Source organism: Oncorhynchus keta, chromosome 21, assembly GCF_023373465.1.
Source record: "Oncorhynchus keta strain PuntledgeMale-10-30-2019 chromosome 21, Oket_V2, whole genome shotgun sequence".
NCBI lineage: Eukaryota > Metazoa > Chordata > Actinopteri > Salmoniformes > Salmonidae > Oncorhynchus > Oncorhynchus keta.
The window spans coordinates 27,297,126-27,441,304 of NC_068441.1; the positions used below are offsets into that span (position 1 = coordinate 27,297,126).

The window sequence follows — 144,179 nt, forward strand, 5'->3', positions numbered from 1 at the left end:
TTACCAGGGGATTGTGACATTTCAGTTAGCTTCTGTTATTTTTGTTTGTGGATTTTTAATGTGTAATGTTGAAATTTTACATTGCACACATTTAATGGAATAACAACCACAAGAAAATGCATCTCCTGTTGTTTTATTGCTAATTAATTAAGTTATCCAGAGTAATGTTATTGTGTGAGGATATGGTTATTGACTGACACACCATCAGATACATTTTTCAGTGCTTGATGCATTGGTATCTTTACCCTTTACCCTAGATTTAATGCTCAAGCCTAAACTCAGCTGAGAGCCTACAAACAAACGCAAGTCAATAGGTAAGCTTGGAAAAGAAACACCTTTGATAAACATGTTATGGATCATTTCCAAATGTACATGTCAACATGTTATGCAGTCAGATGATTGTGTGAACCGATGGCCTCGGGTAGATACTTAAGATACTAACATACTGTAAAATAAAATATATACACCCCAAATCCTTGCCCTCAGAACAGCCTCAATTCATCGTGGCATGGACGACATTGTGTCAAGCATTCCACAGGGATGTTGGCCCATGTTGACTCCAATGCTTCTCACAGTTGTGTCAAGTTGGCTTTGGGTGGTAGACCATTCTTGATACACATGGGTTTCTGTTGAGTGTAAAAAACCTCAGCAGTGTTGCAGTTCTTGACACAAACCGGTGTGCCTGGTACCTACTCAAAGGCACTTACATATGTTCTTTCCCATTCACCCTCTGAATGGCACACAAACACACTCAATGTATCAAGGATTAAAAATCCTGTCTCCTCCCCTTAATCTACACTGATTTAATAAGTGACATCAATAACTGCCCAGATTTTCCACCATAATTTGCAAATAAATTCATTAAAAATCCTACAATGTGATTTTCTGATTTTTTTCCCCCCCTCATTTTGTCTGTCATAGATGAAGTGTACCTATGATGAAAATTACAGGCCTCATCTTTTTAAGTGGGAGAACTTGCACAATTGGTGGCTGACTAAATACTTTTTTGCCCCACTGTATGTGGTATCTGGTTTGGAGGTAGGTAGCATAGACAGCAACATGTTTTTGGAACTCCCAAAGGCCTACACACAGAGCAAAATCCCTGATTTTTTTTTTTCATTTTGTCTGTCATAGTTGAAGTGTACCTATGATGAAAATTACAGGCCTCTCTCATCTTTTTAAGTGGGAGAACTTGCACAATTGGTGGCTGACTAAATACTTGTTTGCCCCACTGTACATAAGTATTCTGACCTTTTGCTATGAGACTTGAAATTGAGCTCCGGTGCATCCTGTTTCCATTGACCATCCTTGAGATGTTTTACAACCTGTGGTAGATTCTATTGATTGGACATGATTTGGAAAGGCACATACCTGTCTATATAAGGTCCCACAGTTGACAGTGCATGTCAGAGCAAAAACCAAGCCATGAGGTTGAAGGAATTGTACATAGAGCGCCGAGACAAGATTGTGTCGAGATGTAAATCGGAAGAAAGGTACCAAAACTTTGAATGTCCCCAAGAACACAGAATGAATTGTTTGCCAACTACCATCTCCACATTAACCCACGTGTCAAACTCATTCCACGGAGGGATGAGTGTCTGTGGGTTTTTTTCTCTTGTACTTGATTGCGGAATTAAAGTCACTAATTAGTAAAGAACTCCCCACACGTAGGTATTTATTGAAAGCAGAAACCAAAAAACAGCAGTTTGACACCCCTGCCCTAAACCTAAACCCTTTAACTCCTAACCTTACCCTAACCCTTAGCCTAGCTAACATTAGCACTAGCCACCTAGCTAACGTTTTCAACAACACAGTTTGTGAATTCATAACATATTGCACGAATTGTTAAGCTATTTGTAACATATCATACAAATTAAATTCGTAGCATATAATTCAAAATGATTGATAGACATCCACACATTAATACATACCATACGAAATGAAATTTAGCATTGTAAATGGAGTGTGAGCATTTGCGTACAGAATAATACGATATGCTTTGAGACCAGGTTGCAAAGAAGGGAGGCAGACGCACATTCACGAATGAGTACACATATTTCGACTGCGGCATTTCTCTTCACGGGCTGGGCGTGTTTCGGTTCTGCTAACGGTATTGGCTAGATTCTAGAACAGTTGTACATACAGAGTTGTACAATAGATAGTCTCTGTTGGAAAGGAAGTAATGAAGAACTTGCACTAGCTAGACTACTTTTCTGTGAGAATCTTGATATAAAAAAAATCACGATGCAAAATCCGGACTCGGGACATGGAGAATCCACCAAGAATGCATCTGGGTCGGTCCATTCCGATAATAAGGCACCGAATAGCGGAGAAATTAAGCCACCGGGTTTTGACGCTGTATCGGTTCTTTGGACATTTGGCAAGTGCCTAGGTGCCTTGCTGCCCGTGTACCTTGCAGGATACTACCGGGTTAGCGCCAGTTTTTTGGTTTTCGGGTTTATGGTCTACACGGGATGGAGGCACTCGCGCGAGGCAAAAGAAGCTCGTCTGCGGTCCGCCATTCACCACTATGACAACGAGAAACAATATACATCCATGAACATTTTCAGAAGTAAAAAGGATCTCCCTGCTTGGGTAAGACAATGTGTGATAACGGTCTGTCACTCACTTCAATAAGTTAACTTGGTTCACCAAGTGTTTCTGGATTTAAAGCCCCCTATCAGATGCCACAACACAACGTCCTCGATTCTATCCGGTTAGGCTAGTATGGTCCTAACCAGCCAGTCTTCCAAAATCTTCACACACAATGCCACAATAGGCTATGCACATGCATGGTTACAGAAACTAGCCTATCGCTGGACCAAAGAGATCCTCTAAAATGTATCCTAAACCATAGTTTGATATTTATTTTACCGTTATTTTACCAGGTAAATTGACTGAGAACACATTCTCAGTTACAGCAACAACCTGGGGAATAGTTACAGGGGAGAGGAGGGGGATGAATGAGCCAATTGTTTGGTAACAGTTTGGTAACGGGCCATCCGTAAGACGGATGTAAATTATATAAAATATATAAATGATAACTGCGCTAATAGGATATAAAATAATTTGAAACATGGGTAGAACAATATTATTATACAGTTACTACATGTACATGACAAAATCTCTGGCTCAAACTGCAATTAATATTTGTGGGGCTGGTATACTGTATCCAAGCTACAGTAGCCTAGGCCATCATCCCCCATGCAGCTGAGCTGAGTGGATAATTGATCTTTCTTCCCAAAAGGACCCAGTAAAGTAATGCTCTGACGCTTGCAGACCATATTGATGCCGAGGTATAGATTAGAAAGGTCATTTGAGATGCATTGATTGAGGTGTGGTCTTTTGATGCGCTCTCTCTTTTTCTCTCTCACTATCTCTCGCTATGTATAATTCCACCGCTTCCTCAGCTGCTTCTATATTAGGCCATTCTCGATATATCTTCTCTTGGGACTAAGGAGCGAGTGAGTCAGAGAGAATGCCTCTATTTCCAAATAACAGATAAGGGGAAGAAACGAGATATCCCAACTACTGGTCACAACATAACCTTTGGCAGAGAGTCTAGTCTGCTATGGGTGAAGAATGGTGTTTGAATGATTTACACTATAAGATAGTTTTGTTTAGTGACAAAATAAGCCATTGAGATGGCGGTGTACTTCTTTCTCACCCCCACTTCCTGCCCTTTGGATGTTGACAGTTCCAGATTACACTTTATAGTGCATATGCAAATGACTAGACAACTGCTGAATTCCTAAATCTGTTCTATATGTGAATGATTTATATTCTAATTCCTTACAGGTCAACTTCCCAGATGTGGAGAAGGTGGAGTGGCTCAACAAGGTACTACTATATCACCCCCTACTGTACTTTCCGTCTGGCTCCCTCTGCTCACAGATGGCTGCCCTTTAGAGAGGATAAAGAGAAACCCTATGCATACTTCTCCCATTAAACACACAGTAAACACACATGCCTATCTCTGTCTCTGTGAGCCAGGTGCTGTGTTGATAGATGGTTGGTGGGGCATGGTAGCTGTCTGAGAGACTAGCGCTGCTGCTGTCACACTACCATGTTACAACATGGACACCCACCCCAGTAGCCTCGCCACTGTGTCTAGGCAGCCGCAGCAATCTATCCTCTCCTGCAGCAGAGAGCAGGCAGCAGGCCCAGAGCCAGGCTACTCTGTCAACCTTTCCACATTAGTGCTGGTTGACTCACAGGAAGAGGGGGGGGGCAGCCAAACCCCTAAAATCCAATCATATGGCAATATTTGTCCTCTCTTCCAGCCCTGAAAAACCAGCCTGTGTTGCTAAGAATAGACCTCCTCAGCCAAGACTGAAATGATTGTGTTCGCTACATTGGGAACACGAGGTCCGAGCGCCGCTATCTTTTAGACAAAGCAGAGATTTGAGTCGGGTTTGCTACAGGGACATCAGCAGACTCTACTGGCCTCTAGACACCAGAAACCCTTGCTGTTAGTGTTGTTGATGACTCATTCTTTAGATTTACATATGCAGCCATCACCTTTGTGTTGAGATGTCTTGTGACATGCAATTGGAAAGGGAAAGGGGGATACCTAGTCAGTTGTATAACTGAATGCCTTCAACTGAAATGGGTTTTCCACATTTAACCCAACCCCTCTGAATCAATTGAGACGTCTCAAGACGTCTTGAGACACTTTTGTTCTCAAGACATGTCTTAAGACACATTTTGAAGACGTTTTGAGACAGCCTGTCAATCAAGACACTGAATTATGTCTTGAGACATTTTATGGCTGGGAAAAATAGTTTAACAGTTATCCAACTCGGAATTCCAAGTCAGAAACTCTGGCATCTTTCTCGAGATCCGACTTTGACGCTGAAGTCATGGTTTGACCCCCTCCCCCCTCCCCTATTTCCCAGTTGTCTTGAAAGCACCATGACCAGCATATGCAGGTACCATCAATCCAGTCAAATAAAAAAGAAAACTATTTGTAACTATTTGACAGCTGTGGCATATCAAGAAGCTGATTAAACAGCATTATCATTACACAGGTGCACCTTGTGCTGGGGACATTAAAAGGCCACTCTAAAATGTGAAGTTTTGTCACACAACACAATACCACAACACAAGCCTTCCCCAACGTCGCTTTAGAGAATTTGGCAGTACATTCAACTAGCCTAATACCTTTGGCAACGATTACAGCCTTGAGTCCTCTTGAGTGTGACTCTACAAACTTGGCACACCTGTATTTGGGGAGTTTCTCTCAAGCTCCGTCAGGTTGGATGGGGAGCGTCGCTGCACAGCTATTTTCAGCTCTCTCCAGAGATGTTAGATCGGGTTCAAGTGCAGGCTCTGGCTGGGCAACTCGAGGACATTCAGAGACTTGTCCCGAAGACACTCCTGTGTTGTCTTGGCTGTGTGCTTAGTGTCGTTGTCCAGTTGGAAAAAATAAAATAGTAAAATAGTTATATGTCTTGAGATATTTTATTTTGGAATGTTGAACATTTCAAACTCATGGAACATTCTTCCCTCAACTGACGGTTGATGTAAGACTCAAACTCTACAGTCTGTCAAGCGTGGAGGATTTACAAACTGTTTTTTCAACCTGAGGAAAGCATGCAAAGCATTTTAATATGTAATGTACAGTGCATTTGGAAAGAATTCAGACCCCTTGACTTTTTCCACATTTTGTGACCTTACAGCCTTAATCTAAAATTGATTAAATACAAAAAAATCCTCATCAATCTTCGCCCAATACCACATAATGAATGGCGAAAACAGGTTTTTAGAAATAACAGAAATACCTTATTTACAAAATTCTGCAGCATTGAAGATCCCCAAGAACATAGTGGCCTCCATCATTCTCAAATGGAAGAAGTTTGGAACCACCAAGACTCTTCCTAGAGCTGGCCACCCGGCCAAACTAAGCAATCGGGGGAGAAGGGCCTTGGTCACGAAGAACCCGATGGTCACTCTGACAGAGCTCCAGAGTTCCTCTGTGGAGATGGGAAAACCTTCCAGAAGGACAACCATCTCTGCAGCACTCCATCAATCAGGCCTTTATGGTAGAGTGGCCAGACGGAAGCCACTCTTCAGTAAAAGGCACATGACAGCCTGCTTGGAGTTTGCCGAAAGGCACATAAAGGACTCTCAGACCATGAGAATCAAGTCTTATCTGGTCTTAAGTAACCAAGATTGATTGAACTCTTTGGCCTGATTGCCAAACGTCATGTCTGGAGGAAACCTGGCACCATCCTTAAGGTGAAGCATGGTGTTGGCAGTATTATGCTGTGGGGATGTTTTTCAGCGGCAAGGACTGGGAGACTAGTCAGGATCGAGGGAAAGATGAACAGAGCAAAGTACAGAGAGATCATAGATGAAAACCTGCTCCATAGCGCTCAGGACCTCAGACCTTCCATCTGGACAATGACCCTAAGCACACAGCCAAGACAACACAGGAGTGTCTTCGGGACACTGGAGTATCCCTTTGCGATAGTTGTGCTTGTTCATAAAATGTTAACTCTTAAGTAGCAGGTGGTAGAACAAGTCTATCTGTGTTTCCCTCAGAATGTTGTAATAACCTGATTTAGTATTGCTGAAAAGCAATTGCTTGGTGTGCATTACACAAACTATGACCATCATCCCTGCTCCTCTCCCTGTCCCCCACCTCAGATTCTGCAGCAGGTGTGGCCGTTTGTGGGTCAGTATCTGGAAAAGTTGCTGGTGGAGACCATCGCTCCCTCCATCCGTTCCTCCAGCACTCACCTCCAGACCCTCACCTTCACCAAGGTGGACTTTGGGGACAAGGTAACTTCTAAGATAAATTTCACCATTAAACACACTGCTTACAGGTCTCATCATACGGATACACTGTGACACTGTATAAACACAGCACAAGATTTTATTTCACTCTCACTGAAGTGAACTTCAGACATATTGGTCAATGACCTTTTATAATTTTAAAATTATAATTTGACAACGATTGTTATATTTAGTGTATATTATGTTCTGTATGTAACTATGCTGTGTTTATGTTGTAGGCCATGAAGGTTGTGGGTGTGAAAGCACACACAGAGAATGAGAGGGGACAAGTTCTGCTGGACGTGTACATCAGGTGACCTTCAACCCTTCCATGTTTGACTTTCCTCCAGGTGTCACGTTCGTCATATTGATGAGACCAAGGCGCAGCGTGATATGAATACATACTTCGTTTAATAAAGAAACAACACTAAACAAAATAACAAAACGAACATGCCGCTATATAAACCGAGTGCTGATAGGCAACTACACATAGACAATAACCCACAAAACCAAAATGGAAATGGCAACCTAAATAGGATCCCCAATCAGAGACAACGATAAACAGCTGTCTCTGATTGGGAACCAATTCAGGCCACAATAGACCTAACATTTACCTAGACATACCAAAACCCCATAAATATACAAAAACCCTAGACAAGCAAAATCACACATACCACCCTCATCACACCCTGACCTAACCAAAATAATAAAGAAAACAATGATAGGTAAGGTCAGGGCGTGACACCAGGCCTCAAAAGCACCATTCACTCTCTCTTCAAAATGAGATCTACTGGGTATTGAAGATCATATCCGTTATACAAGGACCCATTATTGATTGAAATGTGTTACAGTATCCTTCTCTTTTACCATGCAGCTATGTTGGAAACGTTGAGATTAATGTGGAGGTGAAGAGGTATTTCTGCAAAGCAGGAGTCAAGGGAATACAGGTATGTTTTATCTTCTCTAGTCTATGATATGGCTGTGGGAGATTATCGAAAATAGGGAGAGAAAGAATGAATTGACAAAGAAAATAAGAAAGGGAGAGGCATGAAGGGATGTCGTTCCCACTCTACAGTAAGGTACCCGTAAGACTATAATTAACAGGGTTTTAGACATTTACAAATGCCATATTTTTTTTTATATATAAACAAATAATTCAGTCTATAAAGTACATATAAACCCATTATAAACCTTTTATTGTTGCCATTCATTTTATATTAATGTATCCATATTCCTGCCTCTTTCAGCTGCATGGGATGATGAGGGTGATTCTAGAGCCTCTGATTGGAGATGTCCCCATCGTGGGCGCGGTCACCATGTTCTTCATCCGCAGGCCGGTGGGTACCTGGGACTATCCCTCTCTTTCCTCCACACCTACCATAAGTCTGCCCATCTCTCCCTTCCTATCCCCTTCCCCCCCAACACCACTATCGTCCACTACCGGCTACTTGTCCATGCCTCCATTTGTTTACGTACTTCCCTTTCTCTTTGTATTGAAAGTCCTGAACCCCAACATTTGCTCCTCTGTTTTTCCCTCATCCCTTCACCCCTGTCCTGCAGAAACTGGACATCAACTGGACTGGATTGACCAACTTACTGGACATCCCTGGCCTGAAGTGAGTGAGGTTGACTCTGTCTGTTGTTAGTGTTCTGTAATTGGAGTCACTATGCAATGTGATGATAATTCACTTCACATAACACAAAACTATACTTCACTACATCACATGATACCATCAACACTGTGATATGCCACCTGACCAGGCTGTATAATGCTGTACTACTGTATTTACTGTATGTGTACTTCCGTATCTACTGTATATATGAAGTCGTGTGCTCCCTCGCTGTGTTTCTCAGCATCATGTCTGACACTATGATAATGGACGCCATCGCCTCCTTCCTGGTTCTGCCCAACCGCCTGACTGTTCCCCTGGTAGCAGACCTGCACGTTGCCCAGCTACGCTCTCCTCTGCCCAGGGTGAGACCACACACTCCACAAACACTCTCCAGCCTGACTGTTCCCCTGGTAGCAGACTTGCATGTTGCCCAGCTACGCTCTCCTCTGCCCAGGGTGAGACCACACACTCCACAAACACTCTCCAGCCTGACTGTTCCCCTGGTAGCAGACCTGCACGTTGCCCAGCTACGCTCTCCTCTGCCCAGGGTGAGACCACACACTCCACAAACACTCTCCAGCCTGACTGTTCCCCTGGTAGCAGACCTGCACGTTGCCCAGCTACGCTCTCCTCTGCCCAGGGTGAGACCACACACTCCACAAACACTCTCCAGCCTGACTGTTCCCCTGGTAGCAGACCTGCACGTTGCCCAGCTACGCTCTCCTCTGCCCAGGGTGAGACCACACACTCCACAAACACTCTCCAGCCTGACTGTTCCCCTGGTAGCAGACCTGCACGTTGCCCAGCTACGCTCTCCTCTGCCCAGGGTGAGACCACACACTCCACAAACACTCTCCAGCCTGACTGTTCCCCTGGTAGCAGACCTGCACGTTGCCCAGCTACGCTCTCCTCTGCCCAGGGTGAGACCACACACTCCACAAACACTCTCCAGCCTGACTGTTCCCCTGGTAGCAGACCTGCACGTTGCCCTGCTAAGCTCTCCTCTGCCCAGGGTGAGACCACACACTCCACAAACACTCTCCAGCCTGACTGTTCCCCTGGTAGCAGACCTGCACGTTGCCCAGCTACGCTCTCCTCTGCCCAGGGTGAGACCACACACTCCACAAACACTCTCCAGCCTGACTGTTCCCCTGGTAGCAGACCTGCACGTTGCCCAGCTACGCTCTCCTCTGCCCAGGGTGAGACCACACACTCCACAAACACTCTCCAGAAACTTTTTACGAATGACGGAGTCATCCATGATTCACCAAACTATATTTTCAAAAAGGAAGAAAAATACTTTAAGCATATGTTTTAATTTCAGTGTCCTCCATTTCCACTAATTGAAGTTAATTTTACGTTCTTTTTTTATTTAATATTGTAAAATTAACAGTTTTACAGAAAGACTAATGTATAAGGGCACAGGGCAAGACCCAGATGCAGACACGGGAAGCAGATGGTTCGAGTCCCTGATATTTATTAGTATCCATGGGGCAGGCAAGAGAATGGTTGTGGACAGGCAAAAGATCATAACAATGTCAGAGTCCAGGAGGTATAGAGTGTCAGGCAGCCTCGAGGTCAGGCAGGCAGGTTCAAAGTCAAGGCAGGCTTGGGTCAAAACTGGGAGGACTAGCAAAAAACAGAGAAAAGGACAAAGCAGGCGCACGGAGTAACACGCTGGTTGACTTGACAAAACAAGATGAACCGGCACAGACAGACAGAAAACTCAGGTATAAATACCCAGGGGATAATGGAGAAGATGTGTGACACCTGCAGGGGGTGGCGACGAGCACAAGGACAGGTGAAACAGATCAGGGTGTGACATAATGTGAAGGTCAAATTACAGAGGAACGTTTTGATGCAATTAATGCCTTAAACACCAGGGCTGGATGACATACCAGTTGAGGTATATCAGACGTTTTTTGATATACTCAGAGGTCCGTTATTAGCATGTTTTAAACACTCTTATAAAAATGTTTGATCATCAGATGCTCAGCAAGAAGGTCTGATTTCACTATTATTGAAACATAAATATAAAGATCCAGTCCACCTAAGAAACTGGAGTCCCCTTACACTTCAGTGTTGTGCTGAAAACATTCTAGCAAAATGCAAAGCGCATTGAATAAAAAAGGTATTTTTTAGATATTATTCATCCTAATCAGACAGTTTTCTTTACTTGGACGATACATTGGAGATAATGTAAGACAAGTACTGGAAACAATAGAACACTATGAAAAATCGAGGAAACCGGGCCTGGTTATTCATAGCTGATTTTTAAAAAGCTTTTAATAAAGTACGAATAGAATGCTAAATGCTAAATGACTTAAATGTAAATGTAAATAGAATGTTATAATAAATGTCTCACTTATACAGTGGTATAGTAAACCCAGGTGTAAAATAGTAAATAATGGCTACTCAGAAAGTATTAAATTGTCAAGAGAATTAAAGCAAGGTTGTTCACTATCGGTATATCCTCCGACTTCCGACACCGACAGAGAAGGCCGTCTCGCTTCGCGTTCCTAGGAAACTATGCAGTATTTTGTTTTTTACATGTGATTTCTTACAATGGTACCCCAGGTAATCGTAGGTTTTATTACATACTGTCGGGAGGAACTATTGGATATAAGAGCAACGTCAACTCACCATCATTACGACCAGGAACACGACTTTCCCGAAGCGGATCCTCTGTTTGGTCCACAACCCAGGATAATGGATCGGATCCCAGCCAGCGACCCAAGACAACGGCGACGTAGAAGGGGCAGACGGAGCGGTCTTCTGGTCAGGCTCCGTAGACAGGCGCATGGCACACCGCTCCCGAGCATACTATTCTCCAATGTCCAGTCTCTTGACAACAAGGTAGACGAAATCCGAGCAAGGATAGCATTCCAGAGAGACATCATAGACTGTAACGTTCTTTGTTTCAACGAAACATGGCTCACTTGAGACACGCTATCTGAGTCGGTACAGCCACCTGGTTTCTTCACGCATCGCACCGACAGAAACAAGCATCTCTCTGGTAAGAAGAAGGGCGGGGGTGTATGCCTAATGATTAATGAGATGTGGTGTGATCATAGCAACATACAGGAACTCAAGTCCTTTTGTTCACCTGACTTAGAATTCCTCACAATCAAATGCCGACCGCATTATCTACAAAGAGAATTCTCTACGATCATAATCACAGTCGTGTATATTCCCCCCCAACCAGACACATCGGCGGCCCTGAAAGAACTTCATTCGACTCTATGTAAACTGGAAACCACATATCCTGAGGCTGAATTTATTGTAGCTGGGGATTTTAACAAGGCTATTCTGAAAACAAGGCTCCCCAAATTCTATCAGCATAGCGATTGTGCTACCAGAGCTGGCAAAACCCTAGATCACTGTTATTCTAATTCCGCGACGCATATAAGGCTCTCCCCCGCCCTCCCTTCAGAAAAGCTGACCACGACTCCATTTTGTTGCTCCCAGCCTATAGACAGAAACTAAAACAGGAAGCACCCGCACTCTGGTCTGTTCAACGCTGGTCCGACCAATCGGATTCCACGCTTCAAGATTGCTTCGATCACGTGGACTGGGATATGTTCCGCATTGCGGCGAACAACAACATTGACGAATACGCTGATTCGGTGAGCGAGTTTATTAGCAAGTGCATCGGTGATGTTGTACTCACAGCGGCTATTAAAACATTCCCCAACCAGAAACCATGGATTGATGGCAGCATTCACGCAAAACTGAAAGTATGAAACACTGCTTTTAATCAGGGCAAGGTGACAGGAAACATGACCGAATACAAACAGTGTAGCTATTCCCTCCGCAAGGCAATCAAACAAGCTAAGCGTCAGTATAGAGACTAAGTGGAGTCGCAATTCAATTGTTCAGACACGTGAGATGTGGCAGGGTCTACAATCAATCACAGACTACAAAAGAAAAAACAGCCCCGTCGTGGACCACGATGCCTTGCCCCCAGACAGACTTAACAACTCTTTTGCTTGCTTTGAGGACAATACAGTGCCACTGACACGGCCTGCTACCAAAACCTGCAGGCTCTCCTTCACTGTAGCCAACGTGAGTAAAACATTTAAACGTGTTAACCCTCGCAAGGCTGCAGGCCCAGACGGCATCCCCGGCTGCGTTCTCAGAGCATGCGCAGACCAGCTGGCTGGTGTGTTTACGGACATATTCAATCGCAGTCTGCTGTTCTCAGATGCTTCAAGAGGGCCACCATTGTTCCTGTTCCCAAGAAAGCTAAGGTAACTGAGCTAAATGATTACCGCCCTGTAGCACTCACTTCCTTCATCATGAAGTGCTTTGAGAGACTAGTCAAGGACCATATCACCTCCACCCTACCTGAAACCCTAGACCCACTCCAATTTGCTTACCGCCCCAATAGGTCCACAGACGACGCAATCGCCATCACACTGCACACTGCCCTAACCCATCTGGACAAGAGGAATACCTATGTAAGAATGCTATTCATCGATTACAGCTCAGCATTTAACACCATAGTACCCTCCAAACTCGTCATTAAGCTCGAGACCCTGGGTCTCGACCCCACCCTGTGCAACTGGGTCCTGGACTTCCTGACGGGCCGCCCCCAGGTGGTGAGGGTAGGTAACAACATTTCCACCCCGCTGATCCTCAACACTGGGTCCCCACAAGGGTGCGTTCTCAGCCCTCTCCTGTACTCACTGTTCACCCACGACTGCGTGGCCATGCACGCCTCCAACTCAATCATCAAGTTGCAGACGACACTCCAGTGATAGGCTTGATTACCAACAACGACGAGACGGCCTACAGGAAGGAGGTGAGGGCCCTCGGAGTGTGGTGTCAGGAAAATAACCTCACACTCAATGTAAACAAAACAAAAGAGATGATCGTGGACTTCAGGAAACAGCAGAGGGAGCAGCCCCACATCTACATTGACAGGACAGTAGTGGAGAGGGTGGAAAGTTTTAAGTTCCTCGTTGTACACATCACGGACAAACTGAAATGGTCCACCCACACAGAGAGCATGGTGAAGAAGGCGCAGCAGCGCCTCTTCAACCTCAGGAGGCTGAAGAAATTTGGCTTGTCACCAAAAACACTCACAAACTTTTACAGATGCACAATCGAGAGCATCTTCAGAGGGTAGTGAGGTCTGCACAACGCATCACCGAGTGCAAACTACCTGCCCTCCAGGACACCTACACCACCCGATGTCACAGGAAGGCTAAAAAGATCATCAACGACAACAACCACCCGAGCCACTGCCTGTTCACCCCGCTATCATCCAGAAGGCGAGGTCTGTACAGGTGCATCAAAGCAGGGACCGAGAGACTGAAAAACAGCTTCTTTCTCAAAGCCATCAGAATGTTAAACAGCCATCACCAACATTGAGTGGCTGCTGCCAACATACTGACTCAACTCTAGCCACTTTAATAATGGAAAAATTGATGTAATCAATTTATCACTAGCCACTTTAAACAATGCCACTTTAGATAATGTTTTCATACCCTACATTACTCATCTCATGTATATACTGTACTCTATACCATTTACTGCATCTTGCCTATGCCGTTCGGGCATCACTCATTCATATATCACTCATTCATATATTTTTATGTACATATTCATATTCATTCCTTTACACTTGTGTGTATAAGGTAGTTGTTGTGGAATTGTTAGGTTATATTACTTGTTAGATATTACTGCATGGTCGGGAACTAGAAGCACAAGCATTTCGCCACACTCGCATTAACATCTGCTAACCATGTGTATAATAATAATACATTTGATTTGATTTTTATTTATTGTGGCCATCGAAATGTTAACTATTAAAATCAGGTCCAACAATAATATCAAGGGGCTAGAAATCCCAGGCTTAAAAACCAAGGTATCGTTGTATGCCCGACATCTGGTGCAATGATGCAAACAATTACTTTGATAGAACCCACAATCTACAGTATCTGCAATATTAAAGCTGATCTACCCCCTAGAAATATATCTACATATTTTTTAAACTCTCCACAAAAACTCTCCACAAACACTCCTTAAACACACACATTTACTCAGACCACAGACTCTATGTATCTTATCTGAGCGTATTGTCAACCTCCTTGATAAATGAACTCTGACCCAGAGTTATTCAGACATTACACATAATAGAGCTTATACCAGTATCAATCCTCTCACTGTCCCTCCCTCCCTCCCTCCCTCCTGAAATACTCCATTGCACCCTCTCTCTCTGAATCCCCTCTCTCTCACTCTCTCTTTCTCTCTCTCTCTTAGGGTGTGGTACGTATCCACCTCTTGGAGGCTGATGACCTGCCAGCTAAGGACAACTACATGAAGGGGGTGATAGCGGGGTTATCTGACCCGTATGCTCTGTGTAGGGTGGGGCCTCAGACTTTCACCTCCCACGTTGTGGACAACACTGTCTGTCCCAAGTGGGGAGAGATGTATGAGGTGAGGGGGCCGGGATCTGGAGGATTGTAAAATCACTCATTCCTCTTTCATTGAATGTCACTGCCACATATTAGTGTTGCATTTACTGTTGGAAAATAGCATGTCTTGATTTCCATACCTTTATTTAGGAAGATAATGCATTACTTGGTAGAGAATGCATTGGTCCGGTAACGGACTTGGAATTCCCCTATATGTGTGTGTCTATTAAGGGAAATCCACTGCCAACTGAGTAATCATATACAGTACACAGCCACATTGTCTCCTCATTCATGTCCTGTGTTTGGTCCTCATGGTGTTGTGTATGTCCATGTGTGTGTGTGTCAGGTCATAGTCCATGAAGTACCAGGTCAGGAGCTGGAGGTGGAGGTTTATGACAAAGACCCAGACAATGATGACTTTCTGGGGAGGTAGCTACATCTCTCTGCCTGCCTGCCTGCCCATGGGTTTCTGTGTGCCGCACTGCCACTTTCTTACTGACTCCCCTGACCTTTCACCTTTCATAGTCCTACCACTGAGTCAAAAGGAGAAGGATATAAAGTCTCCTAGTGTTTTAAATGTAGTGTTATCCTCTTGTCCTTAAATACTACTGGTTCTCCTTTCCTTTTTTTTCCTCCATCGTCTTGATTTCTCTCTGTTTTTGTTTATTTCTCTATTTCTCTTTCTCCCTCTTTCCATTTTCCTCCAGAACCAAGATAGATTTGGGTATCGTGAAGAAGTCCAAAGTTGTTGATGAAGTGAGTTATTTGTATTATTGAATGTCTGATAAAGTTAGACATTTAACAAGATAACAATTTAACAAGATGACTCACAACCCATTTAGAAGTAATGTCTATGCTTTCCCCATTACATTATCATCACAATCTGTATATTTATGCTTTGTTTCTCAGTGGTTCACCCTGAAAGAAACCAAGTCAGGACGTGTCCATTTCAGACTGGAGTGGTTGGTCTTGTTGCCCAATACGGAGCGACTGGAACAGGTCTGCATCCATATCCTCCCTATCGTAATATTCCTCCCGCGGTCAATGTGAAAGGAATATGATGCTCAGGCTGTCTTGTATGGTTAAACTTTGTGGTGACTATGTACACTGGCAGTGAGCCCGTAGTGAAGGAATGTGCAGATTGAACATTGCTTAGAGCTGAGTGCCTCTTCCCTTCTCCCCTCTCCACTCCTCCCCCAGGTTCTTCAGAGGAACGAGAGCATGACGGTGTCCAGTAAGACCTCTGACCCCCCCTCTGCAGCTATCTTGGCAGTGTATCTGGACAAAGCTGAAGCCCTTCCTGTGAGTCACCACACCTCATCAACCTCTCCCCCCTCCTCTCTCAGCCCAAAGCTACTTCCTGTCTGTGGCTTTGCTAGGGTACAGCTGAAACTGTCGTTAGGGTTCTTGTTACAGAGTTGTTTCCTGCCATCTGCCCTTGTTCACTTCCCATCACTGAGCTGAGATCATTGGATAGGTGTAAGGAATATCTCCACCTAGCTTTCAGGTAGGCTAGGTGGAGTTTCTGCCATGTTGCTTTCACGTACCCAGTCCTATTTGATCTGTTAAGGGGAGTGAATGGCAGGTGAGGGGCGAGAACAACAGCCATAGTGGTGGTGTGTTCAGCTTTAGACTTCCTTAAACTGTTTGCACACAGCTCTGTTGTTTCCTCTGTGCGTCAGGACGGCTTTGATTTCTATACTGTTTTTCAGTGGTTGCCATGCAACATCTATGGCAGTGCTTACCAATCCTAGCTCTATAGCACTACAGAGTGTGCAGGCTTTAGTTACAAACCAAATTAAATCATATCAAACTTTATTTGATCCACCTCTGGCCTGCTCGCCTCCCTACCACTGAGGAAGTACAGTTCCCGCTCAGCCCAGTCAAAACTGTTCGCTGCTCTGGCCCCCCAATGGTGGAACAAACTCCCTCACGACGCCAGGACAGCGGAGTCAATCACCACCTTCCGGAGACACCTGAAACCCCACCTCTTTAAGGAATACCTAGGATAGGATAAGTAATCCTTCTCACCCCCCCTTTAAGATTTAGATGCACTATGGTAAAGTGACTATTCTACTGGATGTCATAAGGTGAATGCACCAATTTGTAAGTCGCTCTGGATAAGAGCGTCTGCTAAATGACTTAAATGTAAATGTAAATGTAATTTGCCATATGTGCCAAATACAACACGTGCAGACTTTACCGTGAAATGCTAACTTACAAGCCCTTAACCAACAGTGCATTTCAAGAAGATGAAAGTAGGCTTAAATTAAAAGTAATAATAAAAAGTAACACAATAAGAATAACAATAACGAGGCTATATACAGGGGGCACCGGTACCGAGTCAGTGTGCAGGGGTACAGGCTAGTTGAGGTAATCTGTACATGTAGGTGGGGGCAAAGTAACTATGCATAGGTAACAAACAAACAGCGAGTAGCAGCAGTGTACAAAGGGGGGTCAATGTAAATATTCCAGTGGCGATTTTATGAATTGTTCAGCAGTCTTATGGCTTGTGGGTGGAAGCTGTTGAGGAGCCTTTTGGTCCTAGACTTGGCCATCCGGTACAGCTTGCTGTGCGTTAGCAGTGAAAACAATCTAACTTGGGTGACTGGAGTCTCTGACAATTTTATGGGCTTTCCTCTGACACCGCCTATTATATAGGTCTTGGATGGCAGGAAGCTTGGCCCCAGTGAGGTACTGGGCCGTTCGCACTACCCTCTGTAGCGCCTTATGGTCAGATTCCGAGCAGTTGCCATACCAGGTGGTGATGCATCTGGTCAGTATGTTCTCGATGGTGCAGCTGTAGAAGCTTTTGAGGATCTGGGGGGCCCATGCCAAATCTTTTCAGTCTCCTGAGGGGGAATAGGTTTAGTCGTGCCCTCTTCACGACTGTCTTAGTATGTTTGGACCATGATAGTTTGTTGGTGATGTGGACACCAAGGAACTTGAAACTCTCGACCGCTCCACTTCAGCCCCGTCGAGGTTAATGGGGGCATGTTCGGCCCGCCTTTCCCTGTAGTCCATGATCAGCTCCTTTGTCTTGCTCACATTGAGGGAGAGAGAGGTTGTTGTCCTGGCACCACACTGCCAGTTCTCTGACCTCCTCCCTATAGGCCTTCTCATTTTTGTCAGTGATCAGCCCTAACACTGTTGTGTTGTCAGCAAACTTAATGATGGTGTTGGAGTCGTGTTTGGCCACGCAGTCGTGGGTGAACAGGGAATACAGGAGGGGCCCCAGTGTTAATGATCAGCATGGCAGACATGTTGTTGCCTACTCTTACCACCTGGGGTCGGCCCGTCAGGAAGTCCAGGATCCAGTTGCAGAGGGAGGTGTTTAGTCCCAGAGTCCTTAGCTTAGTGATGAGCTTCGTGGGCACTATGGTGTTGAACGCTGAGCTGTAGTCAATTAACAGCATTCTCACATAGGTGTTCCTTTTGTCCAGGTGAGAAATAGCGGTGTGGAGTGCGATTGAGATTGCGTCATCTGTGGATCTGTTGGGGCGGTATGCGAATTGGAGTGGGTCTAGGGTGTCCGGGAGGATGCTGTTGATGTGAACCATGACCAGCCTTTCATAGCACTTCATGGCTACCGACATGAGTGCCACATAGTCATTTAGGCAGGTTACCTTCACTTCCTTGGGCACAAGGACTATGGTGGTCTGCTTGAAACATGTAGGTATTACAGACTCGTTCAGAAACTCGTTACTGAAGACAGAGTCATCTATGATTCTCCGAATTATATTTTAAAAGAGGAAGCTAATTATATCAGGCAAGGAATTCTTTCCAAATAATTTAAAAAAATGGAAAATTAACAAATGTACAGAAAGATCAGTGCGAAGGCCAAATTACAGAGGAGGAACTTTGAGGCTATTAATTCTGTTCAGTCTGAAAAAACCCCAGGGCTTGAGGGCATACTGTTTTTTTTTATATGCTAAAAGCTCCATTGTTAGATTGTTCTAACATCTCCTATAGAAATGGGAGTCTGTCAGGTACTCAGCAGGAAGGTCTGATTTCTCTATTATTAAAACAAGACCCAGATGGCAAATATAAAGACCCAGTCTATCTAAAAAACAGGAGGCCCCTTACACTTCAATGTCGTGTTGCAAAGATACTAGCAAAATGTGTAGCACTCAGAATTAAAAGGGTTTTACCAGGTATTGTTCATCCTGATCAGACAGGTTTTTTACATGGACGATACATTGGAGATAATATACGATAATATACTACTAGAAATAATAGAACATCATGAAACATCTAAGAAGCCAGGCCTGGTATTTATAGCGGATTTTGAAAAGGCATTTGATAAAGTAAGACTGGATTTAAAACAAAAATGCCTGGATATTTTCAATTTTGGTAATTCTCTTATAAAATGGGTAAAAATAATGTATAGCAACCCCAGGTGTAAAATAGTAAATAACGGCTACTTCTCAGAGTTTTGAATCGTCAAGAGGAGTTAAATAAGGGTGTCCGCTGTCACCATATCTATTCGTTATGGCCATCGAAATGCTAGTTATTAAAATCAGATCCAATAACAACATTAGAGGATTAGAAATCCAAGGCAGAGGAGGACAGAGGAGCCTCTTAAAGAAGAAGTTACAGGTCTGTGAGAGCCAGAAATCTTGCTTGTTTGTAGGTGACCAAATACTTATTTTCCACCATAATTTGCAAATAAATTCATAAAAAATCCTACAATATGATTTTCTGGATTTTCTTTCCTCATTTTGTCTGTCATAGCTGAAGTGTACCTATGATGAAAATTACAGGCCTCTTTCATCTTTTTAAGTGGGAGAACTTGCACAATTGGTGGCTGACTAAATACTTTTACTTTACTTTTTGCCCCACTGTATAAAACAACGCAAGATTCAAGACTTCGTGCTTTTCAGCTAAAATTATTATATAGAATTCTTGCCACCAACAAAACTTTGAATATTTGGGGCATAAAATCATCGAAGCTCTGCAGATTTTGATGTGAGGATACAGAATCAATAGACCATTTATTTTGGTATTGCCCTCAGGTAGCCTGTTTCTGGTCTCAGATTCAGGAATGGCTGAAAATGCATAGCATTGATCTAAAATTGACCCTAGAAATAGTACTGTTAGGAGATCTGGAGAGACCGGGTCAGTCAATTACTAATATACTAATACTTTAAGTAAAAGTATTTAACTTCAACACGCAATCTGTAGAATGAATGCACCAATTTGTAAGTCGCTCTGGATAAGAGCGTCTGCTAAATGACTTAAATGTAAATGTAATGTAGATTTGATTAGATTGAAATTGTACATTAAACATCATAGCATAGTTGAAAGATATGTGTTGCGTAGAAACACGAAGTGGGTGGCCAGCAGAGATAGATGGGTTGGGCTGAGGGAAGCTGAGGGTTGGGATGTGGGATTGGAGACAAGTGGGCGTGGAGTTGCTGTGTGTGAGAGAGAATGATGGTCAAAAGATAAAGGGGAAAAAAGTCCAAATAAAACATGATGGAAGTACATTTGAATGACACTAAGTCATGGTTCACACAGGAAGCGGCGCAGGTCCTAATCCAGGCACTTGTCATCTCCCGTCTTGATTACTGCAACTCGCTGTTGGCTGGGCTCCCTGCCTGTGCCATTAAACCCCTACAACTCATCCAGAACGCCGCAGCCCGTCTGGTGTTCAACCTTCCCAAGTTCTCTCACGTCACCCCGCTCCTCCGCTCTCTCCACTGGCTTCCAGTTGAAGCTCGCATCCGCTACAAGACCATGGTGCTCGCCTACGGAGCTGTGAGGGGAACGGCACCTCAGTACCTCCAGGCTCTGATCAGGCCCTACACCCAAACAAGGGCACTGCGTTCATCCACCTCTGGCCTGCTCGCCTCCCTACCACTGAGGAAGTACAGTTCCCGCTCAGCCCAGTCAAAACTGTTCGCTGCTCTGGCCCCCAATGGTGGAACAAACTCCCTCACGACGCCAGGACAGCGGAGTCAATCACCACCTTCCGGAGACACCTGAAACCCCACCTCTTCAAGGAATACCTAGGATAGGGTAAGTAAGGGTAGGTAATCCTTCTCCCCCCCAACAAGATTTAGATGCAAGTGGCTGTTCCACTGGTTGTCATAAGGTGTATGCACCAATTTGTAAGTCGCTCTGGATAAGAGCGTCTGCTAAATGACTTAAATGTAAATGTAATGGTGTTTTTACAACTAATGCCGGGTTTGCCTGAGGCTGATGCCGTGCAGGTGTTTGTACACATGCATATACACACACTCTCATTCAAATAAAAATATACAAGAACACACACATACATGTAGTAGTGCCAGACATGCACATAAATATATAAAGTAGGCATTGCTGTTATGATTTCAGTTGTTCTTGATGTCCTTTGTTTTAAATATATATATATTTTTTTGCATTGTTGTTTGTATTTTTTCTTCTGTCTTTTCCTTTTTTAAAATCTTTAGTTCATTCTCTTGGTTGTTGGTGCATTGGGGGGTTATTGGGGGTGGGGAATGGAATTATTCTAATTTTTTTATTTAAATAATTCTGGGAGGGAACTGTGGGAGGGGTCTCGAATGGTTGAGGGACAGCTATTGGGGGGGATCTTGGAGGGTTCGGGTTTCACAAAATTGTGATCATGAAAAAGGAAACTATGACATATATTTTATATCCCTATCATGCACACGCACACGCACACATAAGGATGGCTCTGTTGCGAAAAGACTGATACACGTATGATAGTGTCTTGATGTAGTATTGTTTGTCCTTCATGTTCTAATTCTTTGTTACACCTTCCTTGTGTTTTTGTAATACATTTAAAAAAAAGACTCGGTCAGGGAGAGGTTGAAAATGTCAGTGAAGACACTTGACAGTTGGTCCGTGCATGCTTTGAGTACACGTCCTGGTAATCCATCTGGCCCAGCGGCTTTGTGAATGTTGACCTGTTTAAAGGTTTTGTTCACATCGGCTACCGAGAGCGTTATCACACAGTTATCCAGAACAGCCGTTGCTATTGTGCATGCTTCAGTGTTATTTGCCTCGAAGCGAGCATAAAAGGCATTTAGCTCGTCTTGTAGGCTCGCGTCACTGGGCAACTCGCGTCTGGGTTTCCCTTCATAGTCCGTAATAGTTTTCAAGCCATGCCACATCCGACGAGCGTCACTGCCGGTGAAGTATGTTACAATCTTAATCCTGTATTGACGTTTTGCTTGTTTGATGGTTCGTCTGAGGGCATAGCAGGATTTCTTATAAGCGTCTGGATTAGTCTCCCGCTCCTTGAAAGCGGCAGCTCTAGCCTTTAGCTCGAAGCTGATTTTGCCTGTTATCCATGGCGTCTGGTTGGGATGTCTACGTACAGTCACTATGGGGACGACGTCATCGATGCACTTATTGATGAAGCCGATGACTGAGGTGGTATACTCCCCAATGCCACTGGATGAATCCCAGAACATATTCTAGTCTGTGCTTGCAAAACAGTACTGTAATGTAGCATCCGCCTCATCTGACCACTTCTCTATTGAGCAGGTCACTGTTACTTCCGGCTTTAGTTTTTGCTTGTAAGCTGGAATCAGGAGGATAGAATTGTGGTCAGATTTGCCAAATGGAGGGCGGGGGAGAGCTGTGTGTGGAGTAAAGGTGGTCTAGGATTTTTTTTTCTGGTTGCACATGTTACATGCTGGTAAAAAAAAATTGGTTAAAACTGATTTCAGTTTGCCTGCATTAAAGTTCCCGGCCACTTGGAGTGCCGCTTCTGGGTGAGCATTTTCTTCTTCGCTTAAGGCCTTATAGAGTTGGTTGAGAGCAGTCTTAGTGCCAGCTTCGCTTTGTGGTGGTAAATAGACAGCTACAAATAATGCAGATGAGAACTCTCTTGGTAGATAGTGTGGTTGACAGCTTATCATAAGGTACTCTACCTCTGGCGAGCGATACTTCAAGACTTCTTTAATATTAGACATCGCGCACCAGCTGTTATTGACAAAAGGACACACACCCCTATCCCTCGTCTTAACAGAGGCAGCAGTGTTCTGCTGGTGCATGGAAAATTCCGCCGGCTCTATATTGTCCGTTTCTTCGTTCAGCCACGTCTCGGTGAAACATAAGATGTTACAATTTTTAATGTCCCATTGGTAGGATCATCTTTTTAAAAAATCTAACGATTGCACGTTAGCAAGGCAAATGGAAGACTTTCTCGCCTCCGGGTACTCAGAAGGATACCCAATCTGCATCCCCTTTTTCCAGCGTCTTTTCTTCACGCAAAAGATGTGGATCTGGGCCTGTTCCAGTGAAAGCAGGGTATCCTTCTCGTCTGACTCATTAAAGGAAAACGTTTCTTCCAGTCCGCAGTGACTGTTCTGAGCCATGTTCTTCGGCCCCATCTTTACTGTCTTAACTAATCAATTCGAATCATCAATCATTTGATTAGTTGAATTGGTTGTAGTGCTGAGCAATTAGTACTTTTTGAGGTCAGTTCGATTTCGGTTTGATTATGAAAAGATAACCACAGTATTATTAAATAATGGAATAGGAATGATTTTAGAGATTTTTTTAATGCACATTTCAAGGCTTAAAGATAGTGAAAATTAAATGCCAAAACACAGAACATATTCCATTGTCTCTGTCAGGTCTACATTGGGTTGACATCAATAGAGAAAGGGTTTTTACTATGAAATAACACAATATTTCAGTTGTGTATATTACCAAATATACTAGCATCACTACTCTGGACGGTTCTGACCTAGAATACGTGGACAACTACAAATACCTAGGTGTCTGGCTAGACGGTAAACTCTCCTTCCAGACTCATATCAAACATCTCGAATCCAAAATCAAATCTAGAATAGGCTTTCTATTTCACAACAAAGCCTCCTTCACTCACGCTGCCAAACTTACCCTAGTAAAACTGACAATCCTACCGATCCTCGACTTAGACGATGTCATCTACAAAATAGCTTCCAATACTCTACTCAGCAAATTGGATATAGTCAATCACAGTGCCATCTGTTTTGTTACCAAAGTGCCTTATACCACCCACCACTGCGACCTGTATGCTCTAGTCGGCTGGCCCTCGCTACATATTCTTCACCAGACCCACTGGCTCCAGGTCATCTATAAGTCTTTGCTAGGTAAAGCTCCTCCTTATCTCAGCTCACTGGTCACGATACAACACTCACCCGTAGCACACGCTCCAGCAGGTATATCTCATTGGTCATCCCAAAGCCAACACCGCCTTTGGCCGCCTTTCCTTCCAGTTCTCTGCTGCCAGTGACTGGAACGAACTGCAAAAATTTCTGAAGCTAGAGACTTACATTTCCCTCACTAACTTTAAACATCAGCTATCTGAGCAGCTAACCAATCGCTGCAGCTGTACATAGTCCATCTCTAAATAGCCCACCCAATCTACCTACATCCCCATATTGTTTTTATTTCCTTTGCTGCTCTTTTTTTTCACACCAGTATCACTACTTACACACCATCATCTGCTCATCATCATCTGCTCATCTATCACTCCAGTGTTAATCTGCTAAATTGTAATTACTTTGCTACTATGGCCTATTTATTGCCATACCTCCTCATGCCATTTGCACACACTGTATATAGACTTTCTTTTTTTCTATTGTGTTATTGACTGTACGCTTGTTTATTCCACAACTCTTTATTACACAACTCTGTGTTGTTGTTTCTGTCGCACTGCTTTGCTTTATCTTGGCCAGGTCGGAGTTGTAAATGTTCTCAACTAGCTTACCCGGTTAAATAAAGGTTAAATAAAAAAATTAAATAAAATGCTGTGTTTATATAAGGGAATTCAAGTAATTGAACCGACGTCAGTCAAGTAATTTTTTTAATAACTGGATTTTCTTTTTTTTAATGTTGGTTAATTGCGCCACACTAATTGGTTGTGTTAGCGCTGGGCCGGAACAAACCCCTCGTAGTGTTGTTAATGTTGGTTGTTTGTGTTTGCCTTATATTTCAACGTGTGTTTCTATGTTTGTGTTTTAGATGAAGAAGGGCAATAAAGAACCTAGTCCCATGGTGCAGTTGTCTGTACAGGACATCACTCGAGAGAGCAGGGTAAGACTACCAGAGCAGTGACTTACTTGACTTATTCCATTCAGCTCCTATAGGGGAGAAAATGACCAAACAGTGCTACCACAGTAGTAGACTATCTTTGCTTTGAAGTCAAACTCCCTCCTATTTCACTCTCTCATTGTTCCTTCACGCTGCTTTTAGACCTGTTGGACGACCATCAACCCAAAATGGGAGGATGCCTTCACCTTCTTTATCCCAGATCCACACAAGCAGTCAATAGACATTCAGGTATCTTGACATTCTAACTCCATTGGATAACATGTTCTGCACCCATTTGTCATCATGTTCATTTAATGAATGCTGCATTTGTCTGTTTTTTTCCACATAGCATTCTGTTCAATGACCACAGTCTCTTTTCTCTGTGTGTATTCTTCACTCAACATTCTTACTATCCTCCCATGTTTGTCTCAGGTGAAGGACAATGACCGGATACAGACTCTAGGTAGTCTGTCCATCCCTCTGTCCCGCCTGCTGTCGGGCCCCAACCTGTCTCTGGACCAGTGGTTCCAGCTAGACAAATCTGGCCCTGCCAGCCGCATCTACATCAACACTGTACTCAGGGTAAGGACTGGTACCTCCTCTCAATCCCAACCTACAGGTTGATGCACATCTAAAAACAAATTGCTCAGTTTGGCCTGTGTATTGTATTATTGTATTATTGTATTATTGTATTATTGTATTATTGTATATTGTATTGTACTTTCTTTCTTTCTTTCTTTCTTTCTTTCTTTCTTTCTTTCTTTCTTTCTTTCTTTCTTTCTCTCTCTCTCTCTCTCTCTCTCTCTCTCTCTCTCTCTCTCTCTCTCTCTCTCTCTCTCTCTCTCTCTCTCTCTCTCTCTCTCTCTCTCTCTCTCTCTCTCTCTCTCTCTCTCTCTCTTTTTCTTTCTTTCTTTCTTTTCAGGTGTTATGGTTAGATGAGGAAAACATCCCCACTTGCTCTACAGAAGCAGCCAAACTAGCAGCAGGTCTCTCAAAGATACGCCCCCAACAGACCTCCCCAGACCCCAGCTTTGCCACAGAGGTAAATAATGCCATGTTTATGAGATAGCAATGTTGAAGAATGTGAGTCTGTGATGAACTAAAGTGTTTTGTTGTTTTAGGGGGTGCTGAGAATCCACCTTCTGGAGGGCCAAAATCTGGTCCCCAAGGACAACATGATGGGGGGCATGGTGAAGGGCAAGAGTGACCCCTATGTCAAGATCAACATTGGGGGTGAGACCTTTGAAAGTCGAGTCATCAATAGGAACCTCAACCCCACCTGGAACGAGATGTATGAGGTAGGATATTACATAGTGGCCATACTCATCTCATATGTATATACTGTACTCGATACCATCTACTGTATGCTGTCCTGTACCATCACTCATTCATATATCCTTATGTACATATTCTTTATCCCCTTATTGTTAGTTAGATTACTTGTTGGTTATCACTGCATTGTCGGAACTAGAAGCACAAGCATTTCGCTACACTCGCATTAACATCTGCTAACCATGTGTATGTGACAAATAAAATTTGATTTGATTTGGTCGAGCCAATAAATCAAATCTTGTGAAATCAAATCTTAATTTCAAATCAGATATTTTTAACAAAACAAATAAAGCCATTGTTCCAAACGGACACTCATGCCACTGTAGGGTAATAATGAGTCCAAGGAGATCTCTGCACTTCAGTAAACAGTAGAACCATAGAATGAGTGCTCAACAACCAGGACAGCAAGCTTAAACTGAGAACTTGTCTCTTATTTTGAGGAAAATATTAGGTGACCTAAAAATGTCAGTGTTTCCCTGTATGTTTCCAGTGTTAGTATGTAGAATACTGCCCTTACTGAAGCTGTTGTTGTGTTGTCTCCCAGGTGGTTCTGACCACACTGCCTGGCCAGGAGCTGCATGTAGAGCTGTTTGATAAGGACATGGACATGAAGGATGACTTCATGGGAAGGTATGCAGGCTGTGACCCAATGGCATCCTAGTCTATATATAGTGCACTACTTTCGGGTGCCATTTGGGATGCAAACAGTCTCTGGGAATTAGATAGATTTCAATGGCAGGGACATGTAACTACTCCCATCGATTTATTTTTGCTCCATATTACATGTATTTGTACAGTAGCTGGCTCTCTAAGTAGTTTGTTCTCTGATAGTGATGTACTGTTACAGGTTGAAGATCAGTCTGAAGGATATCATCACCTCTCAATACACTGACCAGGTGAGATCTACCTGCCTGCATGGGAGTTGACATGGCTACATACTCTAATTTAAACAAACCAGTCACTGCACTGAATGTTGAACTTTACCATCCTATGTGAAAGCTTTTTAGTTACCCTGTTTCAATGGTAGGCTACACTGTGAGTTGTTGTCTCTCTTTTCCAGTGGTACACTCTGAATGATGTGAAGTCAGGTCGCCTTCACCTGGTACTGGAGTGGGTACCATCAGTATCACAACCAGACAGACTGGATCAGGTCAGTCCTATTCTTCCAGTTTTAAATTAATCCCCCAGATATTTGCAGTACTAAACAGTAGAGTAATATATCCTTATACACATACAGTGCATTCGTATTAAACAGTAGAGTAATATATCCTTATACACATACAGTGCATTCGGAAAGTATTCAGACCCTTTCCCTTTTTCAGTTTTTTTCTTTGTTACAGCCTTTTTGTAAAATTGATTTAATTTTTTTTCATCAATCTACACACACTACCCCATAATGACAAAGCAAAAACAGGTTTTTAGACATTTTTACTAAATAATGTGTGTAGATTGATGAGGGGAGAAAAAAAACAATTGAATCAATTTTAGAATAAGGTTGTAACGTAACAAAATGTGGAAAAAGTCAAGGGGTCTGAATACTTTCCAAATGCACTGTAATTTAGGAGTTATTAAGGATATCATGTTGAGATCATAGAATCTGTTGTGCAAATGATACCTGAGTACAAAACATAACAATATACACTGAACAAAAATATGAAACGCAACACGTAAAGTATTGGTCTCATGTTTCATGAGCTGAAATAAAAGATCCCAGACATGTTCCAGCTTATTTCTCTCAAATTTTGTGTACAAATTTGTTTACATCCCTGTTAGTGAGCATTTCTCCTTTGTCAAGATAATCCATCCATCCCATGCCTTCCCATGCCTTCCCATGCCCTCCCATCATTGCACCCCTGCCAAGTCACGTGCAATCGATAGATTAGGGCCTAATGAATTTATTTCAATTGAATGATTTCCTTAAATGAACGGTAACTCAGCACAATTTTTGAAATTGTTGCATGTTGTGTTTTTGTTCAGTATAACAGGCAGTAGAAAACAGTAGAGTAATGCATCCTGAAACACAGTGCCATACAGTCCCACTGACCTGTTTACATTTCCCTCAGGTGTTCCAGTTTCAGTCCAGGCAGTCTTACCACAACAAAGCCTTTCCATCCATGGCTCTACTGTTTGTGTTTGTGGAGAGGGCTGACGGCCTACCCGTGCGTCTAATCTACCTCTTTCTCAGTTTGGAAGGGATCTCATGACTTTGTGTGCAGGGCTTATGATAATGATGTTATGTTTGTTATGTTTAGAAGACTCATTCTATTTTGCATATGAATACAGTGTTTATTTTTGTGCACATCGAGTGTGTGTGTGTTTGTTTATTGTGGTGTGTTTCTAGCTGAAGAAAAGTGGGAAGGAGCCAAAAGTGGGAGCTGAACTTGTTGTGGGGGGGACCTCCCATAAAACGACGGTGAGATAGATAACTCATGCAATATGTCCCATTTAAAATTGACATATGACACTGTAAAACCCCTAAAAAGCAAGTAATTTGTTTGACTACAAAGTATAAATAAAAACGTTTTGTTCATAAAGTCAGTCTCGTCCAAAAAAGAGATTTGTGAGATGATAGGGGAAAAATGGTATGTCACGGAATTAAGGATACCGTAACAGTTTTCATTGGGTTGGGATTATTTATTTGAATCCTGCCCACATGCCCACAGCTGGCAGCACCCAAGTAATCATCAATTACACAAAATACCTTTTGCAGTTAAAATCCCATGTACCAAAAAAGGTTAAATGGGTTTCCATCGCATTTTCAACTCTACTGATGGTTTTCTCACCCAATTTTTTGCCATTATATATAGATAGTGTACCCACTCTGGTTTTGGCAAGTGTGCTGTAGCCAACAGCTTGCAGATACAGTGCGGGTAGGCTAGTCTACATGATTAGATTATTTGAATTTGTCAAACGGCAGCCAAGCATCAATGATTATGTCACCAAAATAAGACTTATAATCCTGCCCCTTTCCAGTAAATATCTCTGTCAGTGAATTACAGCTCATGCCTCCTTTCTATGTCTTTTAAGGTGTGTGATCGCACCATCTCACCCCAGTGGGACGAGGCTTTTTACTTCCTGGTTCATGACCCCAGAGAGGAGATCCTCATAGTGAAGGTGAGTGTGTATGTTACTTTTTAGATAAGAGCTTAAAGATGTGTGCTTTTATAAAAGGGTGTCATCTATCCTTCTTCCATTTTCTCTTATACTAGTTGTCTCACAGTTGGACCTTGCCTATTGGTTCTCTGGTGGTACCAGTCAGAGAGCTGCTGTCAGAACCAGATCTGGTCCTGGATCAGTGGCTGAATCTGGATGGAGCCTCACCTGATAGTCAGATTCTACTGAGGGCTGAACTGAAGGTGAGACACACTCTTGCACTTACAGTACTTTAGAAACACTATCTTAACCAGTAGGAGGCACTATAGACGTGTATTGATTCAATACATGATGTTTTGTAATAAGGTTGTATGGTGGAGTTATTAAATGTGTTGTTCTTCTACAGGTGCTGTGTCCTAAGAAGTGTGAGATTGATGTGGAGAGGGCAGATCAACCCAGAGCTCGAGCCGCATCTACTGTTGAACAGATACTGGAGAGAGACACAGTGCAGCAGAGGTAGAACAAATGAGGGTGTACTAATACACACACACACACACACAAGATTGACCAATTTCTCTGTTCTTCCACCATGTCTGTTCAGGTGTATTTCAGTGGACACTCCCAGTGCTCCATCCCCCAGCCCTTCCTCTATCCCAGCACCTGTACCAGAGCCAGAGGAGGCTAAGAGGGTAACAGTTACTGAGATGGTACCTGAGGAGGTCACTGAGGAACCCTGTCTTCCTGGAACACTCCCAACACACACCAACCCTGAGCCCAGCTTTGGCTCTGAGGTAAGAAGCAGTGTGCCAGTGTTTTATTTAATTTAATTTATTTCACCTTTATTTAACCAGGTAGGCCAGTTAAGAACAAGTTCTCATTTACAACTGCGACCTGGCCAATATAAAGCAAAGCAGTGCGACACAAACAACACAGAGTTACACATGGAATAAACAAACGTACAGTCAATAACAATAGAAAAGTCTACATACAGTGTGTGCAAATGAAGTAAGATTAGGGAGGTAAGGCAATAAATAGGCCATAGTGGCGAAATAATTACAATTTAATTTAGCAATTAAACACTGGAGTGATAGATGTGCAGAAGGTGAATGTGCAGGTGGAGATACTGGGGTGCAAAGGAGCAACAACAAAAAATATAACATGGGGATGAGGTAGTTGGGTGGGCTATTTACAGATGGGCTATGTACAGGTGCAATGAACTGTAAGCTGCTCTGTCAGCTGATGCTTCGAGTTAGTGAGGAAGATATGAGTCTTCAGCTTCAGTGATTTTTGCAATTCGTTCCAGTCATTGGCAGCAGAGAACTGTAAGGAAAGGCGGCCAGTGAAATATACCTGCTGGAGCGTGTGCTACGGGTGGGTGCTGCTATGGTGACCAGTGAGCTGTGATAAGGCGGGACTTTACCTAGCAAAGACTTATAGATGACCTTGAGCCAGTGGGTTTGGCGACGAATATGAAGCGAGGGCCAGCCAACGAGAGCATTCAGGTCGCAGTGGTGGTTAGTATATGGGGCTTTGGTGACAAAATGGATGGCTATTTTGTAAATGACATCGCTGAAGTCAAGGATCGGTAGGATAGTCAGTTTTACGAGGGTATGTTTGGCAGCATGAGTGAAGGATGCTTTGGTTGGCCAGTCCTTTTCTGGCTGTGCCGGGTGGAAATTCTAAGAGTACATGGCCGTCAAGGCCAGATTGTTCTTCAAGATGTTCATAGATGACCAGCAGGTTCAAATAATAATCACAGTGGTTGTAGAAGGTGCTACAGGTCAGTACCTCAGGAGTAAATGTCATTTGGCTTTTCATAGCCGAGCAGTACCATTTACTGTGTGAATAAGTTATTTAATACTATGTACAGTGCTGTGTGAATCAGGTATTTCATGCTACACTGCTGTTTTTTGTACAGTCTTGTTACTAGTGTTTGTTTTTAGGGGGTGCTGAGGATCCACCTACTGGAGGCCCAGAATCTAATCGCCAAGGACAATCTGATGGGGGGCCTGAAGAAGGGCAAGAGTGACCCGTACGTCAAGATCAACATCGGAGGGGTCAAGTTTAAGAGTCATCTGATCAAGGAGAACCTCAACCCCACCTGGAACGAGATGTATGAGGTATGGAGGTATTCAGTACTTTACTTTTCTGCTCTTTTGCACACCAATATCTCTACCTGCACATGACCATCTGATCATGTATCACCCCAGTGTTAATCTGCTAAATTGTAATTATTCGCCTACCTCCTCATGCCTTTTGCACACAATGTATATAGACTCTTTTTTTCTTTTTTTGTACTGTGTTATTGACTTGGTTATTGTTTACTCCATGTGTAACTCTGTGTTGCTGTCTGTTCACACTGCTATGCTTTATCTTGGCCAGGTCGCAGTTGTAAATGAGAACTTGTTCTCAACTAGCCTACCTGGTTAAATAAAGGTGAAATAAAAATAAAACAAAAAAGTAGCAATATTTGGCATGTCATTAAGTGAACCATCCATCCTGTCTAACAGAATATGGAACAAAGCCAAAGTGACAATATTGCAATTTATTTGTTATTAATAATGCTGATAGTCCTGAATAGCAAAAGATAAAGAATACGATGAAGAGTAAGAAGAAGATATCAGTCTTCTAACACACCAGAGCTGAGAAATAGAACAATGAAAGGGGAGAAGTGTTAAGGATAAATTAGTATGAATACAGTGTATTTTCACATAGCTGAGGTACAACAACTAGCCTGATTACAGTTGATACATTCACTTAACTCATTAGTAGAGTCCACAAGTGACTGTTGACACAAAACCCAATCTTAAATTCAAATATGCACTATGCAGAAGTCGCTCTGCCATTTCCTGCGTGCAAAGATTCTAGCAGTTTGTCTAATTTCAGTTTGTGACAAAACAAGCAAGTATAGTGTAAAGAATCACTGTACCATCTAAACCTCTGTGAAATATATTTCACGTAACCAAAAATATTGTATTTTGAGCTTGTTAAGATCTAACATTTAAAGTGTTTTTATTTTATAGAAACAGATCTTGCCTCTCTCACGTCAGCAGGAAGCAGATTGTGCAGTCATTCTTTCTATCTGTTCTTGATTATGGTGATACTATTTATCAATGTGCTGCTGCCACTACTCTTAAACCCCCAGGATGCAGTTTGTCATAGCACTCTTCCTTTTATCACAGGAGACTGTTTTATTTCTCATCACTGCATTCTTTACCAAAAGGTTGGCTGGACCTCTTTAAAGTCACGTAGATCACATCATTACGCTCTTTTTGTTTACAAAGCCCTGCTCCATAAGCTTCAGACTTACCTAACATTACTGTTAAGATTTCAAATAACAAGTTGCCAAACTCCTTCACAGAGTTGGTTAAGTTTGGATAGTCATTTGGTGTCTACAAAGTTAGGTAAATCTGCCTCTAATTGCCTTGCACCCTGTTTGGAATAATCGCCAAAAGACATTTGGATTGGATACTTGGAAGGCCCTAGGTCAATTCAGACAGCTGACAGAGGATTTTTAGAATGAAGAATGTGTTGGTTTTAATTGACTGTGTTTTGTATCTTAATGTACATTGTCTATATTTTTTTTATTTTTTATACTTGCCTGTTGATTGTGCTTGTTTTTGTATCGTGCAGGGCTCATTTGTAGAAGAGAGTTAAGGCTCAATATGACTTCCTTGTTTTAGGTCTTTGAAGCTCGTGTACAAAAGCGAAAGTAAAAGACGCAAAAACAAAACTTAAGAACAGGAAGCATAGAAATAGTGACACACATGTCTATGTGATTTTGGTTGAGTCGCCCAAGAAGTTCCATAATGCAGCTTTAATATTTACCTTGATATTTTTCCATAGTCAATTGTATTTGATCCTCTCCTGCATTTTCTTTATCTGTTTCTTTTTGGCTTTGGATTTCTCTCACTCGAGCCATTGCCCTTTGACCTTCTGTTGATTTGCTTCGGTCTTCAGGAGCCTGGTCCTCTTCTTTTCTTCCTTCTCTACGCGGGTCTCACCAATGTAGTTTCCCAAACACCAGTTGTAGACCCCCTTGTCTCCTTTGTGTACCTATTGTAGTAGATGTGTAACATTTTCTTCTGTTTTTCTCCTTAAAGTTGCACTATGCAGAAATCTCTCTGCCATTTCCTGGTTGCTAAAACTCTAATAGTTTAGACCACATCTGCCTATTATTCGTTTGTGACTGCATCCAGCTTTCTCAGCCGGTCCTCCTCAGCCGGCTCCTCCAAAAAGTCAGTTTAGTTGGTGTCATCGATTTTGGTAATCCACTCATTCTACCTGCAGACAAATTCATCCAAAAAGCTACCACTAAACTTTGTTAAACCAAGTCTATCTAATCCTCGGGTACCCTAAAATGTAAAGAAACTATAATATTTCATACGGAAAGAAGTATGTTCAATAGAAAAGTCAAATTAGCAAGTGCGCGTCCTCTTCGTCACGCACGCACAGACTGATTTCCAATTGTGACTCCCAGTGCCAAAACTCAAAAATTCTTCCTCGTTTGGGAAGAAATCAAGCCTGAAACCTTGAACAAAGACTGTTGAAGTCATATGAATTGCAATCTGGGAGCTGGAATTGCATAGGACCCATAGCTTTCCATTATAAGAGCCTGGGATCTAAAAAAATATATATATTTATATTTTCTCCTACCATAGCAATTGTGTTATAGTCTTATGCATTATTTTATAGTCTTATGCATTATACAATGCTACCAATTATATGCATATCCTGGCTTCTGGGCCTGAGTAACAGGCAGTTTACTTTGGGCACGTCAGTCAGGCTGAAATTCGGGGAAAAAAGACCCTAACAAGTTTTAAACTTCTCTGAATATATTTGTTTTACTTCTCTAAACAAAACAGACGTTTTTTTCAGGTAACTCCTAAGTAACCTTGTATACCAACTTTAGAATTGACCCCAGCTCTGGCCATAAGTCTACCCAACATTGTATTCTGACGTGAGTCAACCCTGTTATGTCTGCCATTTCTCACCTGATTCAACGTTAGCTCTCTGCATCCGCTGTAGTCTCTCTTTTTTCTAACTGGGGGCTTTGTCTGTGGAAAGTCTGGAAACTGTTCTTTGTGGAATTATGTTTCATGCCATCTATTGTCTTCTGATGAATAGGAGTAGAAATGTGAACTTTCTACACTTAAGAATATTCATATGAAGTATTTATGACATGTTGTCTGTCAACGACTGTCATGACTCCTGCTCTATGGGTTTACTTATAGTTTCCTCTCTAAGTGTTACCGTCAATATGATGTGTTTCCCCAGACGGTGATGACCCCACAGTCAGATCAGGAGGTCCAGGTAGAGCTGTATGATAAAGATATGGACAAGGATGACTTCCTGGGCAGGTGAGAGGAGCTGCTCTGCGTTCCAAATGGAACCCTATGCCGAATATAAAGTGCACTGCTTTTGACACTAATTAGTGCACTATGTAGAGAATGGGATTCCATGTGGTATACTTCCAGGTTGGGTCCTGTACTTTTGTTAGCCATGTTGTTCCCTGTCAAAGTGTTGTTTGATTTCTGACTGTATTTTTCCCTCCTGTGTACAGGTGTAACATCAGTATGAGAGACATCATACACTCCCAGTATACAGACCAGGTAATGCTTACATCTCTCTCTGCTCGTGTACTAAATGATGTCTGTACTCGCTTACATCGGTAGTCGGTACACTCATCTGTATAATGTGTGTTTTAGTTTTAGTACACCGTGTGATGTGTGGTTTCTTGTCTCTTTTCCAGTGGTACACTCTGAATGATGTGAAGTCAGGTCGTGTTCACCTGGTACTGGAGTGGGTACCAACAGTATCACAACCAGACAGACTGGATCAGGTCAGTTCTACTTCCCACCGTTCTGTCTCTTCAATTTATATATTTTTCACACCTCAGCCTCCCTCTGTAGTTTTCCAGTGTTACTTTTGCCCTCTCCCCATCTCAGTACCCCTTCTCCCCATCTCTCTCTCATTCTATTACTCGTTTTTAACATTTTAACCACCTGTTTTGATGTTATTTCAAAGTGATTGAACTCTTTTCTCCCCATGCTCCAGGTGCTGCAGCTGCAGTCTCTCCAGTCCTACCAGAACAAGGCTGTTCCCTCTGCTGCTCTGCTCTTCGTCTACATGGACAGAGCCCACTCACTGCCTGTGAGTCACCTCTGACCTTTCACCACTTCACCTCTGTCACTGAGCTATTTTGAACTTTTGAACTTTGGCTTCAGGTTGATGTCTAGTTTTGGCAGCTGTTATATGTGTTATGCATAAATGTTTATATGTTCAATCTTTTTGAATTGCTCAGTAGTGTTTGATTTTGACTGTTGTATTGTGTGATCCCTGTGTGTTTGTAGTTGAAGAAAAGTGGGAAGGAGCCAAATGCTGGAGCTGAGCTTGTTCTGGGAGAGACAACCTACAGAACCAAGGTGAGAAACCGCACATGTAGATCTCAAATGCATGACTCGTAACAGGATCTGCCGTGAAAGTCAATTTCTCTGTCTCTCTGAAGGTGTGTGATCGTACCAATTCCCCCCAATGGGAAGAGGCTTTCTACTTCCTGGTTCGTGACCCCAGAGAGGAGATTCTCATAGTGAAGGTGAGAGTTCAGTCTGCATCAGGATGGAGTCACTAAACATGGATAATGTTTAATTAAAACATAATGTCACTCACTGTAAACATCTTGCACAGTCTCTGATAAATGCAATTCATCCACACAAATCTACCCTTTTATCTTTTCCTTTCTAATCACTCTTTATTTATCTTTCTCTAGCTCTCCAGTGCTTGGGATCAGGCGATGGGTTCTCTGGTGGTACCAGTCAGAGAGTTGCTGTCAGAACCAGATCTGGTCCTGGATCAGTGGCTGAGTCTGGATGGAGCCTCACCTGATAGTCAGATTCTACTGAGGGCTGAACTGAAGGTGAGACACACTCTTGCACTTACAGTACTTTAGAAACACTATCTTAACCAGTAGGAGGCACTATAGACGTGTATTGATTCAATACATGATGTTTTGTAATAAGGTTGTATGGTGGAGTTATTAAATGTGTTGTTCTTCTACAGGTGCTGTGTCCCAAGAAGTGTGAGATTGATGTGGAGAGGGCAGATCAACCCAGAGCTCGAGCCGCATCTACTGCTGAACAGATACTGGAGAGAGACACAGTGCAGCAGAGGTAGAACAAATGAGGGTGTACTAATACACACACACACACACACAAGATTGACCAATTTCTCTGTTCTTCCACCATGTCTGTTCAGGTGTATTTCAGTGGACACTCCCAGTGCTCCATCCCCCAGCCCTTCCTCTATCCCAGCACCTGTACCAGAGCCAGAGGAGGCTAAGAGGGTAACAGTTACTGAGATGGTACCTGAGGAGGTCACTGAGGAACCCTGTCTTCCTGGAACACTCCCAACACACACCAACCCTGAGCCCAGCTTTGGCTCTGAGGTGAGAAGCAGTGTGCCAGTGTTTTATTTAATTTAATTTATTTCACCTTTATTTAACCAGGTAGGCCAGTTAAGAACAAGTTCTCATTTACAACTGCGACCTGGCCAAGATAAAGCAAAGCAGTGCGACACAAACAACAACAGAGTTACACATGGAATAAACAAACGTACAGTCAATAACAATAGAAAAGTCTACATACAGTGTGTGAAAATGAAGTAAGATTAGGGAGGTAAAGGCAATAAATAGGCCATAGTGGCGAAATAATTACAATTTAATTTAGCAATTAAACACTGGAGTGATAGATGTGCAGAAGGTGAATGTGCAGGTGGAGATACTGGGGTGCAAAGGAACAAAAAAATATATAACATGGGGATGAGGTAGTTGGGTGGGCTATTTACAGATGGGCTATGTGCAGGTGCAATGATCTGTAAGTTGCTCTGTCAGCTGATGCTTCGAGTTAGTGAGGGAGATATGAGTCTTCAGCTTCAGTGATTTTTGCAATTCGTTCCAGTCATTGGCAGCAGAGAACTGGAAGGAAAGGCGGCCAGTGAAATATACCTGCTGGAGCGCGTGCTACGGGTGGGTGCTGCTATGGTGACCAGTGAGCTGTGATAAGGCGGGACTTTACCTAGCTAAGACTTATAGATGACCTTGAGCCAGTGGGTTTGGCGACGAATATGAAGCGAGGGCCAGCCAACGAGAGCATTCAGGTCGCAGTGGTGGTTCGTATATGGGGCTTTGGTGACAAAATGGATGGCTATTTTGTAAATGACATCGCTGAAGTCAAGGATCGGTAGGATAGTCAGTTTTACGAGGGTATATTTTGGCAGCATGAGTGAAGGATGCTTTGGTTGGCCAGTCCTTTTCTGGCTGTGCCGGGTGGAAATTCTAAGAGTACATGGCCGTCAAGGCCAGATTGTTCTTCAAGATGTTCATAGATGACCAGCAGGTTCAAATAATAATCACAGTGGTTGTAGAAGGTGCTACAGGTCAGTACCTCAGGAGTAAATGTCATTTGGCTTTTCATAGCCGAGCAGTACCATTTACTGTGTGAATAAGTTATTCAAGTTATTATATAATAAGTTATTTATACTATGTACAGTGCTGTGTGAATCAGGTATTTCATGCTACACTGCTGTTTTTTGTACAGTCTTGTTACTAGTGTTTGTTTTTAGGGGGTGCTGAGGATCCACCTACTGGAGGCCCAGAATCTAATCGCCAAGGACAATGTGATGGGGGGCCTGAAGAAGGGCAAGAGTGACCCGTACGTCAAGATCAACATCGGAGGGGTCAAGTTTAAGAGTCATGTGATCAAGGAGAACCTCAACCCCACCTGGAACGAGATGTATGAGGTATGGAGGTATTCAGTACTTTACTTTTCTGCTCTTTTGCACACCAATATCTCTACCTGCACATGACCATCTGATCATGTATCACCCCAGTGTTAATCTGCTAAATTGTAATTATTCGCCTACCTCCTCATGCCTTTTGCACACAATGTATATAGACTCTTTTTTTCTTTTTTTGTACTGTGTTATTGACTTGTTAATTGTTTACTCCATGTGTAACTCTGTGTTGTCTGTTCACACTGCTATGCTTTATCTTGGCCAGGTCGCAGTTGTAAATGAGAACTTGTTCTCAACTAGCCTACCTGGTTAAATAAAGGTGAAATAAAAATAAAACAAAAAAGTAGCAATATTTGGCATGTCATTAAGTGAACCAACCACTGTCTAACAGAATATGGAACAAAGCCAAAGTGACAATATTGCAATTTATTTGTTATTAATAATGCTGATAGTCCTGAATAGCAAAAGATAAAGAATACGATGAAGAGTAAGAAGAAGATATCAGTCTTCTAACACACCAGAGCTGAGAAATAGAACAATGAAAGGGGAGAAGTGTTAAGGATAAATTAGTATGAATACAGTGTATTTTCACATAGCTGAGGTACAACAACTAGCCTGATTACAGTTGATACATTCACTTAACTCATTAGTAGAGTCCGCAAGTGACTGTTGACACAAAACCCAATCTTAAATTCAAATATGCACTATGCAGAAGTCGCTCTGCCATTTCCTGCGTGCAAAGATTCTAGCAGTTTGTCTAATTTCAGTTTGTGACAAAACAAGCAAGTATAGTGTAAAGAATCACTGTACCATCTAAACCGCTGTGAAATATATTTCACGTAACCAAAAATATTGTATTTTGAGCTTGTTAAGATCTAACATTTAAAGTGTTTTTATTTTATAGAAACAGATCTTGCCTCTCTCACGTCAGCAGGAAGCAGATTGTGCAGTCATTCTTTCTATCTGTTCTTGATTATGGTGATACTATTTATCAATGTGCTGCTGCCACTACTCTTAAACCCCAGGATGCAGTTTGTCATAGCACTCTTCCTTTTATCACAGGAGACTGTTTTATTTCTCATCACTGCATTCTTTACCAAAAGGTTGGCTGGACCTCTTTAAAGTCACGTAGATCACATCATTACGCTCTTTTTGTTTACAAAGCCCTGCTCCATAAGCTTCAGACTTACCTAACATTACTGTTAAGATTTCAAATAACAAGTTGCCAAACTCCTTCACAGAGTTGGTTAAGTTTGGATAGTCATTTGGTGTCTACAAAGTTAGGTAAATCTGCCTCTAATTGCCTTGCACCCTGTTTGGAATAATCGCCAAAAGACATTTGGATTGGATACTTGGAAGGCCCTAGGTCAATTCAGACAGCTGACAGAGGATTTTTACATTTACATTACATTTAAGTAATTTAGCAGACGCTCTTATCCAGAGCGACTTACAAATTGGTGCATACACCTTATGACATCCAGTGGAACAGCCACTTGCATCTAAATCTTTTTTTTGGGGGGGTGAGAAGGATTACTTACCCTTACTTACCCTATCCTAGGTATTCCTTGAAGAGGTGGGGTTTCAGGTGTCTCCGGAAGGTGGTGATTGACTCCGCTGTCCTGGCGTCGTGAGGGAGTTTGTTCCACCATTGGGGGCCAGAGCAGCGAACAGTTTTGACTGGGCTGAGCGGGAACTGTACTTCCTCAGTGGTAGGGAGGCGAGCAGGCCAGAGGTGGATGAACGCAGTGCCCTTGTTTGGGTGTAGGGCCTGATCAGAGCCTGGAGGTACTGAGGTGCCGTTCCCCTCACAGCTCCGTAGGCAAGCACCATGGTCTTGTAGCGGATGCGAGCTTCAACTGGAAGCCAGTGGAGAGAGCGGAGGAGCGGGGTGACGTGAGAGAACTTGGGAAGGTTGAACACCAGACGGGCTGCGGCGTTCTGGATGAGTTGTATTGGTTTAATGGCACAGGCAGGGAGCCCAGCCAACAGCGAGTTGCAGTAATCAAGACGGGAGATGACAAGTGCCTGGATTAGTACCTGCGCCGCTTCCTGTGTGAGGCAGGGTCGTACTCTGCGGATGTTGTAGAGCATGAACCTACAGGAACGGGACACCGCCTTGATGTTAGTTGAGAACGTCAGGGTGTTGTCCAGGATCACGCCAAGGTTCTTAGCGCTCTGGGAGGAGGACACAATGGAGTTGTCAACCGTGATGGCGAGATCATGGAACGGGCAGTCCTTCCCCGGGAGGAAGAGGAGCTCCGTCTTGCTGAGGTTCAGCTTGAGGTGGTGATCGGTCATCCACACTGATATGTCTGCCAGACATGCAGAGATGCGATTCGCCACCTGGTCATCAGAAGGGGGAAAGGAGAAGATTAATTGTGTGTCGTCTGCATAGCAATGATAGGAGAGATATATAATGAAGAATGTGTTGGTTTTAATTGACTGTGTTTTGTATCTTAATGTACATTGTCTATATTTGTTTTTTTTCGATACTTGCCTGTTGATTGTGCTTGTTTTTGTTTCGTGCAGGGCTCATTTGTAGAAGAGAGTTAAGGCTCAATATGACTTCCTTGTTTTAGGTCTTTGAAGCTCGTGTACAAAAGCGAAAGTAAAAGACGCAAAAACAAAACTTAAGAACAGGAAGCGTAGAAATAGTGACACACATGTCTATGTGATTTTGGTTGAGTCGCCCAAGAAGTTCCATAATGCAGCTTTAATATTTACCTTGATATTTTTCCATAGTCAATTGTATTTGATCCTCTCCTGCATTTTCTTTATCTGTTTCTTTTTGGCTTTGGATTTCTCTCACTCGAGCCATTGCCCTTTGACCTTCTGTTGATTTGCTTCGGTCTTCAGGAGCCTGGTCCTCTTCTTTTCTTCCTTCTCTACGCGGGTCTCACCAATGTAGTTTCCCAAACACCAGTTGTAGACCCCTTGTCTCAATAATAATAATAATAATATAATAATATAATAATATTATATCTCCTTTGTGTACCTATTGTAGTAGATGTGTAACATTTTCTTCTGTTTTTCTCCTTAAAGTTGCACTATGCAGAAATCTCTCTGCCATTTCCTGGTTGCTAAAACTCTAATAGTTTAGACCACATCTGCCTATTATTCGTTTGTGACTGCATCCAGCTTTCTCAGCCGGTCCTCCTCAGCCGGCTCCTCCAAAAAGTCAGTTTAGTTGGTGTCATCGATTTTGGTAATCCACTCATTCTACCTGCAGACAAATTCATCCAAAAAGCTACCACTAAACTTTGTTAAACCAAGTCTATCTAATCCTCGGGTACCCTAAAATGTAAAGAAACTATAATATTTCATACGGAAAGAAGTATGTTCAATAGAAAAGTCAAATTAGCAAGTGCGCGTCCTCTTCGTCACGCACGCACAGACTGATTTCCAATTGTGACTCCCAGTGCCAAAACTCAAAATTCTTCCTCGTTTGGGAAGAAATCAAGCCTGAAACCTTGAACAAAGACTGTTGAAGTCATATGAATTGCAATCTGGGAGCTGGAATTGCATAGGACCCATAGCTTTCCATTATAAGAGCCTGGGATCTAAAAAATATATATATTTTTATTTTCTCCTACCATAGCAATTGTGTTATAGTCTTATGCATTATTTTATAGTCTTATTCATTATACAATGCTACCAATTATATGCATATCCTGGCTTCTGGGCCTGAGTAACAGGCAGTTTACTTTGGGCACGTCAGTCAGGCAGAAATTCGGGAAAAAAGACCTAACAAGTTTTAAACTTCTCTGAATATATTTGTTTTACTTCTCTAAACAAAACAGACATTTTTTCAGGTAACTCCTAAGTAACCTTGTATACCAACTTTAGAATTGACCCCAGCTCTGGCCATAAGTCTACCCAACATTGTATTCTGACGTGAGTCAACCCTGTTATGTCTGCCATTTCTCACCTGATTCAACGTTAGCTCTCTGCATCCGCTGTAGTCTCTCTTTTTTCTAACTGGGGGCTTTGTCTGTGGAAAGTCTGGAAACTGTTCTTTGTGGAATTATGTTTCATGCAATCTATTGCTTTCTGATGAATAGGAGTAGAAATGTGAACTTTCTACACTTAAGAATATTCATATGAAGTATTTATGACATGTTGTCTGTCAACGACTGTCATGACTCCTGCTCTATGGGTTTACTTATAGTTTCCTCTCTAAGTGTTACCGTCAATATGATGTGTTTCCCCAGACGGTGATGACCCCACAGTCAGATCAGGAGGTCCAGGTAGAGCTGTATGATAAAGATATGGACAAGGATGACTTCCTGGGCAGGTGAGAGGAGCTGCTCTGCGTTCCAAATGGAACCCTATGCCGAATATAAAGTGCACTGCTTTTGACACTAATTAGTGCACTATGTAGAGAATAGGATTCCATGTGGTATACTTCCAGGTTGGGTCCTGTACTTTTTGTTAGCCATGTTGTTCCCTGTCAAAGTGTTGTTTGATCTCTGGCTGTATTTTTCCCTCCTGTGTACAGGTGTAACATCAGTATGAGAGACATCATACACTCCCAGTATACAGACCAGGTAATGCTTACATCTCTCTCTGCTCGTGTACTAAATGATGTCTGTACTCGCTTACATCGGTAGTCGGTACACTCATCTGTATAATGTGTGTTTTAGTTTTAGTACACCGTGTGATGTGTGGTTTCTTGTCTCTTTTCCAGTGGTACACTCTGAATGATGTGAAGTCAGGTCGTGTTCACCTGGTACTGGAGTGGGTACCAACAGTATCACAACCAGACAGACTGGATCAGGTCAGTTCTACTTCCCACCGTTCTGTCTCTTCAATTTATATATTTTTCACACCTCAGCCTCCCCTCTGTAGTTTTCCAGTGTTACTTTTGCCCTGTCCTCACCTCTCCCCATCTCAGTACCCCTTCTCCCCATCTCTCTCTCATTCTATTACTCGTTTTTAACATTTTAACCACCTGTTTTGATGTTATTTCAAAGTGATTGAACTCTTTTCTCCCCATGCTCCAGGTGCTGCAGCTGCAGTCTCTCCAGTCCTACCAGAACAAGGCTGTTCCCTCTGCTGCTCTGCTCTTCGTCTACATGGACAGAGCCCACTCACTGCCTGTGAGTCACCTCTGACCTTTCACCACTTCACCTCTGTCACTGAGCTATTTTGAACTTTTGAACTTTGGCTTCAGGTTGATGTCTAGTTTTGGCAGCTGTTATATGTGTTATGCATAAATGTTTATATGTTCAATCTTTTGAATTGCTCAGTAGTGTTTGATTTTGACTGTTGTATTGTGTGATCCCTGTGTGTTTGTAGTTGAAGAAAAGTGGGAAGGAGCCAAATGCTGGAGCTGAGCTTGTTCTGGGAGAGACAACCTACAGAACCAAGGTGAGAAACCGCACATGTAGATCTCAAATGCATGACTCGTAACAGGATCTGCCGTGAAAGTCAATTTCTCTGTCTCTCTGAAGGTGTGTGATCGTACCAATTCCCCCCAATGGGAAGAGGCTTTCTACTTCCTGGTTCGTGACCCCAGAGAGGAGATTCTCATAGTGAAGGTGAGAGTTCAGTCTGCTTCAGGATGGAGTCACTAAACATGGATAATGTTTAATTAAAACATAATGTCACTCACTGTAAACATCTTGCACAGTCTATGTTAAATGCAATTCATCCACACAAATCTCCCCTTTTATCTTTTCCTTTCTAATCACTCTTTATTTATCTTTCTCTAGCTCTCCAGTGCTTGGGATCAGGCGATGGGTTCTCTGGTGGTACCAGTCAGAGAGCTGCTGTCAGAACCAGATCTGGTCCTGGATCAGTGGCTGAGTCTGGATGGAGCCTCACCTGACAGTCAGATTCTACTGAGGGCTGAACTGAAGGTGAGACACACTTCTATATCCTCTATGGTCCTCTACAGTGCCTAGAGAATGTCTACACCCCACTTTGATTTCTTCACATTTTATTGTGTTACAAAGTGAGATACAAATTTATTGAATTGTCTTTTTTTGTCAACAATCTACACAGAATACTTGATTTGATTTTAAAAAATATATATGAGTACTAAATAAAACCCTAATATACCTTGATTAGATAAGTATTCACCCCCCTGAGCCAATCAATACATGTTAGAAATACCTTTAGGCAGCGATGACAGCTGTGAGTCTTCTTGTGTAAATCTCATAAGAGCTTTGCACACCTAAAACAGGCAGTTAACCCACTGTTCCTAGGCCGTCATTGAAAATAAGAATTTGTTCTTAACTGACTTGCCCGGTTAAATAAAGGTACAATAAATAGTGTCCTGCTAAAATGTGAATTCTTCTTCTCGTGTCTGGTGTAAAGCAGACTGAAGAAGATTTTCCTCTAGTATTTGGCCTGTGCTTAGCACCATCCCGTTTCTTTTCATCCTGAAAAACCCCCAGTCGTTGCCCATGTCAAGCATACCCTTGCTTGCAAATAAGGAGGCAGTTCTCATTTTTTTCCGCAGGTTTACTTTCATGCCGCCTTGAATGTTTTGGAATATTTGTATTCTTTATATTTGTATTCTTCTTTTCACTCTGTCATTTAGGTCATTATTGTGGAGTCAATACAATGTTCTACTCCCATCACCGCCATTGATTTCTGCTGTTTTAAAATCACCAATGGTTTCATGGTGACATCCCTAAGCAGTTTCCTTCCTGTCTGCAGCTCAAAGCAGGGGCGGCAGGGTAGCCTAGTGGTTAGAGCGTTGGACTAGTAACCGGAAGGTTGCAAGTTCAAACCCCGAGCTGACAAGGTACAAATCTGTCGTTCTGCCCCATAACAGTAAAATAAAGGTAAAATAAAAAAAATAAAAAAATGTGTCTGGATGGTTTAATAATGGTTTAATAAATCATCCACACAATAATGATTAAATTGACCATATTATATTCAATGTCTGATTTGTTATTGTTAGCCATCTACCAATCACTGTCCTTCTTTATGAGGCTTTCGAAAAGCTCCCTGGTCTTTGTAGTTGAATCTGTGCCTGTGCCTGAAATGCAATACTTGACTGAGGGACCAGATGTTGTATGTATGTGGAAGACAGGAAGGGGTAGTCATTAAAAAATCATGTCAACCCCTATTATTTCACACAGAGTGAGTCCATATAACTTATGTGATTTGTTAAGCGATATTTTACTTCTGAACTTATTAAGGCTTGCTTAAACAAAGAGGGTGAATTTTCTTTCCACTTTAACATTATGGAGTATTTTATGTAGATCAATGACAAAAGAAATACAATCCCACTTTGTTACGCTACAAAATGTGAACAAATGTAAAAGGGGTGTAGACTTTCTATAGGTACTGTATACTATCAATCAACATTTTTGAGTGTGCCATAGAGTACACAAAGCGCCACATTATGTACTTTACCTGCAACTGGCAGTCTGACATTGTCAAAAATTATTAGTGGCATGTTTTCATTCAAAGATCCTGAACTCGAAGATGACTGAGGGTGTTGGGGTACCACAAGGCTCTGTCTCAGGTCCAGAAACTATTACTAGTTGGAGTTACAGTGAGGAGGAAGAACCAATCACTATTGAGCAGCCAGTTACTGCGACCATTGAGGAGGACCAAGACAGTGAGGTGCCCTCTGAGGAGTGAGTTTTTGTCTTGGCCCCTCCCAATATTCAAATAGTTTTTAGAAGTTGATTGCAATTTATATGCAAATGTATGCAGTGTATGTCAATTATAAAACATTTTGGCATATGTCTCTTTGTGTGTTTTCAGATCTGTTGCAGTCTCTAGCCAACCCTCTATCTCTGAACCTGAGGAAGCAGAGGTTGTCTTTGAGGTCCCTAAAGAAGACCCCAGCCCTCCTGAGACACTCTACACCCCTGACCCCAGCTTTGAAACTGAGGTAGGCAATCAGTAGGTGGATGCCTCTGTATGCATATCATTCTGTCTGAATTGTATTCAGAGTCAATATTTTTTCCTGTCACAATCAGTGGTTGGAACTGGTTCAGGGAACAGAACTGAAAACTGGAAAATAGAGACATTCAGAACAGATCAGACAGATCAGAACCGGGAACCAAAGTCATTAAAAGCATGGGAAACGGTTAATAACGTTATTTTACGTTCAGGGCATTTTTTTCCAGTCCCACAAAAACCACAACAAAGCGTCTATGCAAAGCCCTCCCTCTGTCACTCAGAAACTTATTCCAGTGTCTGCCTGCCAGCTGAAAATCTTTGCCAGTGTGTTTGTGTGTGTGTAGGCTACCTGCCGCTCCCACTCTGAAGCATAGTCTACTGTAGCCTACTGATGTTACAAGCGTAATTCAGAAGATAGGGAGAGAGATTTTTAATTACAGAATAATGGATGTACTTTTTCAATGCTAGTTAGGGATTCTATCGTTATTCACAGTGGATTTATTAATTACCAAAAGGTAAGACTTGTTTTTTATTCTGGTGATGCTCCGCACACACAAGCTTGTTAGCTAGCTAGCTAGGTCTGGTCCAACGTTAAAGTATCTCTGAAGTTCAAAGACAGTCAAAGTTCCTCCATAGAAGCCGCTCCTCCGTAGGTATAGTTCTGTAGGCCTAATTCAGATAATGCATGCCATCCCAAAATGCCCAGCACTCCAAGACAAGCCCCATCCTCCACCCTCTCTCACTCTCTGCCTACCCACAAAATGCCCAGCACTCCAAGACAAGCCCCATCCTCCACCCTCTCTCACTCTCTCCCTACCCACAAAATGCCCAGCACTCCAAGACAAGCCCCATCCTCCACCCTCTCTCACTCTCTCCCTACCCACAAAATGCCCAGTACTCCAAGACAAGCCCCATCCTCCACCCTCTCTCACTCTCTCTCTACCCACAAAATGCCCAGTACTCCAAGACAAGCCCCATCCTCCACCCTCTCTCACTCTCTCCCTACCCACAAAATGCCCAGTACTCCAAGACAAGCCCCATCCTCCACCCTCTCTCTCTCTCCCTACCCACAAAATGCCCAGCACTCCAAGACAAGCCCCATCCTCCACCCTCTCTCACTCTCTACCTACCCACAAAATGCCCAGTACTCCAAGACAAGCCCCATCCTCCACCCTCTCTCACTCTCTCCCTACCCACAAAATGCCCAGTACTCCAAGACAAGCCCCATCCTCCACCCTCTCTCTCTCTCCCTACCCACAAAATGCCCAGCACTCCAAGACAAGCCCCATCCTCCACCCTCTCTCACTCTCTTCCTACCCACAAAATGCCCAGTACTCCAAGACAAGCCCCATCCTCCACCCTCTCTCTCTCTCCCTACCCACAAAATGCCCAGCACTCCAAGACAAGCCCCATCCTCCACCCTCTCTCACTCTCTACCTACCCACAAAATGCCCAGTACTCCAAGACAAGCCCCATCCTCCACCCTCTCTCACTCTCTACCTACCCACAAAATGCCCAGCACTCCAAGACAAGCCCCATCCTCCACCCTCTCTCACTCTCTCCCTACCCACAAAATGCCCAGTACTCCAAGACAAGCCCCATCCTCCACCCTCTCTCACTCTCTACCTACCCACAAAATGCCCAGCACTCCAAGACAAGCCCCATCCTCCACCCTCTCTCACTCTCTCCCTACCCACGAAATGCCCAGCACTCCAAGACAAGCCCCATCCTCCACCCTCTCTCACTCTCTCCCTACCCACAAAATGCCCAGTACTCCAAGACAAGCCCCATCCTCCACCCTCTCTCACTCTCTCCCTACCCACGAAATGCCCAGCACTCCAAGACAAGCCCCATCCTCCACCCTCTCTCACTCTCTCCCTACCCACGAAATGCCCAGCACTCCAAGACAAGCCCCATCCTCCACCCTCTCTCACTCTCTCCCTACCCACGAAATGCCCAGCACTCCAAGACAAGCCCCATCCTCCACCCTCTCTCACTCTCTCCCTACCCACAAAATGCCCAGCACTCCAAGACAAGCCCCATCCTCCACCCTCTCTCACTCTCTCCCTACCCACAAAATGCCCAGCACTCCAAGACAAGCCCCATCCTCCACCCTCTCTCACTCTCCCCCTACCCACAAAATTTCAGTTGGATCTCGCACCCGACACTTTTCACTTCCATCACGCATGCAAACAACTCACTGAGCTATAGCTTGCCCTCTCCATAGCAAGCTGAATGATTGGTGAACTAATTTAATGTTGCGCTAAATGTAAAAATATATATATATGGTTTCAGAGGTTTTAAAAGGAACAGAAAGAAACAATATAAAGCGTTACTTTTTTGGGGTTCGAACCGGTTCAGAAGTTTATTTTGCCGGTCGGAACAGTATAACGGAACAAGAAATGGTTCTACAACTTTATAGCTGCAGGTGAAAGCATTGACATGTGTTTTTGACCAGCAGAAAGAGAAGCCAGAAGAACCTATCACCGTCACCCAACTGTCAGTCACAGCAGACACTGAGGAGCTCCATCCCTGGCAGGGACCAACGGCAGGGTGAGCTCCATTCAACAACAGATCCACAGAGCTTTGCATGTACACTGACTTTGCATTGATAATCTTCAGTGTGGGAAGCAGCTATCAACATGCTGTGTGTGTGTGTTCCTTTATGAATATTCAGATCTGTTACAGAGGACATTTACAGAGCTACAGTGTCTAGCCTTCCTTCTGTGTCTGTACCTGAGGAAGCTGAGGTCATGCCTGATGTCATCCCTGAAACACGCCCTCCTCACACTACCCCTCACCCAAGTTTTGGCACTGAGGTGGGTGCTTTACTGAAGGGACTATAAAAATGATTTATACTACCAAGAACAAAAGTTCAAAATGAATGAAAAATATCTCAAGACCTTATATTGTTTGTATTTTGAGAATGCTAGGATGCCTTCAAAAAAGGTTATAGTGTGCCACTGCAGTTCTGTTGTTTGTCCTGTAGGGGGTGCTGAGAATCCATGTACTGGAGGCCCAGGATCTGGTTGCCATGGATAAGCTGATGGGGGGCCTGAAGAAGGGCAAGAGTGACCCCTATGTCAAGATCAACATCGGAGTGGTCAAGTTTAAGAGTCATGTGATCAAGGAGAACCTCAACCCCACCTGGAACGAGATGTTTGAGGTATGGAGGGACTTGTAGTTTATTCAATTAATCTCTGTCGGCTATTGGAACTGTGTGCCCATTTAGATGAGCGGTAAAAGGGATTGTGCTGTAAAAGTAAAAGCAATGCGTGTTAGGACAGACTTTTGATATTTTTTACAATTACTGTATTTGGAGGGCTTCTCTCATGTAAGAATATATCTGAGACATCTAGAAGTGTGTGTCTTTGCTACCTTTAAATAAACAATTAAATAAATTTTACCCCCTTTTCTCCCCAATTTCGTGGTATCCAATTGTTAGTAATTACTATCTTGTCTCATTGCTACAACTCCCGTATGGGCTCAGGAGCCATGCGTACGGGCTCGAAAGCCATGCGTCCTCCGAAACACAACCCAACTAAGCCGCACTACTTCTTAACACAGCGCGCCTCCAACCTGGAAGCCAGCCGCACCAATGTGTCGGAGGAAACACTGTGCACCTGGTGACCTTGGTTAGCGCGCACTGCGCCCGGCCCGCCACAGGAGTTGCTGGTGCGCGATGAGACAAGGATATCCCTACTGGCCAAACCCTCCCTAACCCGGACGACGCTAGGCCAATTGTGTATCGCCCCACCGACCTCCTGGTCGCGGCCGGCTGCGACAGAGCCTGTGCGCGAACCCAGAGTCTCGGGAGGACCTTTGCTAGCTTTCTGCCTTAACATGTAATAGTATTATTTATATGTAGTTTTGTTGTTATTGATCTTCCCTGACATATGTGTGTTTCCCCAGACGGTGCTGAACCCCCAGGCTGGTCAGGAGGTCCAGGTAGAGCTGTATGATAAAGACATGGATGCGGATGACTTCCTGGGAAGGTGTGTTGTGACTGGCCCAACTATACACCATTTAATCAGTAACCTGCTATTGATAGTTAAGGACTATGTCCCCAAGGGCACCTTATTACCTGTATAGTGCACAACTTTTGACCAGAGTTGTATTTTGTATTTATTAAGAATCCCCATTAGCTGCTGCCAAGGCAACATCTACTCTTCCTGGGGTCCAGCAAAATTAAGGCAGTTATACATTTTAAAAACTTTACAATACATTCATAACAGATTTTACAACATATTAAGTGTACGCCCTCAGGCCTCTACTCTACTACCACTTATCTATAACACAAAATCCATGTGTACATGTGTGTATAGTGCGTATGTTATTGTGTGTTTTTATGCATGTGTCTTTTTGTTGCTTTACAGTCCCCACAGTTCCGTAAGGTATATTTTTATCTGTTTTTTAAATCTAATTTTACTGCTGGCATGAGTTACTTGATGTGGAATTGAATTCCATGTAGTCATGGCTCTATGTAGTACTGTGCACCACCCATAGTCTGTTTTGGACTTGGGGACTGTGAAGAGACCTCTGGTGGAATGTCTTGTGAGGTATACATGGGTGTCCAAGCTGTGTGCCAGTAGTTCAAAGAGACAGTTCGGTGCATTCAACCACCCCTCAGAGCCTGGCTCCTCTCTAGTTTTCTTCCTAGGTTCCTGCCTTTCTAAGGAGTTTTTCCTAGCCACTGTACTTCTACATCTGCATTGCTTGCTGTTTGAGGTTTTAGGCTGGGTTTCTGTATAGCACTTTGTGACATGATGTAAAAAGGGCTTTATAAATACATTTGATTGATTGATGTCAATACCTCTCACAAATACAAGTAGTGATGTAGTCAATCTCTCCTCCACTTTGAGCTAGGAGAGATTGACATTAATGTTAGCTCTTTGTGTTCATCCAAGGGCCAGCCATGCTACCCTGTTCTGAGCCAATTGCAATTTTCCTAAGTCCCTCTTTATGGCACCTGACCACATGACTGAACAGTAGTCCAGGTGCGACAAAACTAGAGCCCGTAGGACCTGCCTTGTTGATAGGGCTGTTAAGAATTCAGACAGACTTCTTCCCATCTTAGCTACTGTTGAATCAATATGTTTTGTTTTTACCATGACAGTTTACTATCTGGGGTTACTCCAAGCAGTTTAGTCATCGCAACTTGCTCAATTTCCACCTTATTCATTACAAATTTAATTGAGGTTTAGTGAATTACTGTTGAGTCATCTGCAGACATGGACAAACTGGCTTTACTCAAAGCCAGTGGCGTTGAAAAAAGTAAGGCGCATAGACAGCTGCCCTGGGGAATTCCTGATTCTACCTGGATTATGTTGGAGAGACTTCCATTGAAGAACACCCTCTGTGTTCTGTTAGACAGGTAACTCTGTATCCACAATATAGCAGGGTGTGTAAAGCCATAACACATACGTTTTTCCAGCAGCAGACTATGATCTATAGGATCCTGAGTGGCACAGCGGTCTAAGGCACTGCATCTCAGTGCAAGAGGCATCACTATAGTACCTGGTTCGAATCCAGGCTTTATCACATTCGGCCGTGATTGGGAGTCCTATAGGGCGGTGCACAATTGGCCCAGCGTCATCGGGGTTTGGCCAGAGTAGGCCATCATTGTAAATAAGAATTTGTTCTTAACTAACTTGCCAAGTTAAATTAAAGGTTAAATAAAAAATGTATATAAAAATAAAAAATCTATAATGTCAAAAGCCGCACTGAAGTCTAACAGAACAGCCCCCACAATATTTTTGTCATCAATTTCTCTCAGTTGATCATCAGTCATTTGTGTACGTGCTGTGTTTATTGAATGTCCTTCCCTATCAGCGTGCTGAAAGTCTGTTGTCAATTTGTTTAAAAAAATAGCATTGTATCTGGTCAAACACCATTTTTTCCAAAGGTTTACTAAGGTTTGGTAACAGGCTGATTGGTCGGCTGTTTACCCCAGTTAAGGGGGCTTTACTATTCTTACGTAGGGGAATAACTTTTGCTTCCCTCCAGGCCTGAGGGCACACTTTCTTGTAGGCTTAAATTGAAGATATGGCAAATAGGAGTGGCAACGTCATCCTCTATTATCCTCAGTCATTTTCCATCCAAGTTGTCAGACCCCAGTGGCTTGTCATTGTTGATAGACAATAATGCTTTTTTCACCTCTTCCAACACTTACTGTATGGAATTCAAAATTACAATGCTTGTCTTTCATAATTTGGTCAGATATAACTGGATGTGTTGTGTCAGCATTTGTTACTGGCATGTCATACCTAAGTTTGCTTATCTTGCCAATGAAAAAGTAATTAAAGTAGTTGGCAATATCGGTGGGTTTTGTGATGAATGAGCCATCTGATTCAATGAATGATGGAGTAGAGTTTACATTTTTGCCCAAAATATAATTTAAGGTGCTCCAAAGCTTTTTACTATCATTGTTTATGTAATCTTTGTTTCATAGTGTAGTTTCTTCTTTTTATTCAGTTTAGTCACATGATTTCTCAATTTGCAGTATTCTCAATTTGCAGTATGGTTGTACAGCCAGACCTATTTGCCATCTATTTTGCCTCATCCCTCTCAACCATACCATTTTTTAATTCCTCATCAATCCAGGGATTTAACAGTTTTTACAGTCATGTTCTTAATGGGTGCGTGCTTATTAGTAACTGGAATAAGCAATTTCATAAATGTTTCAAATGCAGTGCCTGGTTGCTCATCATTACACACCACTGACCAACAAATATTATTCACATCAACAACATAGGAATCACTACAAAACTTATTGTATGACCTCCTATACACAATATTAGGCCCAGCCTTTGGAACTTTGGTTTTCCTAGTTATGGCTACTATATTGTGATCACTACATTTGGATGCTGCTTTAAAGCAAATTTCTGCAGCATTAGTAAAGATATGATCAATACATGTTGATGATTTCATTCATGTACTGTTCGTAACTACCCTGGTAGGTTGATTGATAACCCGAATCAGGTTGCAAGCAATAGTTACAGTTTTAAGCTTTCTCTTGAGTGGGCAGCCTGATGAAAGCCAGTCAATATTTAAATCACCCAGAAAATATACCTCTCTATTGATATCACATACATTATCAAGCATTTCACACTTGTTATCCAGATACTGACTGTTAGCACTCCTACCAGAATGGGCTTTAGGTGAGGTAGGTAAACCTGTAGCCATATTACTTCAACACTATTTAACATGAGATCCTCTCTAAGCTTTACATGAATGTGGTTCTGAATATAAACAGCCACACCTCCACCTTTGGCATTTCTGTATTTTCTGTAGATGTTATAACCATGTATTGCTACCACTGTATCATAAAAGGTATTATCTAAGTGAGTTTCAGAGATTGTCAATATGAATGTCATTTGTTACTAGCAAATTATTGATTTCATGAACCTTGTTCCTTAAGCTACATGTGTTAACGTGGGCTATTTTTAGCACTTTTCTGGGATGCTTAGCAGAGGTAGACATGCTTGGGTTATTTGTATTAGTGCAGGGTGAGCTGCACACAGAGGTCTTCCTACTAGCACAGCCTCAGTGCTAACAGTACAGTATTACTCTAGTTCATAGGCATATGAGTACTGCATACAATAGCTGTAGGATCAACAGAGGCATTCAGGGCAGTAAGAGGACATAAATTAGGTTACTTATATTGTATCTTCCAAAGCCCCTGGGATAATATAGATTTGCTGAAGCATTATGACAACTCAGCGACACAATGGTAGAGATTAAATGAGCTGGGCTTGGGTCATTGATAAGTCACTGTCTCAACACAGCCTTATAATGCTGTGAAAGGATCCAGTGCTTCAAATTATTTGGGTGTATCCTATCCTCCTTGTAATGCAAACTTTGTTTCCAGAAGGTATCAACATGGTCAGTAAATGAGTTATATGGGCCCTGGTCAAAAGTAGTGCACTAAATAGGGAATAGGGTGATGTTTGGGACGCACACAAAATAAGACTTACATTTTCATGCACTTTGGTCTCATGGTGGTTGAAATGTTTGAAATATAAGACATGGTTCTACTTTTCTACTTTCACATATCAAAGATATATATCTATAAAATGTTCACAAGAATGCAATTCCTTTTTGAAATGTTGCCAGGGCATCTGTTTTGTGTGTGTGTGTTTTTGTAGGTTTATGATGAGGCTGAGTGATGTCATCAGTTCCCAGTACACAGACCAGGTGAGTCAGTGTATTGAAATATTTACTTCTGTTTCTAGCCTGACTTCCATGGGGCACTCCCCTACCTTAAGGTAACATTTTGACATTCGCCATATGGTTAGTGAGACCGACCACATTGCGAATGTACGGTCCCTTACTAGACGTCCGAAAACGTTTGTAAAATTTGCGTCGGGTCGTGCGGCAGGGCCGGATCTTCTGGGAAGTCATCAAACGAACTCTCTCGGACATTCGGTTTCCGTTTTATAAACTAATACAATTTTGGTCATTTTTCCGCTGTCCCGGTAAATCCCATAAGAGGGCGAATGCAATCATATTGCAAATGTACAAAACATCACGAATCACGACGTGGCCTTATCTCCTAAACGGAAAATATTTTGAAGCCGAAACTTGGTGAGCATAGGTTTGACATAATTGGCAGTTGGCCCCGAACAAGATGGCATCTAGGCCTCAACGGGTTTTGAGTTATGGCCATTTTTCTGGGATTAAATGTCCAAAATGAAAATAGAGCAATCATTTTTCTGCTTCACGTCAACGTCAAGGAGCCTCCGGTGTCAATAAAAAAGAACCAGACATTTATCTATCGTCATTTAAGAGAAATCGTACAATGTCAAATTGGTGATGTTCAAAAATAGTTTTTTTTTTAAACAGTTACAGATCCGGTTGCAGCGTGTTCATACGAATCTTTTTAAAGTGTGCTTCAGAGCTCTGCGAGATTTCTGTGATTTTCTGAAATAACACACACTCACTAAACCCTCCGTAAGTAAGTCAGTTCTTAACATAAAGACTTAAAACTCAAAATTCTATAATTGCCTACCCCAAGGAGGATATGTGTTCACTTTCAGCTTCCTGTGTAAACCGGAAGTGCCTTAAAATGGTGTCACAGGTGCTGTTTCCAAGGGTTAAAAAGGTCAGATCTAGAAGGTTCTCGGATCGAGAAACAGCCTCGTACATTTGCAATGACTTCAATTCATTTTGACCATTACGAAAATGACAACATTTAGAAAAGTCTCCGAGACGCAAGACTAGGTGCATTGAAACCGGCTCGGCCCATAGAGACGGACCCCAATGTTTCTGTCCGATAGCTCATTCAAGGACAGCGTAGCAAGGCATGGTAAAAAGTGGATTTTCAGCACCAATTAAGGTCTTGCTCAGCCAACGAAGGACCTATCGAGCCGAAACTCGGCCTACACATAACATCAGAACTGCACCCGCAGCTAGAACGTAACTACATTTTTATTATGGTTTGAACAGAGGGCGTTGTGAATTTTGGGCCAGCTCTGAAGTATGTGATAGTTGGCTACTAAACGAGTTGTAAAAAGTGGGTTTGGTGTCAGTTTGTATCAGTTTGGTGTCAGAATGATGGACGGTGACTTGCTGGTGACTATTGTCCATTTACAATATGTTTAAACAGTGAGGTACCATCACCAAAGTGATATTCTGAAATCAACACAACAAGTGATGGAAAGGAACAACTATCACTGCCCGGCCATTCTGTGTTCATCAGGCCAGTCAATTTTGCATTTCTGCAGGATTTTTGAGCATGACAAATTTGTGATGGTAAATGCCCATTGAAACATATTGCAAATGCACGTGCATTTGCAATATGATTCAACAGTGAAAAAAACATCACCAAATGGACATGATGAAATCAACACAACGAGCGATGGAGAGGAACCACTATCACTGCCCGGCCATCCCGAGTTCATCAGGCCAGTCAATTTTGCATTTCTGCAGTATTTTTGAGCATGTCAAATTCGTGATGGTACATGGCAAATGGACATAACATCCTGATTTGGCATTTTCAAATCTTTCATAATGCATTTGGACATTTCTTATGCCATTTGGCCCCAAAAAAGTGACTTTTGACTTCCTATGAAATCATATTGCAAATGGACAAAACATGTGCCTTATGCACAAGTCAAAACACATTTTAAAAATATGATCATAAAAGTTGACAAAAGTATATTCTACAGTTCTTACACATGATTAATTGACAAAAAAATCTAAAGAATTTCGAAAAACGGTCCAGAAAGCACCTTTTTAAGGAGGAGATAAGTTTTAGATTTTTTTTTTCTCACTTTTTCCAAATTTTACTTTTGGATGTTGACTTGTGTTACATTTGCAATATGAAAAACCACGGTGGAGCGCACTCGCCATCTGTTGGATTTTTAAAGTGTTACACCTGGCATTTGCCATATGGCATTGTCCAGTGCCAATGACTTCCCATTCATTTTTGTCCATTTCAGGGGGGTGTTCCCTTACTTTCATTACTTGCAGGCCTAATGTCAGGTCAAACTCCCTTTTATTACTTGCAGGCCTAATATTAGGTCAAGGCCATCATGTTGCTTCAATATAGCTTTCGATTGAGAGGCTAAGCTTAGCTTTATTTCCCCCCTTTATTTTATTGTGCTACATGTGTAAACAGGCTATTGGGTATATTTCTGTGTTCCAGTGGTACACTCTGAATGATGTGAAGTCAGGTCGTCTTCACCTGGTACTGGAGTGGGTACCAACAGTATCACAACCAGACACACTGAATAAGGTCAGTTCCACTCCTCCTTTTTTCAGTTTCTTCGTCTCTCATTTCTCAATCCAATTTTCTTTCACTATGCGTTTAGTTCAACAATTTCTCTCCTCCCTCCCTATCATACAATGACGTATTCCTAGAACTCTTTATGCAAAAGACTCACATTCCATAACCCATGAGGCATAACATTTTACATGTTAGTCATTTATCCAGAGTAACTTTTAACCAGAGACCTTTCGGTTACTGGCCCAACGATCTTAACCGCTAGGCTACCTGACGCCCATAACAGAGCACAACATTATTATTGCAAGATGTTGTTTCAAATTAACTATTTTCTCCCCATGTTCCAGGTGCTGCAGCTGCAGTCTCTCCAGTCCTACCAGAACAAGGCTGTTCCCTCTGCTGCTCTGCTCTTCGTCTACATGGACAGAGCCCACTCACTGCCTGTGAGTCACCTCTGACCTTTCACCACTTCACCTCAGACACTGCCACTTTGAACATTTGAACTCTGGCTATGCATTGTTGTCTAGTTTTGCAGCTGTGATATGGATTATGCACAGATGTTGGTTTATTTTGTCTAGTTGCTCACAATCAGTGTTTGATTTTGACTGTTGTATCGTGTGGTCTCTGTGTGATCCTAGTTGAAGAAGAGTGGGAAGGAGCCAAAGGCTGGAGCTGAGCTTGTTCTGGGAGAGACAACGTATAGAACCAAGGTGAGGCAGTATCCTTAGAGCTGAAATGCATTACTTGTTATTGGATCTGCCGTGAAAGTAAACTTCTCTGTCACTCTGAAGGTATGTGATCGTACCAACTCCCCCCAATGGGAAGAGGCTTTCTACTTCCTGGTTCGAGACCCCAGAGAGGAGATTCTCATAGTGAAGGTGAGAGTTCAGTCTGCTTCAGGATGGAGTCACTAAACATTGATAATGTTGAATTAAAACATAATGTCACTCACTGTAAACATCTTGCACAGTCTCTGTTAAATGCAATTCATCCACACAAATCTCCCAACAGGGATATAAACCAATTTGTGCACAAAATTTGAGAGAAGTAAGCTTTTTGTGCAGATTTTATTTCAGCTCTTGAAACATGGAACCAACACTTTACATGTTGCCTTTATGTTTATGTTCAGTGTAATTCCCTCTTTATTTATCTTTCTCTAGCTCTCCAGTGCTTGGGATCAGGCGATGGGTTCTCTGGTGGTACCAGTCAGAGAGCTGCTGTCAGAACCAGATTTGGTCCTGGATCAGTGGCTGAGTCTGGATGGAGCCTCACCTGACAGTCAGATTCTACTGAGGGCTGAGCTTAAGGTGAGACACATTCACAAACATGTACTAAGAATCAACGTTTTGGAGTGTGGGACAAAATGTGCACAGCCTATACAAAGCGCCACATTATGTACTTTAACTGCACTCTCCATGTTTTTGTTCACAGATCCTGAACTCGAAGATGACTGAGGGTGTTGGGGTATCACAAGGCTCTGTCTCAGGTCCAGAAATTATTATGAGTGGGAGTTACAGTGAGGAGAAGGAACAAATTACCATTGAGCAGCCAGTTACTGCAACAATTGGGGTGAAGCAACACAGTGAGGTGCCCTCTGAGGAGTGAGTTTTTGGCCCTTCCCAATATTAAAATAGTTCAATTGCAGTTATACATTTATTGCAAATTGTATGCAAATGATAAAACCCTTAAGTATATGTCTCTCTGTGTGTTTTCAGATCTGTTGCAGTCTCCAGCCAACCCTCTATCTCTGAACCTGAGGAAGCAGAGGTGGTCTTTGAGGTCCCTAAAGAAGACTCCAGCCCTCCTGAGACACTCCCACCACACACCACCCCTGACCCCAGCTTTGATACTGAGGTGGGATACAGTGTATGGGTGTCTCTGTATGCGTAATCCCTCGTGGGCAGATTCAGCATGTAGACCGAAAAATCAGTTTATTTGGACATATCAGGATTTGGCGAAGGCAGTGCTTAAACAGCTTTACTTCGAGTGCTTCATGCGTTTGCCCACATGGAATTGGAAGGGGGGGGGGGGCTTGGCTGACAGTTTCCTTTTGTAAGGGTGTGGACTTAGAAAACTGCCAGATCACTCCATTTTTAACACATATAGACCCAGTAGTTAATCACGCTGATTACCAAATTATGCAAGATTTTATTTCTGTGTTACCAGTTAGCCTAGCGGCAGGTGGTTCGGCTGGTTCGAACCCCTGAAATGACTAGGTGAAATATTTGTTGATGTGCCCTTAAGCAAGGCACTTAACCCTAATTGCTCCTGTAAGTCGCTCTAGATAAGAGCATCTGCTAAATAACAACAACAAAAAAACAATAATTTATGCATTCATGAGACATGTTATAATTGGTTTTGATAGGAATTGCATGGCAGGGGAAAAGGATTGACTGCAGGTGTAAGCATTGGAATGTGTTTTTGACCAACAGATAGAGGAGCCAGAAGAAACTGAGGAACCTATCACCCAACTGTCAGTCACAGCAGACACTGAGGAGCTCCAACCCTGGCAGGGACCAACGGCAGGGTGAGCTCCATTCAACAACAGATCCACAGAGCTTTGCATGTACACTGACTTTGCATTGATAATCTTCAGTGTGGGAAGCAGCTATCAACATGCTGTGTGTGTTCCTTTATGAATATTCAGATCTGTTACAGAGGACATTGCCAGAGCTACAGTGTCTAGCCTTCCTTCTGTGTCTGTACCTGAGGAAGCTGAGGTCATGCCTGATGTCATCCCTGAAACACGCCCTCCTCACACTACCCCTCACCCATGTTTTGGCACTGAGGTGGGTGCTTTACTGAAGGGACTATAAAAATGATTTATACTACCAAGAACAAAAGTTAAAATTGAATAAAAAATATCTCAAGACCTTATATTGTTTGTATTTTGAGAATGCTAGGATGCCTTCAAAAAGGTTATAGTGTGTCACTGCAGTTCTGTTGTTTGTCTTGTAGGGGGTGCTGAGAATCCATGTACTGGAGGCCCAGGATCTGGTTGCCATGGATAAGCTGATGGGGGGCCTGAAGAAGGGCAAGAGTGACCCCTATGTCAAGATCAACATCGGAGTGGTCAAGTTTAAGAGTCATGTGATCAAGGAGAACCTTAACCCCACCTGGAACGAGATGTTTGAGGTATGGAGGGACTTGTAGTTTATTCAATTAATCTCTGTCGGCTATTGGAACTGTGTGCCCATTTAGATGAGCGGTAAAAGGGATTGTGCTGTACTGAAGAAAGTAAAAGCAATGCGTGTTAGGACAGACTTTTGATCTTTTTTACAATTACTGTATTTGGAGGGCTTCTCTCATGTAAGAATATATCTGAGACATCTAGAAGTGTGTGCCTTTGCTACCTTTTTTACCTTAACATGTAATAGTATTATTTATATGTAGTTTTGTTGTTATTGATCTTCCCTGACATATGTGTGTTTCCCCAGACGGTGCTGAACCCCCAGGCTGGTCAGGAGGTCCAGGTAGAGCTGTATGATAAAGACATGGATGCGGATGACTTCCTGGGAAGGTGTGTTGTAACTGGCCCAACTATACACCATTTAATCAGTAACCTGCTATTGATAGTTAAGGACTATGTCCCCAAGGGCACCTTATTCCCTATATAGCACACAACGTTTGACCAGAATCCTATGGTCCCTAGTCAAAATTGGTGCACTAAATATGGAATAGGGTGCTATTTGGAATGCACACAAGATAAGAGTTACAGTTTCATGCACTTTGGTCTCATGATGGTTGAAATGTAGGACATCGTTCTACTTTTCTACTTTCACATATCAAATATATAAATGGTCAAAAGAATACAATACCTTTTTGGAGAGTTGCCAAAGCATCTGCTTTGTGTGTGTGTGTGTGTGCAGGTTTATGATGAGGCTGAGTGATGTCATCAGTTCCCAGTACACAGACCAGGTGAGTCAGTGTATTGAGATATTTACTTCTCTTTCTAGCCTGACTTCCATGTGAGGTCATTACTGTTGTCACAGCTTTGCTTTATTTTCCATCTTTATTTTATTGTGCCTCATTTGTTAACAGCCTATGGGTATATTTCTGTGTTCCAGTGGTACACTCTGAATGATGTGAAGTCAGGTCGTCTTCACCTGGTACTGGAGTGGGTACCAACAGTATCACAACCAGACAGATTGGATCAGGTCAGTTCTTCCTGTTTCAGTTTCTTCTGTCTCCCCGTCTCTCGCTTTCCCTGTTATCTTTTCTTTCACTGAGTTTGATTTAACCCTCTCTTGCCTCCCCCTATTACTCTCTCTCATACAATCATCCTATGACATATTCATACTGTTTACATAAGGAATTCTTCCTGCATCCAGAATGCAGTTGACTCAAATTACATAACTCATATGAGGCTTTTGTATTTATTAGGGACCCCCACCCCACTTAACAATTAAATAGCACAGCATTAGGTTGAAAGATGTGTCATTTTAACTCCTGGCTCCCCATGCTCCAGGTGCTGCAGCTACAGTCTCTCCAGTCCTACCAGAACAAGGCTGTTCCCTCTGCTGCTCTGCTCTTCGTCTACATGGTCAGAGCCCACTCACTGCCTGTGAGTCACCTTTCACTTTTCACCTCTGATGTTGTCATGTTACCATGATCTTTATAGCCTACTGTTGTCTGATGTTTGTGATAAACTGCGATGATTCACCTAGTTGTTTCCTTTGGTAATTGTAAGTCTGTGCACACTTGTTCTCTTGTGTTGTGTAGTTTATTTCATTGGTGAGATATGACCTCAGTGTTATAGATGCAATATGCAGAAATCGCTCTGGCAAATCCTGGTTGCTAAAATTCAAAGAATTAGACTAATTTCAGTTTGACTAAACAAGCAATGTATAGTGTAGAGAATCATTGAACCATCTAAACTGCTGTGAAATATATTTTCAGTTGTCTGAATCTGGTGACTGAAACTTATGATCGGGAAGTATAGAAATAGTGCATAGAACAGATCTACTGCTTCTTAGACTTGCTTTCAATGAGAATGACAACCATATAACTCACATCTCTAAAAAGTTTTTACATATTGCAGCTTTAATTGTCTTATGATCAAGATTTGATGGTATCATATTATGTCACTGAGTTACCCATAGTGACATGTGTTTGTAGATGAAGAAGAGTGGGAAGGAGCCAAAGGCTGGAGCTGAGCTTGTTCTGGGAGAGACAACATATAGAACAAAGGTGAGGTTCTCATCTTAGAAGATCATGCTTGTAATTTGTCTTAGATTGACCAAATAACATCTCTTTTTCCCTATCTCCTCGATCTCTCTGAAGGTGTGTGATCGCACCAACTCCCCCAGTGGGAGGAGGCTTTCTACTTTCTGGTTCGTGATCCCAAAGAAGAGATGCTCATAGTGAAGGTGAGAGGTTGTTTATTTGTGATTGCAAGCACTTTGCCTCCTGTTTTATTACTGATTTAACACACAATACGATTTCTTTATTGTCCATCCATGTGGAAGTGTTGTTCAAGTCAGCACATCAGTGTTAATTTTGTCAACAATAACTATGACGAAAAAACGAACAATTTTTCCTGACTAAAACTAAACTCAGCAAAAAAAGAAACGTCCTCTCACTGTCAACTGTGTTTATTTTCAGGAAACGTAACATGTGTAAATATTTGTATGAACATAACAAGATTCAACAACTGAGACAAACTGAACAAGTTCCACAGACATGTGACTAACTGAAATGGAATGGGGTGGGGGGGGGGGTCAAAATAAAAAGTAACAGTCAGTATCTGGTGTGGCCACCAGCTGCATTAAGTACTGTAGTCCATCTCCTCCTCATGGACTGCACCAGATTTGCCAGTTCTTTCTGTGAGATGTTACCCCACTCTTCCACCAAGGCACCTGCAAGTTTCTGGACATTTTGGGGGGGAATGGCCCTAGCCCTCACCCTTCGATCCAACAGGTCCCAGACGTGCTGAATGGGATTGAGATCCGGGCTCTTCGCTGGCCATGGCAGAACACTGACATTCCTGTCTTGCAGGAACTCACTCACAGAACGAGCAGTATGGCTGGTGGCTTGTCATGATGGAGGGTCATGTCAGGATGAGCCTGCAGGAAGGGTACCACATGAGGGAGGAGGATGTCTTCCCTGTAACGCACAGCATTGAGATTGCCTGCAATGACAACAAGCTCATTCCGATGATGCTGTGACACACCGCCCCAGACCATGACGGACCCTCCACCTCCAAATCGATCCCGCTCCAGAGTACAGGCCTCGGTGTAACGCTCATTCCTTCGATGATAAACACGAATCCGACCATCACCCCTGGTGAGACAAAACCGCGACTTGTCAGTGAAGAGCACTTTTTGCCAGTCTTGTCTGGTCCAGCGACGGTGGGTTTGTGCACATAGGCGACATTGTTGCCGTTGATGTCTGGTGAGGACCTGCCTTACAACAGGCCTACACGCCTTCAGTCCAGCCTCTCTCAGCCTATAGTGGACAGTGTGAGGACTAATGGAGGGATTGTGCATTCCTGGTGTAACTCGGGCAGTTGTTGCCATCCTGTACCTGTCCCGCAGGTGTGATGTTCGGATGTACCGATCCTGTGCAGGTGTTGTTACACGTGGTCTGCCACTGCGAGGACGATCAGCTGTCCGTCCTGTCTCCCTGTAGCGCTGTCTTAGGCGTCTCACAGTACGTACATTGCAATTCATTGCCCTGGCCACATCTGCAGTCCTCATGCGTCCTTGCAGCATGCCTAAGGCACGTTCACACAGATAAGCAGGGACCCTGGGCATATTTTTTTTTTCTCGGAGTCAGTAGAAAGGCCTCTTAAATGTCCTAAGTTTTCATAACTGTGACCTTAATTGCCTACCGTCTGTAAGCTGTTAGTGTCTTAACGACCGTTCCACAGGTGCATGCTCATTAATTGTTTGTGGTTCATTGAACAAGCATGGGAAATAGTGTTTAAACCCTTTACAATGAAGATCTGTTAAATCATTTGGATTTTTACGAATTATCTTTAGACAGGGTCCTGAAAAAGGGCTGTTTAATTTTTTTGCTGAGTTTGACGATAACAAGCCGAGATGCCCTGGAAAACTATTACAAATTACTCTTAATTTTTGTTGGCGATCAAAATTACACGTGAGACTGACATTTTATTTGACATGACATTCAGACCGCAGTAAGAGAGAGAGTAAACATTACATTCTCTGGCAACAGCTCAGGTGGACAATCCTGCTGTCAGCATGACAATTGCATGCTCCCTCAAAATCTGTGGCATTGTGTTGTGTGACAAAACTGCACATTTTAGAGGGGCCTTTTATTGTCCCCAGCACAAGGTGCACCTGTGTAATGATCGTGCTGTTGAATCAGCTTCTTGATATGCCACATCTGTCTGGTGGATGGATTATCTTGGCAAAGGAGAAATGCTCACTAACAGTGAAGTACACACATTTGAGAGAAATAAGGTTTTTGTGTGTTTGGAAAACTGTTGGGATCTTTTATTTCAGCTCATGAAATATAGGACCAAAACTTTCCATGTTTTATTCCGTATAGTTGGTTAGTTACAAGTCAAGTTTCCTTTCATTGGCAGAATTGACATCTTTCAGTTGCGCGGTCCTATGGGAAAAATAATATTAGGAGTCAGATTTCTGTCCCATTCGACCACATAGTATTTTGACATAGCTCAGAGTCTGTCATGTGCCTTTTTCTCAGGAGTGGTTTCCTTCTGGCCACACTCCCATAAAGCTCAGATTGGTGAAATGCTGTTGAGACTTGTCCTTCTGGCAGGTTCTCCCATCTCAGCCATGGAATTCTGTAGTTTCAGAGTGGTCATTGGGTTCTTGGTCACCTCCCTTGCCCAGTTGCTCAGTTTGGTCAGACGGCCAGCTCTAGGCATGGGCAGAGTCTGGGTACTTCCATATTTTTTCCATTACCCAATGATGGATGCAACTGAGCTCAATTTAGAGTGTCATTGGAAAGGCGTGTGAATACTTATGTATTTCATTTTCAATAAATTTGCTAACATTTCTTAAAACATGGGGATAGTAGGCCTAGTTGTACAAGGCTATCTGAATGTGTACATGATGGAAGTTAGTGGTAGGCTAAATATTCATTATGTAATAGGAATAAAATGCACAGACTATTCTGTGACTAAAATAGCTGTGTCTAAAACGAGACAAACATTTTCCAGTTTTAGTTGACTGATAACTGAAACTAACAAAGGATGAAATGACTACAATGTGAGCATATAATATCTGCCAAAATTAACACTGCAGCATATTACAGATTGAGAAACTAAAGTATGTCTGTTGTCAATGACCCATCTCTCTACATGCAGCTCTCCAGTGCTTGGGATCAGGCGATGGGTTCTCTGGTGGTACCAGTCAGAGAGCTGCTGTCACAACCAGATCTGGTCCTGGATCAGTGGCTGAGTCTGGATGGAGCCTCACCTGACAGTCAGATTCTACTGAGGGCTGAACTCAAGGTTACACACAGACACACACTTCTATATCCTCAATTGTTTTTGTTGAAATGACTACTTACGAAATGTATCTTTCAACAGATTCTGGAATCTAAAATGGTGGACCTGATAGGTCATGGAATTATTCCGTGTGCTGCAGGAAACTGTGGGCAGGTGAAGCTGTCTCTCTCCTATGTCCTAAAGAAGAAGAAACTGACCATCACAGTCCACGCCTGCAGGTTTGCATCATTCATCTCCACCATGTCATATAGCAAGAGCCCAGAGTTTGTTAGGTGATATGATGGTCAGCAAAAACTACTGCCCCTTACATATAGCATAGCTTTAAACTCATTACTAAAGAAGGGGTCCCTTCCTGTAATGATATCCCTATCATACATTTTCAAAAAAATCCTCATACTCTACCTCTTTCTCTTACCTTACCAATTGACAAGACTTTTTAAGGCCATGGATCACATGTTATGTGTTTGTGTATAGGGATCTGGAGTCGCCCAGTAAAGAAGGTCTAGACACCTACGTCTCCCTCATGCTGCTGCCTGACAAAAACAAGGCCACCAAGAGGAAGACAAGCATCAAGAAGAGAGACCTCAACCCAGAATATAATGAAAGGTGTGTGATGTTATCAGCATTGGTGTGTGTGTGTCAGGGTTTCCGTTAGGAAAATGCGGCGCACGACAAGCGACGGAAGATTTTCATTTATTGGACTTTTGAGAAATTGACCGGTCATCGATATGCATTGGGTGCATTGGGTGCATATCCCAGGGCGTCCACTCTCTCAGCCAGCACCGTCAATAAACAAGGGCCAAGTGAGCCACATTTACATGTCCTTAAAAACAGCCTATAACAAATTGCCAAAATACAATTCCTTGTGTTTCGATGTGTAGCATATACAATCTATATTGCCTTATTCATTTTTACTTTCCTAAAACAATAATTGTCCACCTCACAGTTCAGCTGTACGATATAGAGATAAATATGCCGGGGGCATGCTACGACACCGACATGCTTTTCTTTATCCTTGTCAGATAGGCTTCTGCTATACAGATATAGGTGTACAGAAAGACGCTAATTCGTACATTTTCTATAAAGATAAACATTATGTTGTTAGATTATAGGAGTAACACTGGTAGACCTAAAACATTCATCACCTCAAGATCAACTGTCGAAGTCAGTTGGAGCGCCAGTACACACTGCCTTTATATCAACAGGCTAATAGCCACTCCAAACCTTAACAAAAGTTTCTAAACTTTATTAGGGTAAAATAAATAGTAAGTCAAGCAATTGTTTACAGGGAAAATACGAGCAGGATATTATATTGCGGCAAACATTACAGTTGGATCTTAATTTGGTCAAAGAAAATGGCTCAACAGAATGAAGCAAAACACTTGCGAACTGGTTTAAACCTTCTAAAAAATGTTGAACCGTTTATATTGCAGCAATTACCAAGAAAGGCTAGTGCCTAATGATATCTATTTTACAACAGGCCTATTAATAACCGTCTTAAACTAAATATAGAGCACACAATTAAAAAGACAGATCAAACTTAATTTAGCCAATGAAAATGTCTCAACAGAATGAAACAAAACATGTTTTGTATATTTAAAGAACTGGTTTAGATAGTAAATAGGCCTACAATAATAAAAATGTAATTTAAAAAGTTTTTAAAATGGCATCCTACCTGCATAGTGAATTGCACAGTTGCCTGCATTTGGACACACCAACGTTCTTCTCATTTTTATCCACTACAACATGAAAGCTTGTCCATTCGGAGGACTTTCCCCTTGTAGGCTTTTCACTATAGGCATACTCTCTAACTTTTGTTTTATTTCAATGAAAAAGGCCTCCATCTTCGCAATCAACAGTAACCCAAGGCTTCTCTCTCACTGTCTCATCAGCACGTGTATGTAAGGCAACATGCAAGGAGTGAGAGAACAGTGCTGAGAACAGTGCTGAGAACAGTGCTGAGAACAGTGCTGAGAACAGTGCTGAGAATAGTGCTGAGAACAGTGCCTTCAGAAAGTATTGTGTTACAGCCTGAGTTGAAAATTTATCCAATTGAGATATGACATTTTTGAAATTAATTGAAAATTAAAAGCTGAAATGTCTTGAGTCCATAAGTACTCAACCCCTTTGTTATGGCAAGCCTAAATAAGTTCAGGAGTAAAAATGTGCTTAACAAGTCACATAATAAATTGCAGGTACTCACTCTGTGTAATAAGTGTTTAACATGATTTTTGAATGACTACCTCATCTCTGTACCCCACACATATAATTAATTATCTGTAAGGTCCCTCAGTTGAGCAGTTATTTTCAAACACAGATTCAACCACAAAGACAAGGGAGGTTTTCCAAATGCCTCGCAAAGAAGGGCACCTATTGGTAGATTATAAAAAAAACATTGAATATCCCTTTGAGCATTGTGAAGTTATTGATAACACTTTGGATGGTGTATGAATACACTCAGTCACTACAAGGATACCTGCATCCTTTCTAACTCAGTTGCCGGAGAGGATGGAAACCGCTCAGGGATTTCACAATAAGGTCAATGGTGACTTTAAAATAGTTACAATGGCTGTGATTGGAAAAAAATGAGAATGGAAAACATTGTAGTTACTCCACAATACTAACCTAATTGACAGTGAAAAGAAGGAAGCCTGTACAGAATACAAATATTCAAAAACATGCATCCTGTTTGCAATAAGATACTAAAGTAACCTGCAAAGTAATTAAGTTTATGTCCTGAATAAAAAGTGGTATGTTTGGGGCAAACACAACACATCACTGAGTACCACTTTTCATATTTTCAAGCATGGCTGGATCATGTTATGGGTGTTTATTTTATTTTATTTTTTTTTTAACTATGAAAGTCAGTTAAGAACAAATTATTATTTTCAATGAAGGAACAGTGGGTTAACTGCCTGGTCAGGTGCAGAACGACAGATTTGTACCGTGTCAGCTCGGGGATTTAACCACTAGGCTACCCTGCCACCCCGCTAGGGATTTTTTAAATTATAAAACTAAATGGAATGGAGATAAACACAGGCAAAATCCTAGAGGAAAACCTGGTTCACTCTGCTTTCCAACAGACACTGGGAGACATTGACCTTTCAGCAGGACAATAATCTAAAACAAGGCCAAATATACCCTGGAGTTGCTTACCAAGATGACATTGAATGTTCCTGAGGGGTCTAGTTACAGTTTTGACTTAAATCTTCTTGAAACTCTATGGCAAGACTTGAAAATGGCTGTCTAGCAATGATCAATAACCAACTTGACAGAGCTTGAAGAATTATTTTAATAATAATGTGCAAAGCATAATTCTGTGTCTCGAACTGCTTTGCTTTATCTTGGCCAGGTCGCAATTGTAAATGAGAACTTGTTCTCAACTTGCCTACCTGGTTAAATAAAGTTTTTTTAATTTTATCTGCCAAAAGCCGTCAATTACCAGCTAACGGAAACCCTGGTGTGTGTGTGTGTTAGTTATGATCCTCGTGTGTACTGGAAGTCCCCACAAGGATATTAACCAAGGAAGATTCTCTCTCGTGGGGACATTTCTCAGGTCCCCACGAGGACAAAGGCTATTTTAAGATTAGGGGTCATGTTTAGGGAAAACAGGATTTTGAATGCAAATCAATTTTAGGTCCCCACAATGATTGTGTGTGCACCAGTCAACAGAGTCATTTGAACCTGTGGCAGCAGAATGTAACAGTATTTTCCTCCTGTCTCTCTGTGTAGGTTTGAGTTTGAGCTGTCTGTGGAGGAGGCCAGGCGCAGGCATCTGAGTGTGTCAGTGAAGAACAGCAAAGCCTCCTTCAGGAGCAGCAATCTCATTGGACAGGTCAGCCAGGATTTGGATTACTGCTTCTGCTATTATGGCTATACTGTACTCATCATACTGTACTATCAGCTGGGTAACTTCGGAGTGAACATGGGAGTCTGTACTTTTTACAAGCAATGCGCACCTTTCTCACCTGGTGCAGATGATGATTCATGCTTCTGTTCTACTCAAGCAAAATCATAACAGTATTATGTAAATACCACTTGTTTAGAATGGTGTATACTAATACATATTAACACCAAACTGTCTTTTTCAGGTGCAGATAGAGCTGGCTCAGATTGACCTGGCCTCAGGGGTTACAGAATGGTGAGTAGTAGCCATAAAACAGAAAGTGGGCGACTAGTGCCTAGATTCAATCCGGAATGGGGAAGATCTGAAATTGAAAGGCAATGTTCCCACGTTTGTGGAGACTGCAGTCTCGGTAAACACTGCATATGTCGGCTCAATCAGAAAATACCTTTAAATCTCAATCACGCTATTACGCAGATCTTCCACGCTCCGGATTGAATTTAGCCCTTATTGATTGTGAGTGTAAAGGTCGGTTGGCCGAAATGTGTACATTTGTACTGTTATTATGTTTGCATCTTCTCATTGGAGATCAACTATTTAATCCTCCTCCCCACCCCCAGGTTTGACTTGAAACAGGAAGCTGAATAGTGGATCTGTCATACCACAGGGTTAAAGTTCACCTGTACAGCCTAACTCACGCCGATGCCTTCCCCCACCTACCACTGCTGCAGCCTTCCCGGTCCTATCACCTGTTAATGTCTATCTCTAAATATCCACATATCAATATTATCACTAAAGACAGGGCTCAATAGGTCAGAACCTGGATTGAACCAGGAGAAAGTGTGTATTATATAGTTTCATCTGAAGTTTATACCTAGTATTAATAGTTAAGGTCAAAATGTGTACATACTTAAAAGGTTGAAGGTTATACCTGCATACTTTAAGAACTGATGAGGGTTATATCCGTTTATTAAGGTTACATTAATAACTCTTTAGGGATATTTGAAGATCATATGAAGGTTATGTACGTTAAAGGTTAATGTACTAATGAACGATAGCTACATGCATTTATCTTGCTAAAGTAATATCAGTAAGGAAGGAGTTAATATTATCAAGGTAAAGAGACTCTTGCCTGATCCAGGAAGTGAATAGGGACCAGCATGCGTTGTCAGTATACGGTATCAGATTGGTATTATCAAATAACTTGTAAGCAAAGTAACAATCATTTTGAAAGATATCAGCGAATTCCATTATATTATGGAATGATGTTTGCTGTGGAAAATGGTTAAGCATGTTAATACTAATAGAAGGATAATTAGGAAGTAAAATGTTAAGTATAGTATGAGTCCTTGCGGATTGAGAGAGAGAAATCAGGTCCGGGACGAGGTCCGGTGAACAGTACACTTTAACCCAAATATTTTACTCAGTGTCTAGTTAGGAACCTCCCTTATTAAAAGAGCATTGATTTTACTTTGCCTTATATTATCACAGAGACTTCTATAGTATATACTGTACCAATGGGGCGTCAGGGTAGCCTAGTGGTTAGAGCGTTGGACTAGTAACCGAAAGATTGCAAGTTCAAATTCCCGAGCTGACTAGGTACAAATCTGTCATTCTGCCCCTGAACAGGCAGTTTAAGGAACCCACTGTTCCTAGGCAGTCATTGAAAATAAGAATTTGTTCTAAACTGACTTGCCTAGTTAAAGGTTTAAATATATATATATGTAAACAGTACTGCCATCCTTGTGAAATTCAGCCAATTATCAAGGCACTCTGATATTACAGTTATTCATTTCTAACTAATACAAAAAAAAGTATATCTGTTGCCATTTGTATTTTACTAATTCATTGTCATACATGCATTCCATTCTGCTACATCATATATTTTTACTTGCCCTTGTGTTGCTATGCTGCTTTGTGTTTTACATTTGTTTTGATGTGTATCTTTGTTTTTTTAACACATTACAATTGTGCATATATTCATCCTTTCTAGCAGGGTTGTGCTCATTTCAGAATGAAAGAAATGCCTCAAATTCCAATCAAATTTGGGAATTTTAATTGAAGTAGTAAATGGGATATATTCTTTGGTATCCTGAAGTGTGACTTTCAGATTCAATTAAATTTCAACGTATGTTTTATGACTGAATAGAATGTATTTCAATTGCACTGAATTCAATTCAAATCTGAAAAAGATGATCCTAAAATCAGTGTGCATCATGGCAGTCAAATAAAGTTTTTGCACCCCAAAAATGATTTGTGGTCTTATCGATCATACATGAGTCTTTTATAACTGTTGCAGTCTTACTTACATGATAACAATCAGCGGTAACTACAGAACCAATCTGTAGCACTGAGAAGTGAAAACCTGGACGGCAACAACCTGATGTCAACTTGCAGCATCACAAATACCTTTTCTCTAAAATTGCCTTTGTCAAGGTGTCCCCCTCCTCTCTGACCTAGTAGCAAGCTGGAAATGCAGGGTTAGTCACATGACACTAGGCAAAAAAAAAGGCATGCCACAGTTAGGCACACCTGGCATGGCAAGCGTGGGAACCTAGCTAACTAAAATATAAACTAGCTAGCTAGCATAGCAGTGAATAAGCCACCCCCCTAACTAGCTATGTCAAACATGAGGCCCCCGTATGTTCGACAGCACAATACTTTATTTTTTTGGGGGGAACAAACTCAATATACTTTCAAATGATAATGGACCTACAGCTCGCTAATAATCCACAAAATGAAAGCTAGACAGTCAGGGAGCATCAGAAATTAGTGGACAGTTCTTTGCAAATGTGTAAGGAAACTAAATAACACATTATGGTCCTCCAGACTTCGTTGCAGACTAAATGTGGACCCGGGGGGAAAAATGTTTTGACACCCCTGAGCTAGAACCATAAATGATAACTCCAGTGTGATGACTTGTTCAGGGGCCTAATTTATAAACCGTGTGTCAGTACAAAACATACCCCAAAATGTGTGAGTGCCAGTATTCATGCAAACGTTGGCATTTTTTTTTTTTTTTAATTGCTTGACTTTAGAATGTGCTTAGCTTCCTGCACACTTCAGACCATGCGATGCGCACACCTTCTAAACGTCGCTCCCTTTCAGATGCTCTATACAGTAGAATTTAACAGATGAACAGACAATCTTTTGCTTTGAAGTGTTTAGGCTACCTATGCCTACTGATCTTTTTTAATTTTTGGAGTAGACATACAAGACAATGTTTCAGAATCCGCAGGCAGTGCCGCATGTTTAGTTTAGGGAAAAAGTAAACAAAATATTATTGAATCTGTTTTTTTTTTCAGTAAATGTCAAATACAGCACATAAACTGAAAAAGTTTTAAACATTCTGCCAACAACTCCAAGTACTTTATATCAAGTTTGCCATTGCTTTTTACTATAGAATCTGCCTTACCCTAATTCCAATAGGCCTACTTACAAAGTATACAGCAAATAAGGGCATTATTGTCACAGTACCATCAGGAAGTATTCACACACATCTTGACATTGTCCACATTTTGTTGTGTTACAGCCTGAATGTAAAATTTGTGTCACTGGCCTACACCTTAAGTCAAAATGGAATTACGTTTTTAGAAATGTTTACAAATTCATTTAAAATGAAAAGCTGAAATGTCTTCAGTCAACAAGTATTCAAACCCTTTGTTATGGCAAGCCTAAATAAGTTCAAGAGTAAAGATTTAGTTAACAAGTCACGTAATAAGTTGTATGGAATCACTCTGTGTGCAATAATAGTGTTTAACATGATATTGAATGACTACCTCATCTCTGTACCCCACACATACAATTACAGTGGGGAGAATTTGATAACCTGCAAAATCGGCAGTGTTTCCTACTTATAAAGTATGTAGAGGTCTGTAATTTTCATCATAGGTACACTTCAACTATAACAGAAAAAATGAGAAAAAAATCCAGAAAATCACATTGTAGGATTTTTTAATGAATTTGTTTGAAAATTATGGTGGAAAATAAGTATTTGGTCAATAACAAAAGTTTCTCAATACTTTGTTATATACCCTTTGCTGGCAATGACAGAGGTCAAAAATTCACACACACTGTTGCTGGTATTTTGGCCCATTCCTCCATGCAGATCTCCTCTTGAGCAGTGATGTTTTGGGGCTGTTGCTGGGCAACACGGACTTTCAACTCCCCCCAAAGATTTTCTATGGGGTTGAAATCTGGAGACTGGCTAGGTCACTCTAGGACCTTGAAATGCTTCTTACGAAGCCACTCCTTCATTGCCTGGGCGGTTTGTTTAGGATCATTGTCATGCTGAAAGACCCAGCCATGTTTCATCTTCAATGCCCTTGCTGATGGAAGGAGGTTTTCACTCAAAATCTCACGATACATGGCCCCATTCATTCTTTCCTTTACACGGATCAGTCGTCCTGGTCCCTTTGCAGAAAAACAGCCCCAAGCATGATTTTTTCAACCCCCTGCTTCACAGTAGGTTTGGTGTTCTTTGGATGCAACTCAGCATTCTTTGTCCTCCAAACACAACGAGTTGAGTTTTCACCAAAAAGTTATATTTTGGTTTAATCTGACCATATGACATTCTCCCAATCTTCTTCTGGATCATCCAAATGCTCTCTAGCAAACTTCAGACGGGCCTGGACATGTACTGGCTTAAGCAGGGGGACACGTCTGGCACTGCAGGATTTAAGTCCCTGGCGGTGTAGTGTGTTACTGATGGTAGGCTTTGTTACTTTGGTCCCAGCTTTCTGCAGGTCATTCACTAGGTCCCCCCGTGTGGTTCTGGGACTTTTTCTCACCATTCTTGTGATCATTTTGACCCCACGGGGTGAGATCTTGCGTGGAGCCCCAGATCGAGGGAAATTATCAGTGGTCTTGTATGTCTTCCATTTCCTAATAATTGCTCCCACAGGTGATTTCTTCAAACCAAGCTGCTTACCTATTGCAGATGCAGTCTTCCCAGCCTGGTGCAGGTCTACAATTTTGTTTATGGTGTCCTTTGACAGCTCTTTGGTCTAGGCCATAGTGGAGTTTGGAGTGTGACTGTTTGAGGTTGTGGACAGGTGTCTTTTATACTGATAAGTTCAAACAGGTGCCATTAATACAGGTAACGAGTCTGTCAGAGTGTGAACGCAGATATTCACAAACTGAGCGTGAGGCCCTTGCATTGGTTTGGGCTTGTGACATGCTTCACCCGTATGTATATGGCAGGGAATTTGATCTAGTGACTGATCATAAGGCGTTGGAGGCTATTTACAGTCCTCGCTCAAAGCCATGAGTTCGCATCGAACAGTGGGTGCGGAGACTACAACCGTATGACTTTCGTGCTGTCCACATAACAGGGAAAAACAACATTGCTGACCCTCTGTCTTGTCTAATTGGAAAGACTACAGTGAAAGTCACACATGGAGCATGTGAGATTTGTGGCTGTGAACGCAACTCCAAATGCAATGACCACAAGGGAAGTGGAGAAAGCATCAGCTACAGATGAAGAGCTAAGAGAGGTGAGAAATGCTATTCAGAGTGGGTGTTAGGAGACATGCCAGGCATATGCACCGATTGCAAATTAAATGTGTGTAATTAGACAATTAGTCCTAAGGGGAACACCCATTGTTTTGCCACGTGCACTTTATGCCAGGTCTCTATCCTTAGCTCACGAGGGACATTTGGGCATTGTAGGCACAAAACAACATCTCAGGAGTAAAGTATGGTGGCTGGGCATGGACAAGGCTGCAGAGAGACACGTGGTTGTCAGACTGTAGTACGACCAGATGTGCCAAAACCGCGGAGACCCACAGTGCTACCTGATGGGCCGTGGCAGGACATCGCCACTGACCATTTGTTTCCACTACCAACTGGACACTCAATATTAGTTATTGTAGACTATTACAGCAGATAATATGAATATGATCTCATGCAATCTATTACCGCAGAAAAGGTAATTGATAGTCTGGAGACTATTTTCAGTCGTCATGGTCTACCATTTATAATCTGATTGGATTGTGGCCCACAGTACATGTTATCCCAGTTCCAGAACTTCTGCCAGGAAAATGGGATTCAGCATGGAAAAATGATGCCACAATGGGCATAGGCAAATGGTGTGGCGGCAAAATGTCTCCCTCATGAAACGGATTCGCATTGCACTAGCTGAGGGGCTGGACTGGAAGCGGGAGGTAGGCAAGTATGTGACAGTCTATAGGTCCATTGATCACTCTACCACGAGCAAGAGCCCAGCTGAACTCCTTATCAAAAGGAAAATTAGGGGGAAGCTTCCAGATATAGCTTACACCCCAGAGTGACCTGGAGACACGGGACTATGATGCTGGGCAGAAAGGTAAAGCCAAGATCTATGCAGACAACCTTTGCAGAGCCAAACACTCTGACGTGGACATTGGAGATTAGGTTCTCCTAAAACAGCACAAAACAGACAAGTTCACAACAACCTTCAACAAGACACCACACACTGTGATCAATAAAGAGGGAAACAATGCGGTTGTTCAATCTCCAACCCAAGCCAGGTATTCAAGGAATAAAGCATTTGGGAAGAGGTATACAATTGAGGAACCAGATCCACAAATAAAGTAAACCTCACAACTGAAAGAGACTGTGGAACAGAGTCCTACTCTGAGATATTACATTGAATCCAAACCAGAGACTATCTGTTATGGATCAGGGCTCCGGGCAGCCGAGCGGAAATGGAGGAAAACTCGCCTCCCTGCGGACCTGGCATCCTTTCACTCCCTCCTCTCTACATTTTCCTCCTCTGTCTCTGCTGCTAAAGCCACTTTCTACCACTCTAAATTCCAAGCATCTGCCTCTAACCCTAGGAAGCTCTTTGCCACCTTCTCCTCCCTCCTGAATCCTCCTCCCCCTCCCCTCCCCCTCCCTCTCTGCAGATGACTTCGTCAACCATTATGAAAAGAAGGTCGACGACATCCGATCCTCGTTTGCTAAGTCAAACGACACCGCTGGTTCTGCTCACACTGCCCTACCCTGTGCTCTGACCTCTTTCTCCCCTCTCTCTCCAGATGAAATCTTGCGTCTTGTGATGGCCGGCCGCCCAACAACCTGCCCGCTTGACCCTATCCCCTCCTCTCTTCTCCAGACCATTTCCGGAGACCTTCTCCCTTACCTCACCTCGCTCATCAACTCATCCCTGACCGCTGGCTACGTCCCTTCCGTCTTCAAGAGAGCGAGAGTTGCACCCCTTCTGAAAAAACCTACACTCGATCCCTCCGATGTCAACAACTACAGACCAGTATCCCTTCTTTCTTTTCTCTCCAAAACTCTTGAACGTGCCGTCCTTGGCCAGCTCTCCCGCTATCTCTCTCAGAATGACCTTCTTGATCCAAATCAGTCAGGTTTCAAGACTAGTCATTCAACTGAGACTGCTCTTCTCTGTATCACAGAGGCGCTCCGCACTGCTAAAGCTAACTCTCTCTCCTCTGCTCTCATCCTTCTAGACCTATCGGCTGCCTTCGATACTGTGATACCATCAGATCCTCCTCTCCACCCTCTCCGAGTTGGGCATCTCCGGCGCGGCCCACGCTTGGATTGCGTCCTACCTGACAGGTCGCTCCTACCAGGTGGCGTGGCGAGAATCTGTCTCCTCACCACGCGCTCTCACCACTGGTGTCCCCCAGGGCTCTGTTCTAGGCCCTCTCCTATTCTCGCTATACACCAAGTCACTTGGCTCTGTCATAACCTCACATGGTCTCTCCTATCATTGCTATGCAGACGACACACAATTAATCTTCTCCTTTCCCCCTTCTGATGACCAGGTGGCGAATCGCATCTCTGCATGTCTGGCAGACATATCAGTGTGGATGACGGATCACCACCTCAAGCTGAACCTCGGCAAGACGGAGCTGCTCTTCCTCCCGGGAAGGACTGCCCGTTCCATGATCTCGCCATCACGGTTGACAACTCCATTGTGTCCTCCTCCCAGAGCGCTAAGAACCTTGGCGTGATCCTGGACAACACCCTGTCGTTCTCAACTAACATCAAGGCGGTGGCCCGTTCCTGTAGGTTCATGCTCTACAACATCCGCAGAGTACGACCCTGCCTCACACAGGAAGCGGCGCAGGTCCTAATCCAGGCACTTGTCATCTCCCGTCTGGATTACTGCAACTCGCTGTTGGCTGGGCTCCCTGCCTGTGCCATTAAACCCCTACAACTCATCCAGAACGCCACAGCCCGTCTGGTGTTCAACCTTCCCAAGTTCTCTCGCGTCACCCCGCTCCTCCGCTCTCTCCACTGGCTTCCAGTTGAAGCTCGCATCCGCTACAAGACCATGGTGCTTGCCTATGGAGCTGTGAGGGGAACGGCACCTCAGTACCTCCAGGCTCTGATCAGGCCCTACACCCAAACAAGGGCACTGCGTTCATCCACCTCTGGCCTGCTCGCCTCCCTACCACTGAGGAAGTACAGTTCCCGCTCAGCCCAGTCAAAACTGTTCGCTGCTCTGGCCCCCCAATGGTGGAACAAACTCCCTCACGACGCCAGGACAGCGGAGTCAATCACCACCTTCCGGAGACACCTGAAACCCCACCTCTTTAAGGAATACCTAGGATAGGATAAGTGATCCTTCTCACCCCCCCTAGAAGATTTGGATGCACTATTGTGAGGTGGCTGTTCCACTGGATGTCATGGGGTGAATGCACCAATTTGTAAGTCGCTCTGGATAAGAGCGTCTGCTAAATGACTTAAATGTAAATGTAAATGGATCACCACGAAGACCACAGATTCCCAAGCCAGTCAGGCTTCACAGATAAATTAAACTGCCACAGAAGTTAACACTGCATAACACTGCAAGGGGTAAAGAAAACCAGTATAAACTGAAAAAGGAGGACAAATGCAAAGACTCAATGTTTGAATTATGTTGTGAAAAAGGTGCAGAATGTTTTGCTACAATAAGAAAAAGAAAAAAACAATTATGTTTTGTTTTGCTTAGAAGTAAGCTTAAAAGGAAAGTCTATTTGGGCCCCTGAGTAGCACAGCGGTCTAAGACACTGCATCACAGTGATTGAGGCGTCACTAAAGACTTTGGTTTAGATTTTTTATTCTATTTATTTCACCTTTATTTAACCAGGTAGGCCAGTTGAGAATAAGTTCTCATTTACAACTGTGACCTGGCCAAGATAAAGCAAAGCAGTGCGACAAAAACAACAACACAGAGTTACACATGGGATAAACAAACCGACAGTCAATAACACAATAGACAAATCTATATACAGTGTGCAAATGAAGTAAGTCATTTTGGATTGGAGATGTTTAATGTGAGTCTGGAAGGAGAGTTTACAGTCTAACCAGATACCTAGTATTTGTAGTTTGTAGATCCCATAGGGCGGCGCACAATTGGCCCAGCGTTGTCCGGGTTAGGGTTTTGCCAGGGTAGGCCGTCATTGTAAATAAGAATGTGTTCTTAACTGACTTGGCTAATTATTATAAAGGTTGCATAAAAATAAAAAAAATTAGGAGAACAGAAATAACAACATAAGACAGATTTCAGATTTCGGTAACAAAGGTTGCTATACAGGTAAAGAATGAGCGTGGTTGTGAATGTCAGGTTGACATTGAAGTTAAACTCCCTCACGACGCCAGGACAGCGGAGTCAATCACCACCTTCCGGAGACACCTGAAACCCCACCTCTTTAAGGAATACCTAGGATAGGATAAAGTAATCCTTCTCACTCCCCCCTTAAAAGATTTAGATGCACTATTGTAAAGTGGCTGTTCCACTGGATGTCATAAGGTGAATGCACCAATTTGTAAGTCGCTCTGGTTAAGAGTGTCTGCTAAATGACTTAAATGTAAATGTAAGTTCAAATCCAAGTAAAGGGGGATGTCGTGTATTGATGTGATGTACTGATATATGACGTCACCACGTCAGTAAAAGGAATGTGTGGCTTTTTACATGGACAGTGATGGAGTAGAAACATGTTGAATTTTACCCCCGAGTCTGGTTGATTCAATTCAGTATAATATCCTAACTTAGCCCATAGTAAGTTTAGGATTGAACAGCTGCTACTAGCTAGCTAATTCATTCACATCAGTCGAGTGGGATGAAACATTAACTAACATTACATGTCAGTTACACTACTAGCTCAGCACTGGGAATAAAACCAGCGTTTCAATATGCTCATAGGTCTGCGGACAGAGCTCAGTTTTTATGTCATACATAATTATTGATGTAGTTTATAGGCTCATCAGAAACGTCCAGATCCTGAAATAGGCAAAACTAGAAACTGCTCTCCATGGGTCATGTGTAGATCCTAGCTTATGACGCGAGTTTCAACAGACTGTGGCTGCCTGCCCCATGATTAAATGCCTCAATAATGGAATATCGAATGACATTCATACTTTCCTGTAAAATCGAGTGGTTATGTTGTCTAAACTCAAGCTTGTGTTGATCAGTTTTATGTTATTGAGCCTATCCACAATTATATAGACTACAGGTTAAAGTGCTTAATGTTGTAAAAGTTGGGGAAGTGGCTGTCTCACTGACCTAAGCCAATTTGGACTGGACACGTGACCCACTACAGTGACTGTCAATCATCAAATCATTGGAATGAAATTAAAATAAAAAAATACATAAAAAAAAATGTTTATTCGATGACATAATATGTAAGATAAAAAATAAAATGAAAATAATTTATAATTTCTGTTGTCAGTATGCCACGAATATTAACTGGCCAAAATGTATGGTGCACGGGTTGAACCATTGTTGATCATTAAAAACATGAAATCATTATTTAGTTTCTCGTTATTTAATATGACCTTCAGACAAAAAATAAAATAAACGTGTGTTGTTTGATTTCAGATTCAATCAAATAAATTAGCAACGACTCTTTGCCCTTTTTTTACTGAAAGTGCGTCAGCCAGCTATAGTGTTGCGTTCTTGAATCATCGTTACTTTCGTTTTCGCTTCCACGTCTACAAATTAGATGACGTTAAAAACTGAGACAGTTGTACACGCCTGGTATGTAACCTAGACAATATTTTAGCAAAACTTCGGGCCCACCTGGCACCGAAAACAATTTAATAAACTATAGCATAGCCGTAATGTTAAAATATAAAATACGCATAGACAATTACAAGTTCATGTTTTATTTTTTCATCAATTGAATAATCGGTGAATTAAATCAATTGAACAATGTATTATTCTCGATGTGCATTTATGTTTTAATCTAAAACTACACGCGTTATATTCTAACTAGGTTTATTCATTCGGATTTAGTAGCCTCGAGTTTTTTAGGCTACTAAATCGAGATAAGCTATCGTTACCCTTGGGCTGTGTTGCAACTTGTAAAACGAAAGTGATACTATTTTCTGTGGCGTCGCGAGTTGGCACATAAAGGCAATGAGATTTTCGTATTGACGATATTCATCCAACAAAGGCCTATTTTCTGCTGTGTAGGACACGCTGAGTTTGACCGGGTGACGCAAGAAGACTTAAATCAACATGGCAGAAAATGACGTTGACATGATGGAAGTGTGTGATAAGGTGAGTAGGCTGGTTTGAGGACAAATACATGAGTACCTTTAATATTGCAGCGACCGAAAGCAACACCCAGCGAAACTCGTTAAGAGGTTCAGATCTCATGGCGTAACTGATAACATGCAGGCCGCATCTCTCCTCCATGTTGATTTTGTCCGCCTACTAGACGTGACCAGGACATGCAGGTTGACATATGAAAACAAACTCTGAACCAACTATATTCATTTGGGGACAGGTCGAAAAGCATTAAACATTTATGCTAGCTAGCTTGCAAATTTTTCCTGGGATATAAACATTGTGTTGTTATTTTACCTGAAATGCACAAGGTCCTCTACTCCAACAATTAATCCACAGATAAAATGGTAACAGTTAGTTTATAGTAATAACTCCTCCTTCAGGCTTCTTCTTTGAACTTTATATGGCGGTAAGGTGCATTACCACCACCAACTGGACTGTGGACCTCAGTTCACCTATCAATCACCCACGTAGGTATATGCTCCTAAAAACTGATGGGAGAGGTGGGACTTGCAGCATGTCAAGCTTCACAAGTAAAACCAAGTTCTATTGTAGCACCTGGCTCCACTGATGCTCATTGACAGGAGCAGTGTGGGTGCAATGATTGAATAACATGTATCTGTACATTTATTTTGCAACGAGTGCAGTGTGGTCAATATGTAAGGTGTTGGGTTAGGGTCCCGGTCGGGGCTACTTCCAAATTCACTACATTGGTAATATATAATAATAATAATAATATAATAATATACATTGGTGTCAGAAGTGGGGCGGCGCGGGAGGGACTAAGTAATGAAAAACACCTAGCAACCTGGTCAAGCGGGTTGGATCTCTTGGAGAGTAACTGCGTTGGGTTGACAGTCACTGGACCCGGGTTCCTGGAATATGAATTCGCTACAATATTTATACATTAACTTATTTTTAGCCAAACAGCAGCTTGTTTGATATAATGGGTATATTATTTTGGATATTGAACAGCAGTAATAGATAAGTTGTTTGACATAAGTTCTCCATTTCTAACAGTTTTTAATTAAACGTATCATCTTAGTAGACATTCTTATCCAGAGCGATTTAGAATGAAGTGCCTTGCTCAAAAGCACATTGACAGATTTGACGTCTAGTCGGCTCAGGGATTCAAGCCATCTGTTACTGTCACAATGCTCTCAACCACTAGGCTACCTTCCACCTTTTAATCTTAAAGGACAAAGGGAACTAACTACCTCTTACTTTCTTCACAGATAATTGTGCACTTGCAACATTCGAGACAGTAAATTCTCCTGATACTGGTAGCAGTGAATCTGCATGAGAGCACCAATCACAGCAATGGCCACATGACAATTCCCAAGGGCAGGTTTATAGCTTAAGTACCATATCAAATGATGCAGCTGGGATAGCCAGGGATATACTTAAGCGATAAGGCCCGAGGGGGTGTGGTGTATTGCCATTATATACTGAACAAAAATATAAAACACAGCATGCAACAATTTCAACAATTTTACTGAGTTGCAGTTCATATAAGGAAATCAGTCAATTGAAATGAATTAGGCCCTAATCTATGGATTTCACATGACTGGGCAGGGGCGCAGCCATGGGTGGGCAAGGAGGGCATACCCCTGTCCGCACACTAGGGAGCCCTACAAAAGGGCTTTATTAGAGACAGAAATACTCCTCAGTTTCATCAGCTGTCTGGGTGGCTGGTCTCAGACGATCCCGCAGGTGAAGAAGACAGATGTGGAGGTCCTGGGATGGCGACAGAGGCGGCTTATGGTAGAGAAATTAACATTAAATTATCTGGCAAAAGCTCTGGTGGGCATACCCACAGTTAGCATACCAATTGCACGCTCCCTCAAAACTTGACACATCTGTGGCATTGTGTTGTGACAAACCTGCACATTTTAGACTGGCCTTTTGTCCCCAACACAAGGTTCACCTGTGATCATGCTATTTAATAAGCGTCTTGATATGCCACACCTGTCAGGTGGATGGAGTATCTTGGCAAAGGAGAAATGCACACTAACAGAGATGTAAACAAATTTGTGCAAAACATTTGAGAGAAATAAGCTTTTTGTTCATATGAACATTTCATGTTTTATTTCAGCTCATGAAACATGGGACCAACAACACATTACATTTTGCCTTTATATTTTTGTTCAGTATACCATGGCTAAGAGCTGTTATTAAAGGCTCTGCATGGTCAATCCGATGTCTGCAGTGGTCGTACAGCATTTACCGCAATACAGCCTCGACAGAAGTCAGGGCATTCATACTTCTTGTGCTGCTCAGAGCAGAGTTGTTGTAAAGGTCGTGGTCAAGGAAGTGAGTTTGTGTTTATACAGGACCTTCCGCTCCCACCTACCGTCAACCAATCATGTCTATACGGAGCCCTCCGCATTCTTTAAAAATGTATGTAAATATAAAGCTATTCATGAGAGGGTATACTTAAAAGTTACTTAGCTACCTTTTAGGTAAAACATATGTGGAACTAGACGAACCAAACAACAGTAGTTTGCTTGCGTTTGAATTCGATTATATGAGAACCACATTTCTTCAGGAAGAGAAACTGCACAACGAAAATTGCACTGTATGTGAAAATCTACAACCCGTACACCTCTCACTCTTCTCTTCTCTCCTCTCACTCTACTATCCACAATGGAAGTGTCCGAGCCCCCATGGGAGAGGTGATAGGGTAGGTATTGTTTTTCTTATGTGGAATCATTTAAGACCACAATTATGAAATGTGCTATTCTGTGATGAGTGAAAATATGAACCCCCTCCTATCTATTTTAGACCTATTCTTCAGGAACAAGTGGGGAGCCAGTGATAGTAACACAGCCACATTCATGTCCTAGCAGTCACACCCAAAGGACTGTTTTGACTGATAAGCAAAATGTAAGGAGTAAACAGTGTAATTATGATCATGTCAACTAGTCTGACTCATGCGATCTTATCTTTATCATACCTGTTTGCATAGACTATCCAATGCTGTTTCATGAAGTTCCCAAAACCAATCACAATTAAAGTTAGGGTAAGATCAACATCATACTGATGTCCAGTTATTCTTTCAGGACCTGTATTTGACAGATGATGAATCTGAAGAAGGACTGGATACACCACCCCAGGTTAACACCACAAGTTGACAATATATTTTTAAATATCTGAATGACATGTAAGATGTTATATAGTAAAGTACATGTTAAAGAATAATCACTTTTTTATGAAATGTTTTTTCTAAAGCTCTGATGACAGAGGTAGCGATCAGAGCTATGCTTTCTACAGCTCACCTTTTAAGACTTTGTTGTCCAAATGGAGTTGAAATTGATTGTTAGGTCCAAATCATATTTAATCTCTTATTTTTTTCAGAGCACAGATCTGTATCGGGCAAAGGAGGATATTGAGGGAAATGAGGTGAGTGTGGATGCTCCTGCTGGAGGAGGAGAAGAAAAAAAATATATATATATAAAAAAACTTTAAAAAAAAAAAAAAAAAATCGGGCTCAGATTTGTACCCAGAAGCAAAATTAGATTATCCGCTATGAAACTCAATTACTAAACTACAGGTCCTCTGTAGGACTGAATAAACTGTTGCGTCAACAACCATATTTATGCTCAGACATTTTTTTCAGGATCTGAATCAAGCTAAGGTTGAAGAGAGAAAGCAGCCATCAGCATTTCCAGATGAGGCTACAGTCTACGTCACTGTGAAGTGGCCTAGGAAAGACCTTCCACCAAAATGGGAATCTACACTAGAGAAAACTCTCCAGTCATGGCTCAATAAAGACTTTGGTGATAAGACTACAGATTGTACCTTGAAAGGTCTTTATTGCAATGGGTCATGGGCTGAGGTCAAGATAACTCCCTCAACAGGTGAGAATGATGGAGTCAAATGTTTAGTTCATTACAAAAATACCTAGTACAAATTTTAAATGTTGAGGATAAACAAGCCATGGTGGTGCTGCTAAGAAGAAACTATTCACATCAACAGTACATTATTGTGTTGCAGAGTGAATTCTCAAATGCATGCTTTTATCTGGGAACTAATATTTTATTAGATATGTCAGCATGTTTGACTTGGTTACAGTTATTCTGTTATCTTAAATCCTTTTTTGATTTTTAATGTTAATCTTAATATATTAATCTGCCCTATTGAAGATCTAAAAGTACTTCTGAATCAGAGGGCAACACAGATGACCTTCAAAGACCAGGCCAAGACAACCGCTACTGTGCAGTTTCACATGACTGCACCATCTACATCCTGGAACCAATCAGACTTTAAACCTAGCTCAATGGATGGCTCTCCTCCAACATCACACACTCCACAGGATGTAATTGGCTTTGCTTTTGTAAATGTTTGATTATTTGATTGCATTTTCAAAATCAACTATAGTATAAAAAGTATAGATGTAAGATATGTACATCTTTTTAATATGATATTTTCCCACTAGGTCAAACTCCCAATGACTGTAAATACTATCATTGATCTCAGTGGCATCCCACATGAAGCACAGGTTGCCCTTCAGACCAGGTTCAGTCAGTACCACACTTATCACTCACTGACCTTTACTGGGAACTTTGAGGAAGTGGAGAAGTTCCAAAGAGAGGTGAACAAGGTCATCAAGGAAGCTGAGGCTAGGTCAGCGGGTGATTGGAATGGTTTAGCAGCGACACCAAGCATGACTCACAAGGGAATGAACACCCATGAAGCTCCTGGGCAAACAGAAATGAGCTTTCCAGTCCCACTGAACCTCTTTGGGTACATTAACCAGGCCTACCAGAAGGAGATGGAGGACATAGAGAAAATAAATGGAGTCAAAATCAATGCAGATGTGAAGGTGTCCATCAAAGAAGATTCAGAGAAAACAGGCAGAGATTGTTTGCTGCCCGAAGCCTACCAGGAGTTAATTGACCTCTTCCAGAAGTGTGCAGGTGATTTTCACAGCATCTCCGCACATCTGCCACACATGAATTTAGAAGACCTCCAGAATACGCTGAAGAACATCCCGAATGAGGAGTCCAGGCTGGTGCTGAATGTGTCCGCCAACAGTTGCAATGTGTTTGGGCCGAAGCAGAGCATGGTAGCAGTCAGGCAGGCTTTTGGGGTGGGCCACAGCTCCACAGTGAAGACCTTCGGAATGGATCACAGCTCCACAGATGAGGCCTTTGGATCTGGAAGGAGATCTACAGAGATTCCACAGAAGATTGTGCTTGACATCAAAGACCCACTGGTGTCAAGTGGGCTGTCCATGGACCCAGCCCACTGGGAGCTGATTCAAAAAATATTTGATGAACAACTAAAAGCAATCCAAAATAAATTTGGAGTAGTTTTCATGAATAATCCCTCTCAGGGGAAGGTCAGAGTGACAACCAGATCTATCAAGTCTCAACACACTGCCTCTCTGGAAAGCCACGCCATCAGAGCTCTCATGCACCTCTACCAGAAGGTTGCCACGTCAACAATGAGCTGCTATCTGCTAGACACTACCCAGGCAGGGACCGTGGGGGATATGCTGGAGAAGATCCGCTCTCGACACCAATGTGTTGGGGCAGGAGAAAAATACGGTCCCTGGAGGCTGATTGGCCTACCGGAACATTTAGGCCCTGCTGTCAAAGAGCTTGAAGAGAAGCTGGGTGGGCCTGTGTTTAAAGAGGAAGACAAGCAGAGGATTGTGTATCCTGAAGACTTCAACACTGGAGCAGCTGAGGTGGGAGCAGCTGGAGAAGCGACATGCCCCATATGCATGGATATATTTATCAACAAGGAGAAGTTGTCGTGCACCCATGAGTTTTGTAAAGAGTGTCTGAGGCGATCAGTGGAATCCATGGGCCCCAGCTGTCCTGTGTGTAAGGATGTGTACGGGAAGGTGGAGGGAGACCAGCCTGATGGAACAATGACACACACTATTTCTTACACCAACCTACCTGGATTCACTCAATATGACACGATAGTTATCGACTATGATATTCCAGATGGAAAACAGACGGTAAAAGCCTCAGGTTCTTCATTATACTGTAAATGTAAAAGTTGACAATACATTAGCTCCCAATTTCCACTGCAGTGTTTTATATTTACACAGCCATTTGTTGCCTTTGCTATTAGTTTTTGTTTACATTGTCTGTTTTCAGAAGAAACATCCCAACCCTGGAAAGCACTTCTATGGGACCCAAAGAAGGGCTTATCTACCCAATAACATTGAGGGGAATGAGGTCCTGAAGCTGCTGAAGAAAGCATTTAATCAGAGGCTGATTTTCACAGTTGGGATCTCCAGAACCACTGGGGCAGAAAACGTAGTGACCTGGAATGACATTCACCACAAAACCAACACCGGAGGAGGGGCACAAAAGTACACCATCTAAGACTATAGATATGAATAAACTTCTGTATGCCTCTAGTGACTAACATAGTTAACATTTCTTATGTCATGTATAAATGTTTTTTTTATATTTTGCATTGACTAAATTCAGGTCAAGTGTCTACTACTACCTTGTCTGGGGGAACAACATTGATCCCTCATGAGATTTAAACCAGAAAGAAGCTCAGAAATAATTGGAGAATGTGTTTAATTCAAAGTTGTGTGTGCTTTGTGTTTGCCCAGTTTCGGCTATCCTGACCATTACTACCTGAGCAGAGTGAAGGATGAGCTGAAAGCCAAAGGCATCAAATGAAGACATTTTTGGAAATAGAACAGAAGACTAGTTCAGTTGAGATTCAAAGCTGCATACTTTAAAATGATACAGAGAGGGGAAAGCTATACTACGGAATCAAGATGTTTGCCATATCACTGTTCCCTCTGAGTTGTGACAATACTACAGTACAAGAGTCTCTTGGAAATTGTTTTTTGGTGTCAGGGACCTTTTTGGTTAAGATTCTTTGTTTTATGAAGCCATTTGTCTAAACAAAAAAAACTTTTGAGGGATTTAGTTCTGATTGGTATACTGGTATTATTTTTATTTTAGATGCTTGGATCTAGGCTAATGTGTGAGCTATGACGAAATATGGAACATTCATCTTGTTTATGTCAGTGCTTTTAAACAGAATGGTAACATTCAGATTTCAAATCAACCTCAACATATTATAATTATCAGTTGGTGATCTCATTATTAGATAAACATATCCACTTGCTCACTTAAGGCCCAATAAATGTGTTCTTGTGTGATTAACTCAAGTTTGTGGAATTTTGTTTGATGATTGGTAATGACAATAAAAAGTGAATTTAAGACTGATCTCACATTTGTTTATATTTGTAGTGAATTTGGTATTAATTGTTGTATCCTCCACAATATGCAAACTCTAGTCCAGTCCAGCTAGATATGAAAACACAACCACAGAAGTGACCAAACGATGTAACATCGAACTTGAAATAAAATGACAACATAAAAGGCACTAAAAAAACACAAATCCAGTTGATTAAAAACTGTACAGAAAACAAAATTGTATTTATAACAATCTGTTATTTAGCTTGAAAGTACTCTTACCAAAAACAAACATTCTCTTTCCAGAATAAAGTTTGAGCCTCCATGCATTTTGTACTATAAAAGCTATGTGTAATTTCTCATAAAACAAAGGACTCATCAAAAACAACTTAAATCCAAGAATGCATGTATGATTTTGCAAAAATATTCTTTAAAGTAAAATGATTGTACTTGTATCTCCTTTTCAATTAAAAAAAATTAAATAAAATGCAACCGCATAAATCAAAAATAACACTTGCTGACAAGTAAGCAAAATATGGATTTGTTATTCTAGTTACTTGAACATTTGTTTGCCTTTTCTCACATGCATTAAAATATGTTTGATCACCTGACAGAAGCAGCACAGTGGCTGAGCTTAGACACGTCAGGGCAACGAAACGGCAGTGTTAGCAGCAAGGTACAAAAAGACAGATGATCAGAAACGGCTAAAGGAAGAACAGTGGAGGGAAACGCTACGTAACAGTCAAAAATAAAGAAATGAATGCCCTTCAGAGAGAGCTGTTACAAAACCATTAAACCACAAAACTCATTTTCTCAGGTTAGAAGGATTCATCTGTACTGACATCTGACAGGGCCAGGAGATCAGTCAAGCAAGCCCTTACATAAACCACATGAGGAAATGCTGCGAAAAACAAACATACCTTAGACCATTAGTTATCCCATCTCCTTTCTATGTCCATCCACACAGCTGTAACTAAGACACTTGTCCTCTGGCACCACAGTCCACTGAAGGGGTGCAGATTGGTGACCTTCTCAGCGAAGGTGTCACACATCTTCTCACAGTATACCTGGTCCGTCCCATCGTTAGCATCCTCTGACCTGCCGTGACATGGGAACTGGGCACACCCACAGCCCACTATATGGACCCATTCCCAAGCCTGGAATCTTCAACCTCATCATAATCATCACATCGCACCAGTAATCAGTCAGTCACTCATTCTCAGTCGCTTCAACAACACTTTGATTACGCTATTTTAACGTCACATGAGCCCTACACACCTTAAGGATAGAAACAAACATATATTGACCTGCCTTACATCTTACGGTATTATACACCATAAAACATTGTCCGTGCAAGAAAGAAAACAATTTCATGAACATAGTTTTCTGACAAAATAATATGGAAATAAGTTGCCATCCGGTATTGACATTTTACACGTGCTGTACACAAATCGTACTGTATTATTCCTGTCTTACACCCCTGCAGACAAAACTGTCATCAAGACAACATTGGTACCGACTTACAAAACAGAGTTCCCCATTCCCCGGCTCAAAATTAACACAAACAAAATTAAATAGAACAATGTTTTTTTTTCTCTATACAATTAATACAAAACAAATTGCTCCAAATTGGTTTTTCTTCTAATAGTTTTTTCCCCTTGTGCACGCAAAAATGTATTCTATAAAATGTTTTTGTTCATTTTTGACCAGAGGAATCGTAAAAGGACAAAATATAATACTGCAATCACATACAAAAAGGTTGATTTTTGTACAATTTATACAGTGTGCACGCCTTTTCTGTTTATTTTCTTTCTGTTTTTCTTTCAAAGGCAAAAAGAGGGGTGTGTTTGGAATGTTACGCCCCAGGCTAATAGACAGTTTATGCTAGCGGGTCCACCAGGGGCTCCTCATCCCCCCGTGACAGAAGCTCCTTCTTCTCATCTGTGCTGGCCAGGGAGTTGCGGCTGTTGTGGGCTCCCATGTACAGGGTGGCATACACTGGGTTGGTGAAGTTGGTGGGCTGGGAAGAGACCAGGGAGGACCATTAGATCAACTAAATACATGGTAGTAGGTCTGTGTTTGTATGTTGCCTCATTTGTGTCTGTTTGCTTGTGCAGGTATGTGTGACATGGTGCAAGTGTCTGTGTGCTTGCTTGTATTACTTTGTAATACCTTGTTTACCTTGTCTGGGTCCAGTGTGAAGTCAGAGTCTAGAAGATCCCCGGCATCGTCGTCTGGCTCACCCTCGTAGATCTTGTACGCTGGGTTTCCTATCTCTACATTCATGGCCCCGTTAGTCATCCTCTGGTGCTGGAAACCCTTGGCCCTGCAGATACAGAGGTGAAAGGACATGATCCCTTAGACACGGACGGGTCCTGAGTATGTCCACACAGCGCGGGTAGCGACATGGCCACGTCACGAGGGTCAGGGCTCACATCACTGTCACGGTAACCCAGAAAGAAAATCCAGCATTCACCTAGCTAGTATATACTACAGGACACACTGGTCCTGGAGAGGGGTATGTAACAGTATCAAGTAAGCCAACATTACACACACACCCTGTAAGTGGTACTACTGAATGCCTACTTCAAAGACACAAGCAAGGTCAAATCTATCGATGTCTTGGACAGAAATCCACGTTGTTGTCAGTTTGGAGCATTACCATATTGGTTCAAACCATGGACTTAAAGAATGAAGAGAAGTAACAAATCAACCATCAACCATTGTAAATGCTGGATTTTTCATGTTGCATTTTCCAAATCGTGGCTTGGAACAACGCAGTCAGAGCGTCCTCTCTCTCAGTATGATAAATAAAGTAGCATTCTACACAACCCAATACAGTACAGCATGATGTAACACATCCTGGGGCCATAGACTGATCCATTCCTCTTCAATAGATAATTCCTGTTAAACCCCTAGAAGTATAGTAGGTGTTTTGGAGAGGGTAGACCAGTCCTGAACAGGTATTTAGATCAGGAGAGGGAGGGGCAAGCTGAACGAGAGGGTCGTGACCCCTTAGGCACAACAGAGAACGACATTGACCACAGGACTATACACTGCACAGCAAAAGAGAATGATGAAGAGAGAGATGGGATGCCATGTTGAGTGAGAGAGGATGGAAAGCGTAACGTGGCAACCGTTACCGCGAGGGTCTGGAGAAGGACTTGCCCGGCCTGCCAGACCTGAGGAACAGAAGACAGGAACATTTGCTATCTAACTGGGAGTCTCCTGAGTGAAAACATCCAAAGTTCTTCAAAGGTAAATTATTTAATTTGATTGCTTTTCTTATTTCCGTGAAAATGTTGCCTGCTGGTAGCAGAGCCTAGCCATAGCATTATGCCATGATAAACGTACACAAATGCTTGTCTAGCGTTGGCTGTAAAGCATATTTTGAAAATCTGAGATGACAGTGTGATTACCAAAAGGCTAAGCTGTGTCTCAATATATTTAATTTGTGATTTTCATGAATAGGAAGATTTATGTCCGCTGCGTTATGCTAATTAGTTTGAGGCTATGGTTACGCTCCCGCATGCGGGTTTGAGAGTCATGAGAAGATATACTTGCAGTGGGGCCACGCAACAACTACATACCAGTCATCCAACAGACTCCCATTCAGAGCGACACAGAATAATCGCTTTTTATGCAAAGCAATGATGACGGCACGTGTTTCCTTGCAGGTAACCATGTTTGACAGAGTAAGAACAATGATTCCAAGCACCACCCTCCTTTTTAAGCTTCCAGTCTGTTATTCGAACTCAATCAGCGTGACAGAGTGCTCTCCAGCCTCGTCGTCAACACTCCCACCTGTGTTAACAAGAGAATCACTGACATGGTGTCAACTGGTCCTTTTGTGGCAGGGCTGAAATTCAGTGGAAATGTTTTTTGGGGATTCAGTTAATTTTCTTGGCAAGGGACTTTCCAATTAATTGCAATTAATCTGATCACTCTTCATAACATTCTGGAGTATATGCAAATTGCCATCATACAAACTGAGGCAGCAGACTTTGAAAATTAATATTTGTTATTCTCAAAACTTTTGGCCACGACTGTAGAGTGAGTTTCCTGTAAACAGTATGTTGTAATTCATTTTCTTTTAGCCAAGTAAAGACAGTTCTTTTTTTATAATCTGCTAAACCTTTACAATTATAATTAGCTATACTTATTTTACCCCTCACTATACTCAGTCTAAATTTACCATAATTCAGTGCTTGTAAAGTTACTGCCATCAAAGATATTATGACGGTCAAATTAAGACCTTTCAAATGTCTGATATTTAGAATTCAAGAAATAGGTTCTAGAAATATTTGTTTTATTCCCTTGCCTGTTTGCCTGTGAGACAATGCCGCAGATGTTAGAAAATTGAGATAAGATATTATGTGTGTAGTAAATCTGAGTACGTTGATGTGTATGATATTGGATGTGATTTAGTGAGTGTGTGTACGATGTCTGTATAAGAGTAAGACTATAATGCATGATGTCCAAATAAATAATAACTGCCAATTTACATGGTTGAGTGTCTGTGTGTAACATGTATTGCATATAGCCTTAATATTCATGATGATTATTGCAATACATAATGTTAAAAAAAAACATTTAAATAACACTGTAGCCTACTACAGCTGCAGGTAGCATAGAGAAGCTTATGCACTCTGAGCCCATCTGGGCCAGGGAAAATGTAATGTCATGTTTCTATAGCCTAAGCTATGAACAGTAATTAGCCAACCAAAATGTGACTATAAACTATATTTGATCACGTTCACAAAAGAAAACAGAAATATGACATTTACATTAGTATTCAGACCCTTTACTCAGTACTTTGGAGGTACCTACAGCAGCAATTACAGCCTTGAGTCTTTTTGGATATGATGCTACAAGCTTGGTACACCTGTATTTGGAGAGTTTCTCCCATTCTTCTCTGCAGATCCACTCTTTCAGGTTGGATGGGGAGCAAAGTTGCACAGCTATTTTCAGGTCTCATAGGTGATGTTCGATTGGGTTCAAGAACGGGCTCTGGCTGGACCACTCAAGGACATTCAGGGACTTGTCCCAAAGCCACTCCTGCATTGTCTTCTCTGTGTGCTTCGGGTCATGTTCTGTTGGAAGGTGAAACTTCGCCCCAGTCTGGGTGTTCTGGAACAGGTTATCATCAAGGATCTCTCTGCATTTTGCTTCGTTCATCTTTCCCCTCGATCCTGGCGAGTCTGCCAGGCCCTGCCGCTGAAAGTGGTGCCAGGTATCCTCCAGATGTGACGCTTGGCATTCAGGCCAAATCTTGGTTTCATCAGACCAGAGAATCGTATTTCTCCAAGCAGGCTGTCATGTGCCTTTTACTGAGGAGTGGCTTTTGTCTGCCCACTCTACCATAAAGGCCTGATTGGTGGAGTGCTGCAGAGATGGTTGTCCTTCTGGAAGGTTCTCATCGCCACAGAGGAACTTTGGAGAGGTCTGTCAAAGTGACCACTGTCAACTTTGGGACCTTATATAGACAGTTGTGTGCCTTTCCAAATCATGGAGTCCACCTGTGGTAAATTCAATTGATTGGACATGATTTGGAAAGGCACACAACTGTCTATATAAGGTCCCAAAGTTGACAGTGCATGTCAGAGCAAAACCCAAGCCATGAGGTCGAAGGAATTGTCCATAGAGCTTTGAGAAGTATTGTGTTTAGGCACAGATCTGGGGAAGGATACATTTCTGCAGTATTGAAGGTCCCCAAGACACCGTGGCCTCCATTTTTTTTAAATGGAAGAAGTTTGGAACCACCAAGAGTCTTCCTAGAGCTGGCCACCCGGCCAAACTGAGCAATCCGGGGAGAAAGGCCTTGGTCAGGGAGGTGACCAAGAACCCAATGGTCACTTTGACAGACCTCTGTACAAAATGTTACAGGATGTTACTGCAATTTCACGTAAAAACTACAAAAAAAGCATAAAATTAGGAAAATGTCTATATATTTCAGCAGTTTCAAAAAAACTTTGCTCTGCTATTACCATTTATACTGTAGGAGTGTTGACTCAACAAGAAAAGGGTTTACACTGCCCTGCTTCAAGGGGGGAAACATTCAGGCAGGCGTGTCGTGCTCTAAATCCGGAGGTAGAGGTCTAGAAGTATGAAAGTTTACATTTTAGTAAAGTAACTGACGCTATATTTATAAAAAGTGTAGAGGCTCTAACTATCTACTAACCCTAACTCTTAACAGTAACATAAGCAAGCAGTTGCTTATCAACAGATAGATGCTCTACCCATGTTCATACTACAGATTGGCTAGCCAAATAAAGTTTGACCAAAACTTCATACCAAATCATTGCGCCATTAAACCAATGGTGTCCATTTTTCCTAGGAATAGCTGAAAACCACAACAGAGAATAATAGTCACTCAAGAATAAATAGCTTTTAAATTCCAGAAAGGCTGACAGTTTGTTACACTTGAGATCTGGAAAGGGAGGCTAGAGAAGCTAAGTGTATTAAGAAGATTGTTATGGGGTGGACAGTTAGATCTACTCCTCAGTAAAATACAATACAAATGAACCAAACACTGATTGCCCCTAGTTTTACACACAAAATGTTGAACAAAACGGATAAGTACAGGACTAAATCAAAACATCTAGGGGTTCATAGGGGGTGAGAAGGGCAATGGCTTTATGAGATGACGTCACTGCTCACAGGAGAAGTCACTCACATCTCTGCCCTGCCAAAACAAATCCTTTGTATCTGCTCCTTTTTAAATCAGAGACATTTATCGATCAAAATCACTCCAACACCTACTCTTTCTTTCTCTATTTTTCTTTCCCTCCCTCCATCTCCAGGCCTTAGGAGGATGGTTTGGATGTGTGAATAGCTTTTTCACAGCTCCACAATGGTAACAGCCTTTATATCTAAAATGAGCTTCCTCTGCCAGTCACACACTCTCACCGACATACAACCTAAATCCACAATCTGGCCTCTAAAAGATATCATGAACATAATCTCTTAAATATGACATTTCGAGATCACACCGACCCAGGGGCAGCTGGGAAATGTTTTTAGCCATGAGACTGATCTCCAACATTTCCCATGTAGACCTAAATTAGATCAAATCTGCTTGCTCTTTGTTATTGAGGTCTGTCCTGTTTGAACCTAGCATTTGTCAAGGCGTAGTTAAGGATCATACCATCTCCACCTTAACAGACACCATAGACCTACTACAATTTGCATACCACCCCAACAGATCCACGGATGTTGCAATTGCAGGGTACTGGGCGGAGGCTGGCTAGTGGTGACTATTTTCTCAATTGCATACTTGTCATGTCCTCCCTCTCCCCCTTCTCAAAACACATTGGATGAGAACGAAAGAGGTTCCTCCCCTCTGACCTTCTCCTCCAATTGGTTTGAGAAAGAGCAGATAGATAGGACGTGGAGTATGCAATTGAGAAAAAGCCATTTACATTCTCCCTCCCTCCACCTATTCTTCCCACTCTTGCTCCCAGACAGATAAGCAGCAGAACTAGATAAAATAGCAAAATGCACAAGGAAAAAAAACATAGATGTAGATATGCCCCCCTCAGAGAGATACAGCTTAATGTGATCTCACATTTTTCAACATGTTTTTTTTTTTTACAAAAGGATAGATTTGGAGATAGATTTTTTGGCAGGTACATATGCAGGATGCTACCCTCCACAGCATGGCCTTCGCTCCAGATCAAAACTCCAAACACCATTCCAACCTGGAACTGAGTGAGTAGTGTTTGGTCTGATGCCATTTTGAAAGCCAAGAAAAATGTAAAATAAAGTACATTCCAATTATATATTGTACTTTATGGGGACAATGCTGAGTTAAGGCTCCCATGCTTGCAAGGACAGGCCACATTACAAATTCAATTAGCACTAAGGTGTGAAGTAAAAGGCCTTTGGGCCCAACAAGTGTCAGGAGTCTTTGAAGCCCCCTCCTGCTGTTCAAAGACCATTCACCGGCATTTTCTACAAGAAATCTGCCTCCAGAAATAAAAGTTTCTCTCAAGTGGGTGTGACACCTACTCGATTCCACCTGGCGATCTGTTCACTGTCTGCCCTGGCCTGTCTCCCCCTGTCTGGTAACGGTACCTTCACAACACTCCCCCCTCTCCCGAGCTTTCGCTCGCCTCCAGCACACGCGCACTGTTGGGGCGAGTGACTCTGAACTTTCAATGGCTAGCCTCAAGTCGTTATATATTTTTAAAATGTTCTTGAGGCAAATAGCAAAATGCACATGACTCCAGCATACTTTGACTACAAACTTTGTTACCTGATGAAATTGCTGTACAATATGATCTTGTTGCCATCTGATGCACATTGAGATGTCATAAATCAGCACTGCAGAGCTGTCCCTGTCCTATGAACTCTCCCTGTACTACGCCGTGGCTTGATTGTATTACTGTTGATGATATCTGGAAAGGTGCATGTATCCCCTGGGCCACCGACTGTTGCTAGCCCCAATTTTGACATGTTGATATCTGCGTCGCTGATTTCTGCACGTTAACACTAGAAGAGTATTACCTAAAATAGATCAATTGAAAGTGTCAATAAATAAAATAAATGTAGCCTCAAATAAATAATGAAACATGTTCAATTTGGTTTAAATAATGCAAAAACAAAGTGTTGAAGAAGAAAGTAATGTGCCATGTAAAAATGTGTGCCATGTAAAATGTGTGCCATGTAAAATATGTGCCATGTAAAAAGCTAACGTTTAAGTTCCTTGCTCAGAACATGAGAACCTATAAAAGTTGGTGGTTCCTTTTAACATGAGACTTCAATATTCCAAGGTAAGAGGTTTTAGGTTGTAGTTAATATAGTATTTATAAGACTATTTCTCTATCATTTGTATTTCATATACCTTTGACTATTGGATGTACTTATAGGCACTATAGTATTGCCAGTAACAGTATAGCTTCCGTCACCCTCCTCGCCCCTACCTGGGCTCGAACCAGGAACACATAGACAACAGCCACACTAGAAAGCATAGTTACCATTGCTCCACAAAAGCCGCGGGGAATAAGGGGAATAACTACTCCAAAATCTAAAAGCGAGTGACGTTTGAAACAGTATTAGCGCACACCCAGCTAACTAGCTAGCCATTTTACATTGGTTACACCAGCCATTAGGCTGATAGGCTTGAAGTCATAAACAGCGCTGTGCTTGCGAAGAGCTGCTGGCAAAACGCGCGAAAGTGCTGTTTGAATGAATGATAACGGGCCTGCTGCTGCTCAGTCCGACTGCTCTATCAAATCAGACTTAATTATAACATAATAACACACAGAAATACGAGCCTTTGGTCATTAATATGATCGAATATGGAAACTCATTTCGAAAACAAGACGTTTATTCTTTCAGTGAAATACGGAACCATTCGGTATTTTATCTAACGGGTGGCATCCCCAAGTCTAAATATTCTTGTTACATTGCACAAGTCATAATTACATACAATTCTGGCAAATTAGTTCGCCAGGCTGCCCAAACTGTTGCATATACCTTGACTCTGCGTGCAATGAACACAAGAGAAATTACAGTATCACCTGGTTAATATTGCCTGCTAAACTGGATTAGTATTATAACTTGTGATTATGATTGATTGTGTTTTATAAGATAAGTTTAATGCTAGCTAGCAATTTACCTTGGCTTCTACTGCATTCGCGTAACAGGCAGGCTACTCTTGGAGTGCAATGGTTAACTGTGCGGTTGTAAGATTGCAACCCCTGAGCTGACAAGGTGAAAATCTGTTGTTCTGCCCCTGAACAAGGCAGTTGACTCATAGTTCCTAGGCAGTCATTGAAAATAAGAATGTGTTCTTAACTGACTTGCCTAGTTAAATAAAAAGGCATATACAACTCAAATAAAAATTGTAAAATTATCGGAAATCGGCGCCCAAAAATACAGATTTACAATTGTTATGGAAATGTCACGAATCCCGCTTCCTGAGTCTGTGTTTGCCTGTGTTTCTGTCCTGGAGTGTGTTTCCAGTGTCCTGGAACGCACCCTGTCTGGTTTGCTGGGCGAATTAGCTTGTTGGGAGATCGATGTTCACCCGCACCTGTATCCCATCAGTAATCTGCACACCTGTCCTGATCATCACCTCTCCCCTTCAAAAGCTCTGACCTGACATCCATTCCCTGCCGGATCGTTAGCCATGAACAGTATGTTGTGCCATAGTATCAGCCTCAAGTTGGATAGAATTTGTTTTGTTGGTTTTTACATATTGCTTGCCTTAAACTTACCTCCGTTTGTTCTGTCTTCAGTTACTCACCCGGATCATTTACCCCATTCCCGCCTGGTCGTCGGAGGATTCCGCTACCCCATTGGATCCACCTATTTACTCCCATCAACTCACCACCGCTGTCCGCTACGCCACCTGGATATATCTACCCATTCACATTCACTTGTAAATAAATACTCACCTTCTTCCTACTCTCCTTGTCCTGGTCTGCTTCTGGGTTCGATTTTGAAAGAACGTGACAGGAAACTTGAAAATCGTCCCTAATTAAAAATCGGCCATTCCGATGAATCGGTCGACCTCTAATCCAGATGTGTTGGTCATTACTGATACGTGGTTAAAAAAGTATTTTGAATACTGATGTTAAAAGGTTATAACCAGAATGGTTATAACCTTTTTCGGCAAGACAGATCTTCCAAAGGTGACCTGTCCTGATCTGTCAACGCAGCTTGCTAAAAAACTTTAATGAGCAAGCCTTCCTTCATGAACTGGCCTCAAATGGTAAAGAATCAGCTTGATTACCTCTGTCGAAGATGCTTGGACCTTCTTTTTTGATATTTTCAGTGGTATTGTTAACAAAACATGGCCCCAAAGAAAATGAGAATTAAAAAACAGGTTTGCCCGTGGTTCGACAGTGATCTTGCAGAGTTACTCCACCTCAGGAATTGCATTTGGCGAAATGCTCGGCACACACATACTCAGGCAGACTGGCTCTCTTGCAGGCAAATGAGAAATAAGTGCACTCAAGCTATTCGGAAGGCCAGAGTTAGTTACTTTAAGGAGCAGCTCTCTGTCTGTGGGTTTAACCCCAAGAAGTTTAGGAAAACGGTTAAAGACCTGGAGAATAAACCCTCCCTCCTCACAGCTGCCCATGTCCCTTACAATGTGGTTGTTACTGACAAGAAGCACATGGCTGAGCTCTTTAAAATCACCACTTCATGAAGTCAGAATTCCTATTTGACTCGGCCATGCCTCCTGCCCGTCCAACATTTCCTCATCTCCCACCCCTTCTAATGAGACTATCTCCGATGCTTCTCCCTCTTCTTCCCCTGCCCCACTACCAAGTTTCTCCCTGGAGAAAGTCATTGAGTCTGAGGTGCTAAAGGAGCTCCTTAAACTTGACCCCAAACAAACATCTGGGTCAGATGGTTTAGACCCTTTCTTCTTTAATACTTGTTATGGCTTGGGGGCAGTATTTTGACATCTGGATGACAAACGTGCCCAAAGTAAACTGCCTGTTACTCAGGCATATACGCTCAGGCATATAATTAGTAGATTTGGATGGAAAACTCTAAAGTTTCCAAAACTGTTAAAATAATGTCTGAGTATAGCAGAACTGATATGGCAGGCAAAAACCTGAGGAACATCCATCCAGGAAGTGGGATATTTTTGATGTGTGTAGCTTAACTGTCTGCCTATACAGTATGTGTTGGGTTAGGACCCAGATTGCAGTTCCTATGGCTTCCACTAGATGTCAACAGTTTTTAGACATTGTTTCAGGCTTGTTTTCTGAATAATGAGGAAGAATGAGACCATATTGTAAGTGACATGCAGAATGAAGCAGAGCTCCTTTGCACGTGTGACCGATTGAGCGCCGTTCATTGTTTTTCCTTTCTATTGAAGACGCTATTGTCAGGTTGAACTATTATAGATTATTTAGACAATAGAAAACCTGAGGATTAATTATAAACATCGTTTGACAAACTTTACCGGTACTATTAGGATTTATTTGTCTGCATGTTGCGACCACCATTGAGCCAGTGGATTACTGAAGAAAGAGTTTTTGGGAGGAACTTTATTGAACAAAAACAAACATTTATTGTGTAACAGGAACTCTTGTGACTGCAACCAGATGAAGCTCAATTTGACTTATTGACTTGGCTAAAGCTTCTTATACGGTAGACCATTCCATTCTTGTGGTCCGGCTAAGGAGTATTGGTGTCTCTGAGGGGTCTTTGACATGGTTTGCTAACTACCTCTCAAAGACTGCAGTGTATAAAGTCAGAACATCCACTGTCTAAGCCACTGCCTGTCAACAAGGGAGTACCCAAAGGCTCAATACAAGGCCCCACGTTCTTCTCAATTTACATCAACAACATAGCTCAGGCAATAGGAAGCGCTCTCATCCATTTATATGCAGATAGTTTTATTCTCAGCTGGCCCCTTCCCGGAGTTTGTGTTAAAGGCTCTACAACAAAGGTTGCTTAGTGTCCACCAAGCTTTCTCTACCCTTAACCTTGTTCTGAACACCTCCAAAACAAAGGTAATGTGGTTTGGTAAGAAGAAAGATCCTCTTCCCAGATGTTATTACTACCTCTGAGGGTTTAGAGCTTGAGGTAGTCACCTCATACAAGAACTTGGGAGTATGGCTAGATGGTACACTGTCCTTCTCTCAGCACATATCAAAGCTGCAGGCTAAAGTTAAATCTCCTCTTTCACCCCAGCTGCCAAACTAACCCTGATTCAGATGACCATCCTACCCATGCTAGATGACGGAGATGTAATTTATATATTGGCAGGTAAGGGTGCACTCGAGCGGCTAGATGTTCTTCACTATTCGGACATCAGATTTGCCACCAATGTTCCTTATAGGACACATCACTGCACTCTATACTCCTTTGTAAGCTGGTCATCTCTGTATACCCGTCGCAAGACCCACTGATTGATGCTTATTTATAAAACCCTCTTAGGCCTCACTCCCCCCTATATGAGATATCTACTGCAGCCCTCATCCTCCACAAACAACAACCATTCTGCCAGTCACATTCTGTTAACTGTCCCCAAAGCACACACATCCCTCTGTTCGTCGTCTTTTTAGTTCACTGCAGCTAGCGACTGGAACGAGCTGCAAAAAAATACTCAAACCGGACAGTTCTCAATCTCTTCATTCAAAGACTCAATCATGGACACTCTTACTGACAGTTGTGGCTGCTTTGTGTGATGTATTTTTGTCTCTACCTTCTTGACCTTTGTGCTGTTGACTGTGCCCAATAATAATTGTACCGTGTTTTGTGCTGTTGTCATGTGTTGCTGCCTTGCTATGTTGTTGTCTTAGGTCTCTATGTAGTGGTTGTCTTTCTTATTGTGATGTGTGTTGCGTCTTGTATTTATATTGTATTTATTATTATTTTTTAAATCCCAGGCCCCCGTCCACGCAAGAGGCCTTTTGGTAGGCAGTCATTGAAAATAAGAATTTGTTCTAAACCAACTTGCCTAGTTAAATAAACATTTATTTATTCATTTTTAAAATATGGGCTTCTTCACTTCAACACCCCATCTGTCGCCAATTCACACATTCCCTTTCTCAGGCTCGCCCTCCAGCATGGTAGATGACTAAATGTCCAAGCTATGGTTTCTGATCTATAGGAAGCATTACCATCACTTCTGTCCAGGCCCGAGCAATGGCCTGGCAAATTGCATAGCCCTTACCCAAGACTGACAGCTCAGCATGCAATACATGAATTGCACAAGCACTCAGTTGCCTACCAGTGAGAGGTGGTGGATCATTTCAAGTGCTGGAATTCTTGTTGTAGTGATGTAGGGCCTAAGTTGCAACATTGTCAGCAGTAGGTCTGAGCAGTATGTTGTGCATTCATTGGTATTGTGTTAAGGATGCGAAATTTGTACTGCTGGCATTCTGACCATCTCCAGGTGCCTTTTCATCAAATAGTGCGTAGAAACTACTCTAAAATAATTACAAATGGAATTTAGAATGTACATACACATTGAATTATTTGATAAATCACACGTTTTTGGCTAGCATCATATGCACAACAGTAGGAGATAACAATTGGTATATATATCAATGGTTTTCAGCCTCAGTGGTCATTCAAGACCGTGGCTATTTGCATTACTAAAAACTCCTCATTAACCATATGGTCAGAATCATCCATTAGAGCCTGCTGGGAATATAAAAAAATAAAATATCACACACACACAGTTGAAGTCGGAAGTTTACATACACCTTAGCCAAATACATTTAAACTCAGTTTCACAATTCCTGACATTTAATCCAACTAAAAATGCCCAATTTTAGGTCAGTTAGATCACCACTTTATTTTAAGAATGTGAAATGATGAATGATATTATTCTGACATTTCCCAGTGGGTGAGAGGTTTACAAACACTATATTAGTATTTGTTAGCATTGCCTTTAAATTGTTTAACTTGGGTCAAACATTTTGGGTAGCCATCCACAAGCTTCCCACATTAAGTGGGTGAATTCTGGCCCATTCCTCCAGACAGGGCTGGTGTAACTGAGCCAGGGTTGTAGGCCTCCTTGCGCACACACACTTTTCCAGTTCTGCCCACAAATGTTCTATAGGATTGAGGTCAGGACTTCGTGATGGCAACTCCAATACCTTGTCTTTGTTGTACTTAAGCCATTTTGCCACAACTTTAGTAGTATGCTTGGGTCATTGTCTATTTGGAAGACCCACCGACCAAGCTTCAACTTCCTGACTGATGTCTTGAGATGTTGCTTCAATATATCCACATAATTTTCCTTCCCTATGATGCCATCTATTTTGTGAAGTGCACCAGTCACTCCTCCAGCAAAGCACCCCCACAACACGATGCTGCCACCCCCATGCTTCACGGTTGGGATGTTGTTCTTCGGCTTGCAAGCCTCCCCCTTCTTCCTCAAAATGTAACGATGGTCATTATGGCCAAATAGTTCTATTTTTGTTTCATCAGACCACAGGACATTTCTCCAAGAAGTACAATCTTTGTCCTCGTGTGCAGTTGCAAACCGTAGTCTGGCTTTTTATGACGGTGTTGGAGCAGTGGCTTCTTCCTTGCTGAGCGGCCTTTCAGGTTATGTTGATATAGGACTCGTTTTACTGTGGATACAGATACTTTTGTACCTATTTCCTCCAGCATCTTCACAAGGTCCTTTGCTGTTGTTCTGGGATTGATTTTCACACCAAAGTACGTTAACTAATCTCTAGGAGACAGTACGCGTCTCCTTCCTGAGCAGTATGACGGCTGTGTGGTCCCAAGTTGTTTATACTTGCGTACTATTGTTTGCACAGATGAACGTGGTACCTTCAGGGGTTTGGAAATTGCTCCCAAGGATGAACCAGACTTGTCTACAATTATTTTTATGAGGTCTTGGCTGATTTCTTTTGATTTTCCCATGATGTCTAGCAAAGAGGCACTGAGTTTGAAGGTCGGCCTTGAAATACATCCACAGGTACACCTCCAATTGACTCGAATGATGTCAATTAGCCAAACAAAAACTTCTAAAGCCATGAAATAATTTTCTGGAATTTTCCAAGTGGTTTAAAGGCACAGTCAACTTAGTGTATGTAAACTTCTGACCCACTGGAATTGTGATGGGTACCAATGCTTCGAGGTCGGCTGTTGTCGATGTGTTCCTGGTTCGAGCCCAGGTAAGGGCGAGGAGAGGGATGGAAGCTATACTCTTACTGGCAATACTAAAGTTCCTATAAGAACATCCAATAGTCAAAGGTATATGAAATACAAGTGGTAGAGAGAAATAGTCCTATAATAACCTCAACCTAAAACTACTTACCTGGGAATATTGAAGACTCACGTTAAAAGGAACCACCAGCTTTCATATGTTCTCATGTTCTGAGCAAGGAACTTAAACGTTAGCTTTCTTACATGGCACATATTTCACTTTCACTTTCTTCTCCAACACTTTGTTTTTGCATTATTTAAACCAAATTGAACATGTTTCATTATTTATTTGAGGCTAAATTGATTTGATTGATGATTATATTAAGTTAAAATAGGTGTTCATTCAGTATTCTTGTAATTGTCATTATTACAAATTAATTAATTAAAATAATTAATTTAAAATCAAACATTTTTTCAAATAATTTTTTTTTTTTTTTTTTAATTTTACCTTTATTTAACCAGGCAAGTCAGTTAAGAACATATTCTTATTTTCAATGACGGCCTGGGAACAGTGGGTTAACTGCCTGTTCAGGGGCAGAACGACAGATTTGTACCTTGTCAGCTCGGGGGTTTGAACTCGCAACCTTCCGGTTACTAGTCCAACGCTCTAACCACTAGGCTACGCTGCCGCCCCAAATAAATAATAAAAAATCTAAATAAATTAAATTATATTTTACATATATATACACACACATACATATACACATACATATATACATACACACACACACATACACAGTGGGGCAAAAAGTATTTAGTCAGCCACCAATTGTGCAAGTTCTCCCACTTAAAAAGATGAGGCCTGTAATTTTCATCATAGGTAGTACACTTCAACTAAGACAGACAAAACAAAATCCAGAAAATCACATAGTAGGATTTTTTATTTATTTAATTGCAAATTATGGTGGAAAATAAGTATTTGGTCACCTACAAACAAGCAAGATTTCTGGCTCTCACAGACCTGTAACTTCTTGAAGAGGCTCCTCTGTCCTCCACTCGTTACCTGTATTAATGGCACCTGTTTTAACTTGTTATCAGTATAAAAGACACCTGTCCACAACCTCAAACAGTCACACTCCAAACTCCACTATGGCCAAGACCAAAGAGCTGTCAAAGAACACCAGAAACAAAATTGTAGACTTGCACCAGGCTGGGAAGACTGAATCTGCAATAGGTAAGCAGCTTGGTTTGAAGAAATCAACTGTTGGAGCAATTATTAGGAAATGGAAGACATACAAGACCACTGATAATCTCCCTCGATCTGGGGCTCCACGCAAGATCTCACCCCGTGGGGTCAAAACGATCACAAGAATGGTGAGCAAAAATCCCAGAACCCACACAGGGGGACCTAGTGAATGACCTGCAGAGAGCTGGGACCAAAGTAACAAAGCCTACCATCAGTAACACACTACGCCGCCAGGGACTCAAATCCTGCAGTGCCAGACGTGTCCCCCTGCTTAAGCCAGTACATGTCCAAGCCCATCTGAAGTTTGCTAGAGAGCATTTGGATGATCCAGAAGAAGATTGGGAGAATGTCATATGGTCAGATGAAACCAAAATATAACTTTTTGGTAAAAACTCAACTCGTCGTGTTTGGAGGAAAAAGAATGCCGAGTTGCATCCAAAGAACACCATACCTACTGTGAAGCATGGGGGTGGAAACATCATGCTTTGGGGCTGTTTTTCTGCAAAGGGACCAGGAACAACTGATTCATGTGAAGGAAAGAATGAATGGGACCATGTATCGTGAGATTTTGAGTGACAAGCTCCTTCCATCAGCAAGGGCATTGAAGATGAAACGTGGCTGGGTCTTTCAGCATGACAATGATCCCAAACACACCGCCCGGGCAATGAAGGAGTGGCTTCGTAAGAAGCATTTCAAGGTCCTGGAGTGGCCTAGCCAGTCTCCAGATCTCAATCCCATAGACAATCTGTGGAGGGAGTTGAAGGTCTGTGTTGCCCAGCAACAGCCCCAAAACATCACTGCTCTAGAGGAGATCTGCATGGAGGAACAGGCCAAAATACCAGCAACAGTGTGAAAACCTTGTGAAGACTTACAGAAAACGTTTGACCTCTGTCATTGCCTACAAAGGGTATATAAAGTATTGAGATAAACTTTTGTTATTGACCAAATACTTATTTTCCACCATAATTTGCAAATAAATTCATTAAAAATCCTACAATGTGATTTTCTGGATATTTTTTCTCATGTTATCTGTCATAGTTGAAGTGTACCTATGATGAAAATTGCAGGCCTCATCTTAAGTGGGAGAACTTGCACAATTGGTGGCTGACTAAATACTTTTTTGCCCCACTGTGTGTGTGTGTGTATATATATATACATTTTATTTTATTTTTAATTATGCATTAAAAATACCTTTTAAATATACATAAAAAAAATGTAAAATCGGTATCGGCATCGGCGTCGAAAAATCATAAATTGGTCGACCTCTAGTACATATCCCAACCAGAAGTCATAGATTACAGGCAACATCTGCACTGAGCTAAAGGCTAGAGTTGCGGCTTTCAAAAACCAGGACTCTAACCTGGAAGCTTATAAGAAATCCCGCTATGCCCTCCGATGAACCATCAAACAGGCAAAGTGTCGATACAGAACTAAGATCGATTCATACTAGACCGGCTCTGACTCTCGTCAGATGTGGCAGGGCTTGCAAACCATTACAGACTACAAAGGGAAGCACAGCCGAGAGCTGCCCAGTGACACGAGCCTAGCAGACGAGCTAAACTACTTCATGCTTGCTTTGAGGCAAATAACAATGAAAGATGCATGAGCGCGTCAGCTATTCCGGACAACTGTGTGATCATGCTCTCCACAGCCGATGTGAGTAAGACCTTTAAACAGGTCAACATTCACAAGGCCGCAGAGCCAGGCGGATTACCAGGGAGTGTAATGTGAGCATGCGCTGACCAACTAGCAAGTGTCTTCACTGACATTTTCAACCTCTCCGAGTCTGTAATACCAACATGTTTTAAGCTGACCACCATAGTGCCTGTGCACAAGAACACTAAGGTAACCTGCCTAAATGACAACCAACCCATAGCGCTCACGCCTGTAGCCATGAAATGCTTTGAAAGGCTGGTCATGGCTCAGATCAACACCATTATCACAGAAACCGTAGACCCACTCCAATTTGCATACCGCCCCAACAGATCGACAGATGATGCCATCTCTATTGCACTCCACAATGCCCTTTCTCACCTGGACAAAAGGAACACCTATGTGAGAATGCTATTCATTGACTACAAGCTCAGTGTTCAACACCATAGTGCCCTCAGACCTCACCAATAAGCTAAGGACCCTGGGACTAAACACCTCCCTCTCCAACTGGATCCTGGACTTCCTGACGGGCCACCCCCAGGTGGTAAGTGTAGGTAACAACATCCTCCTCACAGGGGACCCTCGCGGTGCGTGCTCAGTCCACTCTTGTACAATCATGACTGCACGGCAATGCACGACTCCAAAACCTTCATTAAGTTTGCCGATCACGCAACTTTGGTAGGCCTGATCACCGATAACGACGAGACAGCCTATAGGGAGGTCAGAGACTTGGCCATGTGGTGCCAAGGCAGCAGCCTCTCCCTCAACGTGATCAAAATAAAGGAGATGATTGTGGACTACAGGAAAAGTAGGACCAAGTATGCCCCCATTCTCATCGACGGGGCTGCAGTGGAGCAGTTTGAGAGCTTCAAGTTCCTTGGTGTCCACATCACCAACATGGTCCAAGCATACCACAACAAAAATCTATTCACCCTCAGGAGACTGAAAAGATTTGTGGGTCCTCAGATCCTCAAAAGGTTCTACAGCTGCACCATCCTGACTGGTTGCATCACTGCCTGGTATGGAAACTGCTCAGCCTCCGTCCGCAAGACAATACAGAGGGTAGTGTGAATGGCCCAGTAAATCACATTGCTACTCTGTTATCATTTATGCATAGTCGCTTGAATAACCCTACCTACATGTACAAAATACCTCAACTAACCGTTGCCCCCGAAAACACTGACACTGTCCGGTATCCCTGACTCAGTCAGGGATCCCCCTGTATATAGTCTCGCTATGGTTACTTTACTGCTGCTCTTTAATTACTTGTTACTTTTATTTCTTATTCTTCCGTATTTAAAAAAAAAAATGCATTGTTGGTTAGGGGTAAGGATTTAAGTAAGGATTTCACTAAGGTCGACACCGGTTGTATTCGGCATGTGACTAATAACATTTGATTTGACATACCGTGACAAGATCCTGAGACGCATTGTCGTGCACTTCATCTGCTGCCATCACCTCATGTTTCAGCATGATAATGCACGGTCCAATGTCGCAAGGATCTGTACACAATTCCTGGAAGCTGAAAATGTCCCACTTTTTTCATGACCTTCACATCCAGCAAATTCGCACAGCTATTGAAGAGTGGGACAACATTACACAGGCCACAATCAACAGCCTGATCAACTTTATGTGAAGGAGATGGGTCTCGCTGCATGAAGCAAATGGTCACACCAGATACTGACTGGTTCTGATCCACACCCCTACCTTTTTTTATGATATCTATGGCCAACAGATGCTCATCTGTATTCCCAGTCATGTGACATTCACAGATTATGAATCATGAATTATTTGTATTTGTTTTCCATATTAACTCTAACTCAGTAAAATTGTTGCATGTCGCATTTATTTTTGTTCAGTATAATAGGTGTGCTCATATGCTTTATACCGTAATCCTGATAGTTATTTCCATTATGGGGTGATGTCACCCATCCCTTGTAAGTGGTGCCACATGTGTATGAAAGTTTATTCAATAAAATGAATATGTCCCACATCCCACGAGCACCAGGCCCACCCTATTCCAGTCCCCCTAGGTGGCTGGCATGCTGCAATACAAGTCCTGAGCTAGTGTGCCTAACCTGGCTGACTTAGTTAAATAGCCAGGCAGCTGTATAAATGGAGCACCATGTTAACTGAGGGTTGAGTGCATTGAGTCAACTTGGACAAGAGCATGGTATTAGAGCAGAGAGGCAGGACTAGGGAGTGGAGAAAGAGAGTTGAGGCAAGAATGGGAGACTGCAGAACTCTCCTTTGCCCAGTACAGTCAACATTAAGTATTGAGATTTTCACATTCATGGCTCCTCTCATCAGTCTATGCAAATCATTCCTCCTTCCTCATCTTGACTGTCAACACCAAGAAGAACTGAGAACTCCATCTGGAGTGAGTGAGTGAGGGGTAACCATCCCGCTCACCCCACACATCCCATCCCCAACACTCCACATACTTCCCAGATGAATGACCTTTCTCTATCCAGATGTTCCTGGAAGGGGTGGGGTGAGGGGGAATGGCCCTCTGTTTCATATGGTCTCTCATCCCCTTCCCTTTCAAACCCCTTTTGGCTCTGGGATGTCAACAAGCTTGTGATGTAAATTTAACACCTCTGCAGTGAAGAAATGCCCCAAATTGGGGCTTCAATTGAATGTCCATTTTCTTAACAGGGCTCCCTGTAACACAGCCCATTGGCCAAGGCAGGTGACTACAGTACATCACTGACATAGGAGACACAGCCCAAGTGCTGCCTACTATGTTTTACAAACAGGGTAAAAAACAGCATGACATGACATTTTTCTGTGTCAAGGTCCATAGCTGCAGGAAGTAGCGCCCCCAAATTAACAGCTCTCAATGGACGATTTCAGACTATTAGATGAGATTTCCCTTGAGAAGAAAGTGAATTTGGGGTCCAATTAAACACAGGGTGTTGATGGTTCAGGACCTTGGTCTTCAATACAGTATCTGAACAAGGATGGGGCAAAGGCTTCATGAAGAGAAAAGCATGATTTGAAGAGTTATGTAGACCTATATCCTCAGTATGGTCAATTTATTATCCATCACCAACTAAAGGTTGGGTGTCGCTTTAATGTATAAAACAGCACAGAAGGCTCCTCTGGAGCCACTCAGAGTCGGGCAATTGCAAACTCCTTCAGCTTATATATTGTTTTAAAGTTGGTTAGCCTTCCAGAAGGCCTCATGCTTATCACCCTCATTAGCATGTTGCATTGACTAAAAAGAGACAGGGTGAGGAGTTGTGACTTGGAATACAGAGGCTTTAAGCCTGAACGCTTTCTTTAGGAAAGCAGCTGCGTTGGTGTTTCTGATGAAAATAAACTGAGCAAGCTCATGAAATAAGCAGGCCTTGCCGTTTAAAGAATTACACAACAGGCTATATGAAATCAAGTAAAGAAAACTGGTAGACTACAGGTATTTCACGAGAAGTAGCCGATTTAACGACAACCAATGCAGTACTAATTAGGCAGTTACAACATAGCAGCCTCAACCCTCATCTTCATGTCCTATGTCAAAATGAATGTCTACTTAATGACCGATTACATTTTGTCTGTAACCAAAGAGCTACATGAATGCAGGTGTGACAATGTATCGCATCGTTTTCTGTGAGGAATATCACAATGTAACATTCGCAACAAAATAACTCGATTATTCAACGTTGTGGCAATTGATAACAGATGTTCATTCCAATGACTGGTAGCCTACACAAATAAGTAACTTTCCTTGCTGCTCACGTCACACCTCCACAGCGTGTCTGTGTTGATTGATCAACTAAATTGCCACAGCCTAACCACTTGAGCGCAAATGTGTATTCCATGTAGCAATGTACCCGGCAAAAACATAAGGCTATTTGAGATCATTTCTGCCTAAGCGATTCAAACGGTATTTTCTGAAAGTGGTTCAAGAAAAGCCAGTAAGGACAGGCGCGTAAAAGACAATTAGTTAAGGTGATACTTGCAAACCAGTGCTGCTTACCGTCGATGGCTCTGGCTGGAACGATTACTTCCAAACTGTGCAAGAATCCAAAAAAAAGCAACCCAAGCACCAGCGTGTTTGCTGCGGCGCGCAACATTATCTTGTTTGGAATATTTCAAACGAAATAAAACTCGTACACCACAGCTTTTAAGTCCCATCAAGCGGGAGTTCGCAGGCAGTCCACGAAATGTTGCGGTGCTCTTGCGATGCTCTTCTGACATGCGCTTTCTGATGCGCAACGGAGCTGCAAGGGCTTTGTACCCGCAACGAGAATAAAAACGGCGTATTATCTCAGAGCTAAAGCAAAGGCTTCTCAAGCCCCTGGAATGCTACGGATTCATTTAATATATGGATACCATGTCACCTAGCTAGTTGGAATTATGTTAGTTTTGCTGCACATGAAGGCAAGGGAGAGACAGCGTCTATGTGCCCAAACCATAAGGGGGTGTCATTTTCTTCGTTCTCCGTGATAGCCGGCGATACAGTTCTGACAGCAACTGCAGGAAAAACAAGTAATAGCAATTTGTCGTTCCCCAACACCACCACCTTTGTTGCTGGTGGTAACACAGAATGAGTCGCGAGTGAGCCTCATCCCGGGCTGATCAACGGGCTGATGTTTGTGACGTCGGTATACCAATGGCTGGGACACATCTCTGTCCACGAGCATTCAGCGTGCTAGGCGACCATTGGCCAAATACTTTTCGGTGACAATTTCCACGAATCAAACTAGAGGGCGATGAGTGTATGTTCATCATTGTGGCATCGATTTTTAGATGTCTCAAATGGATATAATATGTTTTCATTAAAATGCTAGTGGCATAATCAACTCCTCATCCAAAAGCTGTTCCAGATGCCAAGTTTTTCCGCAGAATCCCCTGAAATACAGGGGAAATCATTCAATTCAAATACATTAATTAGGCCCTAATCTAAGGATTTCACATTTCACATGGGTAGGGGTGCAGCCAAGGGAGGCCCACTCACTTGGGAGCCAGGCCCAGCCATTCTCCCCACAATGGGGCTTTATTACAGACATAAATACTTGAGACATCTGTGGCATTGTGTTGTGTGACAGAACTGCAGCTTAAAGTTTTTTTTTGTCCCCCAGCACAAGGTGCACCTGTGTAATGACCATGTTGTTTAATCAGCTTCTTGATATGCTACATCTGTCAGATGGATTAAATAATTTGTTTAATGAGAAATGCTCACTAACAGGGAAGTAAACAAATGTGTGCACAACATTTTGAAGAAATACACTTTTTGAGTGTATGGAACATTTCTGGGATTTTTACATTTCAGCTCATGAAACATGGGACCAACACTTTACATGTTGCATTTATATATATTTTCAGTATAGATAGGCCTACAGTGGCACGGCAACCTTGATTTGTTTGTGTCATAGCAGAGAAACACATTTATGAAAACATGACATAATTTTGATCTATTTATGTTTGGGTAAAGGTGCATATTTCAGAAGTGTTAACATAGTCGTATTTCCAGATGTATAATTTATTGGCGCTGTTTTCAGGACTCTATCTAAACAGTAGAAAACTTTTGTTTCTGGGATGGGGGCTAAAACATCCCATAATACATTAAAAATGAACTGTGAACAGTGTTAAAACGTGAACATGCTAAAAACTGCATACCCTAACACAATGTTTATGTATATACACGGAGGAAGATTAATAGCCTAAGATGGCTACTCACCAGAGGTATATTTTAAAAGCTCAGTCCCATTTTCAGAGAAATGTCTAAGAGAGGGTTTTATAATCCACACAAGGCCCAGGTCCCCGCCCAAGACGTATAAATCACCAGAAAGCAACAGGAGAGTTCAGCTGTGTTCTACTTTCTGACATCTGTTGGCTTGAGCTAGTATACACTGACTGCCCAGATCAGCTTGGAGGAAGGAGATATTTCCACTCCAACTAGACTGCATTTAGGGAAACGGCTGATTTTTAAAGGCATAAAACCAACAACACAATGATTTTGCCTTGCTCTGTGGTTTCACATTTTAGGAATACCAGAGTGAGGGGAGTTCTATCTATACTGTATTCATTTTCCACATGAAAGGGCACTGTAGGCAGGCTATAATCATAATCATAATACAAATATATAATAAACATTATAGTCTGCATGAGGGAAATTAGTCATTTTAGGAGATACGACTGTACTTGGATTTCTGTTGTTTTTAAGTAGTGGTCAGTTGCATTGGGGCCTGTCTGCATGGGATTGTGGTCTGACATGAGTGAACACTCACAACATGTGCTGTTGCTCAGGTTGAGAGATAATGGCACCCGAGACAAAAAAATCAGCAACTGAAAGTAGTCTGACTGCCAAGCAAAAGAAACCAATTACTGGCAACTTTTGGGGGTAATTATCACAACTCCTTATAGACTGGAAATGCTTACCCTGCCTGCATAGCACTCGAAACCCAACAGGGTGGTTGTGAAACAAGACCAAGGACCAAGAACAACAAAAGCCAAGCCATTTGAAATAGGTTATATATATATGCCATTTAGCAGACGCTTTTATCCAAAGCGACTTACAGTCATGTGTGCATACATAGGTTCAAGTTACTATTGCATTAGATTTCTCAACAGAGTGGGAGAGACCTTGGAATAAGAGTTTGATGGTCAGCATCAATCAGTAAGAGATGTTATGCCATTTTAACAAGTGTTCATGTTATATTTGATGAGCCCTTAGACGAGCCACTGTAATATTCTGAGGATTTAGTTGATACCTGCAACATCGATGGACTCTACTATTTGGTTAAAAAAATGTGAAATACCATTAGACTGGCTCAATTAAGTGCCTTACCCCCCGAATTGGCTTTCACAACTACACAATTGAGTAAGAGGTGCTAAAACAGTCTGGCTTGCTCTAAAAACACATTGACAACGTTGACCAAGCTCATGTGAACTCTCTCCCCTCTCTCTCCACCAGGCTGTAGCTGTCTCTCTATCTCAGTAGATGGATAAACCCTAATAATGCGGAGGCAGCAACACTTTAGTGAGAGAGGCCAATGTCTCTCAAAAGCTTTTAGTCTTCTGACAGCCTGTCACACATACACACATGCACACAGGCGTGTACACAAACACACACACACACACACACACACACACACACACACACACACACACACACACACACACACACACACACACACACACACACACACACACACACACACACACACACACACACACACACACACACACACACACACACACACACACACACACACACACACACAATATTAAATTGCCAGGGCAGTGTTTCACTTGAATAGGTTAATTAAATGGACTTGGATCTTGCTTTACCCCTGTCGTCCTCCTCTGTTTGTCTGTTCTTCTCTATCTTTTCGCTGTCTTCACATGAGTGGAATGACAATTCATTCTCTAGGGGACGAAGCAGCAAGCTGGTGAGAGGATTTGTGGGATAAATCTGTGTTGATCTTGAAAACCCATCTGCCGGTGTGGTTAAATAGTGGTTAACACGATGGTCTCCTTTAGTTGTCTAGTTAGTCATCTAAATACTGATAACAAAAGCACAGGTAATGAAATAGTTCTGCTGATTTGATATGTGTTTATATTATAGCATCGTTAATTTGGTACATTCTAACTCCGGAAACAGAGAGAGGTAACTTATCAGAGAATAGTAGAGGCTCCTCAGGGGAGGAAGAGTGAATTTCAGAAATATGCAAATAGTGACACATTAAAAAAGTTATCCCTTTTACATAAAACTATATCAAATATATTCACATGCCACAAAATACTTGATTAAAACACACTGTTTTGCAATGAAGGTCTATAGAGCATCAACAGCACTCTGTACGGTAGCACTGTAGTGTAGCCGGAGAACAGCTAGTTTCCGTCCTCATCTGGGTACATTCACTTCAATACAAAACCTAGGAGGCACATGGTTCTCACCCCCTTTCATAGACTTACACAGTAATTATGACAACTTCCGGAGGACATCCTCCAATCTATCAGAGCTCTTGCAGAATAAACTGACATGTTGTTCACCCAATCAAAGGATAAGAGAATGAATCTAGTACTGAAAGCATAAGCTACAGCTTGCAGTGCAGTGCAGTGCCTAACATGTGGTGTATAGTTGACTCAAAGGGAAAGAGCAAGAGGGAGAGAGAGGGAGCTATCTATATTTCCTATTTTTTAAACTTTCACTTTCACTTACTTAGCTATTGAATGCAGATACCGTTAGCTTGTTAAACCTAATCAAACACTCAGCTCAAACAAAGAGGGATACTATGTTAGCTAGCTGGCTATGGCTATCCAACACTGGAACTCTTCCAAGTCAAGGTAAGCTTTTGGTTTTATTACAGTTTTTTCCAACTGCTTACACACAAAATCTTTTCATGTCACACCTCTCACTCAAAGTGCAGAACTACACACCAAATGTGAAAAACCATAAGCTATTTCTCAGCCTTTGACTCAGTTGTCAATTGCATAAAACACTTTTTTCAAAATACTACACACAATTCTCAACCTAAAACACAAAAATCTAACAGGAAGTGACTTGCTTTCCTTTTCCAAACACAACCAATCAAAATGTGTCACGCCTTGGTCATTGTATTTTGTGTTTTCGTTATATGTTTGGTCAGGCCAGGGTGTGACATGGGTTTATGTTGTTGTATTTCGTATTGGGGTTTTTGTATTATTGGGATTGCGGCTGAGTAGGGGTGTTGTATGGGCTTGGCTGCCTGAGGCGGTTCTCAATCAGAGTCAGGTGATTCTCGTTGTCTCTGATTGGGAACCGTATTTAGGTAGCCTGGTTTCGCTTTGTATTTCGTGGGTGATTGTTCCTGTCTCTGTGTTTGTACCAGATAGGCTCGGTCACTGGTTTTTCTTTTGACTTGTTTTGGAAGAGAAGAGAACGAGCGCCATTCTCCTTGCGGAGATGGTGCTAAATACATCAACACGGTCGGTCCCTGGGATTGGGCTGGCCAACACGATTCGGTTTGCTTGGAAGGAAAAGGAGTTGGAGCCTTTAGGACGGGAATCTTTTGGAAGGATAATATTGATGGGGATTCTAAAGCTGACGGTGAAGGACGTGTTTTGTTTCCAAGGCAACTCGTTGGAGGGAGCATACGACGTGGCACTATATACAGAGGAAAAACACGATGATATCCTGAGAAGGGCAAGAGCAGTGGGAGGTGAGAGGCCGATGTGCCACTACGAAATAACAAGCCTGGCGAAGAATAACTTTAGGGTTGTAACTGTCAACATTTACAACCCTTACGTTAAGGACGAAGAGGTGAGGGCTTTTCTGGGGAGATACATGGATAACGTCTCCTCAGCAAGGCACCTCAAAGACTCCCTTGGGTTTTGGAATGGGAGGAGAGGCTTCCAGGCCCTCCCAGAGAGGACCCAAAGGGACATGGTGGCTACCTCCATCCTCCTGCTATGTTTTCCCTAGGGGCTGACAGGGGGACGTTGTTTTATGCACGTCAGCCCCCATTTTGCAGGCGCTGTATGGCCTACGGTCACATATTCGCCTCGTGCAGTGCAAGAAAATGCAGATTTTGTGCATCTGAGGATCACGAGGCGAGGGATTGTGACAAGCCTAAGACGTGCCATGGGTGTGGCTCGTCAGCACACCTGTGGCGGGGGTGCCCGGCCCGTCAGAGGTCATATGCGTCTGCGGCTGGGGAGGGGGGGAGCAGGAGCGGGGGATGGGGGAAGAAGAGGAGGGGAAGGAAGCACGCCTCATGACCAGAGTACAGGTCCAGAGGGGAAGGCCACAAGGAAGGAGGAGGAGCAAGAAGCGGCGGATGGAAGAGAGAAGGAAACGGAAGGCACGGGAGTAGGAGAACCAGGAAAAGCGGCGGAAGAAGGCAACCGAGTGGAGGAGCATGAGAGAGAAGAAAGCGAGGGAGGAGTGGTGGAGAAGGAGACGGTGGAAGAGCAAGTGGACTGGGGGGAAAGTGCCCTGGTGGAAGAGATGAGGGGTATGGTGGAGGAGCTGGCGGGGGGTATCTCTCCACTGCCGCCATCACCAAAGAAGAGAATGAAGAGGAGGGTGCGATTGGCCAACAGTGAGGGGGAGGGGATGGCCAAGAGAGTGATGGGGGTGGGAGAAACCTCTGGGTTGCTGCTGGTTTCCCCAGGCCCTCAACTTCTGTTGGGTGGGGACACACCTAACAAGACTCAGGACTGGGTACAGGAGGAGGTGGGGAGTTTTTTGGGGGGGGACTCAGCCTCCCCAATTTTTTTCCGAACCAGCTGCAACACTGGGTGGGGGGGGGGGATTGTGGGGGTAGACCCAGGGTGCAGGGCACCCAGGAGCCAAACACTATTCCTGCATCCTGGGATGGTGTGATGGAGGAAGAGGGGGGATGTCGGGATTACGGATGGTGTTCTCACCGGTAGATATGGAGCAGGGGAGCATCGGGTGAGTCTCCTGTTTTTTTTGTTTTCTTCTGTCTGGGTTTAGAATTTGAGTGTATTACATGTTTTTATTTTTTCATGGAGTCTAATTTAATTTTGTTAGTTTAAATGTAAGGGGTTTAAGGGATTTTGTTAAGAGGAGGGCGGTTTTTAGTTATTTGGAGGGTGTGGGGTTTGATTTTTGTTTTTTACAGGAGGTTCACCTGAGGGATGGAGGGGATGTTAGTAGGTTTAAGAGGGAGTGGGACAAGGGGGAGTCGGTTTGGGGTGTTGGGGGGGGTGCACTCATCAGGGGTAGGGATTTTGTGTGGGCACAGGGAGGTAAAAGTGGAGGATTCTTTTGTGGTAATGCAGGGGAGGGTTATAGGGGTGGATGTCACGATAAGGGATTGTAAATTTAGATTAGTGGTGGTGTATGGGCCACAGGTGGTGGCAGACAGGAGGGAGATGGTGGACTGTCTGACGCCCCTGTGTGTCACAAATAGGAAATTAGTGATAGGGGGGATTTTAATACAGATTTAGGAAGAGGGGGGATACCAGTGCAGGCGCCATTGCCAGGCTAATCGCTTGCCATGGTCTGGTAGATGGTGGTATGCACACTACTCCGAAAATGGACGGTTCTACATGGCGCAACTCCAGGGGGGTTGAGCGGAGGCTCGACTATATTTTTGTACCCAGGTCTTTGGGTAAGTTGTCTGGGCGGCTGTTGCCTGTTTTCTTTTTGGATCACGACGGGGTGCTCCTGCAGGTGGGGTCGCCAGTCTGCCTCTTTGGTAGGGGGTACTGGAAGCTAGATCGGGATGTGCTGGAGGAGCAGGCTTTTGTTGACGGGTTTTATGGTTTCTTTTGGAGGCTTGAGGGCCTCCGGTCCATGTGCGAGGGGGTGTTAGAGTGGTGGGAATTAGTTAAGGTGAGGATTAGGGCTTTTATAATAGGGTATTGTAAGAGGAAAAAAAGGGAGGAGAGGAGGGAGGTGGATCGTATCCAAAGGTTAATTGAACTCGAATACGAGGCAGGCAACCTCGGCGGGTCGTTTGACTGGGAGAGATCCGCAACCCTAAAGGCGCAGCTCAGGGAGCTGCAGGAGCGGAAGGCTCGAGCTTTCCTGGAGCGTGCGCATAGTGGCTTTCTAGAACATAATGAGACTTGTTCTGCTATGTTCTTTAAGTTGGTTAGGGCAAGACAGAGTAGGAAGGTAATGCATGGTGTTTGGGAAGAAGATGGTAATATAGTTAGAAAACCAGAGGATATGGTCAGGGTGACAACTGATCATTTCCAAGGTTTATTTAAGGAAAGGGAAATACATTTACATTACATTTAAGTCATTTAGCAGACGCTCTTATCCAGAGCGACTTACAAATTGGTGCATTCACCTTATGACATCCAGTGGAACAGCCACTTTACAATAGTGCATCTAAATCTTTTAGGGGGGGTGAGAAGGATTACTTATCCTATCCTAGGTATTCCTTCTTCTAGATGTAGAGCAGGGAAATGTGTTTTTAGAACACTTGTCCAGGCGGTTGCCGGAGGACATTAGAGAAGTGATGGAGGCCCAGATCTCACTAGAAGAGGTTGAGAGCGCTCTTAGGAGGATGGGAAAAGGGAAGGTGCCTGGGATGGATGGGCTGCCGGCTGAGTTTTATCTCAAGTTTTGGGGTATACTTGGACCAGTGGTCCTCGAAGTCTTGAAGGCCATCCTTGAGACGGGGGTCCCGGGGGGGATCAATGGCTGTTGGTGTGCTGTCGCTTTTATATAAGAAGGGGGAAGTAACAGACCTTGGCAACTGGCGGCCGTTGACCATGCTGTGTGTAGATTACAAGCTACTTGCAAAGGTTTTAGCAGACCGGTTGCGCACAGCCCTTCCCTACGTCGTTCATGAGGATCAGACGTGCGGGGTAGAGGGCCGCTCTATTAGATGGAACCTACAGTTAATCAGGGACTCCATCGCTTGGGTTGAAGATAGAGGACTGCCTTTAATGGTAGCAGCGCTAGATCAGGCGAAAGCCTTCGATCGCGTGAATAGATCCTTTTTATTCAGAGTGTTAGGTCGATTAGGATTTGGGAGAAGTTTATAGGATGGATTCGTACATTATATGTCGGAGCGGGGTGCCGAGTTAGTGTAAATAGTCACTTGGGTGACGTTTTTGACCTCTCGTCTGGGGTCAGGCAGGGGTGCCCACTCTCGGCTCTCCTCTTCGTTCTGTACATGGAGCCTCTGGGGGCTGCCATTAGGGCAGACACAGGGGTGGAAGGCTTGCTGATCCCTGGAAGTGGTGGGCTGCGTGTTAAGATGACGCAGTACGCCGACGACACTTCCTTGCTGTTGTGCAAGGACTCGTGCCTGACAAGGTCCCTTGCCATCTTTGGGGATTTCACCCGAGCGTCGGGAGCAGTTCTGAACCATGCAAAGTCTTCCGTCAAGTTTTTGGGAAGATGGCGCGGTAGAACGGATGTGCCTGGGGGGTTATCTCTCTGTGAGGGGGCCCTGAGGATTCTCAGGGTCCATTTTGAGGCATCCTGCTCAGCGACGCTAAACTGGAACATGCGTATCGCAGTGGTACAGAGGAAGCTAGCAATGTGGAAGGCTAGGTATTTGTCTTTTATGGGCAAAGTCCTGGTCCTAAAGGTGGATGTGTTGCCGTCTCTTTTGTATTTGGCATACATCTACCCATTGCCGGCTTGTCTGAGGAGGCCTCTAGTGAGGCTTGTGTTTCAGTTCATGTGGAGTGGCAGGTGCGAGTGGGTCGCCAGGGCACGCATGATCTGTCCCATCGGGGAGGGAGGTAGGGGGGTACCACATTTCCCCCTCAAGCTGGACACAATTTTTGTTTCTTTCTTGTTAACAGAGCTTGCTCAGCCAGTGATACACCCGTCCGGTTACCTCCTGCGGGTATTTTTCTTCTATCAGGCGAGAAGCATAATGGTGTGGTCTAACACGGGTCCTCGAGCGGAACAGCTGCCGTGGCACTTTGGTCATGCGGCCAAGTGGCTGCGTGCGCACCCTGAGGTTGAAGTTGCCCGAGTAGGTTTAGATCACAGGCACCTGTACGAGGAGGTCAGAAAGGCAGGGAGTCCGGCACCTGTAGTGGGCATCTCGGAAGTGGTCTGGGAGGGAGTGCAGGCGCGGGGTCTGGACAACAGGCTCAAGGACCTGAATTGGTTGAGCCTTCATAAGTGTTTGCCGGTACGTTCCATCTTGTACCGGTATAGTTTGGTGCAATCCCCCACCTGTCCAAGATCCTCTTGTGGCAGGGAGGAGACTGTGCGCCATGTCTTTTGGGACTGTGCCTTTGCCGGAGTAGTATGGGCTAGGGCACGGGTGTTGTTAGGTTTGGTAAAGGGGGATTTTGTTTTGACGTGGGCCAGGTTAGAGAGGGGTGTAGGGAGAGCGAGAGGGACGGATAGGGACAGGTTTCTGCTCTGGCTTCTCATGAGTCTCTTTAAACGGGGGCTGTGGGAAGCAAGGCAGAACATGGTGAAGACAGGGAGAGATTGGGGGGTGGAAGGGATAGTGAGGAGGGTGGAAGGAGATTTGAGGGGGAGGATGAAGAGGGAGGAGAGGAAGTGGGGGCAGCATGCTCCTCGGGAGAGGTGGAAGGGGGGTTTAGGGCTGGGTGTCATTTAGATTTGTAAGAGGATAGATTAGGGACGGGGAGATAGGGAATGGTATTTTGTAGGGTGACGGGGAGGGAAGATGCTCCCCTGAGGTTTTGTTTGGGGTTTATGTTTAGCTTAATTAGTTTAATTAAAATACCATTATTTGAGTATGTATGTAAATTATGAATTGTAAAGAATGAATGGTATTGAAGATAATAAATTATTTTTTATAAAAATAAAAAAGAAATAGGCTGTAATAGGTTACGTTCCGTTTGTTGTTTTTGTATATGTATAAGTTATTTCATGTATCGCAATCTCTTCATTAAAGACATGAGTAACCACTAAAAAAAATATTTAAAAAAATAGGCTGTAATAGGTTTCACGTTCCGTTTGTTGTTTTGTATTTTGTAATAGTTATTTCATGTATCGTTCCGTTTTTTCATTCATTAAAGAACATGAGTAACAACCACGCTGCATTTCGGTCCGACTCTCTTTCGACAAACGAAGAACGCCGTTACAAAATGCTACACTTATTCACCAAACACACTTCTCACATGTGCAAACACTAATAGCTTAACTGATCATTAACTAATCACTGCTTTACTGTAATCACTGCTTTACTGCTTTACTGTAGTATAGGCCTACAAATAGGTCATAGGTCAGATGACCTGTTTTGAACAATGGATGCCAACAATGGACAGAGAGCAAGAGGAGTAGGAGGGAGAGGAAGAGGAAGAAGAGGATAAGGGCAAAGAAGAGAAGGAAGGAGAGCCATCTCTGATGAGATTAGGGCAACACTTGTTGATCATGTGATCAACCACGGTTTGACCATGAGAGAGGCTGGCCTGAAAGTCCAGCCCAACTTGAGTCGATTTACAGTGGCGTCCATAATTCAAACCTTCAGAAATGAGAACAGGTATACAACTATATAATGAATAATTTAGCATTACAGTAATGTACTGTAAAATACGTATGACTGCATAGTATTGCATACACATTTGTAACTCTAAGCCATCCATTTACTGCACTGCATTGAATGAATGAGGTTGGTTATCATGCTGTACTACATTTTTTTGTACATTGTTTACAGTTCCTATGCTGAACACATACTGTGTTTGAATTCTTTACAGAGTGGAAAGGCAAAGACATCATGGAGGACGAGGACACTTGTTTACAGATGAAGAAGAGACTGCAATTATAAATATGGTTTTGGCCAACAATGCAATTATGATTCGAGAGATAAGAGAGCATATCTTGAATAATGACACCATATTTAACAACATCAATGCTGTAAGCCTGTCGACCATACAACGCATCCTCCAACGGCACCGAGTGACGATGAAACAGCTATACAAGGTGCCATTTGAGAGAAACTCTGACAGAGTCAAAAATATGCGACATGACTTTGCAGAGGTATGTATGCAACACTACTTCCAGTACTTCAGACATACCATATTTACTCATCTGTATATCCTTTTGTCTGTTACAGAGAGTATTGGAGCTGGATGCCCATGTAATTCACCATGAATTTATTTATGTGGATGAGGTTGGCTTCAACCAACCTCACCAAAACCAGACGCCGCGGAATAAATGTAATAGGACAGAGGGCATTTACCAATGTCCCCAGACAGCGTGGGGGTAATATAACTATGTGTGCTGCCATCACTCAAAACAGGGTCCTCCATCACAATGCCACACTGGGTCCGTACAACACCGGCCATATGCTCACTTTTCCGGATGCAATTTACACAATGCTTGTCCCTGATCCAGATCAGGAGCCTGCTAGATTAGTGGTTTTATGGGACAATGCTAGTTTTCACCGGGCTGTTCTGGTCCAAAACTGCTTTGCCACCCATCCACAATTTGTAGTTTTGTACCTACCCCCATATTCACCTTTTCTAAATCCCATAGAGGAATTATTCTCGTCACGGCGCTGGAAAGTGTATGATCGCCAACCCTATGCCCGCATGCTGCTTTTCCAGGCAATGGAAGACGCATGTGGAGACATAGAGGTTGCCTCTGTCCAAGGTTGGATACGACATGCTAGGAGATACTTCCCTCGATGTTTGGCAAGAGAAAATGTATCTTGTAATGTGGACAAAGTATTGTGGCCAGACCCAGGCCGGAGAAGAGATGAAGGGTAGCTTAGCACTAGTGACTGCCCCCCCATTCCTGGACTGTCCCCCGGGACCCCACACACACAATTGTGTTCTTTACTGTATTCTAAAGAATTTACATATGTTTATGGTTTTGTTGTATGCTACTGTATACAACAGTAATGTTTGGCCGAATAAATATTTTTCTGTTTCTACATTGCATTGATGTTTACAGTGTACTTGTTACCCCTCTCAGCAGATTACTTTCACTGTAGAACATTAAATTGAAATGTAGATATAAGCCTATGAAAGACCAAAGAGCTTTAGATTTATAACAACAGTGTTTACATGGTATATCCCAAAATTTACTACTATGAAAGCAGTGTTACATTTTGAAGGAGATGTGAGGCATTTTGCATTTTGTGTGTGAAGTTTTGGGAATTGTGTGTAGAGTTTTGAAAAAAAGGAGACAGTTTTGAAAACATGTGTACAGTTGGAAAAAACTGTAATTTATTGCCCCCTTTGCTCGCCGGTGTAACTGCTAAATTCCTTGCTGACTGTACACTGTACACTATACTGCATGATTTTAGGAGGTTTTCTAAGGCGTTAGTTCTAGTAGCAATGTTGACTATGACGTTATGATATGGTGACAATGATGTAGGCTGTGTGTAGCGGTTATGATATGAAAGTTTAACTTGGAAAGGGTTTTTCGACTGGTCACAGACAGCTGATGTGTTGTGCACTGATGTCCACAAGCAAAGAGAAAAGGTGAGAGGAGGAGAGCATGTAGGTGCGATAAGAAATTATCCAATGATCAAAGGGATCATGCTGTATGTACTGTATGTGGCTGCTATGAAAGTGAACTGTGTTTGCGTGTGATCAAGGGTATATTCAATCCGCCGACTCTGTTGAAAAACATTTCTTAAACGGAAGCAAACGGATCTAAATGGGGATAAACATACCTATATTTGTCCAGTAGAATCTCTCTTTGGATAAATGATTACACCCTAGATCAGCTAGATCCAGGCAAGATTGTGCAAGGCGGTATTGAATGTGTCAATGTCTGTCACCTTGATGACTGAAATTTCTCTCGACCTGAGCACCTAATGTATGTTGTAAACTTTAATTCATATGTGAGTTTGCAGCAACCTCATGATGGGTATAGGGAAAATTTAAACCTATCGATGTTACATTGGGCTGGGTGAATGGAAAATTAATGACAGTCATCCAATATGCTGTAATAGAAATAAGTCCATGCTCATAAAAAAATAATTGTACTCCCTCATCTAAAACAGCACCGACTGCGACTGATAGGTTGAGCCCAAAGCTTCAGTGCATGCATTAACAGTAACATGTGGCACAAGTCTGACCTCTTGTGGCTATGATGAAATAGCATACATTAACGAGCGGTAGAACAGTGGTCCTATGTGTTTTTGAGAAAGAAAATACTTTTACAACGTAACACAGCTATTTACAGGAAATAAGTCAGCACACTGTTGATAAATTGTTTGTATTCATGAATATCTATTTATAAAGCTTTCAATGTTCTTGGTCAACAGCCACATGTCCGCCGTATTCATATATGTTATTATTTCTTATTGGTGTTGCATAGTTGAGAAGGAACATGTGGATCATATACATGCCATTAATAACATGTGAAACTTGAAACATAATATACATTTTTTTTTTCATTTCTTTTCAAATGAGCAACATATCCAACCAGATGTTTATAGAACATTTCCATGAATGATGAACACCTTTCTTTGACATTTTAGGATTCAGGAATTGGCTATGGTAGGATATGAAGCTTAGATCATTAATTTAAAGATGAAGATATCCTACACTATTGTAGCCCACAGATGCAGTGCCTTCAGAAAGTATTCATACCCCTTGACTCATTACATGTTTTGTTTTGTTGTGTTACAGCCTGAATTAAAAATGGATTAAACTGATTTTTTTCTCTCACCAATCTACACACAATATCCCATAATGACAAAGTGAAAACATGTTCAGAAATATTAGCGCATTTATTGAAAATGAAATACAGATATCTAATTTACGTATAAAACCAGTCAAAGGTTTTGACACAACTACTCATTCAATTTTTATTTTATTTTAATTTTTACTAAATGTTTACATTGTAGAATAATGGTGAAGACATCCACAACTATGAAATAACACATATGGAATTATGTAGTAACCAAAAACCATGTTAAACAAATCAAAATATATTTTAGATTTTAGATTCTTCAGAGTAACCACCCTTTGCCATGATGACAGCATTGCACACTCTCGGCATTCTCTGAACCAGCTTCAACTGAAATGCTGTTGCAACAGTCTTGAAGGAGTTCCCACATATGCTGGCCAGGTCATCTGATGTAGCCCTCCATCACTCTCCTTCTTGGTCAAATAGCACTTACACAGCCTGGAGGTGTGTTGGGTCATTGTCCTGTTGAAAAACAAATGATAGTCCCACTATGCGCAGACCAGATGAGATGGCGTATTGCTGCAGAATGCTGTGGTAGCCATGCTGGTTAAGTGTGCCTTGAATTCTAAATAAATCATGACAGTGTCACCAGCAAAGCAACCCCACACCATCACACCTCCTCCTCCATGCTTCAAGGTGGGAACCACACATGCAGAGATCATCCGTTCACCAACTCTGTGTCTCACAAAGACACGGTGGTTGGAACCCAAAATCTCACATTTGGACTCACCGGTCGAATCAAATCAAATCAAATGTTATTAGTCACATGTGCCAAATAGAACAGTGAAATGCTTACTTACGAGCCCCTAACTAACAATGCAGTTGTAAAGAATATGGGTAAGAATAGGGAATAAAAGTAACAAGTCATTAAAGAGCAGCAGTAAAATAACAATAGGGAGACTATATAAAGGGGGCTACCGGTACAGAGTCAATGTGCGGGGGGCACCGGTTAGTTGAGGTAATATGTACATGTTAATGTCTAATGGGTACAAAGTCTAATGTCTAATATCCATTGCTTGTGTTTCTTGGCCCAAGCAAGTCTCTTCTTCTTCTTGGTGTCCTTTATAGTTATTTCTTTGCAGCAATTCGACCATGAAGGTCTGATTCACCCAGTCTCCTCTGAAAATGTGATTTTGAGATCTGTCTGTTACTTGAACTCTCTGAAGCACTTATTTGTGCTGCAATCTGAGGCTGGTGAACGTATGAACTTATCCTCTGCAGCAGAGGTAACTCTGGGTCTACCTTTCCTGTGGCGGTCCTTTCCGAATTAATTGACCCTCCTGTCTAAGGTAATGATGAACTGTCATTTCTCTTTGCTTATTTGAGCTGTTCTTGCTATAATATGGACTTGGTATTTTACCAAATAGGGCTATCTTCTGTATACCACTATTACCTTGTCACAACACAACTGACTCACTCAAACGCATTAAGAAGGAAAGAAATAGGCCTCCCGGGTGGCGCAGTGGTCTAAGGCTGTGCCACCAGAGATTCTGGGTTCAAGCCCAGGCTCTGTCGCAGCCAGCCGTGACCGGGAGGCCCATGAGGCGGGGCACAATTGGCCCAGCGTTGTCCGGGTTTGGCCGGCAGGGATATCCTTGTCTCACGGTGCACAAGTGACTCCTGTGGCGGGCTGGTGCACGCTGACCAGGTCGCCATGTGTATGGTGTTTCCTCTGACACATTGGTGCGGCAGGCTTGCAGGTTGGATGTGCATTTTGTCAAGAAGCAGTGCGGCTTGGGTGGGTTGTGTTTCTGTCACGATGTTCGTAATAATGATGGTCGGACCAAGGCGCAGTGGACTTTGAGTTCCACATACTTTTAATGAATAAAGTGAAACTTAAGTAAATACAAAACAAATGAAGAATAACCGGACCGTAACGACAATGCAGTGCGAACAGGCAACTAAACATAAAACAATATCCCATAACCCACAGGTGGAAAAATGCAACTTAAGTATGATCCCCATTTAAAGACGACGATTACCAGCTGCCTCTAATTGTGAATCATACACAAACACCAACATACAAAAATAAACCGAGAACACCATATAGAAATAATAAACTGGACTCTAACACCCCTAGTCACTCCCTGACCTACTCTACCATAGAAAATACAGGCTTTCTATCTCAGAACGTAACAATTTCGGAGGATGCATGGCTTTCAACCTTCACCTCTCCTGAGTCCGTACGGGAGTTGCAGCGATGAGACAAGACTGTAACTACTACCAATTGGGGAGAAAAAGGGGTAAATTAACTTTTAACAAGGCACACCTGTTAATTGAAATGCATTTCAGGTGACTACCTCACGAAACTGGTTGAGAGAATACCAAGTGTGTGCAAAGCTGTCATCAAGGCAAAGCGAGGCTACTTTGAAGAATTTCAAATATAAAATATATTTTGATTTGTTTAACACTTTCTTGGTAACTACATGATTCCATATGTGGTATTCCATAGTTTTGTTGTCTTCACTATTATTTTACAAAGTAGAAAATATAAAAAATATAGAAAAACCCTAGAATGAGTAGGTGTGTCCAAACCTTTGATTGGTACTTAGTCAATACTTTGTAAAAGCACCCTTGGCAGCGATTATGTCACGAGTCTGACCGAGGGTGGCTTCCCTTCCCGGTCGGGTGGCGCTCGGCGGTCGTCGTCACCGGCATATTAGCTGCCACTGATTGTCTTTCCTCCCCCTCCTTGTATGTTTATTGGTAGCACCTGTTTGTGATGATTAGTTGGGCTTCTTTAGACAGCCGGCCCGCCTGATTGTTGTGCGGGATTATTCATTGAAACCTTCGGCTCTGTAGTAGAGTGTTAGTTCCTGGTCGTGCATTTTTCAGTTATACAGTTTTCATTCCCTGTGTTTGGGGCCGTTATTATTGTGAGCACCCTGTGGTGCGTTGGTGCAATTAAAGAGCACAGCATTGCACTCTTTGTCTCCTGCGTTTGACTCCACATCCACGACACCCGGAGCATTACAGATTACAGCTGTGAGTCTTTCTGGGTAAGTCTCTAACAGCTTTCCACACCTGGATTGTGCAACATTTGCCCATTTATTCTTTTCAAAATTATTCAAGCTTTGTCAAATTGGTTGTTGATCATTGCAAGACAACCAAGTCTTGCCATAGAATTTCATGTAGATTTACATCAAAACTGTAACTTGGCCACTCAGGAGCATTCACTGGCCTTGTGTTTTAGGTTATTGTCCTGCTGAATGGTGAATTCGTCTCCCAGTGTCTGGTGGAAAGAAGACGGTTTTCCTCTAGGATTTTGCCTGTGCTTTTTTTATCCTGAAAATCTCCCCAGTCTTTAACGATTACAGGCATACCCATAACATGATGCAGCGACCACTATGCTTGAAAATATGGAGAGTGGTACTCAGTAATGTGTTGTATTTGATTTGCCCCAAACATACAGTGCCTTGCAAAAGTATTCACCCCCTTGGCGTTTTTCCTATTTTGGTGCATTACAACCTGTAATTTAATGGACATACACAAAATAGACCAAATTGGTGAAGTGAAATGAAGAAAATTACTTGTTTCAAAAAGAAAGAAAAAAATAGGAAAAGTGCATGTGTATTCACCCCTTTGCTATGAAGCCTCTAAACAAGATCTGGTGCAATCAATTACCTTCAGAAGTCACAATTAAATCAAATCAAATGTAATTTTATTTGTCACATTCACATGGTTAGCAGATGTTAATGCAAGTGTAGTGAAATGCTTGTGCTTCTAGTTCCGACAATGCAGTAATAACCAACGAGTAATCTAACCTAACAATTCCATAACTACTACCTTCTACACACAAGTGTAAAGGGAAAAAGAATATGTACATAAAGATATATGAATGAGTGATGGTACAGAACGGCATAGGCAAGATGCAGTAGATGGTATCGAGTACAGTATATACATATGAGATGAGTAATGTAGGGTATGTAAACATTATATTAAGTGGCTGGAGTTGAGTCAGTATGTTGGCAGCAGCCACTCTATGTTAGTGGTGGCTGTTTAACAGTCTGATGGCCTTGAGATAGAAGCTGTTTTTCAGTCTCTCGGGCCCTGCTTTGATGCACCTGTACTGACCTCGCCTTCTGGATGATAGCGGGGTGAACAGGCAGTGACTCGGTGGTTGTTGTCCTTGATGATCTTTATGGCCTTCCTGTGACATCGGGTGGTGTAGGTTTCCTGGAGGGCAGGTAGTTTGCCCCGGTGATGCGTTGTGCAGACCTCACTACCCTCTGGAGAGCTTTACGGTTGTTCGCAGAGCAGTTGCCGTACCAGGCGGTGATACAGCCCGACAGGATGCTCTCGATTGTGCATCTGTAGAAGTTTGTTAGTGCTTTTGGTGACAAGCCAAATTTCTTCAACCTCCTGAGGCTGAATTGGTCCACCCACACTGGTGGACCAATTCAGTTTGTCCGTAATGTGTATGCCGAGGAACTTAAAACTTACTCCCCTCTCCACTACTGTCTCGTCGATATGTGGATAGGGGGGTGCTCCCTCTGCTGTTTCCTGAAGTCCACGATCACCTACTTTGTTTTGTTGACTGAGTGTGAGGTTATTTTCCTGACACCACACTCCGAGGGCCCTCCCCTCCTCCCTGTAGGCTGTCTCGTCATTGTTTGTAATCAAGCCTACCACTGTAGTGTCGTCCGCAAACTTGATGGTTGAGTTGGAGGCGTGCATGGCCACGCAGTCGTGGGTGAACAGGGAGTACAGGAGAGGGCTCAGAACGCACCCTTGTGACATGTTACTCCAGGCTCTGATCAGGCCCTACACCCAAACAAGGGCACTGCGTTCATCCACCTCTGGCCTGCTCGCCTCCCTACCACTGAGGAAGTACAGTTCCCGCTCAGCCCAGTCAAAACTGTTCGCTGCTCTGGCCCCCCAATGGTGGAACAAACTCCCTCATGACGCCAGGACAGCGGAGTCAATCACCACCTTCCGGAGACACCTGAAACCCCACCTCTTTAAGGAATACCTAGGATAGGATAAAGTAATCCTTCTCACCCCCCCCCACCCCTTAAAAGATTTAGATGCACTATTGTAAAGTGGCTGTTCCACTGGATGTCATAAGGTGAATGCACCAATTTTTAAGTAGCTCTGGATAAGAGCGTCTGCTAAATGACTTAAATGTAAATGTAAATGTTGTGGGGCCCCAGTGTTGAGGATCAGCTGGGTGGAGATGTTGTTACCTACCCTCACCACCTGGGGCCCCTCAGGAAGTCCAGTACAGGGCAGGGTCGAGACCCAGGGTCTCGGACTTAATGACTAGTTTGGAGGGTACTATGGTGTTAAATTCTGAGCTGTAGTCGATGAACAGCATTATCACATAGGTATTCCTCTTGTCCAGATGGGTTAGGGCAGTGTGCAGTGTGGTTGCGATTGCGTCGTCTGTGGACCTATTTGGGCGGTAAGCAAATTGGAGTGGGTCTAGGGTATCAGGTAGGGTGGTGGTGATATGGTCCTTGACTAGTCTCTCAAAGCACTTCATGATGACGGAAGTGAGTGATACGGGGCGGTAGTCGTTTAGCTCAGTTACCTTAGCTTTCTTGGGAACAGGAACAATACTGACCCTCTTGAAGCATGTGGGACCAGTAGACTGGTATAAGGATTGATTGAATATGTCCGTAAACACACCAGCCAGCTGGTCTGCGCATGCTCTGAGGACGCGGCTGGGGATGCCGTCTGGGCCTGCAGCCTTGCAAGGGTTAACACGTTTAAATGTTTTACTCACGTCGGCTGCAGTGAAGGGGAGTCTGCAGGTTTTGGTAACGGGCCGGGTCAGATCAAATCAAATGTATTTATTTAGCCCTTTGTACATCAGCTGATATCTCAAAGTGCTGTACAGAAAACCAGCCTAAAACCCCAAACAGCAAGCAATGCAGGTGCAACAGCACACTGGCTCTGAAAAACTCTCTAGAAAGGCCAAAACCTAGGAAGAAACCTAGAGAGGAACCAGGCTATGAGGGGTGGCCAGTCCTCTTCTGGCTGTGCCAGGTGGAGTTTATAACAGAACATGGCCAATATGTTCATAAATGACCAGCATGGTCAAATAATAATAGTTGTTGTCAGTAGTTGAGGGTGCAGCAACTCAGCACCTCAGGAGTAAATGTCAGTTGGCTTTTCATAGACGATCATTAAGAGTCTCTACCACTCCTGCTGTCTCTAGAGAGTTGAAAACAACAGGTCTGGGACAGGTAGCACGTCCAGTGAACAGGTCAGGATTCCATAGCTGCAGGCAGAACAGTTGAAACTGGAGCAGCAGCACAGCCAGGTGGACTGGGGACAGCAAGGAGTCATCATGCCAGGTAGTCCTGAGGCATGGTCCTAGGGCTCAGGTCCTCCGAGAGAAAGGGAGAATTAGGGCGAGCATACTTAAATTCACACAGGACACCGGATTGTCTGTACACTGTATTGTCCTCAAAGCGAGCAAAGAAGTTAATTAGTCTGTCTTGGAGCAAGATATCCTAGTCCGCGACGGGGCTGGTTTTCTTTTTGTAATCCGTGATTGACTGTAGACCATGCCACATACCTCTTGTGTCTGAGCCGTTGAATTGTAACTTTGTCTCTATACTGACGCTTAGCTTGTTTTGATTGCCTTGCGGAGGGAATAGCTACACTGTTTGTATTCGGTCATATTTCCGGTCACCTTGCCATGGTTAAAAGCAGTGGTTCACGCTTTCAGTTTTTTGCGAATGCTGCCATCAATCCACGGTTTCTGGTTTGGGAATGTTTTAATTGTTGCTGTGGGTACGAACTCGCTCACCGAATCAGCGTATTCGTCAATGTTGTTGGACAAAATGCGGAACATATCCCAATCCACGTGATCGACGCAGTCTTTAAGCTTGGAATCAGATTGGTCGGACCAGCATTGAACAGACCTGAGCGCGGGAGCTTCTTGTTTTAGTTTCTGTCTGTAGGCTGGAAGCAACAAAATGGAGTCGTGGTCAGCCTTTCTGAAAAGAGGGCGGGGGAGGGCCTTATATGCGTCGCGGAAGTTAGAATAACAATTATCCAGGGTTTTTACCAGCCCTGGTTGCACAATCAATATGCTGATAGAATTTAGGGAGTCTTGTTTTCAGATTAGCCTGAAATGAATGCAGCCTCAGGATATGTGGTTTACATAGAGTCAAATAAAGTTAGTTCAGGGCCATCGATTTGTCTGCTTGAGGGGGAATATATACGGCTGTGATTATAATCGAAGAGAATTCCCTTGGTAGATAATGCGGTCGACATTTGATTGTGAGGAATTCTAAGTTAGGTGAACAGAAGGACTTGAGTTCCTGTATGTTGTTATGATCACACCACGTCTCGTTAATCATAAGTCATACCCCCCCGCCCCTCTTCTTACCAGAAAGATGCTTGTTTCTGTCGGCGCGATGCATGAAGAAACCAGCTGGCTGCACCGACTCCGATATAGCGTCTCTCGAGTGAGCCATGTTTCCGTGAAGCAAAGAACGTTACAGTCTCTCATGTCTCTCTTTAATGCTACCCTTGCTCGGATTTCAAATTGTTGTCAAGAGACTGGACTTTGGCGAGTAGTATGCTAGGGAGTGGTGCACGATGTGCCCGTCTCTGGAGCCTGACCAGAAGACTGCTTCGTTTGCCCCTTTTTCGGCGACGTTGTTTAGGTTCGCCGGCTGGGATCCGATCCATTGTCCTGGGTGGAAGGCAAAACTGGTAGTTTTGGTAGTAATGATGGTGAGTTGACGTTGCTCTTATATTCAGTAGTTACTCCTGACTGTATGTAATGAAACCTAAGATTTACCTGGGGTACCAATGTAACACGTAAAAAAAAAAAAAAAAAATACTGCATAGTTTCCTTGGAACGCGAATCGAGGCGGCCATCTCTTTCGGCGCCGGAAGTTGCGAATTAGTCAAATAAAGTCCACCTGTGTGAAATCTAAGTGTCACATGTACATACACCTGTTCTGAAAGGCCCCAGAGTCTGCAACACCACTAAGCAAGGGGCACCACCAAGCAAGCGGCACTATGAAGACCAAGGAGCGCTCCAAACTGGTCAGTGACAAAGTTGTGGAGAAGTACAGATCAGGGTTTGTGTTGTAAAAAAATATCCATAACTTTGAACATCCCACGGAGCACCATTAAATCCATTAATAAAACATTGAAAGAATATGGCACCACAACAAACCTGCCAAGAGAAGGTCGCCCACCAAAACTCACGAACCAGGCAATGAGGGAATTAATCAGAGGCAACAAAGAGACCAAAGATAACCCTGAAGGAGCTGCAAAGCTCCACAGTGGAGATTGGAGTACCTGTCCATAGGACCACTTTAAGCCGTCCACTCCACAGAGCTGGGCTTCACGGAAGAGTGGCCAGAAATATAAGCAAACATGTTTGGTGTTCACAAAAAGGCATGTGGGAGACTCTTCAAACATATAGAAGAAGGTACTCTGGTCAGATGAGACTAAAATGTAACTTTTTGGCCATCAAGGAAAAGGCAATGTGTGGCGCAAACCCAACATCTCTCATCACCCCGAGAACACCATCTCCACAGGGAAGTATCGTGGTGGCAGCATCATGCTGTCACACCTTTACTCCTTAACTAATTTAGGCTTGTCATGACAAAGGGGTTGAATACTTATTGACTCAAGGCATTTCTTCTTTTCACTTTTATTAATTTGTAAAAATGTTGAAAACATAATTCCACTTTGTTCTTATGGGGTAACTTTCTTGGTGATGCCTCAGCTTTGTTCAAAACACTTTTCTTTTTCTCATTCCAAACAATGAGAGCGATAGGGAGAGCAATGAGAAGAGGAAGGTCATGGAACAACTGCAATTAAACCGAGGGGAGAAGAAATCATCCTTGTCATTGAAGGCTACCACAGCATTCTATTCTCCCTTGAGGACATCGCTGGAGGAACACAAGGTCACCACGAAACCTCAATAGAATGTCATCTGTCCTCCCTTTCCTCACCACCGTATTTATCCCGCTCACAGTTTCCTGGCGGTTCTGAGGGAACACAGGGTGTTTTTTTGTCCGGGTGCAGCACAATAGGTCTAGAAGCCAAGGTGACCTGGGGAATGTAACTCTGGCCATAGCTGTATCATTAATGTTATGATACTTTTCCTATCTTAATGTTGCTGTAGCTGTCTGTTACTGGCTTTATCCTATTTAATTTGTGTTCTTGGCTCTTTCTCAATTCATCTTTCTTTGATTCCTAGCATCCTCTCTCCACGCCCTCTGCTCAAAAGACATTGAAGAAGTACATCAGAGGGGAAGGACCTTGAAACTCCTAATATGTTTGAGAGGGAGGTGAGTAGACGTGGAGACCGGAGGCGAAGAATCCTGGACAAATACGGATTGAGATAGAACGGGAGCCCCATGCAGAATAAGGTCACCCTGACCTTCCCTATACCCCTCTGGACGACCACTTTCTCCTCTTCCTGTCTCCATCTGTGAAGGCTTCCTAGATTAAACCACTTCAAACACAGCCTTTGTTCAGAGTCACTTCCATACAGAAGATCACTCTGTTCTTCCTTCTGCTTTTCTGGGCTTGATACCTTGGGCATCATAGCTAGTTGCTGTATTGGAGTGCTTTGGCAGGAACTTGAGGGCGGAATCAGCTGTTACTTTGTTTCCAAGAGTTGAGTGTCTGATAGCCCACATAGCAGCAGCAACTGACGACAGGGACGTGTTAATCTATCAAATGTAGCAGCCTGGTCCAAGCAGGCTCCTCCTACTAAGAACTTTGGATCAACTTCCTAAAATGAAATCAAAACAGAGACATCATTTGAGGGAGAATGTGGAAAAGTAAGGAGTTACAAGAAAATACACTATGTGTATTAATGGGCACACTCTCACATACACACCCACCGCACGCACTCACACACACACACACACACACACACAGTCCATCTACTGACCTCAAGATGGCGCCATCTCCCTGGCATTTGTCACACTCGCTCCACAAAACAACAGAAAAGTGATTAAAACTGGATGTTCTGTCCATTCAGAGAAACAATCAACAAATCAAGCTATTTTGTTTTCTCCCCTCTGACAAGGCACCTTACAGGATTCAGTGAAAGGCACGTACCATCCCTTCACTCTCATGGGAGCTGTGAGCTTGAAAGGGTGCTTTACTCAACTCTGAATGCTCAAGTCTGGCAGGCATGTGGTGTAAGACACACAGACACACACGGATCATGTTGCAGCTGGTCATTATGTCCACTTTACAATCATCCTTTTTTCTCTAGAGGAAAAATAATAATCTGACATTCCCCCCTGAAGAAGACACAGGTTGATTTTTGGGAAGATCAGGCGACTGTTGGTCTTATTTAAGTTTCAGAAAGGACCGTATTTACGGATACAATGTTGTATTACAGGGCATCGAGCCCCTATTATTAACATCAAAGGAAGTGGAAAAAACCATTTCATCCTTCTGCCTGCTTAACACCTGATTCTAATGTCAGACAGTTGGAATTTTGGATGCTAAGTTTTAAACACATCCTGTAGAACTGCATCCCAGACCAGCATACTGACCTCCACTGCATATACTGCTAGAATTCACATGTCAATGAGAACCTTGTGTTGTTTTTGCAGCCATACTAGTTTGCACTTAAATAAAGTAATGGACATCGCAGGACGTAGTAGTGGTAGTAGTGTGTTGGTCATTACTGAGACATGGTTAAGAAAGAGTGTTTTGAATACTGATGTAAACTTTTCTGGTTATAACCTTTTTCGGCAAGACAGATCTTCCAAAGGTGGGGCATGGAAAGGATTTACCAAGGATCACCTTCAGTGCTCGGTTGTCTCCACCAAGTCTGTCCCCAAACAATTTGATTTGCTGGTTTAAAGCTTTAAACTTTCAAATAGCTCTTCGATGACTGTTGCAGGGTGTTATGGTCCTCCACTGGCCTGTACCCTACCTGCCCTAAGCTCTCTCCTGGCCCTTTACACTAAGTCTGAATTTGTCCTGCTATGTTACCTAAACTGGACCTACCTAAACCACTGTCAAGACTTCCGCCGAGGTTGACGTCACCGGTCTTCTAGCCATCGCCAATCCACCTTTCATTTTCCATTTGTTTTGTCTTGTTTTCCCGCACACCTGGTTTGCATCCCCTCATTACTCGTCTTGTATATAACCCTTTGTTTCCCCCCATGTCTGTGTGTGGAATTGTTATGTGTAATGTATGTGTACTCCAGGCTGGTTTGCGGCGGGTTATTGTAACCTGTGTGTCTTCAGTTTTCTGAGTACCGTGTTTTGTTCGCCTCATTAAAGGGCTCCGTTTGCTACCCATTTCTGCTCTCCTGCGCCTGACTTCCCTGCAGCCAGTTACACACTCCTTTACAACCCCCTGTCCAAGTCCTAAAGTAATGGGACTAAATCTTTCTCAGATTATTACCAATCCCACAAGGTATGACTCCAAACACCCAGAAAAGGCAACTCTCCTCGATTGTTATCCTAACAAATAATTCTGATACGTATTAGTCTGGTGTTTTCTGTAATGACCTTAGTGATCACTGTTGTACAGCCTGTGTTCGCAATAGGTGCTCAGTGAAATGACCTGTACTGATTTGTCATAGATGCTGTTTCATTCAAAGACTCAATCATGGACACTCTTACTGACAGTTGTGGTTGTTTTGTGTGAAGTATTGTTGTCTCTACCTTCTTGCCCTTTGTGCTGTTGTCTGTGCCCAATAATGTTTGTACCCTGTTTTGGGCTGCTGCCATGTTGTGTTGCTACCATGCTGTGTTGTCATGTGTTGCTGCCATGCTATGTTGTTGTCTTAGGTCTCTCTTTATGTAGTGTTGTCTCTCTTGTTGTGATGTGTGATTTGTCCTACAATTTTATTTATTTTTAATCCCAGCCCCCGTCCCCGCAGGATGCCTTTTGCCATTTGGTAGGCCGTCATTGTAAGTACGAATTTGTTCTTAACTGACTTGCCTAGTTAAATAAAAAAAAAAAAAAAAAAAGTGGTGTTAGTAGAAGTAAGCAGGGTAGCCTAGTGGTTAGAGCGTTGGACTAGTAACCGGAAGGTTGCAAGTTCAAACCCCCGAGCTGACAAGGTACAAATCTGTCGTTCTGCCCCTGAACAGGCAGTGAACCTACTGTTCCTAGGCCATCATTGAAAATAAGAATTTGTTCTAAACTGACTGGTCTAGTAAAATAAAATAAAACATTTAAAAAATGGTAGTAGTATTGGTGGTATCTATTCTTTACTATCTACTGCGTCTTAGCCGCTCTGTCACTGCTCAACCATATATTTTATACTTATATATTCTCATCCATTTCCTTTAATGATTGTGTGTATTAGTTTTGTTGTGGAATTTGTTAAATATTAGTAGTAGGAGTAGTGGTGGTGGTGGGAGGAGTGGTGGTGGTGGTAGTAGTAGGAGTGGTGGTGGTGGTAGTAGTAGTGATAATTGTAGTAGGAGTGGTGGTAGTACTGATAATGGTAGTGGTAGTAATGGTGGTGATAATTGTGGTGGTAGTAGTAGTAGTGATAATAGAGTGGTAGTAGTGGTGGTGGTAGTAGGTGCCACCTGCATTGCTTGCTGTTTGGGGTTTTAGGCTGGGTTTCTGTACAGCACTTTGAGATATCAGCTGATGTACGAAGGGCTATATAAATAAATCTGATTTGATAATAGTAGGAGTGGTTGTAGTGGTAGCCGTCTGCCATGGTGGGGATGTAGCTCATTGGGTGATTAGGCTACTATTTGGTGTTGTACGGTTGGATCAGTGCTCGCTGCTTGCGCTGTTGTTTGTTGACACCATCTCCATGGGTACCAGGGCTCAGCTGGAGATCTGGTGCGCGTCTGTGTGAGTGGCGAAGACTCAGTCCTGCGACGTAGGGCCATATGGGTGGAACCGGGACAGGACATGCAGGCCTTCATTACACTTTTACAAAAAAGGTGCCATCTAGAACCTAAAAAGGTTATTTGGCTGTCCCGATAGGAGAATCCTTTGAAGAACCCCTTTTGGTTCCAGGAAGAACCCCTTTTGGTTCCGGGTAGAAGCCTTTACCCAGAGGGTCCTTTATAAATGGAACCCAAAAGAGTTCTACCTGGAACTAAAAAGGGTTCTACTTGGAAGCAAAAAGGGTTCGCCTATGGGACAGCCGAAGAAGCGTTTTGGAACCCTTTTTTTTCTTCTTCTAAGAGTGTACTCTGCAACACCACCCCTTATTCTCTCCCACAGTGTGTGAGTTGGTGGGTGAGTGTGTTTTTGACATCGGTCTAGTCTAATGGCATCAGTTGACGCAGCAGCTAATGAGTAATGGTGTCCCATGATGATGTTAAAAATGCCATGTCTATATTCATTGGAGGTTAATCAACCAAACACAACGGAAGAGAGTGTGTCATTGTTTAGTATTGTGATGTTCCTGAGCTGTTGCAGTCAGTGACAGGTGCAAGGACAGGCAGCCTTGCAACATGGGAGGGAGACCATTTTGTGTTTGTGCTGGCGCTGAGAGGCTGGCCACTCTCAAGACTGAGGCAGGCACATCTGTAGACAATGCAACTTCAGAGCAGACTTAGCAGGACCAGCTGTGGAGTGCAGGGAGGTGAATACAAGACTAAGGAGAGGAGAGGGGAGGGGAGAGGAGGGGAAGATAAGACTAAGGAGAGGAGGGGAAGATAAGACTAAGGAGAGGAGGGGAAGATAAGACTAAGGAGGGGAGGATAAGACTAAGGAGGGGAGGATAAGATAAGACTAAGGAGGGGAGGGGAGGATAAGACTAAGGAGGTGAGGGGAGAGGAAGGGAAGATAAGACTAAGGAGGTTGAGGGGAGGGGAGAGGAGGGGAAGATTAGACTAAGGAGGGGAGAGGAGGGGAAGATTAGACTAAGGAGGGGAGAGGAGGGGAAGATTAGACTAAGGAGGGGAGAGGAGGGGAAGATTAGACTAAGGAGGGGAGGGGAGAGGAGGGGAAGATTAGACTAAGGAGGGGAGGGGAAGATTAGACGAGGGGAGGGGAAGATTAGACTAAGGAGGGGAGGGGAAGATTAGACTAAGGAGGGGAGGGGAAGATTAGACTAAGGAGGGGAGGGGAAGATTAGACTAAGGAGAGGAGGGGGAGATTAGACTAAGGAGGGGAGGGGAGAGGAGGGGAAGATTAGACTAAGGAGGGGAGGGGAAGATTAGACTAAGGAGGGGAGAGGAGGGGAAGATTAGACTAAGGAGGGGAGAGGATGGGAAGATTAGACTAAGGAGGGGAGAGGATGGGAAGATTAGACTAAGGAGGGGAGAGGATGGGAAGATTAGACTAAGGAGGGGAGGATGGGAAGATTAGACTAAGGAGGGGGGGAAGATAAGGGAGGTTGATGGGAGAGGAGGGGAAGGGAAGATAAGAATAAGGAGGGGAGAGGAGGGGGAGATTAGACTAAGGAGAGGAGGGGAAGATTAGACTAAGGAGGGGAGAGGATGGGAAGATTAGACTAAGGAGGGGAGAGGATGGGAAGATTAGACTAAGGAGGGGAGGGGAAGATAAGACTAAGGAGGTTGATGGGAGAGGAGGGGAAGGGAAGATAAGACTAAGGAGGGGAGAGGAGGGGGAGATTAGACTAAGGAGGGGAGAGGAGGGGGAGATTAGACTAAGGAGGGGAGAGGAGGGGGAGATTAGACTAAGGAGGGGAGGGGAGAGGAGGGGGAGATTAGACTAAGGAGGGGAGAGGATGGGAAGATTAGACTAAGGAGGGGAGAGGATGGGAAGATTAGACTAAGGAGGGGAGGGGAAGGGAAGATAAGATAAGACTAAGGAGGCGAGGGGAAGATAAGATAAGACTAAGGAGGCGAGGGGAAGATAAGATAAGACTAAGGAGGGGAGGGGAAGATTAGACTAAGGAGGGGAGGGGAAGATTAGACTAAGGAGGGGAGGGGAAGATTAGACTAAGGAGAGGAGGGGGAGATTAGACTAAGGAGGGGAGGGGAGAGGAGGGGAAGATTAGACTAAGGAGGGGAGAGGATGGGAAGATTAGACTAAGGAGGGGAGAGGATGGGAAGATTAGACTAAGGATGGGAAGATTAGACTAAGGAGGGGAGGGGAAGATAAGACTAAGGAGGTTGATGGGAGAGGAGGGGAAGGGAAGATAAGAATAAGGAGGGGAGAGGAGGGGGAGATTAGACTAAGGAGAGGAGGGGAAGATTAGACTAAGGAGGGGAGGGGAGGGGAAGATAAGACTAAGGAGGGGAGGGGAAGATTAGATAAGGAGGGGAGAGGATGGGAAGATTAGACTAAGGAGGGGAGAGGATGGGAAGATTAGACTAAGGAGGGGAGAGGATGGGAAGATTAGACTAAGGAGGGGAGGGGAAGATAAGACTAAGGAGGTTGATGGGAGAGGAGGGGAAGGGAAGATAAGACTAAGGAGGGGAGGGGAGAGGAGGGGAAGATTAGACTAAGGAGGGGACAGGAGGGGAAGATTAGACTAAGGAGGGGAGAGGATGGGAAGATTAGACTAAGGAGGGGAGAGGATGGGAAGATTAGACTAAGGAGGGGAGAGGATGGGAAGATTAGACTAAGGAGGGGAGAGGATGGGAAGATTAGACTAAGGAGGGGAGAGGATGGGAAGATGAGACTAAGGAGGGGAAGATAAGATAAGACTAAGGAGGGGAGGGGAAGATAAGATAAGACTAAGGAGGCGAGGGGAGGGGAAGATAAGACTAAGGAGGGGAGGGGAGGGGAATATAAGACTAAGGAGGGGAGGGGAAGATTAGACTAAGGAGAGGAGGGGAGATTAGACTAAGGAGGGGAGGGGAGGGGAAGATTAGACTAAGGAGGGGAGGGGAAGATTAGACTAAGGAGAGGAGGGGAAGATTAGACTAAGGAGGGGAGAGGAGGGGAAGATTAGACTAAGGAGGGGAGAGGATGGGAAGATTAGACTAAGGAGGGGAGAGGATGGGAAGATTAGACTAAGGAGGGGAGAGGATGGGAAGATTAGACTAAGGAGGGGAGGGGAAGATAAGACTAAGGAGGTTGATGGGAGAGGAGGGGAAGGGAAGATAAGAATAAGGAGGGGAGAGGAGGGGGAGATTAGACTAAGGAGAGGAGGGGAAGATTAGACTAAGGAGGGGAGAGGATGGGAAGATTAGACTAAGGAGGGGAGAGGATGGGAAGATTAGACTAAGGAGGGGAGGGGAAGATAAGACTAAGGAGGGGAGAGGAGGGGGAGATTAGACTAAGGAGGGGAGAGGAGGGGGAGATTAGACTAAGGAGGGGAGAGGAGGGGGAGATTAGACTAAGGAGGGGAGAGGAGGGGGAGATTAGACTAAGGAGGGGAGGGGAGAGGAGGGGAGATTAGACTAAGGAGGGGAGAGGATGGGAAGATTAGACTAAGGAGGGGAGAGGATGGGAAGATTAGACTAAGGAGGGGAGGGGAAGGGAAGATAAGATAAGACTAAGGAGGGGAGGGGAAGATAAGATAAGACTAAGGAGGCGAGGGGAAGATAAGATAAGACTAAGGAGGCGAGGGGAAGATAAGATAAGACTAAGGAGGGGAGGGGAAGATAAGACTAAGGAGGGGAGGGGAAGATAAGATAAGACTAAGGAGGGGAGAGGAGGGGAAGATAAGACTGAGGGGAGAGGAGGGGAAGATAAGGCTAAGGAGGGGAGGGGAAGATTAGACTAAGGAGGGGAGGGGAAGATTAGACTAAGGAGGGGAGGGGAAGATTAGACTAAGGAGAGGAGGGGGAGATTAGACTAAGGAGGGGAGGGGAGAGGAGGGGAAGATTAGACTAAGGAGGGGAGGGGAAGATTAGACTAAGGAGGGGAGAGGAGGGGAAGATTAGACTAAGGAGGGGAGAGGATGGGAAGATTAGACTAAGGAGGGGAGAGGATGGGAAGATTAGACTAAGGAGGGGAGGGGAAGATAAGACTAAGGAGGTTGATGGGAGAGGAGGGGAAGGGAAGATAAGAATAAGGAGGGGAGAGGAGGGGGAGATTAGACTAAGGAGAGGAGGGGAAGATTAGACTAAGGAGGGGAGGGGAGGGGAAGATAAGACTAAGGAGGGGAGGGGAAGATTAGATAAGGAGGGGAGAGGATGGGAAGATTAGACTAAGGAGGGGAGGGGAAGATAAGACTAAGGAGGTTGATGGGAGAGGAGGGGAAGGGAAGATAAGACTAAGGAGGGGAGGGGAGAGGAGGGGAAGATTAGACTAAGGAGGGGAGAGGAGGGGAAGATTAGACTAAGGAGGGGAGAGGATGGGAAGATTAGACTAAGGAGGGGAGAGGATGGGGAGATTAGACTAAGGAGGGGAGAGGATGGGAAGATTAGACTAAGGAGGGGAGAGGATGGGAAGATTAGACTAAGGAGGGGAGAGGATGGGAAGATTAGACTAAGGAGGGGAGGGGAAGATAAGATAAGACTAAGGAGGGGAGGGGAAGATAAGATAAGACTAAGGAGGGGAGGGGAGGGGAAGATAAGACTAAGGAGGGGAGGGGAGGGGAATATAAGACTAAGGAGGGGAGGGGAGGGGAGGGGAAGATAAGACTAATGAGGGGAGGGGAGAGGAGGGGAAGATAAGACTAAGGAGGGGAGGGGAGAGGAGGAGAAGATAAGACTAAGGAGAGGAGGGGAGAGGAGGGGAAGATAAGACTAAGGAGGGGAGAGGAGGGGAAGATAAGACTAAGGAGGGGAGGGGAAGATTAGACTAAGGAGGGGAGGGGAGAGGAGGGGATGATAAGACTAAGGAGAGGAGGAGAGAGGAGGGGAAGATAAGACTAAGGAGGGGAGGGGAGGGGAAGATAAGATTAAGGAGAGGAGTGGAGAGGAGGGGAAGATAAGACTAAGGAGGGGAGGGGAGGGGAAGATAAGACTAAGGAGAGAGGAGGGGAAGATAAGACTAAGGAGAGGAGGGGAGAGAAGGGGAAGATAAGACTAAGGAGGGGAGGGGAAGATAAGACTAAGGAGAGGAGGGGAGAGGAGGGGAAGATAAGACTAAGGAGAGGAGGGGAGAGGGGAAGATAAGACTAAGGAGAGGAGAGGGGAAGGTAAGACTAAGGAGGGGAGGGGAAGATAAGACTAAGGAGAGGAGGGGAGGGGAAGATTAGATTAAGGAGAGGAGGGGAAGATAAGACTAAGGAGGGGAGGGGAGAGGAGGGGAAGATAAGACTAAGGAGGGGAAGATAAGACTGAGGAGGGGAAGATAAGACTAAGCAGGGGAGGGGAAGATAAGACTAAGGAGGGGAGGGGAGAGGAGGGGAAGATAAGACTAAGGAGGGGAGGGGAGAGGAGGGGAAGATAAGACTAAGGAGAGGAGGGGGGACGAGGAGGGGAAGATAAGACTAAGGAGAGGAGGGGAGAGGAGGGGAAGATAAGACTAAGGAGAGGGGAGGGATAAGAGAGGAGGGGAAGATAAGACTAAGGAAAGGAGGGAAGATAAGACTAAGGAGAGAGGAGGGGAAGATAAGACTAAGGAAAGGGGAGGGGAGAGGAGGGTAAGATGAGACTAAGGAGGGGAGGGGAGACGAGGGGAAGATAAGACTAAGGAGGGGAGGGGAGGGGAAGATAAGACTAAGGAGGTGAGGGGAGGGGAAGATAAGACTAAGGAGGGGAGGGGAGAGGAGGGGAAGATAAGACTAAGGAGGGGGGAAGATAAGACTAAGGAGGGGAGGGGAGAGGAGGGGAAGATAAGACTAAGGAGGGGAGGGAAGAGGAGGGGAAGATAAGACTAAGGAGGGGAGGGGAAGATAAGACTAAGGAGGGGAAGATAAGACTAAGGAGAGGAGGGGAGGGGAAGATAAGATTAAGGAGAGGAGGGGAAGATAAGACTAAGGAGGGGAGGAGAGGAGGGAAAGATAAGACTAAGGAGGGGGGAAGATAAGACTAAGGAGGGGAGAGGAGAGGAGGGGAAGATAAGACTAAGGAGGGGAGGGGAGGGGAAGATAAGATTAAGGAGAGGAGGGGAAGATAAGACTAAGGAGAGGAGGGGAAGATAAGACTAAGGAGAGGAGAGGGGAGGGGAGAGGAGGGGAAGATAAGACTAAGGAGAGGAGGGAGGGGAAGATAAGATTAAGGAGAGGAGAGGAAGATAAGACTAAGGAGAGGAGAGGGGAGGGGAGAGGAGGGGAAGATAAGACTAAGGAGGGGATGAGGAGGGGAAGATAAGACTAAGGAGGGGGAGGGGAAGGTAAGACTAAGGAGGGAGGGGAAGATAAGACTGAGGAGAGGAGGGTAGGGGAAGATAAGATTAAGGAGAGGAGTGGAGAGGAGGGGAAGATAAGACTAAGGAGGGGAGGGGAGAGGAGGGGAAGATAAGACTAAGGAGGGGAGGGGAGGGGAAGATAAGACTAAGGAGGTGAGGGGAGGGGAAGATAAGACTAAGGAGAGAGGAAGGGAAGATAAGACTAAGGAGAGGAGGGGAGAGAAGGGGAAGATAAGACTAAGGAGGGGATGGGGAGAGGAGGGGAAGATAAGACTAAGGAGGGGAGAGGAGGGGAAGATAAGACTAAGGAGGGAGGGGAAGGTAAGACTAAGGAGAGGAGGGGAGAGGAGGGGAAGATAAGACTAAGGAGAGGAGGGGAGAGGAGGGGAAGATAAGACTAAGGAGAGGAGAGGAGGGGAAGATAAGACTAAGGAGAGGGGAGGGGAGAGGAGGGGAAGGTAAGACTAAGGAGGGGAGGGGAAGATAAGACAAAGGAGGGGAGGGGAGGGGAAGATTAGATTAAGGAGAGGAGGGTTAAGATAAGACTAAGGAGGGGAGGGGAGAGGAGGGGAAGATAAGACTAAGGAGGGGAGGGGAGAGGAGGGGAAGATAAGACTAAGGATAGGAGGGGAGAGGAGGGGAAGATAAGACTAAGGAGAGGAGGGGAGAGGAGGGGAAGATAAGACTAAGGAGAGGAGGGGAGAGGAGGGGAAGATAAGACTAAGGAGAGGGGAGGGGAGAGGAGGGGAAGATAAGACTAAGGAAAGGAGTGGAAGATAAGACTAAGGAGAGAGGAGGGGAAGATAAGACTAAGGAAAGGGGAGGGGAGAGGAGGGAAGATGAGACTAAGGAGGGAGGGGAGACGAGGGGAAGATAAGACTAAGGAGGGGAGGGG

At 43.2% G+C, this 144,179-nt stretch overlaps 4 protein-coding genes across 37 annotated transcripts in view; 3 read left to right on the plus strand and 1 right to left on the minus strand.

Annotated features, from left to right (window-relative positions):
* LOC118400345 (zinc finger CCCH domain-containing protein 10-like) overlaps positions 1 to 473 on the plus strand; it is a 3,665-nt gene extending 3,192 nt beyond the window's left edge. Inside the window, exon 3 of the mRNA XM_035797069.2 lies at positions 1 to 473. This exon is cut by the window's left edge and continues 810 nt beyond it. The gene's annotated coding sequence lies outside the window, so the exon portion shown is untranslated.
* Positions 474 to 2,067: 1,594 nt separating this feature from the next.
* LOC118399885 (extended synaptotagmin-1-like) lies at positions 2,068 to 71,196 on the plus strand. 30 transcript variants are annotated; one of them, XM_052473603.1, is made up of 69 exons: positions 2,070 to 2,595; positions 3,799 to 3,840; positions 6,652 to 6,786; positions 7,020 to 7,093; positions 7,655 to 7,727; positions 8,028 to 8,117; positions 8,341 to 8,396; positions 8,635 to 8,755; positions 14,661 to 14,837; positions 15,162 to 15,244; positions 15,523 to 15,571; positions 15,725 to 15,814; positions 16,016 to 16,117; positions 24,785 to 24,856; positions 25,016 to 25,102; positions 25,286 to 25,435; positions 25,776 to 25,895; positions 25,975 to 26,151; positions 26,730 to 26,815; positions 27,033 to 27,081; positions 27,246 to 27,335; positions 28,249 to 28,344; positions 28,527 to 28,598; positions 29,213 to 29,299; positions 29,395 to 29,541; positions 29,685 to 29,794; positions 29,880 to 30,069; positions 31,222 to 31,398; positions 34,556 to 34,638; positions 34,842 to 34,890; positions 35,031 to 35,120; positions 35,336 to 35,431; positions 35,632 to 35,703; positions 35,787 to 35,873; positions 36,048 to 36,194; positions 36,338 to 36,447; positions 36,533 to 36,722; positions 37,898 to 38,074; positions 42,280 to 42,362; positions 42,567 to 42,615; positions 42,756 to 42,845; positions 43,072 to 43,167; positions 43,367 to 43,438; positions 43,522 to 43,608; positions 43,783 to 43,929; positions 45,497 to 45,666; positions 45,797 to 45,926; positions 48,396 to 48,490; positions 48,615 to 48,756; positions 48,927 to 49,103; positions 49,850 to 49,932; positions 54,085 to 54,133; positions 56,586 to 56,675; positions 57,011 to 57,106; positions 57,302 to 57,373; positions 57,455 to 57,541; positions 57,824 to 57,970; positions 58,095 to 58,264; positions 58,379 to 58,517; positions 59,096 to 59,190; positions 59,311 to 59,452; positions 59,622 to 59,798; positions 60,101 to 60,183; positions 60,533 to 60,581; positions 60,731 to 60,820; positions 61,132 to 61,227; positions 61,782 to 61,853; positions 61,947 to 62,032; positions 64,963 to 65,109. In XM_052473603.1, exons 1-68 carry the CDS (start codon positions 2,245 to 2,247, stop codon positions 62,025 to 62,027), a joined length of 7,410 nt encoding a protein of 2,469 aa, XP_052329563.1. In that variant the 5' UTR covers positions 2,070 to 2,244; the 3' UTR covers positions 62,028 to 62,032; positions 64,963 to 65,109. The 30 variants fall into 30 exon arrangements, with proteins under 30 accessions (XP_052329590.1, XP_052329589.1, XP_052329587.1 ...); XM_052473604.1 differs by having other exon boundaries at positions 48,399 to 48,490; XM_052473605.1 differs by lacking the exons at positions 57,824 to 57,970; positions 58,095 to 58,264; positions 58,379 to 58,517; ... (7 more) ...; positions 61,782 to 61,853; positions 61,947 to 62,032 and adding exons at positions 65,188 to 65,324; positions 65,581 to 65,712; positions 68,839 to 68,941; positions 69,198 to 69,247; positions 69,571 to 71,196 and having other exon boundaries at positions 2,069 to 2,595.
* Positions 71,197 to 79,784: 8,588 nt separating this feature from the next.
* Positions 79,785 to 87,670, plus strand: LOC118400347 (E3 ubiquitin-protein ligase DTX3L-like). Of its 4 annotated transcripts, XM_035797072.2 has the most exons (11): positions 79,786 to 79,922; positions 80,361 to 80,447; positions 83,110 to 83,139; positions 83,241 to 83,342; positions 83,519 to 83,572; positions 83,814 to 83,858; positions 84,076 to 84,316; positions 84,602 to 84,774; positions 84,895 to 86,430; positions 86,573 to 86,790; positions 87,043 to 87,670. In XM_035797072.2, exons 2-11 carry the CDS (start codon positions 80,406 to 80,408, stop codon positions 87,110 to 87,112), a joined length of 2,511 nt encoding a protein of 836 aa, XP_035652965.1. In that variant the 5' UTR covers positions 79,786 to 79,922; positions 80,361 to 80,405; the 3' UTR covers positions 87,113 to 87,670. The 4 variants fall into 4 exon arrangements, with proteins under 4 accessions (XP_035652966.1, XP_035652965.1, XP_052329594.1 ...); XM_035797073.2 differs by lacking the exon at positions 83,241 to 83,342 and having other exon boundaries at positions 79,785 to 79,922; XM_052473633.1 differs by lacking the exon at positions 79,786 to 79,922 and having other exon boundaries at positions 79,967 to 80,447.
* A 191-nt stretch (positions 87,671 to 87,861) lies between these two features.
* On the minus strand, positions 87,862 to 110,734 carry LOC118400348 (low-density lipoprotein receptor-related protein 1-like). 2 transcript variants are annotated; one of them, XM_035797074.2, is made up of 3 exons: positions 110,101 to 110,734; positions 89,813 to 89,966; positions 87,862 to 89,660 (listed from the first exon to the last, which is right to left on the minus strand). In XM_035797074.2, the coding sequence occupies exons 1-3, from the start codon at positions 110,319 to 110,321 to the stop codon at positions 89,520 to 89,522; spliced, it is 516 nt and encodes a 171-aa protein (XP_035652967.1). In that variant the 5' UTR covers positions 110,322 to 110,734; the 3' UTR covers positions 87,862 to 89,519. The 2 variants fall into 2 exon arrangements, with proteins under 2 accessions (XP_035652967.1, XP_035652968.1); XM_035797075.2 differs by having other exon boundaries at positions 89,822 to 89,966; positions 110,101 to 110,722.
* Positions 110,735 to 144,179: the final 33,445 nt, after the last annotated feature.

Coding starts and splice junctions, on each gene's coding strand:
- LOC118400347 (XM_035797072.2), top strand. CDS start 80,406: ATGGCAGAAAATGACGTTGACATGATGGAAGTGTGTGATAAG. Junction 80,448..83,109: donor TGATGGAAGTGTGTGATAAG/GTGAGTAGGCTG, acceptor CCACAATGGAAG/TGTCCGAGCCCCCATGGGAG. Junction 84,775..84,894: donor CATCACACACTCCACAGGAT/GTAATTGGCTTT, acceptor TTTTCCCACTAG/GTCAAACTCCCAATGACTGT.
- LOC118400348 (XM_035797074.2), bottom strand. CDS start 110,321: ATGTCAGAAGAGCATCGCAAGAGCACCGCAACATTTCGTGGACTGCCT. Junction 89,967..110,100: donor TCCAGCCAGAGCCATCGACG/GTAAGCAGCACT, acceptor CTGTATCTGCAG/GGCCAAGGGTTTCCAGCACC. Junction 89,661..89,812: donor ACCCAGACAAGGTAAACAAG/GTATTACAAAGT, acceptor GTCTCTTCCCAG/CCCACCAACTTCACCAACCC.
- LOC118399885 (XM_052473603.1), top strand. CDS start 2,245: ATGCAAAATCCGGACTCGGGACATGGAGAATCCACCAAGAATGCATCT. Junction 8,397..8,634: donor CTGGACATCCCTGGCCTGAA/GTGAGTGAGGTT, acceptor TGTGTTTCTCAG/CATCATGTCTGACACTATGA. Junction 57,107..57,301: donor ACAGAGCCCACTCACTGCCT/GTGAGTCACCTC, acceptor GTGTGATCCTAG/TTGAAGAAGAGTGGGAAGGA.